The 144,179-nt window shown below is 45.9% G+C and overlaps 2 protein-coding genes across 2 annotated transcripts; one reads left to right on the top strand and one right to left on the bottom strand.

Moving 5' to 3' along the window:
* The first annotated feature begins 9,929 nt into the window (after positions 1–9,929).
* LOC115472446 (histone H1.10-like) lies at positions 9,930–11,195 on the top strand. Its single transcript, XM_030206733.1, has 3 exons — positions 9,930–9,968; positions 10,295–10,359; positions 10,682–11,195. The coding sequence occupies exons 1-3, from the start codon at positions 9,930–9,932 to the stop codon at positions 11,193–11,195; spliced, it is 618 nt and encodes a 205-aa protein (XP_030062593.1).
* A 31,786-nt stretch (positions 11,196–42,981) lies between these two features.
* Positions 42,982–133,547, bottom strand: LOC115471752 (DBIRD complex subunit ZNF326-like). The gene is made up of 11 exons (XM_030205567.1): positions 133,394–133,547; positions 114,966–115,053; positions 112,206–112,611; positions 99,669–99,837; positions 92,060–92,156; positions 71,515–71,662; positions 70,469–70,565; positions 61,765–61,895; positions 46,870–46,965; positions 44,052–44,124; positions 42,982–44,015 (listed from the first exon to the last, which is right to left on the bottom strand). Exons 2-11 carry the CDS (start codon positions 115,049–115,051, stop codon positions 43,873–43,875), a joined length of 1,446 nt encoding a protein of 481 aa, XP_030061427.1. The 5' UTR covers positions 115,052–115,053; positions 133,394–133,547; the 3' UTR covers positions 42,982–43,872.
* Positions 133,548–144,179: the final 10,632 nt, after the last annotated feature.

Genomic DNA, 144,179 nt, shown 5'->3' with positions numbered 1-144,179 from the left:
ACCTATCTTTCCCCAGTCATCAAAGATTTTGTTCTCCATTCCTGGTTGGAAGGCCGGATTTCCTCTAATACTTATTAACTCCGTTATTCTTGAGTCTCCGCCTAATAGTTTGCCTATAAATTTCCATACCTCTCTCATGGGTTTAAGTAAAATATTGTGTCTAATTCTTGGAGGAGTTTCCCCGCTCCGTAGATGCATTAGGGTAGTAAAGTGATATGGGTTAAATAATGCATCTTCTATCTCTATAGGTGTATGGTCGGAAGCATGAAATAATCTATCTCTCACCAGTCGCAATAAACATGCCATGTTATAATATTTAAGATTGGGAATTCCCAAACCCCCCTGTCTCCAACCTCCCAACATGTATTTTTGTTGTATTTTAGCTTTTTTCTTAGCCCAACAAAATCTGAGCAGCATTCGGTATAAGCGCTTTATATCTTTCTGCAACAGGGCTATTGGTAAGATCTGCAACATATATAACCATCTCGGTAATATCACCATTTTAAGAAGGTTGATCCTCCCTATGAGCGAGATTGTTAGCGTGCCCCATGATTCTAACTGCTGTTTTGTCTGTTCCAGTAATTTTTCAACATTTAAATGATATAGCTCTTTTGGTCTGGCCGGCAACTGTATACCCAAGTATACAAAAGATTTGTGTGCCTGCTTCAAAGGGAAATCTCCCCCCCATAGCTCGTGTATGTCCACATTAATTTGAAGCGCTTCTGACTTGTCTATATTCAGTTTGAAACCCGAATAATCTCCATATTCTCTGAAAATTTGTAAAAGATTCTCTAGAGTATCTTTTGGCTTCGTAATAATCATTAACAAGTCATCCGCAAATGCGGCTATCTTAAATTCTTGATTTTTAATATTTACCCCTGTTATCGCTGCACAATCATGTATGTCTCTAATTAATGGGTCTAATTGAAGTGCAAATAACAGAGGCGACAGAGGACAACCTTGTCTAGTTCCCCTATTGATCTGAATTTCCCCCGATATATTTCCATTTACCAGTACTTGTGCTCTTGGTTTATGATATAATGCTCTAATTGCCTGCACAAAGTTGCCATTAAATCCATATTTCTGTAGCACCGAGTATAGAAAGGGCCATTCCACTCTGTCGAACGCTTTTTCTGCGTCGAAGCTGATCATCACAGCTTGCTCTTTGGAATGACCCAGTCCTTCCAATGACGCCAAAATATTCCGCAAGTTTTTTGTACTTGATCGCCCTTGGACAAAACCAACCTGTGCTGGATGAATAAGGTGAGGCAATATCCCTCCTAATCGTTTGGCCAATATTTTTGCAAATAATTTTGCCTCTTGATTAATTAGGGAAATGGGTCTATACGATGTAACCAGCTGTTCATCTCGCTTTGGTTTAGGAAATACTACTATCCTAGCTAAATTCATATTATCAGATAAGGCACCCTTCTCTATCCATTCATTAAACATCTCAGTCAAGGTAGGGAGAATCGAATCCCCCATCATCTTATAAAATTCTGCTTTAAAGCCGTCTGGACCTGATGCTTTGCCTGATTTACTTTGTTTGATTGCCCATCCCACCTCATCTTCACTAATCCTAGCATTTAGCCGCTTTCTGTCTCTACTTTGCAGCCTCGGGATGTGAACACCCTCCAAGTAAGACTCCCCCTGTAACTCGTCTTGATCTGCCCTCTTATAAAGTTCTTGATAAAAATTTTGAAAAGCCTGTCGAATTTCTTTATTAGAGTGTATGAGATTCCCATTTTTTTGTTTAATAGTTGTTATATTTCGGGAAGTAACCTTAGATGCTATAAGTCGAGCTAAATATTTGCCCCCTTTATTCCCGTGCTTGTAAAGTTGAAAGCGATAGTAGGCCTGAGATTTCACTTCTCTCTCATGTAGTTTGGTGTTTAAAGTTGCTTGTATGGTTAGAATCTCTTGTCTGATATCATTACTGGGGTTCAAACCGTATTGGCGGTTTAATTTACCTAAGAGTTGTTCTAGTCTCATTATTTCTCTGTCTCTCACTCGTTTATATTGCGTGACATAACTGATTATTTCCCCCCTCAACACCGCTTTCGCTGCTTCCCAGTAAGTGCTGGTCTCAGCCACTGAGCCTTCATTAAAATGCTTAAATTCTGCCCATTTAGCATGTAAAAACTCCCCAAATCTTGCATCTTTAATTAAGTATGTTGGAAACGTCCAGCTTTTTAGCAAGTCTTCATCCTCCCCTCCCTTCCATGTCATTCCGACCACCGAATGATCCGATATGACACAGGGATCTATGTGTACCTCAGTAATGTCTGTTATTATAGTTCGTGATACCAGCAAGTAATCAATTCTTGATGCTGACCCATGTGCTCTAGATTGGTGTGTGTATGCTTTCTCCATAGGATGCAAAGTGCGCCAGACATCTATTAAATCTAATATTTCACATAAATCCGGTAGACCCCTAGTATCTATTTTTCTTATCTCCTTTGGCGGATGCGATCTGTCCATATTCGGATCCCAAGTCATATTGAAATCTCCTCCCATCACTATAGGCAAGTTTTCCAATTGAGTGATTTGGGATAGCAATTTCTTATAGAATTTTAAATCTAACACATTAGGAGCATATATATTTCCCAATATTATAGTTTTTTTATTAATGGTTACTATGCTTAGTACAAATCTACCCTCTGGGTCTGAAATAGTTTTATGTATCTTAATTGCTAGCCCTTTCCGAAAAAGTATGGCTACTCCCCCTTTCCGGCCCATTGCCGCAGCTGCCACACAATCTGCCACCCACCATTTGGCTAATTTGGCATGTTCCACTGTTGACAAATGTGTTTCTTGGAGCAGTGCAATATCTGCTTTTATATGTTTAAGATGACGCAGTATTTTTGATCTCTTAATGGGGGAATGTATTCCCCCCACATTCCAGGATGCTACCTTAAGTAGTTATCGTTCATATTGCGATTTTCCATCCTCTGATTACCTTTTACTATCAAGAGTAGCCAGCCCAGCCTCCAGCCACTCCTGCTCATACCCCATGTTCTCATCTTCATATTTATTTGCGTCTGTAAGTTACATTGAGTTACTCCCTTCCCCCTCCCCCCCCTTGCATTGTCCTGTAGTTATCTGTTCCCTACCCTCCCCCCTCTCCCCATTCCCCCCCCAATAGCCCTCTCCTTCCCGTAGGAAGCAGGTCACTGTCAACGCTCCTCCTCCCATTATTTGTATCCGTCCCTTCTCTACTCGTTCTTCCGTTAATGATACATGTATGTGTGAGTAAGTATTACCTTTTTAACATTCAGTCCCCCAACACATTTAACTTTTGGATTTGCCATTCTCTACAATTATTAAGCAAAAGCAGTATTATTAGTCTTAAGTAATCTTATGGTTGTCAGATTCTTTCAAACTAAGATTGTAATACTTTCAAATCCAATTTAACTGATTTCAAGCCCTGCGACTTACATTACCGGCAGTATCAACTTGCTATCAACAAAAGTAATATCTTATTATTATACTATATCTATTATAACATACTTTCATGATTGTGTGAGTATGTATTACCTCTTTATCATTCAGTCCCCCAACATATTTGACTTTTAGACTTGCCAGTCTCTACAATTGTTAAGCAAGAGCAGTATTATTAGTCATATGAACTCTTAGTGTTGTCAGATTCTTTCAAACTAAGATTGTAATACTTTCAAATCGAATTTAACTGATTTCAGGCCCTGCATCTTACATTGCCTGCAGTATCAAATAACTAACAACAAAAGTTATATCTTAACATCCTTATATTATATCTATTATAACATACTTTCCTAATATCCAAGATTCTTGGCCGCTTTTCATGCTTAAATCGTCCTTTCCTGTTATCCTGTTTGTATTTCAATTGGCCCTCTAATGTTTTCAATGTCCATTATGTCCACCTTAAATCCAACTTGTGTCGCTTTTCAATTTATCCTTTAATAATCTCTTTCATGGATCATCTGCCCCAACATCCTCTTATTATAATTTTTCACTTTTCACGCCATTGTACATTATCTCAAGCATTTAGCGAAGTCAGTTGGAAAATGTCTTTTTTCAGCGATGTAATCCTTCACTCTCAAGTTTCCGGCCTCTCTTCCATCTGTTGCACAAATAGTTTTGCTTCTTCCATAGTGGTAAACAACTTCGTGCCCGAAGAATGAATGATTCTCAACTTCGCGGGGTATAATAGCGCAAACTTGATCTTTTTATTCACCAATGCTGAGCATATCGATGAAAACTTTTTTCTTTGCGCCGCCACCGCCGGTGAATAATCTTGAAAACAAAGAACTTTGCGATTTCCACTGTATAGTTCTTTGCCGTTGCGTAGAGCTTGCAAAATGGCGTTTTTATGATTGAAATTGAGGATTTTGCAGATGACTACACGTGGTCTTCCCTCCGCCGCGTTCTTCGGCCCTAGTCGATGTGCACGCTCGATTCTTAGCGGCCCCAACATCTCAGGTAACTCCAGTTCTGCTGTGAACCACGTTTCAAGATATTTACTGAGTTCACGATCTCCTTGCCCTTCAGTTAGTCCCACAATTCGGAGATTGTTCCTCCTCGACCTATTTTCTAGGTCTTCGAGTTTATCGTCATAGGAGATGATTGTTTTCTTCAGTTGATTTATCTCTGCTTCTAGTACACTGACTCGGTCTTCCGTTTCACTGGCCCGCTGTTGATATTGCGCCATATCCGTTTGTATTTGGGCTATATTGTTATTAAGGGATTCCAACTTGTTGTCCAAGGAGCTCAATTTTTTATCTAATATTACCTCTAGCGCTTGTGTGACTTCTCCCACAATTTCAGCGGCCCAGGCGGACCCCACCTCTGACGTTCCCGGGCTCACCGGCGCCGCCATTTTGTCTCCAACTAGGCGAGTTTTTTCTTTCTCTTTTCTTGTGTTTTTTGTCGTCATTGCCGTAACCTTCTGCACTCGGTCCGTTCACTGTGAGTTCGGCTAATGTTCGCTCTCAATTAGCAGGATGTTAATCTTTGTTTTGCAGCGATTTTTTGCCCAGATGTTTGAGGAGAAGGCAGGAGCGATCCAACTAGCGTCCACTCCCGCTCATAGCGTCACGTGACCCCATTATAGCCCTTTTAAAACACATTTCCTTTAACTGACCTATCTCTTCTTTTAAAATTTCACAAGCTCAGTATTAATTATAGCATTACATACAAGACAATACTTGAATACTGAAGAAAGAAATAAACTACTAATGCAATAATAAGAGTAACTACCAAACTAGGGGACCATTTTACTAAGGCGTATAGGCACCTATGGGTGTCCAACGCATGTCAATTTGGAACTACTGCCCGGCTACCGCGTGCCCTGGATGGTAATTCCATTTTTATGTGCGGCAGAAAATAATTGTTCTTTTCTACTGCATGGCGTTAACCGGGCGGTAATCGGCAGTGTATGTGCTTTAATGATTACCGCATGGTGTCACGTTCGTGACCGTTTCCTTGTCTATGCTCACCTCACCCCCTGGTGGCCAGAACCTGTGGCTGCTATGGTCTATCACACGTTCCAGACTTCAGACCAGTCTGGTCCGGATCTTCCAGGCTGCCAGACTTGCTTTTCTTGTTTGGGCCTGAACAGCACCCGTAGCTGCCTTGTGATTCCTGCAGCTGAAATTCAGCTGCTGATGGGCTTTATTAGCCACCTGGAAACTTCTGTGTTTGCCTTTGCATCGTCTAAGGTCCCTGGTTTGTTGGTGCTTTGTTGCACTTCTGCCTAGTCTGGTTTCTTGTTTGAGTTTCTTGTCCGGTTCTAGTTAGTCTGTGTGTAGTTTAGCTTAGGTTTATTGCTTATTTCTTAGTCGTGTTTCTGGTTTGTATTCCTGGTCTAGTTTCTGTTTGTCTGTGCCTCTTGCTTAGTGGCTGCTCTGCAGCTTTCAGTCCTATCTCTTGTCTGTCAGTATTTGTACCCTGTTTCAGTAGCTGCTTGGCAGCTTTCAGTTCCCGTCCTCTAGCTTGTCCATTTTCCTGCCTTCTGTAGTATTGTCTGTTTGTGAGTCCTAGCCCAGTTTCCTGCCTTGCTGCCCATGTATATTCCTTTCCCCTCTGACCCTAAGTCCCTGTTCAGCCTAGTTGGTATCCAGTTCCTGCCCTGTCCGGTAAGTCCTGCTGGCCGCCTGCACCCAGGGGCTCAACTCCTGAGGAACGGCGTTCAAGTGCAGGTGAAGTCTAGCTGTTTCTGTCCGAGTTCTGCCTTGTCTCTGGTGTGGGGTGGCTTTGCCTGCCACTGCTGCTCCACGGCAGTGACCCAAGGGCTCACAAACCTAGTTTCTGCCTTGAAAACCTGACACCTGGTTAACGCATGAAACCTCACTGCTAAGTCAATGGGTGGCCATCCATTTTGGCTGTAAGCCCCCCCCCCCCCCCCCCCCCCCAAAAAAAAAAAAAATTTGAGGTCTGGCTACACCACTGGTCTAAATGGCCCCTGGATATCAATTCGACAGCTAGTTTGGAGTCTTCTGTATAAGAGACTAGTAAAAAAGGCCCATTTCCGTAACAAATGAAACTGGCGCTAGCATATGGTTTAGGTTATTATTTTTTTGTTTTTCCTGTTTGATATTAAGGGATATAAGTGTTTGTTCAGATTTTGTTTGGGGGGGTGGGGGTTTGAGGGACGTGGTGTGCTTTTGTGTATCGGGGGGGGGGGGGGGGGGTTGTGGAGGTTTTTTTTTTTTTTTTCAGAAATGTAAATGTGTGTCTTGGGGTTATCCTTTCCTGATTGTTGGATAAGTTGTTTTTTTTTTTTTTTCTTTGTTTTGCTGAAGAGCATTGTTGTTTTATATTTTTTGAAGGAAGAGGAGCATGTTATTTTGTGTCGGGTAAGGCAGGAAGAGAGAAGTGCTTTGCTTCTGGAAGGTTTTTTGGCATCCTGGATTAGTGAAATGATTTTCCCGAGGTGGAAGGGAGAGGAGCACGTTGTTGGGGCTTTTGGGGGGGGGGGGTGGTGTGAACCGGAACGTCCTCTGTAAGGTTTGTGGGCATCCTGCATTTTTTTGACAATTTCCCCGGGGCGGAATGGAGAGCAGCACGTTGTTGGGCGTCGGGGGGGGGGGGGAGTGAACCGGAACATCTTTTGGAAGGTTTGTGGGCATCCTGTTTTTTTTTTTTACGATTTCCCCGTGTGAGAAGGGAGAGGAGCACGTTGTTGGGGCATGAAGGAGGGGGGGAGTGAACGGGAACGTCTTGTGGAAGGTTTGTTGGCATTGTGGATTTGTGAAATGACTTGCCGGAGTCGGAAGGGAGAGGAGCATGTTGTTGGGGCGTCGGGGGGTGAACCGGAACATTTTGTCCTTTGCAATCCGCTGGAGGGAAACACTTGAAGGGGGGTGCGTCGGTGTGGGAATTGGGGGGGGGGGTGCGTCGGTGTGGGGTTGGTTTTGCAGGTTTGCAGCCAGTCTCCAGTGATTCCGAGGCAGGGGAGGAGTAGGGAAACACGCGCCGCGTGTTTCCCTACTCCTCCCCCTGTGTCGGTCGCTGTTTGCTACTGGCTGGCTCATGGCTAATCATTCCAGCTGGGCGACAGGTTTCTGTTAGCGGCAGCTTTTTGTGGGCGGCGACGTCCCTGATGGTGAGGGGCATGCTTTTGTTTTTCAGCTCCACCTAGTCCACATGAATGGAACGCAAGTATTTCGCACATACCCACAGGTAGCCGTGGTCCTCTACTCTCCGTTCTGATCCACTCTTCAATGCCCACAGTAGGAATATTCTGCTATCATTCTAGCATTGCTCCTCTGTTCTCTGTGCTGCACAATAATGTGGCGTTCTGCTGTTGAATGCACCTCCCTTCTTGCCTTGTACTTTCCTGTGATTGGTCCGCCTAACGTCGCATTGCGTTGCCTGGTAACAGTTCACATTGTGTGTGGTATTTTCTGATTGGTCCTTCATGCCTCCTACGTGATTACCGTTGCCTGGCAACGTGAATGTTTTCTTCCGTCGACGTTTGACGCGAGGACGGGGCATAGGCTGGCTGGCTTCACCACCATGAATCCACGAACCCTTCAGGGAGTGATTGAGTGACTTCAGAACGTTGTCTTCAGAACGTTGAGGGTGAGTTTTATTATAGTAGATAGTATATATTCTCTTATATTGGCCGTTTTGTTTTTTAAGGATCAGTTAACTTTCTTTCATGGTTATGGTGTTTATGTCTATCTGGATATGTCTCATAAGACCCAAGAGCTTCATAGAGAACTCTTTTAGTTAAGGTCCAGATCTTTGGTTCTAGGGATGACTTTTGTATTATTATTATTTCCTAGGTGTTTGATAAAAATTTCAGGGCAAGGATTATGTATTTCTTGATCCCATACAGTTGAATGAGCTAGGCCGTATCGACACAAAAGAGGCAGGTGTGATCCACAGACCATAGAAGCAGAAGAAAACAATGGATCAGAAAAGATGGGCTATTTTAATAAAAGTTTGCTCATCATCTTTTCTGATCTATTGTCTTCTTCTATTTCTGCAGTTGAATGAGCTAACAGATTCACAGGAGGATTTACTTAAAAACTAGGGAGGGGGGGCAGAGAGGATAACTAGAACCCCAGCAACTGGCGGTGTGATAGGCATTACATTGTATTTTGTGTTCCAAAGTGCCAAATTTTAAATTGCTGAGTTTCCTTCTAATTTCTGTTTCTAAATAATTTTTTCTTTTCTCTTCTCAGTTTCCTATTTCTTGTTTATAGGAGCAAGGATGGGTATTTACATAAGTACATAAGCATTGCCATACTGATACAGATCAAAGGTCTATCAAGTCTATTATCCTGTTTCCAATGTAGAGTGATGTGATGAATTCGCTGGATTATTGATTTTGCTGGATCTAGGAATTACTATAAAAAAATGTTGCTGTATGGTACAGATCAGATGAACCTAGCTCTGAGAAAGCAGATGACACCCCCATCTTCCATTTATCATTATTTTATCTTTATTACGTTTACAACAATATATCCTAAAAATTTGAGAAAAACAAGAAATCATGAAATATACTTCCTTTTTTTCATTTAATCTGATTTGTTTAACTATACATTTGTCCACTAACATAATGCAAATCAGATCCAAGGAATAAGAAATAAATTAACAAAAATAATTACAGAAATACAACCCAAAAACTGTCTACCCATGAAGCCCCCCACCCCAGGCTCCTCCTGCAGAGTGCATATGAGACTATACAACAACATTTAATTCCTCTTTAACTACAATAAATTCTTCTAGGTGCTTGTGGGCAAAGAATTGAAATTATTTACCCTGAAAAATCACAAAACATAAACAAGAAAATTTAATTACAAAATTGGCACCCAAAGCCTGTATCCTAGGCCGAAAGGCTAGGAAGGCTTTGCATCTAATCTGTGTCTCTCTTGAAAGATCAGGAAAGACTCAAATTTTAAAACCGAAAAACTGTGTCAATACATTTCTAAGGGAAAGCTTCAAAACTGCATTGCTGTCTGGCTCCAGAGCAAAAGATACCACTTTAGTTGTTCTCTGTGCAATTGCTTCCAATGAGGACTCTAAAAAGGATGTAAGATTCATATTATCCCCTTCTGGACCCCTGAGGCCAGCATATACTAGGCTCACGTAATGGGGGTCAATGAATCATTAGACATCCCCAAGACCTCAATTTCTTGACCATATCCACAGGAGCAATCAATGGAGACCTGGGAAAATTGAGGAATCTTAAGTTAGGTCTCCTGATTTGATTTTCTAGATATTCCAAACAGCAATGTGCAAAGTTCTTATCTTTAACTGAGACTGAACCCAGAGATTCCAGGGACTGAATTTTAGACTCTACAGAATCTAACTTAGAGGACTGATAGGCAGAAACCTGTGTCTGGAGAAGAACTGCTTCAGACAAAACTTTAATTAAGTTTTAGTATTTTCCAATAGGAATGCATGTCAAATGCAAGGCCCACAGTGACTCCAATGTTGCGATGGCTGTTTTAACAAAATCCTGTGATGAAATAGCAGGAGTAGGTAAACTTGTGACCTGGGAGAGACTACTCACAGTTTGTAAAGGCAAAATGCAATCAGCAGATACCCAGTTGTTCAACCACAAGGGCACCAGGGACAGGACCATCCAAAGCTCTACTATTTCCTGGTTCTGCCTACCCGACAGGGCTTAAGGAAGCCTCATCTCCGCTACTGACCGATGCCAATGTGCCAGCACTGCCAGAAGGGGAAGAAATCTGCACTGAACCCACGGAAACTCTGAATCTATCCAACTTTGCTTGCTTCAGTGCTAGATCAGTAACAGAAGTCAAGGGAAACTCCTGCACCTTCCCTCTCCTCTTCCCAGTCTCCAAAACGGGCTTGGAGACGCTCTGAGACCGTCGAAGAGGTCCAGAGACTGAACTACTGCAGGTATGACCATGAGACCCATCTTTCACTAAATAATCAAAATCATTTGAACAAAAGAAATGTTAATCATTACCTATGAGAAAGGCAGAGCTGATCCAAAGAAGAGCCATCCTATATAATAAAAAGCACCTCCAACATTCTGAAGCTGACTCCGTGGCACTGGAACCTTGAGCATTCGTGCTCTCTTTATCCATCTCCTGAATTGACGTCAGTACTTCCGGGTTTGTCACAAGCAGCAGTGACCAACCACACGAGTGTTCGTAATCGCTCCGCCCTAGAGGGAACTCTGTAGAGTTGCCAGCCTCCGCGCCTCCCTCCCTCTCAGAACGAAAGGGAGACTGGCAGAAACCGCTCCAGCGGCAACAGCATCAGCCGCTGCACCAACAGCGGATCCAAACGCGGCCAACAAAAAGGTGAAGAAGCCGTCTGGAGCGGAGAAAGCGCACAAGTCATCGGGCACCAGCATCTCCGAGCTCATCGTGAACGCCATTTCAACTTCAAAGGAGCGCAGCGGCATGTCCCTGGCTGCCCTGAAGAAGGCTCTGGCAGCGTCGGGCAACGATGTGGAGAAACACAATACTTGCTTGAAGCAGGCCGTCAAGAGCCTGGTGAGTAAGGGCACCCTCCTGCAGACCAAGGGCAGCGGAGCTTCAGCCTCCTTCAAGAAGCAGCCGGAGAGCAAGAAGAACAGTACTCCAAAAAGCAAGAAACCAGCCATGAAGAAGCAGAAAAAAGCGGCATCAGCGGGAGTGAAAGAGAGTCCGAAGAGACCCAAGAAACCGTCAGCAGCAGCTACCAAAAAAAGTTGCCAAGCGCCCCAAAAAACCGAAAGCGGATAAACACAAGAAAGTAGCTAACAGCCCGGCTAAAGCAGTGAAACCGAAGGTGAAGAAAAGCACAGCAAAGGCTGCCAAACCCAAAGCCAAAAAGGACGCAAAGGGGGTGCCTAAGAAAAGTGAAGCTGTGCGTCTTGCTCGATTCTCTTATAAACCCAAAGGCTATTTTCAGAGACACCGCCACACAGATCAAAGAAACAGTAAGATGAGTTTGGTTCTTATTAAATGACTTGAAAAGCATGCTTCTGCACGGGGGTGGGGGTGGGTGGGGGGGTCCAGAGGTGGGGGGGAGACCAGAGGTAGGGGGGTGATCCACAGACCAGAGGGGGGGGGGTGAGGGAGAGGCGGGTCCAGAGACCAGAGGGGGGTCCTGAGCCCGGAGGGGGCAGGGGGGCCTGAGACCAGAGAGGGGGGGAGGTATCTCTGACTGTGTGAGACAGAGAGTGTGTGTGTGACACTGTCTTTCTCTCACTCACACACACACACACACTGTCTCTCACACACTGTCTCACATTCACTCTCTGTGTCACACAGACACTCTCACACACTCTCTTGGTCTCATACACTCTCTCGGTCTCACAGAGAGTCTGTGTATCGCACACAGAGTCTCTCTCACACACACTGTATCTGTTTGAAGCACAATCTCTCTCACACTCACTGTGTCTCACATACGCACTTGCACACATTCTCATTCTCACGCACATAGGCGCCCGGTATAAGAGGCTTGGGGAGGCAAGCCACAGCAGGATGGATCAGCTGTTTCTATAGAAATGCTAAATAGTATTAGTAGTAGTTCTCCTGCCAGTCCTGCTGCTCTGGGGGGTTTAAGTAGCAGCAGCTGCAGTGAAAGCCGTCTCTAGCCTTGTGTATAACCAGTTGTAATTTGATTATCTTACTGCTGGGAGAGCAGAGCAGGGGGGTTGGCTGGAGGTGTCCTGGGTTGCCAGGGAGATATTTAACTAGGATCATGAATTCCTGCACATGAGCAGTTCACACCAAAGAGACTTCCACTGACCCCTGAAATTTTAAAAGTGCTAAAAATAAGTTTTAAAAGTATTTGCATTAAATCTAATTGCAGAATTTAGGTGCTAGGAAGTGGGACTGGTATGCTATGTACTCAAATTTGCTCAAGCCATATGCAAATTAGTCCGTTTTTGGGAGGTTTCATTTGCATATTTATGCGTAACAAATTTTGGAAATGTTTACAGCCTTAATGTTAGGGCATGGCTCTGATAAAAAATGTGAAATTTGATCCAAAAACAAAGGGTTTAGTTAGTGTTTTTGACTAAAAATTCCCATTAGAGTGTCTGTATGTTAATCTGCATTCAAATAGAGCTCTCCTGTTAGAAAATCTGCCTGGGAACAGAGAGGAGAGGAGAGAATCAATGGTTGGGTGGGGGTGGATGGCTGGAGGGGGGGCAGGGGAGAGGAGAGAATCAGTGGGTCGGTATGGATGGCTGGAGGGGGGGGCAGGGGAGCGAGGACAAGAAATGAAGAAGAAAGGCAGAAAGTAAAGAAATACATGGAAAGGAAGCCCTGGAAACGGAGTTAAGAGGACAGATAGCAGCAGAATCGGATACTGGGCCAGCATGATCAGAAAAACAAAGTCACCAGACAACAAAGGTAGAAAAGATCATTTTATTTTCATTATAGTGTTTGGAATATGTCCACTTTGAGAATCAGGTGCTCAACATAAATGTTTGTATTTATTTACTTATGTATGGCATTTTATCCCACATTAAACATGACTAAGGATGTTTTGTGGCTCTACATGAGAATTGTGATATGATCCTTGTTTCATATTGTTGACGGTCTGCATTTTCCGTATGGGTGGTATATTGGTGTATTAGGTTCTGCCCAGTGTAATATTTTTGGTACAGTAAGGTTCTGAGTGTGTTTTTGCACAAAGTTGTGCATAGTGTTTTGTAGTTGAGCGATTGTGGTTAGTATATGCTTTGAGCAACCACTTTATTCTTTGACTTATGATACATATCTAATATCTACATTTAATAAAAGGTATTAATTGTGACTTATTTTTATTTATTTTTTCTGTGTGTTATCAGACAATTATGGATTTAAGCCCCACCCCTAACCCCGCCCCCTTTAGCCTTCCTTTAGTAGGCAGGGGAGGAGGAGAACACCCCTGTGAAAAAAACAGTGTGGCAGGACAACAGGTTATACTGGGCAGCAGTAGGAACAATACAGCAGAGAAGTAGCACAGATCTAAGAGAGTGGGCCAGGCAGCAGCAGAGCCTGGAGCAATCAAAGCAACAGCACCAGCAGCAAAAGAAGAAAGGAGTTTCAGTTTTGTGGGTCTTTATATGGGAGAAGGTATGTGTGAGAATGAGAGGATAATAAATGAATAAGTACGAGTGCAAGTGCATTGAAACTTGTTAGTTTAAATGTTAAAGGCTTAAATTCCCCGATAAAGAGGGCTTACTGTTTCCTGAAGCGAAGCCACTACAACAGAAACTCACCTGCAAAAGTTTAGTGAGTTTCATTAGACATAAAAACCTCCTCTTAACAGTTTGCGAATCTAATCTACCAGTACATAACATCATGGAAACAAAGATTGGTAAAGGTAGGAGATATATTATGGTAAAGCAGGGATTCTCAACCCAATCCTAGGACACGCCAAACCAGTCCAGCTTTCAAGATAAATACAACGAATATGCATGAGCTAAATTTGTAACAAGAGAATGGATCACGATACAGTGATGCAAAAAACAGAAGAAACCAGTCTTTGCAAAAAACGCAAACAGAAACAAAACAGCGACGATGACTCAAAAAAATGAGGAAGACGACACTTCAAGTGAAAATCCAATTAAAAACAAATGTATTGTTGATGGACAAAATAAAATAACTAATATTAATAGTAATCAAAGATTACTACTACTACTTATCATTTCTATAGTGCTACTAGACATACACTTGAACATGAAGAGACAGTCCCTGCTCGACAGAGCTTACAATCTAATTAGGACAGACAAACAGGACAAACAAGAGATAAGGGAATATTAAAGTGAGGATGATAAAATAAGGGTTAGGAGTTAAAAGCAGCAGCAAAAAGGCAAACGACATAGACAGCAGTGGTGCAATAACAAAGCAATCTTAAAGCAGCTGTATAATATAGTGTTTTTCCGCGAACTTAAAGCTAGACAGCAGTGACTACATTACATAGCCATTCCATGCAAACACATTCTTTGTCTTTCCAAATCAATATTTAAATAATATATATTTCTCTACATACACTTTTTCAGTCTATAATTTTAAGAAGTCGATCAGAGACGCTGTAGTTCAACTACAAGACCATTCTTCAAGAGACGAGTGAGTTGTTTAATTCATTTCTTGTTATTTCTAACAGTGCTAAAAAGATAGACATTAGATTAACTGCTTAGAACAGGCTTCAAAATTCCTTGCCTGGACATCAAACACCCTATTATTCTAGAATACCAACTAGGATAGAACAGGTTTGTTAGGCGTGTGTAAGTTTCAGAATGATTTAATCTTCACAACACATACAAACATAGATAAAGTTTTCTTTTTAAATGCGTATATACTTATCTTTTAGAATCAAGATTTGTCACATTAAATGGTGTAAGACATAAGAAGTGAGGTTTCTTATGGTGAAAAGGTAACTATTTATTTTTATAATTTTTTTTATAAATTTTCCTTTAAATCTACAATATAATACACTTATGTTTGGATTTATTTTTTGCAGTGGACATATTCATTCATTCATTAATTTATTTATATATGATGTTTGGATTAATTTTTGCAGTGGACATATTTATTAATTTATTTGTTTATATATTATGGTTATTTCATTTATTTCCACAGTATTGATAAGTATTAATGTATTGTTTATATACATTTTTCCATGACTATAGTTACTTATGTATGTCTCATCTTATGGTTACTAATCATAGGCGGTCGGTGGCCAAACTGTTTGGGGAGTCTAAAGGGGGTGGGGTTAGGGGTGTGGTCAGGTGAGGAGCTTACATCAATAATTGTCTGACAACACGCAGAGAAAAAAATAAGTAAAAAAAATAGTCACAATACCTTTTATTAAATTTAGATATTAGATATGTATCATATGTCAAAGAATAAAGTGGTTGTTCAAAGCATATACTAACCACAATCACTCAACTGCAAAACACTATGCACAACTTTGTGCAAAACACACTCAGAACCTTACTGTACCATAAATATTACACTGAGCAGACCTTAATACACCAATATACCACCCATACGGAAAATGCAGACCGTCAACAATATGAAACAAGGGATCATAATATCACAATTCTCATGTAGAGCCACAAAACACCCTTTTAGGGTGGATAGTGTTCACAATGAGCTCCTTTTATTAATGACCAGATAGAGATTAGAGTTTTCAAATTTCAATTTTGGCACAGTATTTGGCACAGTATAAGTCATCACAAATAAAATATAGGAAAACCAAAAGCATTAGGGGCTTATAGCCCATTTAGTTATGTTTAAACAAAAGAGATCTGCATGAAACAAAATATTAATTTTTTTATTTTGACTTAAACCCTTCAGAGTCAGCACCTACCTCTCCTGAAATCCAACGTGCGCTGCGTGCCACAATTTCCTCGAATTATTATGGTCTGGGTCTGGGAAGGAAGTGGGAACACCTCAGACAGCCACTCTTAACCAGCCTTGAGCCTTCCCTACTCAGTGACGGCCCCTCCCGCGCATTCCTGCCTATGCGGAACAGGAAGTTGGCATCATGACGGGACGGGAGCTCTCGTAGGGACGGCTGACTCTGACTGGCTTAGCCTGAGGTGAAGAAGAACATCATGATGACGATCGGTGACGTTGGGTAGCCCGAAGCCGGTTTAAGGTGGATCGGCGGTGTGGAGGCAAAAAGAGGAGGAGGAGGGACGCAGCGCGCCAGTGAGAGACTAAGTAGCCCTGGGTGGGCGGAACTGGGCATGGGCATGGCGCTCAGGTGATGGTGAGCCGGCAGCACTGCAAAGAAGAGAGAGGACTGGAGTCAGTTGACTGGTCTACTCTCAGACAGTGGCATAGCCAGACCTGACATTTTTGGTGGGCCTGGAGCTAATATGGGTGGGCACTATGTATATAGGTATGTGTAGCACTTAATGATGGATTTCTAAGTAGTCTGCCCAACAGCTGCCCTGCATCAATATAAACCACATATATACTTAATAGAAAAACAGATATTTGTAGTACAGTTACAGTGGGGGAAATAAGTATTTGATCCCTTGCTGATTTTGTAAGTTTGCCCACTGACAAAGACATGAGCAGCCCATAATTGAAGGGTAGGTTATTGGTAACAGTGAGAGATAGCACATCACAAATTAAATCCGGAAAATCACATTGTGGAAAGTATATGAATTTATTTGCATTCTGCAGAGGGAAATAAGTATTTGATCCCCCACCAACCAGTAAGAGATCTGGCCCCTACAGACCAGGTAGATGCTCCAAATCAACTCGTTACCTGCATGACAGACAGCTGTCGGCAATGGTCACCTGTATGAAAGACACCTGTCCACAGACTCAGTGAATCAGTCAGACTCTAACCTCTACAAAATGGCCAAGAGCAAGGAGCTGTCTAAGGATGTCAGGGACAAGATCATACACCTGCACAAGGCTGGAATGGGCTACAAAACCATCAGTAAGACGCTGGGCGAGAAGGAGACAACTGTTGGTGCCATAGTAAGAAAATGGAAGAAGTACAAAATGACTGTCAATCGACAAAGATCTGGGGCTCCACGCAAAATCTCACCTCGTGGGGTATCCTTGATCATGAGGAAGGTTAGAAATCAGCCTACAACTACAAGGGGGGAACTTGTCAATGATCTCAAGGCAGCTGGGACCACTGTCACCACGAAAACCATTGGTAACACATTACGACATAACGGATTGCAATCCTGCAGTGCCCGCAAGGTCCCCCTGCTCCGGAAGGCACATGTGACGGCCCGTCTGAAGTTTGCCAGTGAACACCTGGATGATGCCGAGAGTGATTGGGAGAAGGTGCTGTGGTCAGATGAGACAAAAATTGAGCTCTTTGGCATGAACTCAACTCGCCGTGTTTGGAGGAAGAGAAATGCTGCCTATGACCCAAAGAACACCGTCCCCACTGTCAAGCATGGAGGTGGAAATGTTATGTTTTGGGGGTGTTTCTCTGCTAAGGGCACAGGACTACTTCACCGCATCAATGGGAGAATGGATGGGGCCATGTACCGTACAATTCTGAGTGACAACCTCCTTCCCTCCGCCAGGGCCATAAAAATGGGTCGTGGCTGGGTCTTCCAGCACGACAATGACCCAAAACATACAGCCAAGGCAACAAAGGAGTGGCTCAGGAAGAAGCACATTAGGGTCATGGAGTGGCCTAGCCAGTCACCAGACCTTAATCCCATTGAAAACTTATGGAGGGAGCTGAAGATGCGAGTTGCCAAGCGACAGCCCAGAACTCTTAATGATTTAGAGATGATCTGCAAAGAGGAGTGGACCAAAATTCCTCCTGACATGTGTGCAAACCTCATCATCAACTACAGAAGACGTCTGACCGCTGTGCTTGCCAACAAGGGTTTTGCCACCAAGTATTAGGTCTTGTTTGCCAGAGGGATTAAATACTTATTTCCCTCTGCAGAATGCAAATAAATTCATATACTTTCCACAATGTGATTTTCCGGATTTAATTTGTGATGTGCTATCTCTCACTGTTACCAATAACCTACCCTTCAATTATGGGCTGCTCATGTCTTTGTCAGTGGGCAAACTTACAAAATCAGCAAGGGATCAAATACTTATTTCCCCCACTGTACATTATCCCATATCTTAAACTTGACCAGACATAAGTCTGCAATAATGTCAAACATCTCAATACACATGACAGGATCCTGCAATATAATTACAGCAAACTTTGCTTTATAACAAATGCCTAAGTAAACTTTGAAGTATTTTTCACTTCCTCTAGCTCTACTCTATCTCAGGGGCGTAGCCACGGGTGGGCCTGGATGGGCCTAGGCCCACCCAGTTTGGGTTCAGGCCCACCCAGCAGCGGAGCGGAGGGAGCAGGCAGCGCTGATCCTGTATCTGCTTCCTTCTCTCTGACGGCAGCGCTTCCCAGACGCTGCCTACCGCCGCACGATCTACCTCCTCCCTCTGTCTCACTCTCAACAGCAGCTGTAGCGTCGCAATTCAAACACGCTACCTCCTGCTTCTAACCCGGAAGCGTCTTCTCTGCAGAGGAGACGCTTCCGGGTTAGAAGCAGGAGGTAGCGTGTTTGAATCGCTACCGCTGCTGTTGAGAGTGAGACAGAGGGAGGAGGTAGATTGTGGCAGCGGTAGGCAGTGTCTTGGAAGCGCTGCCATCAGAGAGAGGGCGGGCAGGTGGAATGGGAGGGAAGGATGCATGGGGGTGGAGAATCGCTGGACACATGGATGGGAGCGGGAGGGGAGAGAGGAGAGTCATGGGATGGATGGATGGAGGTGGGGGTCAGGGGAGAGAGGAGAATTGCTGGGGATGGATGGATGGAGGTGGGGGGGGGGCAGGGGAGAGAGGAGAATTGCTGGGGATGATGGATGGATGGAGGTGGGGGGCAAGGGAGAGAGGAGAATTTCTGGGGATGGATGGATGGAGGTGGGGGGCAGAGGAGAGAGGAGAATTGCTGGGGATGGATGGATGGATGGAGGTGGGGGTCAGGGGAGAGAGGAGAATTGCTGGGGATGGATGGATGGAGGTGGGGGCAGGGGAGAGAGGAGAATTGTTGGGGATGGATGGAGGTGGGGGGCAGGGGAGAGAGGAGAATTTCTGGGGATGGATGGAGGTGGGGGCAGGGGAGAGAGGAGAATTGCTGGGAATGGATGGTTGGAGGGGACAGGGGCAAGAACAGATTGCTGGGGATGGATAGGGGCAGGGGAGAGAAGAGAATTGCTGGGTATGGATGGATGGAGGGGAGAGGAGAGTTGCTGGACATGGATGGATGGAGGGAAGGGCAGGAGAGAGGAGGCTGCTGGATATGGATGGAGGAGAGGGAAGGGAGAGAGAAGAAATGCTGGACATGGATGGAGGGGAGTGAAGAGTGAGGAAGGAGATGAGATGAGGGAAAAGGAAGAGAGGAGAAAATTGCACATGGATGAAGAAAATAGGCAGAAGCTGGATCCACTGGACAGTCAAGTCTACGGAGGACCCAGAGCAAGAAATGAAGAAGAAAGGCGGAAAGTAAAGAAATAAATGGAAAGGAAGCCCTGGAAATGGAGTAAAGAGGACAGATAGCAGCAGAATCAGATACTGGGCCAGTATGATCAGAAAAACAAAGTCACCAGACAGCAAAGGTAGAAAAAAATCATTTTATTTTCATTATAATGATTGGAACATGTCCACTTTGAGAATCAGGTGCTCAACATTAAAAGTTTATATTTATTTACTTATTTATGGCATTTTATCCCACATTAAACATGAATTAGATTGGAACCTGGGATCATTTAATGTTTTTTTTCCTGGAGAGAGTAATGCATTGCCTCCCCCACCCCCAGGGCTCTCTCTCCAGCTATAGCCAGCTCTGCAATTTTGAGGGGAGGTGCACAGGTGGATGGGGGGGGGGGGGCGCAGAGGTGGACCGGGGAGAGAGCCTGTTGTTAAACATTTACCATCACACCACTGTCTAGTGCCCATCCATCCAACCTGTTGGCCCACCCAAAAATTGACTTCTGGCTACGCCACTGCTCTATCTCCCTTCTGATGCTGACAAAATAAAATGGCCATTTGGTACATATCCTTCAACTTTACATTATAATAAATATATATGCCTTATTAAGCTGTATTAATCAAACATTTAAAATTTGGTAAATATACCTTTGAAGACTTCTTCCTTTTCTACCTACTATGGAATTTGTCTCATTTAGAGGACATAGCTAGAACGTTTCCTCTTATAGCTTTCCATAGGAAAAATGTATTTAAATTCGGGTAGAACCTCAATAATAACAACACAAAATCCCTTCACCTCCAGGGACTTTGTGAAGTAACAGACAATCCTGCAAAGAAGCTTCTTTAGTCTATGTTGCAAACCTTAACCAATTCTGAATACAAATGCCAATAACAGTACTTTTAAAAAGGCAGCAGTGAATACACACAACAGCAATACTCATCTCATTGGAAAGGCCAGACAAGTCAGACTCCTAGATCCCCCACACAAACTACATGCCAGCAAAATCTCGCACCTGCTGGTTCACATGCAAAACACAGACCAACCCTCATCAATTATAGAATTAAGGACCAAAAATCATAAATTGTCTTGTAGCCTGGCATCAGTCCTTCCCTTCCTTATACCTCTTTGAACCTACTGTTGGAACCATCAGCCAATGAAATGGCTTTTAGCTGTAGCTATCCCAGGTTACCTGATAATTATGCACACATCACTGCAGTCATGGCCTCCTCTCGGTGTACATGCTCAGAAAAAAAACCCCCAAAAACTTTGAACCATTTAAAGATTTTAACAATTACACTATTTATTTTTTATTTCTCCCCAGTCTCACTTGCACACCTCCCTCCAAACCTGTTCTGTTTAATTTGAATGTTGTTCACTTCAAGCTCACCCCGAATGAGAAGTTCTTCCCACACCAAAGACATATATAGCACTGGTTGTATTCTTTTAAGCAACTTCAGCAGAGCATGCCTGCCTCAGTGAGCATTGCTGAGCTGCCTTCACTTCCAGTTCGCCAGGATGACTTGGGCAGGGGAGAGAGGAAAATCACAACTTCAGGTAAAAGATTTTGCAAGTGAGCGGACCTATATCCATCCATGAGAATTATGCTTCATTGTTCTCTACTCTGATTTTTATGACAATATGATTTTTATTAAAACAGGATTTATCACTGTAATTTTGGTTTTATTCCACTCTCTATATGTTATTGCTTTTGGATCAATTTTCGAATTATTTTTGATTATGCTTTGATTGTGGATGTCTTTGTTTACAATAATTATGATGACCATCATGCTATTATTCAACTTCATGTTTATTTGCTGATTATTGATTGTTTTTATTTAATCAAATCCACATCTCTAAGCTAATTGTATATGGATATATATGTCTGATTCTTTATACATGTAATTTTATGTCAACTTACATTTCTACATGATATTCCAGACCAAATGGTCTCTTAGATATGAGGATATTATGCCAACTTACTGTTTTTTAAATAGTTTTTTACATACTACTTTTATTTGATGTTTTACAATTTTCTTTATATAAAACTTTTATATGATGTTTAAATGTTGTTTTTCAATAGACTCCTGATGCAGGCCAGATAGGCCGAAACACAGCTGTGTCGAGTCTCACTCACCGACCTTCTATCTTTGATTACTATTAATATTAGTTATTATTTTATTTTGTCCACCAACAATAAATTTGTTTTTAATTGGATTTTCACTTGAAGCGTCATCTTCCTCATTTTTTTGAGTCATCTTCACGATACGGTGAAGCACTTTTATTAGAATTAGCCCACCGTGGCCATGCTTCGCCTATTGCAGGCTGCTTCAGGGACAGCAAATGTCAATTAGACATAATCCATAAATTAAGCATACGTAATAATCACAATTATATAACATAAATAGGTGCACATAATTAAAAACATAGACATGTAGAATCATAAAAACATGCACTATACTAAACGGTCACTTAAGTGACACAATTATAGCAAATATAATAAAATCATAATCAATAATGTAACATACAACAATAAAATAGTGTATACAAATACTCAGTGAAAGCAGGCAGAGTGCATCAGTAAAATACAGCTCATTGCAGTGAGGCATGCATAAATGTTTCCCAGGCAGTAAAAACACATACCTAAAAGGGTTTTATTTTTGACAACACACTTCCCCTTAGTAGAGGAAAAGAATACAGGCAACTTAGAGATTTAACCACACTTGGAATCAGTCATTACATCTAAAGTTTCCACATTACTATCACACAGCAGCAAAAATTAAAATCAGGACTTACAGCCATATCACTCTTCCCCATAGGATTACTATACTTGCTAGCTAAACTTGCTGTCTGTTAAGTTTATATGCACACCAAAGGGGTCAGAGGGCTGTGATCCCTCAACTCTTTTTCCACAATTAAAAAAAAAAAAAAAAAAAAAAAAATGTGGATCGTTAAAAACATTCCAAGTACAATTCCTACCGCAGGTTCCCGAATCCCACAGTAAATGCTGATCTTATACAGTGCCTTGATGAATTCCCCCCTTAATATTTAGGGATCAATGTATCAGATTGTTTGAACAGATTATATGAACTTAATTACACCTCACTTATAAAAACTATCAATAGCAACCCTTAATGGGTGGTACAAATTTCATATCTCTTGGACAGGTAGAATTGCAACCAATAGTCTTGGAGGAATTAAAGTTTATGTATCTGCAGATAGTTTGATTTCTCTTAGAATGATAATGGGCCAGATATCTTCTGCTGCTTTGAGTGATACGTTTGCTAGAGTGATGGAGATATGCTTTTGAGTTCTTTTTTTAGGAATAGGAATCAGTGTTTCTTCAGTCTTCAAGTATGAGTGTTTCCTGTTTCCAGAGCCATGGAGAAGTAAAGGAAACAATTTTTGTTATTACATCCTAGGATCCTTCAGATTGGGGCCTGTTTACTATTTATATTTGTTTGCCATGAACATGTGACACTTTTTTTTTTAACCCTCACAGCTTATGGGTTTTTTTCAGTGCTAAGACCACTGTTGCTATCTCTGATAAGGTTGCCTAAGTGATCCTGGATGCCTAGTCTTTCTTTGTAGCCTGCACTTGAATTAGACTGAGTCTGTGTTACAGTGGCATAGCCAGACCTGAGATTTTGGGTGGGCCCAGAGCTAATATGGGTGGGCACGCACTGTCTATATAAGTATGAGGAGTGTCTCTTGGGATCCTACAAAATAATGCCTTAGAATTCACTTGATGATGGATTTCTAAGTAGTCTGCCCAAAAGCTGCCCTGCATCAGTATAACCACATACATACTTAATGGAAAAATTGATATTTTTAAATATAATTACATTATCCCACAATCGCTCCACTGCAAAATGCTATACACAAACTTGTGCAAAAACACACTCATATCCTTACTAAACCATAACAGCACTAATTCCAAGGACAGGACGAGCTACAACCTTATGCTTGAAAAGGCAGAACTGTAATTACACTAGGCTCTAAAACACCAATACACTACCTTGTGAAAAAAAAAAAAAAAAAAGCAAACAAAAAGGGCTGCAAATACTACACGCTATCAGAATACTGCACCTTAATCACACATGAACAACACATGACACAACGGACATGACACAAGGAACTAGAAATAAAAAAATATGAAGGCAAAATACTGAACTGGAAAGTTAATTCAAGAAGTCAGACTCAGCATGCAGCAATACCAGAAAAATTGAAACTTACATGCAAAATATCACAGATGTACATTTCCAAAAGCTGACATATTCCAATTAATAAATTCTGAATAAAATACTTTTTTCTACCTTTGTTGTCTGATCTATTCGCTTTGGTCCCAGTGTCTTCTGTTTCATGCAGTGTCTTCTTTCCATCTGATATTTTTTTCTCTCACCATGTCCACCATCCTCTTGTGTCCTTATGTGTCCTGTCTACCATCTGTAGCCCTGTCCCTATCCTTCCTCAACTCAGCAGTTTCCCCTCCATCCATGTCCAGCATTTCTCCTCACTCCCCTCCATCCATGTGCATCTACTTCCTCTGTCTTGCCTCCCCTCCATCCATGAGCATCTCCTTCCTTTGTCTTTCCTTCCCTCCATCCTTGTCCAACATTTTTCCTCTCTTCCCTGCCCTCCACTCCATCCACGTCCAGCATTTCTCCTCTCTTCCCTCCCCGCCATCCATGCGCATCTCCTCCCTGACTTCTCTCCCCTCCCTCCATCCAGCAACTCTCCATTCTCCCCTGCCCTCTCCTCCATCCACCCATATCCAGCAAATGTCCTCTGTCCCCTGCCCCCTCCATTCATCCATCCATGTTCAGCAAGTCTCCTCTTTCCTTTCCCCTGCCCTCCCCTCCATCCATCCATGTACAGCAACTCTCCATTCTCTCCTGCCCTCTCCTCCATCCAGCCATATCCAGCAAATTTCCTCTCTCCTGCCCTCTCCTCCATCCACCCATATCCAGCAAATTTCCTCTCTCCCCTTTCCCCGCCATCCATGCATGCCCAGCAATTCTCCTCCTGCCCTCCGCTCCATGTCCAGCAACTCTCCATTCCCCTGCCTTCTCCTCCATCCAACTCCAGCAAATTTCCTCTCTCCCCTTTCCCCTCCATCCATGCATGCCCAGCAATTCTCCTCCTTCCCCTGCCCTCCGCTCCATGTCCAGCAACTCTCCATTCCCCTGCCTTCTCCTCCATCCAACTCCAGCAAATTTACTCTCTCCCCTTTCCCCTCCATCCATGCATGCCCAGCAATTCTCCTCCTTCCCCTGCCCTCCACCATGTCCAGCAACTCTCCATTCCCCTGCCTTCTCCTCCATCCATCTTCAGCAAATTTCCTCTCTCCCTTGTCCCGTCTAGCAATCCCTGTTGTCCAGCAATTCTCCTCTCTCCCCTGCCCATCCTGTTTCTATCCATCCCCTTCCCCATTCTATCCAGCATCTCCCTCCCCCTCTCTCCCCTTTCACAGCATCTCCCATCTGTCTGTCTCAATAAAGAACGACAACGTGGATGAAGCTTGCAGCAGCTCACAGGTTTGCCTGCTTTGTTTAACTTGCCTGAACGGCGACGGCTGCGCGGGGGAGTGGAATAGATAGGCTGCTGGCTCACTTCCACTCCACTCCCCAAGTCGCAGCGGCGAACGGGTGGCCCTAAAAGCATCAAGCAACCAGGCTCGTCGACTCCGTCCTTCCTTTGCTTCCTGCCCCCTCTGCGTGCGTCCTGCCTTCCTCTGATGTCATTTCCTTTTGAGCGGGTGGGACGCTGAGAGGGCAGGAAGCGAAGGAAGGATAGAGTCGACGAGCCTGGCTGCTTGCTGCTTTTAGGGCCACCCGTTCGCCGCTGCGGGTAAGAAAAAAATAACATCACAGCTGCGATCGGCTCGCAGACTGGGTGGGCCTGAGCCAAGAATGGGTGGGCCTGGGCCCACCCAGGCCCACCTGTAGCTACGCCCCTGCTGTGTTCAGTAGAAATGGCCTTAGCATGCAGGAAAGACCCGCAAAAGGGCATGCTAAGGCCACTTTCTACCACAGCTTTGTAAAAGGATGCTATAGAATATTACAGAATGCTCAACGAAAGTAGCAACTGCTTCTTCTGTAACAGTACACAACTGACTCACCGCTCCTCTGAGGAAAGACTCTATTCTACATCCTAGATGACCTTCAAAGATATAGTCTGAGGTGGTCACTGCAATAGGATTGGCTTTAGAATCTGATAATGGGAATATGACTACTTTAGGTCTAGCTCTAGAACCTATTGGCACAGGCAGTTCACTAGATCCTTTCACTTCTACTGTACTTCGGGTTGCCTTGCTGTTGGAGAAACAGACTTAAGTCTCAAAAAAGTGGAGACATGCAGTCTACAAAAGGTAGAGAAGCTCTGATAAGGAGAGAGCTGCAGCTTCAAATTAAGAACTACAGATATACCGCAATTTAAGCATTTATCCATAAGCCCAACCACATTGTATTTATTTCCTGTCCTCCTCCCCTATCTTCCACTGCCTCTGCTTTCTTTTGGCACTCTGGTGGCCCACATTTTCCAAGGAGGCTGCAGTTGTTGGTATTCTTGTATTAAAGCAATCTGTTTAGCTTGGCTGATACTATGATCAACTACAGTGCATTATAAAGCATCCTCTAAGTTCCTATCTACTCATCCTTCTGCTGCTGGCATTAGATCTCAGGAGAGTCGAGTAGTGTTTTTCCTCTGCTTTAACCCTTTTCATGACTTCCTCTTCCAAGCACTATGATTCGATCAGAGATGACTGGTTGGCATGGCCTATCTTCACTTTCCTCTTGCATTTCCCCCACAACCAACAAGACAAAAAAAAAAAAAAAAGTAAATGGGGAAAGTCAAAAGAAGCTCACCAGAACTTTGACAAAAAAAAACCAAACAAACATGAAATGCAAAATCTTGAGCTCCACAGTTCTCCAAAGAGGCACCTAAGGTACACAACCTGTCCCTTAGGTTACCTTCCTGCAGTTAATAGCTGCAGCACAGCTCTAATCTTGAACTCTTCCAGAGCCGCTCAAGATGACATCAGTGAAGTGCAGCCTGCTTGCACTAATACCAGGCAGGAACTTGAATTGCCTTTCTCATCTTCCACCACAAGGTAGCTGGCTCACAGGTTTAGATGTCTTGCTCTCACATAAAGGGACTCCAAATTTGAACTGCGTGGAGGAGTGGCCTAGTGGTTAGGGTGGTGGACTTTGGTCCTGGGGAACTGAGGAACTGAGTTTGATTCCCACTTCAGGCACAGGCAGCTCCTTGTGACTCTGGGCAAGTCACTTAACCCTCCATTGCCCCATGTAAGCTGCATTGAGCCTGCCATGAGTGGGAAAGCATGGGGTACAAATGTAACAAACAAACAAAAAAAACCTCTTCAGCTGTCACTCTAGATGGCATCAGCAAAGCACAGTCTGCTTCAGCTAACACCAGGAAGGAACTCAGGCCATCCCTTTCATCCTGTGCCATCAGGTACAACACTGCTGTGTCTGGCCCCAAAGCTTGCACATACCAAAAATGAAAGGGTATTCAGATCTTTTTGGCCACACAGTCATTTGGTTCATTTAAAGGGGCACAAATTGAAAATGCCTTCAATCATCACATTTTACCATTGGTTTAAAAATGAATGCAGAATCCCTGAGCCTTTTTTTTCCTTAATTGCAATTGACCTCCATGAAAATCCATGGGAACTTAAAACTTTACTTCACCTCTGAAGAAGTTAAAGTATCAATGCTAAAATCTTTAGCACAGTTTGCTGCATTGGAAGCAATTCTGTACGCAGCACATTAGCTTGTATTTACCTGCTAATTAAGCCAAGATTAGCACAGCGATTTACTTTGTCTGATGCTAATTTTTGGTGTGCTACAAAACAATGAATTGGAACACAAAGAAAATCATCACTAAATCATAAGTAATCACTGCACTGAGAGTGCTACAGTTTATTAGATTGGGGCCCTTGTCTAGACTGAAAATCAACAGCAACGATTTCATTTAAAATAAAGCAGTCTGCACAGTGCCCACAAAATAAGTGCAACATTTTCTTCTTCCAAAAATGTTTAAACCCCCTTGTAGTAGTAATAAAGACAGAGACACTTAGGAAAGAACACAAACATGGAAATAATCTTCTTGGGTATTAAAGATACTTCAGCATTTTGTCTTCAAGGACCTAATTTTATTCTAAGAAAATTGGAATCTCACCCTGTGGAGTAAATTGTCTCCTAGAGCCAGGGTCCCCAACCTTTCTTGGGTGCAGGGATGCCTTTTCAACATCCAAATGGACCCCCATCCTGTTCCCATCAGTTTTGCTCCCTTCTCCTCTCTGTCACCAACAGTCCCTCCTTCCCTCACCAGCATCTCTCTCCTGGACTACCCATGTCTTGCTAGTCACTGCCACAGTACACCCAGCACCTCTCCCACCACACTCTTGCTCAGTGCTACCACAACCCATCCATATCCAATATCCTATCCCCTCCCCCCACATATCCCATCCTTCATTCTCTTGCTCACCCCAACCCTTTTCCACTACAATTCTCCCCAGCCTATCACTCTCTTCCCAGTAGTATCTCACCTGCTCATATAGTCAAATTACCTGTCTTTTACAGCCCAGCCCTTCCTCTCCAGCATCATCCCTCCAGCACTTCTCCCCCACCCCCAAGCTGCCAAACTCTTTATATCTCCACAGCCCTTTCACACAGTCTCTCTCCCCCTTTGAGCCAGCAGTTTCCTTTGTGCCCATAGTCCTGCAAGTGAACTTTTAAGGTAAAATTATGTATCACACCTGATAATTTTCTTTCCATTAATCATAGCTGATCAATCCATAGACTGGTGCGTTGTGTCCATCTACCAGCAGGTGTAGATAGAGAGCAATCCTTTTGCCTCCTTATATGTGGTCATGTGCTGCCGGAAACTCCTCAGTATGTCGATATCAAAGCTCCATCCGCAGGACTCAGCACTTAGAGAATTAGACCCACAAAGGGACACTCTGCCCAGCTCACCAACGCCAAAACGGGGAAGGGGAATTAACCCAGCTCATCCCCACACAAGTGGGGGAGGGGAATCTGTCCAGCTCATCCCTGCGGAGCGGGGGAGGGACACCACACCCACCGATGCAGGAGGATCTGGCTTATCCTGCAACCGCGGGAGGAGCTGACTGACCCTAACAACGCCGAAGCGGGAGGGGTACAAAGCTGCCCTACAGCCGCACGAAGCGGGAGGGAGCGCCGGCAGAATTTAGGTCTCAATCCAGCCCCGTAAAACGGAGGCGAGAGGAATGCAGCAGCTCACTGTAACACAAAATCGTCTCAACTCTTGAAGAATCCAATTGAAAAAAAAAAACTGAACACGAAGTCCTCCTGAACAGGAACTGAAGACTAAACTTGAACCTGAAATGCAACCAGAATATAAACAGTACAGATATCTGGGTGGGGCTATGGATTGATCAGCTATGATTAATGGAAAGAAAATTATCAGGTATGATACATAATTTTACCTTCCATATCATCATGCTGATCAATCCACAGACTGGTGGGATGTACCGAAGCAGTACTCACCAGGGCGGGACATAGAAATCCCTGACTACAACACTGAAGCTCCAAACCGGGCCTCCGCCTGAGCAGCCACAGTCAAGCGGTAATGTCTGGAGAAGGTATGAGCCGATGCCCAAGTTGCTGCCTTGCAAATCTCTTCCAATGAGACGGACCCGGCCTCTGCCATCGAGGCCGCCTGCGCTCTAGTGGAGTGAGCCTTCAGCTGGATAGGCGGCATCGTCCCCATGGCCACATAAGCCGCTGCAATGGTTTCCTTGACCCATCGTGCTACTGTAGACTTGGCAGCCTGCAGACCCTTACGAGGACCTGCGAACAGCACAAACAGATGATCCGACTTCCGGAAATCATTGGTCACTTCCAAGTATCTGATGATGACTCGTCTCATATCTAGATATTTGAGAGCAGAGTACTCCTCTGGGTAGTCCTCCCTACGAAAGGAGGGTAGGCAGAGCTGCTGATTCACATTTTTTTTTTCGTTACATTTGTACCCCATGCTTTCCCACTCATGGCAGGCTCAATGCGGCTTACACGGGGCAATGGAGGATTAAGTGACTTGCCCAGAGTCACAAGGAGCTGCCTGTGCCTGAAGTGGGAATCGAACTCAGTTCCTCAGTTCCCCAGGATCAAAGTCCACCACCCTAACCACTAGGCCACTCCTAGAAACAATCTTGGGCAGGAAGGAAGGCACCGTGCAAATAGATACTCCTGCCTCAGTGAACTGCAGGAAGGGTTCCCGACATGATAGCGCCTGGAGCTCGGAAACTCGTCTGGCTGAAGTGATAGCCACCAAAAAGACTGCTTTCAACGTCAGGTCTTTCAGAGATGCCCTCGACAAGGGTTAAAAAGGCGGCTTCTGCAAGGCTCTTAGCACCAAATTGAGATTCCACGCAGCCACCATCGAGCGCAGAGGAGGGCGTATGTGATTAACTCCCTTGAGAAAGCGCACCACATCTGGCTGCGAGGTCAGGGAAGCACCCTTCAGGTGACCCCTGAAGCAAGCCAGAGCCGCTACCTGGACTTTAAGGGAACTGAGCGACAGGCCTTTCTCCAGACCTTCTTGCAGGAACGCCAGCACTGAAGAAATTGGAGCAGTGAAGGGAGAAAGTGAGCCTGCCTCACACCACGATGCAAAGGTATGCCAAACCCTGGCATAAGCAGTAGAAGTAGAGCTCTTCCTCGCTCTCAGCATAGTGGCGATGACCTTGTCTGAGAAGCCCTTCTTCCTCAGACGCTGCCGCTCAATAGCCAGGCCGTAAGACCAAAGGGGGAAGGATCCTCCATCACCACGGGACCCTGATGCAACAGGCCCGGCCCCGCTGGCAGCCGCAGAGGGCCGTCCACTGAAAGCCTGATCAAGTCCGCATACCAGGGACGTCTGGGCCAGTCCGGACCCACCAGGATTATCCGGCCCGGATGCTTTGCCACCAGGTCTAGCACCCTGCTCAACATGGGCCAGGGCGGGAACACATAGAGAAGCTCCTGTGTCGGCCACTGTTGGAGAAGAGCATCTACTCCCAGAGATCGAGGGTCCCGTCCTCTGCTGAAAAAGCACGGCACTTGGCAATTGGCCGATGATGCCATCAGATCTAGGCTCGGCTGGCCCCAGCGCTTCGTGATGTCCAAGAACGCCTGTGCCGATAGCTGCCACTCTCCGGGATCCAAGGTATGACGACTGAGAAAGTCCGCCTTGACATTCATGACTCCGGCAATGTGGGACGCCGACAGCTGTTCCAGGTTCGCTTCCGCCCACTAGCATAGATTCATGGCCTCCTTGGCTAGAGGGGCGCTCTTGGTACCTCCCTGGCGATTGACATAGGCCACAGCCGTGGCATTGTCTGACAGGACCCGTACTGGCTTCAACGCCAGTACCGGGAGAAACTCCAAAAGCGCCAACCGAATGGCTCTGAGTTCCAGGAGGTTGATAGACCACTTTGCCTCTGCAGGAGACCAGAGCCCCTGCGCTGTCCTTCCCAAGCAGTGGGCTCCCCAGCCCGTCAAAGAGGCGTCCGTCGTAACGACAATCCACTCCGGGGTCACCAGAGGCATTCCTGCAGACAACTTGTCTGTCTGCATCCACCAGCTCAGCGCCTTGCGCACCGCTGGGTCCAAGGGAAGGCGCACAGCATAATCCTCCGACATCGGAGTCCAGCGCTGCAGCAGAGAGAGTTGTAGTGGTCTCATATGAGCCCTGGCCCAGGGCACTACTTCCATCGTGGCCGTCATAGAGCCCAACAGCTGCACATAGTCCCAAGCCTGAAGAGGAGAGGCTACTAGGAACTGGTCCACCTGAGCCTGAAGCTTGACAATCCGATTGTCCGGCAGGAACACTCTGCCCACTTGGGTGTCGAAACGAACTCCCAGATATTCCAGGGACTGAGTCGGGCGCAGCTGGCTTTTCTCCCAGTTGATGATCCACCCGAGGGAGCTCAAAAGAGCAGTCACCCGGTCTACAGCTCTGCCGCACTCTGCATAAAAGGGGGCTCGGATCAACCAGTCATCCAGATAAGGATGGACTTGTACTCCTTCCTTTCGTAGGAAGGCCGCGATGACCACCATTACTTTGGAGAAGGTCCGCGGAGCAGTAGCCAACCCGAACGGGAGGGCTCTGAACTGGAAGTGTCGGCCCAGGACTGCAAAACGCAGAAAGCGTTGATGAGGAGGCCAGATGGGAATATGCAAGTAAGCTTCCTTGATGTCCAAGGATGCCAGGAACTCCCCTTCCTTCACTGCCGCCAATACAGAGTGGAGAGTCTCCATTCGGAAGTGCCGAACTTTCAAGACCTGATTGACCCCTTTGAGGTCGAGGATAGGCCGTACAGAACCTCCTTTCTTTGGTACCACAAAGTAAATGGAGTAACGTCCCTTGCCAAGCTGATCTTCTGGCACCGGAATGACCGCACCCAGGCGGATCAGATTGTCCAAAGTCTGCTGCACTGCCACAGCATTGACCGGAGACTTGCAGGGAGAGTGCACAAACCCGTCTTTTAAGGGTCAGCAGAACTCTAGCTTGTAGCTGTCTCTGATGACTTCCAGCACCCAAGCGTCTGAAGTTACCCTGGTCCACTTGCCCAGAAACGAGGACAGGCATCCTCCAATCTGCACTGGGCCATGGACCAGGGCCCCGTCATTGGGTACGAGACCCTGGGGGAGGACCGGAGGACGCACCTCCGGGACGGCAGTCTCTGCGAAAGGAATGCTGCTTGGGGGAGAAGTTCCTCTTGAAGGAAGAGGGGGCAGGGGAGCCCGACTTGCCTGGGTGATACCGACGGGCTTCCTGAAACCGTCCTTTGGAGGAACCGGGGCGAGCACCACTGGCCCGAGCCCTGGTAACCTCTTGCCCTTAGACGTGCCGAGCTCGGTCACAATTTTGTCCAGCTCAACCCCAAAGAGCAGCTTGCCTTTAAAAGGCAACTTAGCCAGGCGAGACTTAGAGGCGTGGTCAGCAGACCAATGCTTCAGCCAAAGCCTTGCAGATTGTCTGAGCCATACCTTTAGCCGAGGCTCTCAAGACATCATACAGCAAGTCTGCCAAATAAGCCAAGCCCGATTCCAGGGCCGGCCAATCAGCCTTCAAGGAAGGATCCGAGGGGGAAGCCCACTGCACAATCGTCAGGCACGCCCTGGCCACATAGGAGCCGCAAACTGAGGCCTGCAAACTTAAAGCAGCCGCCTCGAAGGACGACCTTAAGGCCACCTCCAATCTTCTGTCTTGGGCATCCTTTAGGGCCGTGTCACCTTCCACCGGCAACGCCGTTTTCTTAGTCACCGCAGTGATTAAAGAATCCACGGTAGGCCAAAGAAAGGCCTCCCGTTCACCTTCAGGCAGAGGATAGAGGCGGGACATAGCCCTAGCCACTTTGAGGCTCGCTTCTGGGACATCTCATTGAGCCGAAATCAAGGTGCGCATGGCCTCATGCACGTGGAAGGTTCTAGGCGGGCGCTTCGTCCCCAGCATAATGGCGGAGCCAACAGAGGCTAAGGGAGAGACGTCCTCCGGAGAGGAAATCTTCAAAATGCTCATGGCCTGCACTAACAGGTTGGGCAAATCCTCTGAGCGAAAGATCCGCGCTGCAGAGGGGTCATCCGCTCCATCCGAGCGGGAATCCGTCTCCTCCAAGGAATCCCCAAAGGACCGTTGGGAGAACTCAGATACGCTGCCCTCATCTACATCAGAGGAGACAGAGTCCTCTAGGGCCTGGAAATCCACCCGAGGGCGTTTGCTTCCGGAGGCCTCAACCCCTTTATCGGACAAGGGAGCAGGGGCAGCGTTTTGCATAAGGAAAGCCTGATGCAGCAGCAAAATAAACTCAGGGGAGAAACCCCCCAGACTGTGCACTTCTGCAGCCTGGGACATGGCCCTAGACGCACCCTCAACCGTCGCTCGCGAGAGCGGGGGAGAAACATGCTGCGCATCCAAAATGGTGTCCGGCGCGAAACTCCAAGGAGCCGCGCGGGAAGAACGGCGCTTAACTTTGACCGCTTTTTTGCCGTCGCCCGAATCAAGGGCGACCATAGTATTAACGTCTCCCACCTCGAGGGCGGCCCAAGAAGAAGCTGTCTGAGCAGAGTGGCCGGCCAAAATGGGGGGGGGGGGGGGGAGCAGCGGGGGATGGGCGTTTATGGCGGGAAAAACCGCCGCAACGGAGGAAGAACCGGGACACTGACCGGCCTCCCAACTGACGCCCAAAAAAGGTGATTCAGGTTTTGAAACCCCCGCATCCCCGCTAGATGCGCACACGCGGTCCGGGGAGCGATTCTTCGCGCCCTCGCCCTCCGACGCCATAGGCCACGTGGAGACCGATCGGGGAACACCCTGCCCGCTACAAAAGGTAAAAATTACCTGCTTCTGCTCCGAGCTGTAACGAACTGGTGTCCCAGTGAGCAGCTGCAATAAACGCTGATATAAACGTTGAAATAAACGCCCTTAAAGGACGTCCAAATTTTTTTTTTTTTAAATGGAGCCAGTGGGAGGGGGGAGAAAAGGAGGGACCTGGCACCACCAGGTTTGCACTTGCTCAAGAAGAGCCCTCAACCCCAGGTACTCAACAAAACCTAAAAATTAGGCTTGGAGACCTAGCCAGAGCTGCTGCTGTGTGTGACCACCACCTGCTGAGATAGAGAACATACTGAGGAGTTTCCGGCAGCACATGACCACATATAGGGAGGCAAAAGGATTGCTCTCTATCTCCACCTGCTGGTAGATGGACACAACCCACCAGTCTATGGATTGATCAGCATGATGATATGGAAAGGTAAATTCCCTGCAGTGTTTCCTTTTAATGGTGGACCACAAAAAAGGGTAATTAAATTAAAAATTGAATATATACTAAAACCACCAATCTCCATAAACCTAAAAATTGTTATTGCTAAAATAAAAAACTATTTATTCTCATAAGTTTGAAATGACTGGCACTATACAGTGTCACAAGCATTCTCTAATCAGTGCATGTCCATTTTTGTGTTCAAAATTGTGATTCAGTAAAATTAATATAAATCAATAAAAGATTGCAAACAATTCCTCAAAATATAGTACTTATCTAGTATTGATGAGCCCCAGTAAACTGCAATATTACAACAGATGACTTCCAACTACAGTTTAACTTCAGTATAGTATCCCTAACATAGGCCATGTTTCGCTCCAGCTGCCTCAGGGAGACCATCCATCTGGCTAAATCATACCTTTGAGAGTGACTGTCCACAATGAAATGATGGTGATTATCACACCACTCCACACTGTGCTATAAACACAATCTGAACTTTAAGTGGACTACCTCTTCCAGAAAAGAAGGTTGATGTCAGCAGTCTTTCTATTTGCACAATGAGAGTTCATGTTTCATCAAAAAGAGTAACTAATGTAGGGAACAGTTCATCAAACTTTGCACTGCATGGTGCTTGCAGCCCTGAACTGATTACAAACTGACATGATATAGTGTCACCTTACTACTACTACTTAACATTTATAGAGTGCTACTAGGGTTACGCAGCGCTGTACAATTTAACAGAGAGTGTCCCTGCTCAAAGAGCTTACAATCTAATAGACAAGTAGCAGTAGTAACTGTTACCAGTGGGCCAAGTTAAATTGAGCACATTATGGTGCTTTCCATTAGTAACTAGAATGGACTGGTGTGCGCTTTTAAATAGTGGCAGTTACAGCATTTCATTTCTTTGTGGCATAGGGGGGATAAGTAGTTTGTGATATTATTTTGGAGATGGGGGAGTCAACTTTAGCATAAAAATCAAATGACATTTGTGGACTTGCTCCTGCTCCCCCACCCCATTTCTTCATAATACTCATTCAACTGCCTTCAAAGCTTTCCACACCAATACACACACTCGAGGCTACTGCCCTTCAAAGCCCATTGAGTGATTTATGTTCTATATTTTCTTCCTTCTGTCTCTCATCCTCCAGCCATCACTCAGTGCAGCTTTTCTCCTATTCAGCAGCACAGAATGAAACCAGAAATAATCCTCTTGTTATATGCTCTGGGGGCAGAGAGCAGAGCCTCTTGGAACAGGTAGTCTAGGAGCCTGGAGGATGGGTAGAGCAATTAGTGCTGTGGAACCAGAGAGGGGGCACTGGTAGGAGAGAATCTTCACTAGTACACGTTTGATGTTCTGTTTTATCACCTTTTTTATTGAACTTATTAGCTTTTGAAGGTAACCCTTCTTCAGATCAGAAATAAGCAAATGTTGACTAACGTCTTGAACTGCCATAATTTATTTTTTTACCATGTATGTACTACTCAGGAACCTTCTTGCACTACCATAATTTATTCTTTACCATGTATGTACATGAGAGATATATATATATTATGATCTGTACCACATACACTATGTCCTATATACATTACCATGTATGTATACACCATGAATGTTACCATGTATGAATGCTCCTTAATGCAACACCAATTGTAATTTTGTCACCCGGAAATGGCACTCGCCATTACGGCAAATGTAAGCCACATTGAGCCTGCAAATAGGTGGGAAAATGTGGGATACAAATGCTACAAATAAATAAATAATACATTTATTCTCACAAGAAGGGTATCCCTAGCATCCAGGCTCACAGAAAACAACGTTGGTCAACTGGGCCTCGTAACAATGAGGATATAACTCAGTTCAACTGGAAACTATATACAAACTGAGTGAGAGAGTGCAGCCTGGAATAGAATAAAATGGGGTGGAGGTGTGGAGCTGGATTTTAGACCCCAAACAGATTCTGCAACACTGTCTGCCCAAATAGATTGTCACATCTGGAACCCTGCTCAAGGTAGTAATGAGATGTGAATGTGTGGACTAAAGACCACGTCGCAGCCTTGCAAATTTCTTCAATGGAGGCTGACCGCAAGGGGGCTACCGATGCAGCTATGGCTCTGACATTGTGAGCCTGGACATGATCCTAAAGGGTCAGCCCAGTCTTGGCATAAGTGAAAGAAATGAAATCTGCCAGCCAATTAGAGATTGTGCATTTCCCGATGGCAACCCCCCATCCTGTTGGGATCAAATGAAACAAAACGTTGGGCAGACTGTCTGTGGGGCTGTGTCCACTCCACGTAGTAGGCCAATGCTCGCTTGCAGTCCAAGGTGTGCAAAGTGCTCTCGTCAGGATGGGCATGAGGTCGTGGAAAGACCTGATGGTGGGAGGCGGGGATAGTGCTGGGCAGACTTATACGGTCTGTGCCCTGAAGAGGACAGGTACAAATCAAAGTAGGGTATACATAAAAAGTAGTACATATGAGTTTATCTTGTTGGGCAGACTGGATGGACCGTGCAGGTCTTTTTCTGCCGTCATCTACTATGTTACTATATGTTACTAGTTCAGATGGAACGCCGATACAACCATTGGTAGAAACTTAGGGTGCATACGGAGGACTACTCTCTTATGATGAAACTTAGTATAAGGTGCATCCACTCCTAAAGCCTGAAGCTCACTGACCCTACAAGCTGAAGTACCAACCACCAAGAAAATGACATTCCAGGTCAAGTACTTCAGATGGCAGGAACTCAGAGGCTCAAAAGGAACTTTCATCAGCTGAATAACATTGAGGTCCCATAACACAGGTGGAGGTTTGAGAGGGGGCTTTAATAAAAGCAAACCTCACATGAAGCGAACTAGAGGATATCCAGAGATGGGCTTACCCTCTACACGCTGATAAGCTCTAACTGCGCTTATGGAGTTGGTCTTGAGACCAGAATCAGAGAAGTGTAGAAGGTATTCAAGCAAGGTCTGTGTAGAGCAGGAAAAAGGATCTAGGGCCCTGCCCTCACACCAGACAGCAAACCTCCTTTTGAAAGACTAACACCTCTTAGTGGAATCTTTCCTGGAAGCCGAGACCTAGGAGACACCCTTTGGCAGACCCAAAGAAGCAAATTCTAAGCTCTCAACATCCAGGCCGTGAAGGCCAGAGACTGAAGGTTGGAATGCAGAAAAGATCCTTTGTTCTGCGTTATGAAAGTCTGAAAACATTCCAATCTCCACGGTTCTTCATAAGATAACTCCAGAAGAAGAGGGAACCAGATATGCCGAGACCAGAAAGGTGCAATCAAGATCATGTTCCTGTGGACTTGCTCAAGTTTCAGCTAAGAGGAATGGAAGGATATGCATACAGAAGACCTGTCACCCAACTGAGAAGGAAGGCATCTGACATTAGTCTGTCATGAGCCTGAAGTCTGGAACAGAAACTGAGGGAATTTGTAATTCAGTTGAGTGGCGAAGAGATCCACTGAGGGGGTGCCCCACACTCGAAAGGTATCACAGGCAACTCCCATGTTGAGTGACCACTTGTGTGGTTGCATAACCCTGCTCAGCCTGTTGGCCAGACTATTTTTGCGCACCAGATAAGTGGCCCAAAGAACATGCTGTGCAGGCGAGCCCACCGCCACATCTGCACGGCCTCCTGATACAGACAGCATGATCCAGTGCCCCCCCTGCTTGTTGGTGTACTACATTGCAAACTGGCTGTCTGTTTGAATGAGCACAATCTGGTTGGACAACTGATCTCTGAAAGCGTCTAGAGCGTTCCAGATCGCCTGGAGCTCCAGAAGATTAATCTGAAAACCTGTTTCCTGAAGGGACCAGGCTCCCTAAGTGTGAAGTCCATCTACATGAGCCCCACAACCTAGAAGTGATGCATCCGTAATCAGTACCTTCCGAGGGTCAGGTATTTGGAATGGTAGTCTGAGTCAAATTGGATCAAATGGTCCACCAGGGCAGAGAGTGGAAAAGCTCTCGAGACATGCATGACATCTGCCAGATTTCAGGTGGCTTGACACCACTGGGAGGCTAAGGTCCATTGTGCAGATCTCAAGTGAAGGTGTGTCGTAGGTGTCACAAACTGTGGAAGCCATGTGGCACAACAACCTCAACATCTGCCGAACCGTGACCTGCTGTGAGGTTCGAACCTGAGAAGCCAGAGTGACTAGAGTGTCTGCTCTCAGTCCTGGGACAAAAGCTCAAACCTGCTGTGTACCGACCAAGGCTCCAATGAATTCAAATTGTTCAGCAGGATGAAGACAGGCCTTGGCGTAGTTCATAATGAAACCTGTAGCTCCAGCACCCGAATAGTCATCCTCAGACTCCTGAGCACCGTACTTCAATATGCTCTTCAACCAATCATCAAGGTGAAGGGAACACATGGACTCCCAGTCTGCGTAGCAACGCTGCAACTACCGCTTGACATTTGGTGAAGACCCTGGAAGCTCATGCGAAGCCAAAGGGCAACTTGTGGTACTGGTAGTGATGCGTTCCCAGTCAAAATTAGAGATACTTACAGTGGGCTGAAAGTATCGGGATGCGAGTGTATGCATCCTTCAAGTCCAGAGAGCATAGCCAATTGTTTTCCTGAATCATGGGTACAAGAGTGCCTATGGAAACCATCCTGAACTTTTCTTTGACCAGAAATTTGTTCAGGGCCCTCAGGGCTAGGATGAGACGCACCCCCGTCTTCTTTTGCATGAGGGAAGTACCTAGAATAAAATCCCTGCCCTTCCTCCCCTGCTGGAACGGACTCGACCGCTTCAGAAGGGCCGAGAGTTCCTCTGCAAGTACCTGCTCATGCTGAGAGCTGAAGTAATGAGCTCTCGGTGGGCAATTTGGAGGTTTTTGAAGCCAAATGAAGGCATATCCAAGTCGGACTATTTGAAGAACCCACTAGTCAGAGGTTACATAAGTATTGCCATACTGGGACAGACCAAAGGTCATTCAAGTCCAGCATCCAGTTCCCAACAGTGGCCAATCCAGGTCACAAATACCTGGCAAGATCCCAAAAAAGTACAAAATATTTTATGTTGCTTATCCCAAAAATAAGCACTGGATTTTCCCCAAGTCATTTTAATAATGGTCTATGGACTTTTCCTTTAGGAAGCCGTCCAAACATTTTTAAAAACCCTGCTAAGCTAACCGCCTTTACCACATTCTCTGGCAACAAATTCCAGAGTTTAATTACACGTTGAGTGAAGAAAAAGTTTCTCTGATTTGTTTTAAATTTACTACTTTGTAGTTTCATTGCATGCCTCCTAGACCTAGTATTTTTGGAAAGAGTAAACAGACACTTCACGTCTACATATTCTACTCCACTCATTATTTTATAGACCTCTATCATATCTCCCCTCAGCCGTCTTTTCTCCAAGCTGAAGAGCCCTAGATGCTTTAGCCTTTCCTCATAGGGAAGTCGTCCCATCTCCTTTTATCATTTTGTCGCCCTTTTCTGCACCTTTTCTAATTCCACTATATCTTTTTTGAGATGTGGTGATAAGAACTGAACACAATATTCGAGGTTTGGTCACACCATGGAGCGATACAAAGGCATTATAACATCCTCATTTTTGTTTTCCATTCCTTTCCTAATATCACCTAATATTCTATTTGCTTTATTAGCCGCTGCAGCACACTGAGAAGGTTTCAGCGTATTATCAATGACGACACCTAGATCCCTTTCTTGGTCTGTGACTCCCCCAGGATGTACACTTTTACAGCAGCTATACTCTGCTAGAGGCAGTCAAAAGCTCGTCTCTTCCTTCAACTGGGAAAGCAGCAGGGGCCTTAGGCACATACTGTTGACGAGAACCAGTACACTGGGGCTGAACCTGAGCAGGTTGTGAGAAGTGGTGGCGTACGTATGTCTCTGTGGGTAGTAAGCACCACTCCTAGACTTGCCAAAAGACCTCCTAGATGAGGAGGCGGATGTAGAAGGCGCCCGGTGGGGAAGAGAAGAAATGGTATTGCTGTGTTTTTTGATTTGGTCAGCGACATCCTCAACCTTCTCTCCAAAAATGGTTATCCACCCAGCATGGGGCATCCGCCATACTTTGAGCAGAAATCTTGGATGTCATATCAAGAGTGTCATAGGCGCTCCTGGCCAAGAACTTACGACACATTCTGATGCATGGCCAACTGTCGAACCGACTCGGCCTGCTCCAGTGGGAGAGAGTCCACCAACTTGAGCAATGAGTCCCACCAAGTACATGCTTGTAAAGAGCTGGTAAGATTGTATACTGGATACAAGCATTGAGGCCTGGAACATTTTCCTACCAAATATCCAAGGTCCTAGCTTCTCTGCCTGGGGGCGCCGAGGCATAGTCTCTAGAACTCCTGGCTCTCTTGAGAGCAGACTCAAGCACCACGGAATTGTGAGGCAACTGGGGCCTACCAAAACCAGGTGTGCTGTGGATCTGATACATTGTGTCGATCTTCTAGGGCAGGACAAGACTGACAGAGGGGACTCCCAGTTCCTATCAAGGACTTCCTTGAGCACCTCACGGAGATGCTCAGTCACAGCCTCCCTAGGAGACTCGCAGTCCAGGACCTCAAGCATCTTAACCTTGGGCTTGTCTTCCACTTCCAAATGAAAATGAATAGATGTTATGATTCTGTTAGAATTCTGCTAGTCAGACAGGGGAATGCTTGGAATCACTCCTGATTGGTCCGTCAGGGGCTGAGCTGATGTCAGTCTGATCTACTTAAGCTTACTTTTCCCTACAACCCCTGCGTTTGGCATTTTCCCTATCTTGCTGAAGCCTTACCTGCGCTCTGAGTTGTTAGCTCTGTGCTATTATGGAGTTTGTTACTCCTTTTTTTGCTTGTAGTTTTCTGTTGCTCTGTCTGTCTGCTTCTCTTAGTGTGTGTCTAATTACCTCTCTCTACTCTGCACCTGGGATTCCTTGTTTGACCGTAGTGTTGTGTGGTGAGTTCCAACCTCGTCCCGTTCCTGTTTGTTTGTTTAGCTTCCCCTTCCTTCGGAGTTCCCTTTGTGCTGTGGTTGTATTCTGCTCTACTCTTTTAGCAGCCTCGGGACCCTTTGTTTCTCTCCCTGGGGTTGTTGTTTGTTCTTCCTTGTGTTTACGTTAACTCTTGTCTGCGGTGTTCCTGCCCCTGGCAGCTGTGTGTTCAGAGCCTAGTTAACCCTTTGACTACAGTATATTGTCTGCCTCTGGCAGCTGACTGTTTTTATTCTTTTTGTTGTACTACCTCCTGTATTACAGAGCACTGTCCCTTTCTGTGCTGGGTGTGTGTGTTAGGCTCCAAACTCCATTTTACAGACTTTCCCCTTCCCTGTTTGCTGCCGACAGTTATATTACAGCCCCTCATCTTCTTTGTGTGTGGTGGGCTACGGCTTGACGTGTTTCTGTGTATGCTTCCCTTTCTCCTTGGATCCTCCTCTGACTCCCATGAGCGTTCCTTATTGGTATCAGACAAACTCCTCATGGGAACACCGAAACCGAGCCTGCCTTGACTTTGAGGAACCATGTACCGAGAGGGGCGTTGAGGAACTGGCTCCCTCCTCGGCTCCAGCAAAGCTTCCTCTACCGACATAGAGGGGATACTGGCATGGGTGGCAGTCAACACTGCGGCCGCATTGCAGGCTGAGGGCCAAGCGGGGCCGCAACAGGTGGTAGGACAGGCGCAAGTACCCCCAATACCAATGTACACTGTTGCAAAATGCCATCCAGCAGCTCAGGGAGCAAGGCCCATAGACCCTCATTGAGAGCTGACACGGGGAAAGACTGGGATGCCAGCTCCAAGACAGGCTGCATAACTGATGGAACTGAGATGGGATTCAGGTCCTGGCTGCTTGGAGACAGACGCATCAGTACCTCCTGAATAAAGGGGGAGAGATCCTCCTGGTGCAGACACTTCTTGGGTGCCGAATCCCTCGATGCCCTGAACTCCCGGCACTGTGTGTCAAGGATGACAGATGCTAATGCTTCTCAGCCTTTCGCCGGAGCTCAGTGTTGAGACTCTTCAGTGCAGACGAGGACGTCATCGAATCCTGTCGCCTCAGGGTCAGGTCCGACACTGGCCGGTCCCAGGGGCCCTGTCCAACAGCCAACATTGGGACTGGTGGAGAACCACCAGACACACTACTGCTTCCAGTGTCCATACGGACCGCTCCTGATGCAGTCTTCGATTCCGCCAACCTCAATGCTGATGTCGAGGACTCTGACCTACCTCCAAAAATCTTCTTGCATTTAGACTCTCTGGACTTCCGAGTCCTCTTCTTCAATCGAAGACAAAAGGACACAGTTGACAGGGCTATGGTTGGGTCCTAAGCACTGAAGGCACCAAGAATGGTTGTCTTTGCCAGAGATTGTCCAACTGAACCGGGAACAAAAAGAACTAAATATATACAGGTAGAAGGGGACAAAGCCTGAACAAGGAACAGTGAAAAATCGCCAAAAAAGGCAATAAAAAAGCAGCTCTTCCAAATCAGGAGTGAAGAGAAACTACAGATGTAGCTTCTCCTCACTATGGTAGAGAAATTGCGGTAACTGAACCCTCACGGTGGGCGGGAAGGCACTTGCACATGCGTGGTGCAGTGTGGCTTGTGTTCCACAAAGCTCTGACCGGGCAATGTGGCACCACATTACTCACTTATGAGAATAAATAGGCCTGCTTGTCCTTGGAGAAAAATATTTTCTCTATGGCTTATTGGAGGAGCAAGCCTGCAATATGTGCAAGTCCAAGAACCCCTATGGTACTTCTTATAAACTGACTGGATAACTACAACTAACCAAAAAGAACAAACACCACACAACAGATTGGTATTTTGAAATTTATTACTCCAACATCCTGGAAATATTGAGCATGGTAGAGTGAACAAGAAGAGTTTTCTAAAAAGTTTTATCGATACAAACCAATACATCTGTCACAAATCACTAGCCTTTTATAAAATTTGTACTGCGATATACTGTGTCATTTTCAGAGTGTAAAGTTTGAAGTTTTAACTTATGGACCTTACACCACTTTTCAAAGTGAACGTACGCACATACCTGCACTTTGAAAATTATCCCAGCAATACTTGCTGCACACATTAACACCTGCTAAAATGTGGGTAGTATTTGGTATTTGAAAATCAAAAGTATGCAAGTAAATGAAAACCCTGTCCCCAAGAATGTTTCTAAAGACTGTGGGTTAAAGTATGCACACAAGACTTATGCGTGTACTTTTACTCACACACTGAGCAGGCAATTGAGTGCCCATTTCCATAGTTTTGCCTCCAAAAACTGCTTAAAATTGTTTCCTTATGTGAAATGCATTCAAAAAATAGTCATTCACAACACAGATAAAATCTTACGGACTCAAAGAAAAAAAAAAATGATTGAACGATATAGTAATATATCCATCCATTGTGAACACCAATATACTAGAAAGCATACCTAAAATACAATGAACACATTTTTATTCTCTCATTCAATCTTGCCCAATATAAAAACTTAACTAAAATTTACCAATTTCCAAAATAAATGTAAGACATTTACAAAATTATATAAACAAGTTCTGGCCACAGAACACATGCTGGGTGAAGAGATACAAGGAGAGAATGAATGCACAATGCATTGAGTTGTTAAAAGGTTTTTAGACTCTGTGCACAAAGCCACAAGACAAGGTAATTACCAACTTTTCCAATGTTGTCTGAAAATATCTTGCATTCATTCTTCAGTAGGTTCCACAGAATAGTCATTTGGATCTGCTGCTTCTTCACCTTCTCCATCATCTCCATCTTCAACACCTTGTCCTTCATATTCAACACCTTCCCCTTCATCATCTCCGTTTTCAACATCTTCCCCTTCCCCTTCCCCTTCCCCACCCTCTTCCCCACCCTCTTCACCACCCTCGTCTTCACCACCTCCAGTGTGTTCTTCCTGCTGCTCCTGAGGTGCATCTGCAAAAGGATTTTCGCCCTGAAAAAAAGAAATGCGATTATAAACATTCTGCAATACTAAAACATTTTATCCTAAAAATTGTTCCAAAATTTAGTCCTGTCACTTATTCTTCTGCCCGTCCCAAAATACCACAAAATATTCAAAATGAAACATCTCATGCCACTGAAAATATGCTTTGAGTAGTACCTCCAAAAAGGCACTGTCAACTTGTCCCATTAGGATCAGAAATGAGGTCACAGAAGAAAAGCCACTCCTCCTCCCGCCACTCTGACCAGGTTCTGCAGTGGCAGTCTGCATGGTATCTAAGTCGGTGAACATTTCCAGGCCCTCCCCTTTCCCCCACATGAAATTCCCATTAAACTAGAAACCCATGCCTCTGGAGGTCTGTGAATACACAGTGAAACAGGTCCCCATGTTGACTGTTGCTACTGTGGCCACCTGTTTTGGATACGCGAGAGAAGACTAGGTGGATGAGGGGAAGGGGGGGGAGATTAAAGGTCTGCTATTTTATTTTCACCATTATCTGGTGACAAATTAATTTTAAAGCATTAAAATAGGGTGATACTGGATTACAGTTTGGAATGCACTGCCTTAAAGAAAATTCTTTAAATGAACCATTCTAGAGAAAATGGACATTACAGAAGATATCTTCAACATGATCCACCAGGTTGATTGTCTGGAGTTCAATAATGTCCCCCTTCCACTAACTCAAGTGTCAAATATATGACCCATGGCTATTTACAGCCCCTTCATGCAGTAGTCTGGGGCTGTTTTCTTTTACTTCCCTACTTTCACTGGTGGTCAGTGATGGCTAAAAGCCTTCTAAAGATGTAGCAACTGTTTTTTTTTGTGTGTGTGTGGCCCTGGTCATGGCAGTAGAAAGGACAACAGAAAGAGAACATCTGATGGCTTTAACCACGATATGCTTGAGATGCTGCTTTGGAAGAAAGGGAACAGGACTGTGGTAGTGCATCGGAAACTGGGGGCAATTCATTAGCCGAGGCAGAAGCAGCACCTGTCTTTCTTTTCTTCCTCCACCCATCACAGCTTGATAGGATAGTACCAGTGCAATGCTTTGGGCCAGAGATGCATTCTCATCCTCTCCTGCTTAGGCCCATTGTGTCACACATTGAATTGCTTGAGTGCTGCATAGTTCAAACAGCAATACCAGTGCTGGGCAACAGAGGCCAAGACACTGCATCACCTTTGTCTTTTTGGTAAAGAGCAGATAGGAGCAACAGAGTTATCCTAAAAGTGGATGTATGGAACGTACAAGGAAATAAGAGGTGGTGCAACAGGATGGTGGAAGGAAAAAAAAAGCAAGAGTGAATGAGAGCAAGACAGGAGGCAATATTGAGGAAGAGGATCAGAGAAACTGTAGGATGAATGAGGGAAGATGAAGGAGAACAAGAAGATCAGAAGTATCAGGATGGAGGGAGTGACTGCAAGTGAATTGTTCCACCTGATCCCAGACCCTTTTTCTCCTCCCCTCATTTTCTTTACCTCTGCTCACCAATTCCCCATTCTCCCCTTCCTTTGTGTATCTGCTCCCCCTTCACTGCATATCCCTCTGCTCCCCTACCTCAGATCCCTTCTTCCTCAATTCCCCAAAATTTGTATTTTTTTAAACAATCTAACTCGACACTGAAATTAATTTGACACCCCTGCTCTGATGCTCCAAGGTGAGCACTGGAATTTAGTGGAGGGTTTTCCTGGCTACTTACATAACCTATTTTTCTACAGCTTAAAATAAATGATATTCAATGTATCCATGCACTACGTACAGTTGATCAGTCATATCTGTATCTATTTTAATTACTGTAAGAGATATTTACCATATATACTCAAGTATATACTCGTGTATAAATAGAGGACAATTTTGGGACTAAAAATGGCCAAAATCGGTGTGACCCTTGTATAAGACAAGGCCATACACACCGCCAAAAGGTCTTTCTCCTCCAACACACACCTTCTCCCTGCCTCATCCACAACTACCACACAGACCCAGCATACCCTCTCCGTTGCTCCCTCCACGCACACAGACCCAGTATGCCTTCTCTGCTGCCCCCCAATACATACACAGACCCAACATGCCCTCTCCATTGCCCCCCACCACCACATAGATCCAAGTATGCCTTCTCTGCCCCCCCCCCCCCCCACACTGTATATATTTATCATTTATATTTATATATAAATATATTTATATATTTATGGCATCACCATAATCTCCTTGCTGCTGGTTATGCCTCTCTCTATGCAGAACCAGCCTCCTATAAAAGGAGTGAAGTCAGCTCTGTGCTTTTTTCCTGCTGGCAAGGGGACATAACTTACTCATGTGGCCTGGCATGAACAATAGGAAAGTACAGTGTTTGCTCAGTACATCTTAAGTTTAATTGCTTTTATTGATTTTTGATACAGATACCATCAAGAGCTCACAACATAACAACAAGTAACATTTTACATCTTAATTTAGAGAGAAATTTTTAAATATATGTACATATACAATTAATGTATATATATTTATATACAAGGTTCTTACACTCACATGTTGTACTTTTTGTTCCTAATTCAATGACAATATTTTAAAAACTCCTCCCAGAGAAGAAATAAGATCAATTCAGCTATATTTGTGTTCTGCCTTATTTATGCTGGCCTCAAACAATGAGAGCTTGTCACCATTTTCTCTCCAAAGACCAAAGGTAATTTGGGTAAACTGACTCAGGTTATCAGATGCTACTATAATTTACTTGCAGTTCATCTTACCTTACGATACCGCTCATAACGTGCCTTTATAATTGGATTATTCAAAATGCTTGTAGCAGTCGGTATGCTCTCCTTTTTTATTTGTTCCTTGTATGCCTAATTTAAAAGCAAACGGCAAACATTATACATGGCATAAACTGAAAAACAGAATTGTTTACTCTTTAAATTGGATGCTCATTGGTCAGATTAAGTTGGATTCTATATATTTTTATGCTGGGGGGGGGGGGGGAAACAAACAAATTAAAACAGCTACACAAAAATGTTGCAGCTTATTTATCACAAGCTATGCCAGACAAACTTCATTTGAGTCAGCAGACAAAGCCAGGGAGCCAAACAAAAAAACAAAACACATCAAATCTTTATTTTTTCCTGAACCATTATTTCACAATGTCTACTGAACCATAAAAAAATAAATAAAAATGTGCAGGTTACCAGTTCAGCAGCAAGAAAACGATGTACTACACCCACTGGCTCCAGACCCAGGATAAATCAAGAACACATATGCCATATTTGAGGTTATTTAGAATTTAGGCTTAACTAGACTAGGCTTCTATAAACTGCCATTTTCAAGAGCCGGAACACAGTGGCAATGAATCAAAAGCAAGCCCTCCAGGCTTTGCTTGTCATCATTAGCCTAGAGAGGACAGAAGGATGATGGTGAGGACGTTTTGCATAATTCAATAACTTTAGTGGGTATCAGACAACCAACATTCTATTGCTTTGGGCAAGGGAAGAAGGCACTTTAGATATCTGTGCTAACAGATGGTTATTTTATAGAACTTGGTTACATTGTTTAATCTTGAGTAGAGAGGTGTGGCAGCCGTTTTAGTCCACTTTTAAAGGTAATCAATAGAAATAAAACAAAATAAATAAGATGATACCTTTTTATTGGACATAACTTAATACATTTCTTGATGAGCTTTCGAAGTTTGCTCTTCTTCATCAGATCAGAAATAAGCAAATGTGGTAGATGACAGTATATATAAGTGAAACAACAAAGCATTTCAGTGACAGTCTAACAGGGTGGGGGTGGATAGGAGATATGCATGGGAACATCAAAACATTTCAGTGATAGGCTAACAGGATGCGGGTGTTAGACTATCACTGAAATGCTTTGATGTTCCCATGCATATAGGGATATAAATGTAACAAATAGTTTAGCAGAGATTTTGGCCAAATTAGCTCTACATTCTTAAAATTTGGTGGTGGGTAATCTTGATGTCCATTTATATTCCATGAACCAGTTTGCCTCAGCTGCTTTTGTGGATACCATACCCATACTCAGTTTTAACCACATAATTAAGCCTCTTAGCCATGATTAAGGACATTTATTTGGACTTAAGTTTATTGTCTGGGTGTTGCTTCATTAAATGTTGTACTGAGTAATGTGTCCTAGTATTTGGTGGTCCTTGCTGGGTGGGTTCACCCTTGCAGCATAAGGTTTCTCACTTCCACTTTACTTACTGGCCAGATCACCTGCTAATTCCAGACAAATTTTCAAAATTGGTCAACCTTTCCCCAGTATTAAAAGGCAAACACCTACAATCTATGACAGGGGTTCTCAATCCAGTCCTCGGGACACACCAAGACACTGGTTTTCATTTATTTATTTATGTTACATTTGTACCCCGCGCTTTCCCACTCATGGCAGGCTCAATGTGTCTTACATATTGTGTACAGGTACTTTTTTGTACCTGGGGCAATGGAGGGTTAAGTGACTTGCCCAGAGTCACAAGGAGCTGCCTGTGCCTGAAGTGGGAATCGAACTCAGTTCCTCAGGACCAAAGTCCCTAACCACTAGGCCATTCCTCCACTCATGATATCCACGATGAATATGCAAGCGGTAGATTGCATACAGTGGAGGCAGTGCATATTCACTGTGGGTATCCTGAAACTCTGACAGACTTGAAGTGTTCCGAGAAGTGGGCTGAGAATCCCTTGTCTATGTGGAACAGGAACTCTTGTGTTATTAGCAAGTTAGCTCTACTGAGATATCCTATGCTGAAACTGCTAAAACATTTGTCCACGGTCTACTCCAGAGCTTAGACAACTTAAATGATAAAACACACCACTCGGAGAAGTAGTGATTAAAGTCTCAGAAGGAAGATTGCAACACTTACTACTGAGCATTCTTATGATACTACAATTAAGTTAAAAAAATTGTATCAGCAAAATTATTCTCTAGCGCAGGGGTCCTCAAATCCAGTTCTCAAGGTCCACAACCGAGCCTGGTTTTCAGGATTTCCATAATGAATATGTATGAGATCTATTTGTATTCACTATTTCCACCGCATGCAAATAAAATATACATAATCATTTGGAAATTCTGAAAACCAGGCTGTGTTGTGGACCACAAGAACTGGATTTGAGGATCCCTGCTCTACAGAGCTATTTCAAGTTGTGAAGGCCTTAAACATAAGGAGATAAGCGTGACATAACTTGCATTTTTCAAAAGAAGACTGGGCTTTTGCTCTAAATTTTGCTGCTAAGGTGTTAGAACTATACACTTATGTATGAGCTCCCTTCTGTTCAAGTATCTGCCCAATTTAGTAAGTTAGAGCAGGCAGTCCCAACTCAGTCCTCGGGACACACCAAGCCAGTCTGGTTTTCAAGATATCCACAATGAATTTGCATGAGATACATATGCACAGATTGGCATACAATGGAGGCAGATGAGTACAGGAGAGTAGCTTTGCTTTCCCAGAGGACAAGCAAGACAGTGTGTTCCCACATATGGGAATCCTTAGCTACAAGCTCACCAAAAACAACAAATAAAGGAGAATAGGGACTTGCAACAGCAAGGCCAACCAGAAACCAATCAACCTAAACTTATATACCAGTCTTGTTGTGTTGGTGCAGCCTGGAACAGAAGGAAAATGGGCCTAGGAGGGTGGAGTTGATTCTGCAGAACTGTCTGATCAAACCAGCTGTCGTGTCTGTTGTGCTGCTCAAGAAAGTAGTGAGATGTGAATATGTGCACTCAAGACCACATTGCAGCTCTGCAAATCTCTTCAACAGAGGCTGACCTCAACTGGGCTACCGACATGGCCATAGCTCTCAAGAATCAGTCCAGCCTGGGCATAAGCGAAAGAGATGCAGTCCACCAGCCAAAATAATAAAGGGCATTTGCTGATGGCTGCTCCCATCCTGTTTGAGTCCAAAGAAACAAAAAAGTTGGGTGGATATCTATGAGCTTTAGTCTGCGCCAGACAGAAGGCTAAGGCTCATTTGCAGTCCAAGGTGTGCAGTGTGCTTTTTTGCCAGGATAGACATGAAGCTTTGGGGAAACTGTTGGCAGGACAACTGACTACGATGGAACTCCGACATCACCTTAGGAAGGAAGTTAGTATGCATGAGAACTAGTGTGCGTGAGGAGAACTACTCTATTATGATGAAGCCTTGTATAAGGTGGATCCACTACTAGGGCCTGAAGTGACTGCCCCAAAAACAAGACCTTCTAGGTCCGGTACTTCAGCTAACAGAAGTCAAGTGGCTCAAAGGGAGCTTTCATCAGCTGATTGAAGATGATACTGAAGGTCCCATGATACAGTTGGAGGCTTTCTCAACAGCAAACCTCTCATCAAGCGAACAACTAAAGGCTGTTTTTTAGACCAGTCTTGGAGGTGTATTAAGTATTCAAGCCAGTTTTGTGTAAGGCCTTCCTCTCACACCAAACGTCAAACCTCCTTCCTTTAAAAGTAACATACCTCTTAGTGAAATCTTTCCTGGAAGTCAGCACAACCCTGGAAACACCCTCAAGAACTTGAAAGGAAGCAAATTCTACGCTCTCAACATCCAAGTCATGAAGGCCAGGGACTGGAGGTTGGGATGCAGAACAGATCCCTTATTCTGGGTGATTAGGGTCACAACACAATCCAATCTCCATGGTTCTTTGGAGTACAACTTCAGAAGCAGAGGGTACCATATTTGCATTGGCTAGTAAGGCACGATTAAGATCATGGTTCCCCGATCCTGCTTGAGTTTCAGCAAAGTTCCCTATGAGAAGGGTTGGAGGTTACATGTACAGGAGACCCTCTCCTCAATCCAGGAAGACATCTGATGCTGGCCTGTTATGTGACCCAAGTCCGGAGCAGTAATGAGGGACCTTGTCGTTTAGGACACTCCTCTTTGCATTTGTTTGACCCTGTGTTGGTCTTGGTTAGTGTGCCAAAGAGGTAGAAAACCAACTAAACAGCTTAGGAATTCTTTAGGATTTTTATTTTACTATGAATTTATCACATTTCATCTAAAATCCATTTACCTTGTTTATGTCTTTGTATACTGAGTGCCTTTTCAAATAAATACGAGGGTAATTTTATAAGGGGACACCTAGTTTAAAAGGACTCTTATAAAGACATATATAATTATATTTTCAAAGCACTTAGCCTTCCAAAGTTCCATAGAAACCTATGGAACTTTGGAAGGCTAAGTGCTTTGAAAATGAGCCTGATAGGCACCTATGTGTCTTTATAAAATACTAATCTAAGCTGCAGGAATCAGGCCTACATTGCACATATGGATACTTACACCTGCTCTCAAACAGCTGTACGTGTCCATGCCTAGATTATTTCAATATGCATATAAATTAACATTTTATAATCTATGCACAATAGTTTCTAACTCCCCAAACCTTGTCCACAAATAGTTTTACCTATTTCGCTTGCTTGGTTGCGATTTGAGACTTTTACAGAGGGAGATTCTAAAATTCTGCTGGGGAGGGAAAAGGCCTAAATTACAAACATATAGAACCAAATTCTATAAATGATGCTGAAAAAGAAATATGCGCTTAGCACTATTCTATAAACAGCGCTCAAGTTAGGCACTGATTATAGAATAGAACTTAGTACTGGGATCTGCAACTACTTTTAGGCACAAGCATATACATCATCTGAACCCAGGTATAAACCCTTACCACTAAATTATTTATGATATTTGTATCCCACATTATCCCAAGACAGCTTGAGCTCAATGTACCTAACAATAAAGGCTGGAAAAAGTTAGGCGCGGAACCTCCCTATTCTATATCATCACACATTAAATTGCAGGAACACCCCTGATCCACGTCCACTCCCCCCCTTTTTGGAACTGCATGCACATTTAAATTAATACCAATTAGCACTGTCAATTTATTGTTAGGGCCCAATTATTGGTGCTAATTGGCTCGTTATTCAATTCAATTGCACAAGCGCAATAGAATTTGGAGGAATTATCTGCATGGCAACTGGAAAAAATAGAAGGGGGGGGGGCGGCATGTGATGGTAGATATGAAGAAATACAATCAGGCTTCTCTGCTACATCATCTTCAGAATTGGATACCGGGTACTACTGATTTTACTCTCCTGGTTTTTGAAAAGATCTACTTTTTCCCCTGGCATTTCAATTACTTGTTTCATGTACGTGCAGGAACATGCACTCATATTTAAAATGTAGTATCTTGGTGAAGCCCTTACGTGAGCTTTGGAGATTTCTGGTGCCAAAGTGGCACCAGAATCCCAACTGTGATGATTTAATTTCAATCTGGGGGCAATACTGATTTCCCCATCTAGCTTGGACAGTGCTGTATTTATTAGATGGGCTAAATCAGGCATTGTATTGGTGAAACATTCTGTAAAGACATTCACCTAGGAAACATTCGTTCCCTAGATAAATGTCTTTACAGAATTACAACAGAAGGTTCAAGTTTGGCAAGGGGATCAGTTTGCTTATTTTCAATTAATACACTACTTCTATATCGTGAACTGAACAGGTATTTCCACTAGGTTTGGGACTGAACTGGACAATTTTTTCTTTTAAACCACAAATAGTCCCTATGGACCATCTATATCTCAGCTTCGTCTGGCTCTAAACATGGTTGTTGCTGCTCTTTACTATGCTGAGATATTGGATAGATGAAGGTCTAGACTTTGCAAACATTGGTAACTTCGTTAAATGTCAAACGTTTGATAGGGAGGATACCCATGATAATACATAGTGCAGAACTGAAGGCGTGTCTATTCTGGGTCATTATTAGGTCATATTTTTCTCAAACACAGACTTGTAGGGTTCACCAAGATAGCTTCCCTTTATGCCTTAAATGTCATACTGTTCGCAATATTCTGGGTCACATTTTTTGGACCTGTAACAAAATTAAACACTTGTGGAGATCTATACTTCAATATTTGGAGTGCTTAAATTGGGAGCTGAATTGGTTTCAGTCCTCTGGGAATCTTATTTCACCACTCAATTGCTTTTCGTATCTTTGGTAGATTTTATAGGGCACTATTAAGCAAAAGCTTGTGTAATGGGACTTAAACTCATTTTGAAATGCTGTGCCCAAGTTACGCCCTCTACTTACTGACACTACTATTTTTACTTAGCACCTACCTAGTTCTCCCCTCCCCCCTAAAAACCCCCAATACAATTCCAATCTCATTATGGACAAGCTTGATCAAACTGTTGCTGACTCAAAATTTGAAATCCTTTCCTTTTGGCCTAATTATCAATAAAAACTCTGGTGGCTGAGCCTCAAAGAATCCAAGATTCCATTTTGGTAGCATACTAGCCCAGTGTCTCTCAGAACGAGAAAGGTGAATTAATAGATGGCACCGTCTGCCCTACTAGTTTGCAGACTTTCCAAAGCACAGCCACCTTGGCCCATGCAAAGGGGAGAATGGTGGTTAGGGGGAAGGCTCACTTGAACTGGATTGGCTGGACTTTTAGCAATTTAAGAATATTTTGAACACCTTTAACGGCAGGCATATAATCTATATCAGAAAGGAAGGAATTCTACTACCTAAAACAGAAAGCTCTAATCCTAAATCACTTAATCATTTGTATTTATTTCTGAAGACACTAACTACTTGAGCTTTTGAATATTTTTCCCCGCTAAGCTATTAATCCAACAATACTCAGAACGCTTATTTCTACCATAAAACTGTACATGATATATGCATAAATACTGGAAAAACTGAAGAATGAGCTCAGCAAAAGAGATTACAAAGATCATGGCCACAACAAAAAGAAAAGCATAGTGCATTCCCCTCTCCCAGCCAAAGATATTAAAATACAAAGAATAAGGAAAAAAAATACAATGAATTAAAAAAAAAAAAAAACTAGCTAGATTCCTCTATCAATTTAACAAACAGTATATGACATATTTTAGTTTGTTAAAGTCCATTGAATTTTATAACCAAGCTTTGAAAGATTTACCCATACAGAATTTGTTTTCTAAATTTTGGATTTAGCTCATTCCTTCTAATTGATAGCTCAAGGCAAATTACACCCAAGTGCAGTATTTCTTTTGTCTCCAGAGGTCTTTCAATCTAAGGGCCCCTTTTACAAAGATGCACTAGGGTTTTTAGCACACGCTAAATTCTAGGGCATCTAAAAACGCTTCTGACCCTTTGTAAAAGACACCCTCAACTTGTATCTGAGACAACAGAGAATGATGTGCTTTTACCAAAGGTGACAAGGGACAACTATAGAATTTGAACCCTAGATACCCCCAGTTACAAATACAAATTATATTCTACAAAATTACCCAAGGGTCCAATGAGGATTACAAAAGAATGTAACTAGATATCTAGAATATAAAATCATAGAAATATATCACAGTAAGCAATTACAAAATTAAGATTCAAGTATTAATTTACCAAACAGATGAGCTTTCAATTCTTTATTTTTTTAAAGAGATAATCTGATTGTGACCTGATGATATATGGAAGATCATTCCAGACAGAAGCTGCTTGAAAAGTGAAAGACTATTCTAACATTTTCTTTGATTTTATTTCTTTAACCTCAGGGAAATGTAGTATTAAATGACAACTCAAGTCATGTTTGTATGGAATAATTCAGAATTATTAAATGAAATAAGGAGGAAGCATGGACCATGCAAAATTAAACAACAACAACAACAACAAAAAAAAGACACAGCTGAGCTTAAATCTAATCCTAGAATGATTAGATTGCAGTCAATCTCAAATGGTGTGTAAGATCTACTTGCTTCTTTGTCTATTTATTTATTTATTGACGGTTCATTTCTACCCCACATTTTCCCACAAATGCAGATACAATGTGGCTTTCATGAATTACAAAAGTTAAGAGATACAACACATGTCCAAGGAACATGAAGGAAGTACCCTCCAGCAGCCTGCTGGGGTCAGAACAGAGCCTCTTGGAACAGATAGTCTGATGAGACTAGCTCCTGGACTATCTGTCCCAAGAGACTCTGTTTGGACCCCAGCAGGCTGCTGGAGGTACTTCCTGCTACTACCCCACCCCCATGCATTCTGCTTTGCCTGATTACAGGGAGTTCAGTTGACACTACTACTACTACTTATCATTTCTATAGCAACGCTGTACACTTGAACATGAAGAGACAGTCCCTGCTCAACAGAGCTTACAATCTAATTAGGACAGACAAACAGGACAAACAAGAGATAAGGGAATATTAAAGTGAGGATGATAACATAAGGGTTCTGAACAAGTGTTAGGAGTTAAAAGCAGCATCAAAAAGGTGGGCTTTTAGCTTAGATTTGAAGACGGTCAGAGATGGAGCTTGACGTACCGGCTCAGGAAGTCTAATTCCAGGCATATGGTGCAGCAAGATAAAAGGAACGGAGTCTGGAGTTAGCAGTGGAGGAGAAGGGTGCAGATAAGAGAGATTTACCCAGTGAACGGAGTTCCCGGGGATGAATGCAGGGAGCGATGAGAGTGGAGAAGTACTGAGGAGCTGCAGAGTGAATGCACTTATAGGTCAATAAGAGGAGTTTGAACTGTATGCGGAAAAGGATAGGAAGCCAGTGAAGTGACTTGAGGGGAGGGCTAATATGAGCATAACGACCCTGGCGGAATATTAGTCATGCAGCAGAATTTTGAACAGATTGAAGAGGAGAGAGATGGCTAAGTGGGAGACCTGTGAGAAGCAAGTTGCAATATTCTAAGCAAGAGGTGATAAGAGCATGGATGAGGGTTCTGGTAGTGTGCTCAGAAAGGAAAGGGCGAATTTTGCTGATATTATAGAAAAAGAAACGACAGGTTTTAGCAGTCTGTTGAATATGTGCAGAGAAGGAGAGGGAGGGAGTCGAAGATGACCCCAAGGTTAGTTAGAGCTGATGAGACAGGAAGGATTTGAGTGTTATCCACAGAAATAGAGAATGGGGGAGGAGGAGAGGTTGGTTTAGGGGGAAAGATAAGAAGCTCAGTCTTGGTCATGTTTAGTTTCAGATGGCGCTGAGACATCCAGGCAGCAATGTCAGACAGGCAGGCTGATACTTTGGCCTGGATTTCGGCTGAGATTTCTGGTAGATCTGGGAGTCATCAGCGTAAAGATGATACTGAAAACCATGGCATGAGATCAGAGTACCAAGGGAAGAAGTATAGATGGAGAAGAGAAGAGGTCCCAGGACAGATCCCTGAGGTACACCAACTGACAGTGGGATAGAAGAAGAAGAGGATCCACTAGAGTATACACTAAAGGTACGCTGGGAGAGATAAGAAGAAAACCAGGAAAGAACACAGACATAGACAAAGCAGATCTCACACACCATATGAGATTGGCTGCAATCTAATCATTCTAGGAAAATATGTCTTACAAATTCCTAGACCCCTGACGCAGGCCGGTAAGTCTGAAACACAACTCGTGTCGGGTCGCTCATTTTATCGATTTGAATAAAGACCTTGTTGTGAACACCATCTGAGTGAGTTTTTTTTTGCTCCACCCTTCTTTGCTTGGCATTTGATCCTCAGTGGAGAGGTTACCGTCTGTTGGAAGTGGCTGTGAGTACCATGCTGTACTCGGATGCCCAGGTCCACATCCCAACTACTTTCTAATACAGAAGGTACAACCTTGTGCCTCCCTGCTTTATGTAGTACACTGCGACCTGATTGTTTAGATGAGAATAATTTTGTGCATCAGCCAGTGTTCCCTCTAAGGTGTACAGGAGTCCTTCATCTACATTTCTGCCAGTGGGAGTGCTAATATCACATTTTCCGTAGCAAGGGAAGGCAAGTTCTGCAGGATTCCAGAGGACCTACCTATCCTTAGCAACTGAAAACCCAATATTGAAGCACCACCCCCCACTGGCAGCAATGCGATTAGAGAACTCCCATACAGCTTAGAAGGAACATTGGCAACAGCTGATCTGACCACATTTAGTGTTTCATACTGCCCTGTAGCTCCAGGAGGTTTATGTGCAACTGAGTCTTCTAGGAGGACCGCTGATCCCAATCCTCCCCAGCCCAAGTTGGATGCATCCGTTGTCACCATCTTGTGGAGAGGAAGAATTTGCAATGAGGACCCACTGTCAAATTGGGCTGAACTGTCTATCACAACAGGGATGCTTGCAGCACAGGAGTGATGACAACATCTGCCAGGTTCCCAATGAATTGTGACCATTCAGAAGCTAGAGTCCACTGGGCCAATCTCAAATGGAAACATGCAATAGGCATCATGTGGATGGTGGAGGCCATGTGGCCTAACAATTTCAACATCTACTGAGCCATGACCTACTCTCTCTGGAGTGCAACGTGGACTAGGGCATCCACACGCTGGTCTGGAAGGAGGGCTCAGGTCTGCATCATACCTAGCAGGGCTCCTATGAACTCCAATCTTTGAACAGGGAGCACATGGGACTTTGGGTAATTGATAAACCCTAGTAGCTCCAGTACCCGAATAGTCCTTTCTTTGATGTGCTCTTTACCAGCCAATTGAAGCACACATACCCCCAATCTGTAAAGCGACACTGACTACTGCAAGACACTTTGTGAAGACCCTGGAGCAAAGACTAGCCCAAAGGACAGGAAGCAATACTGGTCGTGGTCTTTCCCTATTTAAAATATGAGATCTCTCCCGTGACTCGGGTGTATCTGGATGTGGGTATAAGCAACCTTCTTTAAGTCCAGAGAGCATTGCAAATCATCTGCTTTGAGCATTGCAAATCATCTGCTTGAATCACGGGGATTAAAGTGCCTAGGAAAACCATCCTGAACTTTTCTTCTGCCAGATATATTTGTTCAGGGCCCTTAGGTCTAGGATGGGACAAAATCCTGCTTTCTTGGTCCAACACACAGCATCAGTGTCCCTCAGTTTGACGAGGACGACATCAAACCCTTGTGTGTCCTTGGGTTGGGATTCAAGACAGCTCGGTCCCAATGGGCACCACTGATGCTCAATCTCAAGGCAGGCAAAGACCAACTGGATGCCAATATGTAACCAGTGTCCGCCACAGCTCTGGGGGAGCCATGGAGACAGATGCATCCAAAGCCAAATTCAATGGACTGGACTTCTTGGCGCCAAGAATATTTTTGCGCTGCTCCTTTTGACTCCTAATGTTTTTTTGACAACTAGAAACAGAGATTACAAAAAGACATATAGTGGTCAAGGCCCCAGAAACAACAGGCACCGATTGTGAGTGTGAAGTGACAGTCCTGGCACACCAGGAGCACTTCTTAAAACCACTGGGAATTTTAAGGGACATGTCGGGGAAAACAGCTGAAGTGAAATCAGAACAACTCAATGGTGACAAAACCAAAAAGCTGAATGAGACATGAGCAGTGAAGAGAACAGGAACAGCATGTCCTCACTGCTCTGCGGATAAAGCGAGAATGTCTGGTCCAGGGCAGAAGCAGGAAGGTGCACACACATTTGTACTGCAGTATTCCAAAGGCTTCTGGAAGTGCAATCTTCCAAAGGCTGGGAAGTTCTCTGTGCCAGGTACCGCTGGATGAAATTGCCTAAATGTAAGATTGTGTCCTGCTTGTCTTCACAGAAATCACTATATAACCAGGGGGACAGATCTAATAAAGTGGATCCTCTACAACGTGAAACCATATTTCAGTTAAAAACACTAATCCTGAAGGACTACCATTAACCAAAACACAATCTGTTGGTGTTTTATTACCAATTGATCTAGCACTTGTGCTACAACAGGGGACAGAGAGAAAGTGGAGTGACTAGTGGATCTTCACTTCATTTGACAGGAGTCAATACAGGATTATTAACACAAGATGCAGCATGAAGATGCCTTCTACATTTAATTGGTCTAGTCTATTACAGTTTGTACTGCAATAAACATGACAATAGTACAAAATGTTACAACTTCTAATTGAAATTAGATTTTGCTTCAAATGTCTAGAAGTTGTGATTATAACTGGGGATTTGCCATGTCAGATTTCATGCTATCAAAGAATTCCCTCCCACCCATCCTAAAATAGAGTAGACTAAAAATGAGTAAACGCAAAATCAACCACATAGATACAAACCACACTGTTCCGTACCTTGACATATGAATAAGGTTAGACAGGCAAGCTCTACAGATGAAAAAAAGACAACCACAAATGATTTTATAAAGGTCTCACAAAAAATGCATGACCTGCTCCACTGCATGCTGCCTCGGGATCAGCTGCCTTTGGTATCAACACACAACAGAACAGGTCACCCTAATGCACTGGTCTTCCTCAGAAAAATAATGGAGAGTGATTTTCCCCACCCGAAGGTGACAGCAATATCTCTATGCAGCCATCAAATGGCAGAAAGGACAGATTATTCATCCATTCAAACTACAGTAACATAGTAAATGACGGCAGACAAAGACTTGTACGGTCCATCCAGTCTGCCCAACAAGATAAACTCATTTTACATTGTATGCGATACTTTATATGTATACCTGAGTTTGATTTGTCCTTGCCATTCCCAGGGCACAGACCTTAGAAGCCTGCCCAGCACTGTTTCTGTACTAGAAGTTCTGAAGCTAACGTCGAAGACCTTAAAATTTACACTCCAGCCCATCCATATCTATTCAGTCACAATCGGTACAGTCCGTAGAAGTCTGTCCAGCACTGGTTTTGCTTCCCAATTACCGGTGTTGCCACCCCAATCTCTACTAAGATTCCGTGAATCCATTTCTTCTAAACAGGATTCCTTTGTGTTTATCCCACGCATGTTTAAATTCCATTACCGTTTTCATCTCCACAACCTCCCATGGAAGGGCATTCCATGTATCCACCACTATATAACATACATATATTTAAATGCGAACAGTGCACCAGGTAATTTCAACAAAGATGTCTGCTCAAAGCCCACCTCTTCAATGTTGCTTTCGGCACCTAACCTTTATACCTTTCAAGAAATCCAGACTGCCCCAATTTGACCGACTGTACATTTGTCCATTAGATTGTAAGCTCTTTGAGCAGGGACTGTCCTTCTGTGTTAAATTGTACAGTGCTGCGTAACCCTAGTAGCGCTTTAGAAATGTTAAATAGTAGTAGTAAACTATAGCGTCTATGGCATTATTAAAGAAAAAGCTTTACATAGTAACATAGTAGATAACGGTCCATCCAGTCTGCCCAATAAAATAAACTCATAGCGTAAGGTATGATGCGATACTTCATAAAATCATGATTTGTACGGTCTTCTCCAACTTCTGAAGTTATCATCAAAGCTCCACTCCAACCCATCCAAATCTGTCCAACCACAAGCAGGGCACAGACAGTAGAAGTCTGCCCAGTACTGGCCTTGCTCTCCTGAAGCTGAATCTGTCCAACCACGATCACAGCATAGAATATAGAAGTCTGCCCAGCACTGGCTTTGCTTCCCAATTACTGGTGTTGCCATCTAATCACCACTAAGCTTCTTTGGATTCATTCCTTCTAACCTGGATTCCCTTGTGTTTATCTCATGCATTTTTGAATTCAGCTGCAGATTTCATCTCCATCACCTCCTGCAAGAAAGCACATCTACCACCCTCTCCATGAAAAGTATTTCCTGCAATTATTCCTGAGTCAGCTTCCCTGCAACCTCAATCCATGTCCTCTAGTTCTACCACCTTCCAGTCTCTGGAAAAGGTTTGTTTATAGATTAATACCGTTCAAATATTTGAATGACTGTATCATATGTTTCTCCTTTCCTCCAGGGTATACATATTCAGGTCATCAAGTCTCTCCTCATATGTTTTGCTAGGCAAATCCCATACCATTTTTATCGCTTTTCTCTGAACCACTTCATATCTTTTTACATCCTTAGCAAGATACGGCCTCCAAAATTGAACACAATACTCCAAAGTAGGGCATCACCAATGACTTTGTACAGGGGCGTCGACAATTCCCTTTCTTCTGCTGGTTATACCCCTCTCTATGCAGCCTAGCATCCTTATGGCCGTGGCCACCGCCTTGTCACACTGTTTCATTACCTTGAGATCCTCAGACACCATCACCCGTAGGTCTTTCTCCTGAGCTAAGCTCATCACTCTCTCTCCTCCTATCTGGTGAAGAACTATCAATCATATCTGTGTGCTAAAATTTATATAGGTTTATTAAAAAACAAATTTGTGCAGATCAAGTCATTTCACAAGTGTGTGGTGTGTGTTAATGGAACCATTAATGCAAATGTTTAACTACACCTCAAGAAGAGTAGTCCAAAGGTTTTGCATGAAAAGTACTTTAACAAAACAAACTGCTCACTAAACAATGCAAAGTCTTTTCTCACTAGTGTATCAAGTGGACTTCAAACACACCTTAGCTAACAGGCCCCCAAGTACCCACCACAGCAATATCGCCTCAAAATATGTTCTTAAACTAATTTTCTCACTCTGAAGGGAAAATGCTTGCATGGAACTGGCACAAGAATTTTGAATATATTGGTTTAATAATTGCTGGGTGATGGTCTGCTATGCTTGCTGGGCTGCATGACAATATAAGACCACCACTTTAGGTAATAGACCTTTGCCATTTGTCAGCAAGTTCATTTACCCAAGTTTCAGATGACCAGTATAACTGAATTACTGTTGACTTATATTAACTGCATCTTCACCTTTATTAGAAAGTTGTATTAGTACATACTTCAATATAAACATGCATACTCAACAGGCAGCTGTGCACACACCAAATCATGCACTAGTATATGTTTGTGTAGATACTTACCAGTTTGCTCTTTGCATGAGCTGATGATTTTAAATGTTGTTGCACAGAACTATACGATGCAGGGACATGCAAATTGCAAGCACTGCAGTGTACCGTTTCCACCTTCATCATTTGATCATCTCTAGTAACTCCTGGTAAAGAAATAAGATTAAAAATTCAAGCATTACAAGGGATGAACAGATCACAATGCAGCAACCTACTGAAAATTTCTGTCATCTAGTTTTGTTTATCTGCATCAACATAATATATTCAAACTATAATTTAGAAGAGAACAAGTCTTTTGGGAAGCCCCAGCTAAATAAAGCCTTCTTTGAGAAATTTTAAGCACAGACAGATGTGGATTTAGAAAAAAAATTTATATTATAAATAACTTCTTATAATACAACAAATTATATTTAAAACTACACTGCTAAGTATATTATAAAAAAAAAAAAAAAATCAAAAGTCTAGCATAAGTTAGCATTTCATTTAGTGAATGACAGCACAAGCATTACACTAGTAAACAAGCAAGTTCATTTTATAACTCCATAATCTATGTCTCTTTAAAAGTGTTCCTATGTATTTGATGTGTGAGCAGGATGTAGGGATGGGGACTGGGAGCGAGAGAGAGGCAGATGGGACTGTGTGGTGGTTGGAGAATGGGGACAGTGTACCCTGCTTTCCTTCATAGTTCTCTATTGTTCCTCCACTTACTTTCCCTCCCTCGCTCCCTCCAACTTCCTCTAGTGCAGTGTTTTTCATTGGAGACATGATGGCAGCTGACTGGGAGGAGAGGCTGGTGAGAGTTGAAATACATAAGAAAAGGGTTGATGGGTGTGGTGGTGGATGAAGAGAGTGTATTTGGAGAAAAGAACGTTTGGGGAACTCCAGGTTGGGGGAGACATGATGGGCTCAGGTAGACAGTCTGGAAAAACAAACTTTATTTTAAATTTACACATATTGCTCAGAGTGCACAAAAAGCCTTATTTCCCAAGAGGAGTATTTTGTAACTTGGTCAGATCGGTAGTCTTGAGCAGACTTGATTACTGCAACGGCATATACGCAGGGTGCACAGGCTTGCTTCTAAAAAAAACTACAAACAGTCCAAAACACAGCAGCTCGACTTATCTATGGAGCGTCAAAGTTCACTTGTTCCAGCCCACTTCGTGAGAAGCTCCACTGGCTTCCCATACAGGAGCGCATAACTTTTAAAATCTGTACCCTAGTCCATAAGATTCTCTATGGAGCAGCCCCAGCATATATGGATGCCCTTGTCAACTTACCACCAAGAAATTCACTCAGAACTGCCTGCTCTTACTTAAACCTTCATTACCCTGCATGTTCTACACTCAAATATAAAACCACATATGCTTCCACCTTTTCCTATGTCAGTACTCTCTTGTGGAATGCACTACCCAAATCAGTGAAAACAGTTCAGGATCATCTGGCTTTCAGGAAGTCACTCAAGACCTGCTTATGTGGGCAAGCTTACCCTAAAGATACTGTCCTATCTCACTGACCTCAGGACACTGAACCCCTTTAGTGCTCTTACAAACTAACCCATTTCTTATCTTTACCTCCCCACCCCGCTAATCCCTCTCAATTTAATGTACTCGCCTATTTGTTATTTAACTGTTGTAAGCCACATTGAGCCTGCCAGCGGTGGGAAATTGTGGGGTATAAATGCTGTAAAATAAATAAATAAATAAATAAATAAGATGGCCTAGCTATATCATTGGAGGAGGGATCTCCTCCCGATTATCACCCAGGGCTATGGGCACCATATCCAACACTAGTCCCGGCTCTCTCACTCAAGTATTTTAGGCAACATGGCCCCTGTTTCAAAAATAACATCACTGCTCTAGATCCTGTGTTACAGACAATACAGCAAGCAAAGCAGTCAACAGGCAGAAGAAATGTTGGGACAGTCAACTGCCGCAGCAAAACAAATTGCATGTTTCTGCTTCACCTCCTGCAGTCTTCAGCTAACATTGCCTGGGCTCCCTGCCAACCTTACTGCTCAGTTTCTCCTCTTTGAGAGGGGGGAAGAAAGCTTTGGGTGTCCTGTCTGCTGAACACTTTGAGGTCAATGTTCAAATGGCACTTAGACATCTCGCTCAGCACTGAATGTCTGACAGTTTCATTTTCAACAGAAGTGCACATATAAAACTAGGCATGAACGCTGGTGCACACCTAGTTTTAGATACACAGAAAAATGGGCATGGGAGTTTTAGGCAGGGCCCACTACATCTAGCATACATGTTTGGGCTGGATGTGCCAAAACCAGGTGTAACCTGGAGCATATGGCTCCAATACCTACCCCTAGACGTACAGATGCCTAATATCTACATCTATACATCCAGGAGGCCATCAGTATCTTCACTTCCATTTCCTCTTCTGCCTTAAAAATTGTTGTCATTAAGGGCTATTTTTTTTTGTGGGGGGGGAAGGGTTGTGAGAACAAATGCAACCAGTGTTGCCAAGGGAAACAACTGAATTAAGAAGGGAGTAATGTCAGAATCATGGGACTCCTCGTGCATGCTCAGGAACCTTCAAAGATTTACTGGATATAACAGGGTGACTGTCCAACCATGGCTCCTTCTAGAGGATGTCACCAAGAAGGATGCAATCATTTCCCTGTTTTTGATGGAGAAAAGCAAAACACAAGAGCTTTTTTGTTAATTTCATAATACACAATAATAAACATGTAGGATAACGAAGAAAGTGAATGATACATACCTGTAGCAGGTGTTCTCCGAGGACAGCAGGCTGATTGTTCTCACGACTGGGTGACGTCCGCGGCAGCCCCCACCAACCGGAAGAAGCTTCGCGGGCGGTCCGCACGCAGGGCACGCCCACCGCGCATGCGCGGCCGTCTTCCCGCCCGTGCGCGACCGTTCCCACCAGTTGAATGACAAGCAAAAAAGATGAAAACGCAACTCCAAAGGGGAGGAGGGAGGGTAGGTGAGAACAATCAGCCTGCTGTCCTCAGAGAACACCTGCTACAGGTATGTATCATTCACTTTCTCCGAGGACAAGCAGGCTGCTTGTTCTCACGACTGGGGTATCCCTAGCTCTCAGGCTCACTCAAAACAAGAACCCAGGTCAATTGAACCTCGCAACGGCGAGGATACAACAGAAAATTGACCTACGAAGAACAACTAACTGAGAGTGCAGCCTGACCAGAATAAATGCGGGTCCTGGAGGGTGGAGTTGGATTTACACCCCAAACAGATTCTGCAGCACCGACTGCCCAAACCGACTGTCGCGTCGGGTATCCTGCTGGAGGCAGTAATGTGATGTGAATGTGTGGACAGATGACCACGTCGCAGCTTTGCAGATCTCTTCAATAGTGGCTGACTTCAAGTGGGCCACTGACGCTGCCATGGCTCTAACACTATGAGCCGTGACATGACCCTCAAGAGCCAGCCCAGCCTGGGCATAAGTGAAGGAAATGCAATCTGCTAGCCAATTGGAGATGGTGCGTTTCCCGACAGCGACCCCTAGCCTGTTAGGGTCGAAAGAAACAAACAATTGGGCGGACTGTCTGTGGGGCTGTGTCCGCTCCAAGTAGAAGGCCAATGCTCTCTTGCAGTCCAATGTGTGCAACTGACGTTCAGCAGGGCGGGTATGCGGCCTGGGGAAGAATGTTGGCAAGACAATTGACTGGTTAAGATGGAACTCCGACACCACCTTCGGCAGGAACTTTGGGTGGGTGCGGAGCACTACTCTGTTGTGATGAAATTTGGTATATGGAGCATGAGCTACCAGGGCTTGAAGCTCACTGACCCTACGAGCTGAAGTAACTGCCACCAAGAAAATGACCTTCCAGGTCAAGTACTTCAGATGGCAGGTATTCAGTGGCTCAAAAGGAGGTTTCATCAGCTGGGTGAGGACGACGTTGAGATCCCATGACACTGTAGGAGGCTTGATAGGGGGCTTTGACAAAAGCAAGCCTCTCATGAATCGAACGACTAAAGGCTCTCCAGAGATGGCTTTACCTTCCACACGATAATGGTAAGCACTAATCGCACTAAGGTGATTCCTTACTGAGTTGGTCTTGAGGCCAGACTCTGATAAGTGCAGAAGGTATTCAAGCAGGTTCTGTGCAGGGCAAGAACGAGGTTCTAGGGCCTTGCTCTCACACCAAACGACAAACCTCCTCCACTTGAAAAAGTAACTCTTTTTAGTGGAATCCTTCCTAGAGGCAAGCAAGACACGGGAGACACTCTCAGACAGATCCAATGAAGCGAAGTCTACGCCCTCAACATCCAGGCTGTGAGAGCCAGAGACTGAAGGTTGGGGTGCAGCAACGCTCCGTCGTTCTGCGAAATGAGAGTCGGAAAACACTCCAATCTCCACGGTTCTTCGGAGGACAACTCCAGAAGAAGAGGGAACCAGATCTGACGGGGCCAAAAGAGCACTATCAGAATCATGGTGCCGTGGTCTTGCTTGAGCTTCATTAAGGTCTTCCCCACCAAAGGTATGGGAGGATAAGCATACAGGAGGCCGGTCCCCCAATGAAGGAGAAAGGCATCCGACGCTAGCCTGCCATGTGCCTGAAGTCTGGAACAGAACAGAGGCAGCTTGTGGTTGGTCTGAGAGGCGAAAAGGTCCACCAAGGGGGTGCCCCACTCTCGGAAGATCTTGCGTACCACTCTGGAATGGAGCGACCACTCGTGCGGTTGCATGACTCTGCTCAGTCTGTCGGCCAGACTGTTTACACCTGCCAGGTATGTGGCCTGGAGCAGCATGCCGAACTGGCAAGCCCAACGCCACATCCCGACGGCTTCCTGACACAAGGGGCGAGATCCGGGGCAAGATCCGGTGCCCCCCTGCTTGTTGGTGTAATACAGTGCAACCTGATTGTCTGTCCGAATTTGGATAATTTGGCAGGACAGCCGATCTCTGAAAGCCTTCAGTGTGTTCCAGATCGCTCGGAGCTCCAGGAGGTTGATCTGCAAATCCTTTTCCTGGAGGGACCACAGACCCTGGGTGTGAAGCCCATCGACATGAGCTCCCCCACCCCAGGCGAGATGCATCCGTCGTCAGCACTTTCGTGGGCTGAGGAATTTGGAATGGACGTCCCAGGGTCAAATTGGTCCGAATGGTCCACCTGAGCAGTGAAGTGCGGCAACTGGTGGAGAGGCGGATGACATCTTCTAGATTCCCGGTGGCTTGGAACCACTGGGAAGCTAGGGTCCATTGAGCAGATCTCATGTGAAGACGAGCCATGGGAGTCACATGGACTGTGGAGGCCATATGACCCATCTGCCGAGCTGTGACCTGCTGGGACGCTCTGGTCTGCGAAGCCAGGGACAGGAGGTTGTTGGCCCTTGCTTCGGGAAGGAAGGCCCGAGCCGTCTGGGTATTCAGCAGAGCTCCTATAAATTCCAGAGACTGTGTTGGCTGGAGATGGGACTTTGGGTAATTTATCACAAACCCCAGCAGCTCCCGAAGTTGAATAGTGCACTGCATAGACCGGAGGGCTCCCGCCTCCGAGGTGTTCTTGACCAGCCAATCGTTGAGATATGGGAACATGTGCACTCCCAGCTTGCGTAGATACGCCGCTACCACCACGAGGCACTTTGTAAACACTCGTGGGGCAGAGGCGAGCCCAAAGGGCAGCACACAATACTGAAAGTGCCGTGCGCCCAGGCGGAATCTGAGATACTGTCTGTGAGCTGGCAGTATCGGGATGTGAGTGTATGCGTCCTTTAAATCCAGGGAACATAGCCAATCGTTTTTCTGAATCATTGGCAGAAGGGTGCCCAAGGAAAGCATCCTGAACTTTTCTTTGACCAGGAATTTGTTCAGGCCTCTCAGGTCTAGGATGGGACGCATCCCCCCTGTTTTCTTTTCCACAAGGAAGTACCTGGAATAGAATCCCTGCCCTTCCTGCCCGGGTGGTACGGGCTCGACCGCATTGGCGCTGAGAAGGGCGGAGAGTTCCTCTGCAAGAACCTGCTTGTGATGGGAGCTGAAGGATTGAGCTCCCGGAGGACAATTTGGTGGCAGGGAGGCCAAATTCAGGGCGTATCCGCACCGCACTATTTGGAGAACCCACTGGTCGGAGGTTATGAGAGGCCACCTTTGGTGAAAAAATTTTAACCTCCCCCCGACCGGCAGATCGTCCGGTACGGACACTTTGAGGGCGGCTATGTTCCCGTGGATCCAGTCAAAAGCCCGTTCCCGGCTTTTGCTGTGGAGGCGCAGGGGGCTGCTTAGGCGCACGCTGTTGACGAGAACGAGCGCGCTGGGGCTGTCCCTGTGCCTGACGAGGCCTTCGGGCCGGTTGGGTGTACCTACGCTTGGCAAAAGAATAGGGCACAGCCTGCCGGGCCCGGGAAAAATGTCCACCTGCTGAGGTGGATGCTGAAGGCGCCCGGTGGGAGAGCTTGTCGAGGGCGGTTTCCCGCTGATGCAGTTGGTCCACCAGCTGCTCGACCTTCTCACCAAAAATATTATCCCCCCGGCAAGGGACGTCGGCCAGTCTCTGCTGGGTGCGGTTGTCCAGGTCAGAGGCACGCAGCTATGAGAGCCTGCGCATCACTATACCTTGGGCCGCAGCACGAGATGCCACGTCACAGGTGTCATAGATACCCCTGGACAGGAACTTTCTGCACGCCTTCAGCTGCCTGACCACCTCCTGATAAGGCCTGGACTGCTCCGGCGGGAGCTTGTCAACCAGGTCCGCCAGTTGCTTCACATTGTTCCGCATGTGGATGCTCGTGTAGAGCTGGTAAGATTGGATGCGGGTCACGAGCATGGAAGATTGGTAGGCCTTCCTCCCAAACGAGTCCAGATTGCGAGACTCCCGCCCCGGGGGCGCCGAGGCGGTATCCCTCGAACTCCGTGCCCTCTTGAGAGCAGAATCCACGACCGCCAAGTCATGAGGCAATTGGGGCCGCATTAACTCTGAGTCCGAGTGAATTCTGTACTGGGACTCTGCTTTCTTGGGGATGGTGGGATTAGATAATGGTCGCATCCAGTTCCGAAGCAGTGTCTCCTTAAGGACATTGTGCAACGGCACCGTGGAGGACTCTCTAGGTGGAGATGGATAGTCGAGGACCTCGAGCATCTCAGCCCTCGGCTCATCCACAGAGACCACGGGAAAGGGAATGTATATAGACATGTCCCTGACAAAGGAGGCAAAGGAGAGACTCTCGGGAGGCGAGAGCTTCCTCTCTGGTGAAGGCGTGGGGTCAGAGGCCCACAGAAATATCTGGGGTCCTCCTCTTCCCCCCACGAGGCCTCTTCCTCGGTATCGGACATAAGCTCATGCAGCTGAGTCCTCAACTGGGCCCGGCTCGACGTCGAGGCACCGAGGCCTCGGTGTCGTCCAGCGGTGGACTCCCGCGCCGGCGAGGACGAAGCTCCCTCCATCGACGTCGACTCCACCTGTGTGGCGGTCAAGACCGGCGCCGCAAGCCTGGCGCATCAGCCCTTCCAAGATCCCCGGAAGGATGGCTCGGAGGCACTCGTCCAGGCCCGCTGTCAGGAAAGACGGGGGGGGGGGGGGGGGGGGGCCGGTAGAGGCGTCGGTGCCGGAAGCTGTTCGGGTCCAGGAGACTGCACCGAAGTGCTGGGACCCTGACGCGTCGGTACCTCCACTACCGAGGGGGACCTTTCCTCTCGACGCGGACGCTTCGGCGTCGACTCCTCTCCAGCACCGAGGGCCGGGCGCACCGATGGGGACCGATGACGGTGCTTCTTCTGTTTTTTGCGGTGCCCATCATCGGCGCCAGGTGGGACGGAGGAGGTCGATCCCCCTCGGTCTCGAGGGGCCGGGTCGGACAGGGTTCGGTCCCGAGGGCCGTGAGCAGAGGGAGTGACCGGGGCCGATTGCCCACGCGGCCTCTCACCCCTACCGTCACCGGAGGACCGGCAGGCCGAAGGGACCTGTACTCCTGGGGTCGATGCCATCGGTGCCGATTTCGCAGACACCGATACCGGTACCGAAGAACCGGCCGTCGATACCGATGCCGTCGAGGTCGATGTCGAGGGGCCAGCGCAAGTTCCAAAAGACGGTCCCGAAGAACTTGCCTCGCAACCTGAGTCCGTTTCTGGAGACCAAGACACAAAGAACACGACTTGATATTGTGCTCCGGCCCGAGGCACTGGAGGCACCAAGCGTGGGTGTCGGTCTGCGAGATAGGCTGGCCGCACCGACCACACTTCTTAAATCCACTCGGGATCTTCGAGGACATCGACGGAAAAATCGCGTCGGTGAAGTTAAAGTCGTCGATGGTGGCGGTAAATCACACCTCGAAAAATAAAGCGACCGCGTGGCCACAAGGCCGCAACGCGACGACCTCACTAGAAAACGAGGGAAAAATCAGCGCATTCTCTTCCTTTTTTTTTTTTGAAGAAAGGAAAAAAAGGGTTTGAAGCGCGCGGCAACAAAAAACAAAAAATAAGCGAATTCGCGGACAACGCGACGGTTTTCCGGGGCTGACTAAGAGAGAGCGGCGACGCACGACTCTCTCCAGCGCGGAAAAGAAAAGACTGGCGGGAACGGTCGCGCACGGGCGGGAAGACGGCCGCGCATGCGTGGTGGGCGTGCCCTGCGTGCGGACCGCCCGCGAAGCTTCTTCCGGTTGGTGGTGGCTGCCGCGGACGTCACCCAGTCGTGAGAACAAGCAGCCTGCTTGTCCTCGGAGAATTATTGTTACACATTTACATAAAAGATATCTACAAAATGTCTAAGACATATTTTACTTGCCTTCCATTATATCTTTTGCCATAATTTTGGCAGCCTCATTCTGGGCTGCCTGCAACTTGCGTAAGGATGTCTTTTTGTACTTATATACCATGCATTCCTAAAAAAAAAAAAAGAAAATAAAGATTTATATCTAAACTAGTAAAACAGGCCCATTTGTGACACAAATGAAACGGGCGCTAGCAAGGTTTTCCTCGGAGTGTGTATGTTTGAGAGAGTATGTGTTAGATTGACTGTGAGAGAGAGAGAATGTGCGAGTGTGTGTGTGTGTGACAGGAGAGTGAGACTGCTGGGTGCGAGTGTGTCTCCTCTGTCCCCCCTCCAGCCACCCGGTGATTCTCCTCTCTCCCCTGCTCCCCCCTCCAGTCACCCAACGATTCTACTTTTTCGCTTGCCCCCCTCCAGCCACCCAGCGATTCTCCTGTATGCCCTGCCCTGCCTCCAGCCACCCAGCGATTCTCCTTTTCCCCTTGCCCCCTCCAGCCACCCAGCGAATCTCCTCTCTCCCCTGCCCCCCTCCAGCCACCCAGCGATTGTCCTATCTCCCCTTCCCCCCCTCCAGCCACTCCTCCACTTTAATCAGCATATATTAAATTCCCCCCCCCTGTGCTACAGAAAAGCACCGAGCACATCCTATATAATATAGCGCACCTCCAACGTTCTGAAGCTGAGAAAGTTAAGCCTTCAAGCCTTGAAGCATTCGTGTGCTCTGTAAGGCTCCATCTCCTCAACTGATGACACGTAGTTCCGGAACGTTGCAGGAATGCTTCAAGGCTTGAAGGCTTCACTTTCTTGGCTTCAGAACGCTGGAGGTGCATTTTATTATATAGGATGTTTTAATTAAGCCATTTCAACAGTATATTAGTTTACATGCTTTACGACCATATTATAAAAAATATTACTTGTCATGGGAATGATTATACACATGACAGGCAATAAACCAACTAATAAACCAAACTGCCCACAAAGGTTCTTGTTGGACCAACAGGTATTGCAACAAATAAACAAAAAAGAGATTGTATTTTAAATAATGAAATATGGTAACTTACATGTAAAAAGTCTATGGCTACTTTGTCAAATTTTGTTTTCTTCTGAATATGATCTAAAGTCTCCCGATGAGTATTACCATCCAAATGAGCTTCAATGTCTTTTTCCTCAAATGTCCGGAATTTACAATATGAACAAGTGAATGCCATCCTAGAAGGAAGAAAGTTGTTCACTTTATTTGGAAAAGGGAGGCAAATACCTAGCAAAACTGAATATACCTAAATGAATAGTTTTGATCAATGTTGCCAATTTGTTCTGACACAACAGTATCTATTATTCGGATGTTTAATATATTTTCTGTAACTTTTGGTATCTTCCACTGCCTCAGGTATACACTCAAGACTAATGAGGTCATTTTCGAAGCAGACAGGTGTCTCAAAATGGCCAAAAACATGTACATCTGGTCTAAATCGTGATTTTCAAAAAGACAGAATTTGGACTTTGCCACTGAGTTCATCCAAATAAGGGGGTATGTTTTGGGCGGGACTAGGGAAATCCCAAAATTAGGACATCTTTCAGCGACCATGGAACAGGAAGTCCAAGTTTAAAAAGCAATACTTTTTATCTAGACCTGTTTCAATCATATCCAACTTTTAAAAAAATGCCCTGAATGATGGATTAAGGCTTGACCCGTCCTTAATCTTCAGTGGATGCCATTTCCCTCCCACACCAAACTGAAAGGGGATACCCAGGTGCTATGACAGCATAAGGTATTATGTGCATACCCAACATAGCAGCAGCCAGAACTAGCCTAGTGGTTAGTACAATAGATTGTGAATAAAGGGATCTTGGTCCAAATCTCACTCCTCCTAGTAAATTTGTGGTGGAAACTGTGAGCCTCCAAAACCACCAAATTACCTACTGTACCTAAATATGGGAGACACCTGCAGGGTGGAAGGCAATTATAATGTTGTACAGTAGATTTTATTTGGTTCTTAGAGGGCTCACAATTCAAAGTACGAGTTATGGTAGGAATTGTACCTGGGTGCCATTGTTTAAAGTCCACTGCACTGACCACTAAGCTGCCCCTCTGATCTCCAGGGATGTCTGTGTGGCTATTTCTCTCAAAATGATGCCAGACAGACGTTCTAGTGCCCTTTTGTTTGGCGTTTATAAATTGGACATGTCAATTTGGAAAATGGCTCTTCTTTTTAGACAATTTCTAACATAGTAACATAGTAAGTGACGGCAGATAAAGACCTGAACAGTCCATCCATATGCCCAACAGTCACACCTATTGTCAATTCATGATTAAATAATGAATGTGATATTATATATTTGATCATGGTCCTTCTTCGGTGTTTCTGTGACATAGACAGTAGAAGTCCGCCCAGCTTTGTCCTTAAGTTCCAACTACTGGAGTTGCTGTTAAAGCACACTCCAGGCTATCTGAATCTGTCTTGTCATTTGCAGGACCCAGACCGTAAAAGTCTGCCCAACACTGTCCTCGGTTCCAGCCACTGAAGTTGCTGTTGAAGCCCTTTCCAGCCCATCCTAAACTGAACTGCCATAAACAGAACACAGACCTACAAAGTCTGCTTGGCACCGGACTTATTTTTTCACAGCTGGAACCACTATCCAAGCAGCACTCACACATCCACACACATGCAGCCATTTAAGGATTTTTATACCATCCATTTTCTACACAGAGATCCTCTGTGCTCATCCCAAGCCTTTTTGAATATTGTCACTGTTTTAGTCTCTAACACCTACCTCCCTTCCTAACATTACTCCTAAGTCTACCACCCCTTAACTTCAGTTCATGTCCTCTAATTTTTACCATTTCCCCTTCTCTGGAAAAGATTTGTTTCTACATTAATACCTTTCAAGTATTTAAATGTCTGTATCATATCTCCCGTCCCTTCTTTTCAATAGGCTATACATATTCAGGTCTTCCAGTCTCTTCTCATATGTCTTACGGCACAAGCCCCATATCATTTTTGTAACCTTCCTCTAGACCACTTCTAGTCTTTTTACATCCTTAGCAAGATATAGCCTCCAAAACTGAACACAATACTCCAAGTGGGGCCTCACCAGCAACTTGTACAAGGGCATCAACAACTCCTTTCTTCTGCTGGTTACACATCTTGATGCAGCCTAGCATCCTGGCTACAGCCACTGCCTTGTCACGCTGTTTTGTTGCTTTAAAATCCATAGATATCACCTCAAGGTCTCTCCCCTTGTCTGTGCATATGAGCCTCTCGCCTCCTAGGATGTACGGCTCCCTTGGATTTCTACTCCCAAAATAAATCACTCTGCACTTCTTTGCATTAAATTTTAAATTGCCACACATTAGACCATTCTTCTAGCTTTTACAGATCCATTTTTGTGTTTTCCACTCCCTCCAGGGCGTCCAACCTATTACAAATCTTCGTATCATCCGCAAAAAGGCAAACCTTACCTTTTAACCCTTTGGCAACGTCGCTCACAAATATATTGAACTGAATCAGCCCTTCCTTGAGGCATTCCGCTACTCACTTTTCCTCCTCAGAGTGAATTCCATTGACCACCACCCTCTGGAGTCTGTCAACCAGTTCATAATCCAGGTCACCACTTTGGGTCCTAACTTCAGCCTGTCAAGTTTATTTAAGAGCCTCCTATGAGGAACCATTTAAAAGATTTGCTGAAATACAAGCAGAATACATCTAGCGCACATCTTCAATCCAATTCTCTGGTCGCCCAGTCAGAGAATTCAATCAAATTAATTGGTAAAACCACACTGCCTTGGATCTTGTAACCCACTGAATTCCAGGAAATTCACTATCCTTTCCTCCAGAAACACTTTCGTTACTTTCGAAGTGAAGCTTACCGGCCTGCAGTTTCCCACTTCTCTGAAGAGGGACCACATATGCTGTTCTCCAATCCTGTGGAACCGGGATGTGCAAATACATCCATCTTAGAGCAATACGACCCAATTCTGACATGGACGTTTTTTTTCGAAAATGCCCTCTACACTACCTAACAGCAGAACTCTTTGGAACTATATTTTAATTTCTGCAAGTTGTCGTCGAAGCCCACTCCGGTTAGACAGATCCGGATGGACTTGAGTAGGCTTCGATGGCAACTGATGCACTTGGGAAAGACAAAAGGTGGGCAGACTTCTCCAATTTGTGCTCCAAAAATGGCAAGGACAGGACAAGATCAAGTATGCATATGTTATATCACATCATACCCATAAGCTAAGAGTATATCTTGTTGGGCAGACTGGATGGACTATGCAGGTCTTTATCTGTCATCATCTACTACATTACTATGTTACAAGCCCAAAAATTTACAAGCTATGTATAATGAAGATACTTACCTGTAGCAGGTATTCTCCGAGGACAGAAGGCTGGACATCATCACGCATGGGTCGTCGTCCGCGACGGCCCAGGAGCTCCGGAATTTAAAGAAAAACTTTAAAAAGAGTTTAGAAGCAGCGCGACGGGTGCAGGGACAACGCACCTCGCATGCGCGAGTGACTTCCCACCCGCGACGCCCGTGCGCTTCCCTCAGTTATATAACAAGCAAAGAAGAAAAGAACAACTCCAAAGGGGAGGAGGGAGGGTTGTGATGATGTCCAACCTGCTGTCCTCGGAGAATAACTGCTACAGGTAAGTATCTTCATTTTCTCCAAGGACAAACAGGCTGGACATCATCACGCATGGGGTACCCTAGCACCCAGGTTCACTCAAAACAATGAACCATGGTCAATTGGGCCTCGCAACGGCGAGGACATAACTGAGATTGACCTGAAAAACAACACAACTAAGTGAGAGTGCAGCCTGGAACAGAACAGAAATGGGCCTAGGAGGGTGGAGTTGGATTCTAAACCCCAAACAGATTCTGTTACACCGACTGCCCAAACTGACTGTCGCGTCGGGTATCCTGCTGTAGGCAGTAGTGAGATGTGAATGTGTGGACTGATGACCACGTTGCAGCCTTGCAAATCTCTTCATCAGAAGCTGACTTTAGATGAGCCACTGACGCAGCCATGGCTCTGACATTATGAGCCGTGACATGGCCCTCCATAGTCAACCCAGCTTGGACGTAAGTGAAGGAAATGCAATCTCCTAGCCAATTGGAGATTGTGCGTTTTCCGATGGCAACCCCCATCCTGTTGGGATCAAAAGAAAGAAACAGCTGGGCGGACTGACGATAGGGCTTTGTCCGCTCCACGCAAAAGGCCAATGCTCTCTTACAGTCCAAAGTATGCAACTTGTCTTCACCAGGGCGGGTGTGTGGACGGGGAAAGAATGTTGGCAAGACAACTGACTGGTTCAGATGGAACTCCCGACACCACCTTCGGCAGGAACTTAGGATGAGTGCGGAGGACTACCCTGTTATGATGAAATTTAATGTAGGGAGCATGAACTACCAGGGCTTGGAGCTCACTGACTCTACGAGCTGAAGTAACAGCCACCAAGAAAATGACCTTCCAGGTCAAGTACTTCAGGTGGCAGGAATTCAGTGGCTCAAAAGGAGGTTTCATCAGCTGGGTGAGAACGACGTTGAGATCCCATGACACTGGTGGAAGTTTGACAGGGGGCTTTGACAAAAGCAAACTGTCAGGATGGCTGGACATACTTATATTAATATGAAACCAGCTTGACATTCTTAGATTAATATTAGACCAGCTTCTGACCTCTGAGAACTCACCCCTCCCTCAGGAACCACTGAGGATGGCAAAAGGGACCAAATGGTATTGAGCTGCCTGCTAGCCCCGTTTTCTTAATTACTCTTGATTAGCATACCTTTTGTCCTATCTGGGAGCAGGGCTTGAGAACAAAAGAGGCCAGACAGAGGCTCCATCACTAGGGACTTCAAACAGGAGAACATGTGAAAATAGTCACCTTCCTGACTTCAGAAAGCAAACTGGAGTTTGGCTGGGAAGGAAGATAAGTTTTTTGATCTCTTTCTGTTCTGGAGGTATAAAGGAGAGCACAGGGTGCTCGGGGGCACTTCTCTCTGTCTGGGGGCACTTCTCTCTCTCTCTCTCTTTCTTTCTCCCTGCAGCAGAGTGCACAGGACTCTGCTGGGCTGCCTTTGCTTCTTCTTTTTCTTTCTCTGCATACCTCCATCTTTAGCCACCAGAGCACATGGCTCTGCTGGCTTAACTGTTCTTTCTCTTAATCTAAACACACACCCAGAGACAGCCTTGTACCCTTTTACCTGTAGTAAGTGCTATGAACCTATACCTATATGCAAACATATATATATCCAAACCCGTGTGGATTGTGCATTCTTTGAGAACCCACTGCCTCTGTGAACTGGACCTGGGACCAACCCTAGACAACGATTGCTGACACAAACATCTCATGAAGCGAACTAAAGGCTGTCCAGAGATAGGCTGACCTTCTACACGGTGATGGTAAGCACTGATTGCACTAAGGTGAACTCTTATTGAGTTAGTCTTAAGACCAGACTCCGATAAGTGTAGAAGGTACACAAGCAGGGTCCGTGTAGGACAAGAAAAAGGGTCTAGGGCCTTGCTGTCACACCAGATGGCAAACGTCCTCCATTTAAAACCATAACTCCTTTTTGTGGAATCTTTCCTGGAAGCAAGCAAGACTCGGGAGACACCCTCTGAAAGGCCTAAAGAGGCAACTTCTAAGCTCTCAACATCCAGGCCGTGAGAGCCAGAGACTGGAGGTTGGGGTGTAGAAGCGACCAGTCGTTCTGAGTGATGAGGGTCGAAAAACAGTCCAATCTCCAAGGTTCTTCTGAAGACAAGTCCAGAAGAAGAGGGAACCATACCTGACGAGGCCAGTAAGGTGCTATCAGAATCATGGTTCCGCGGTCTCGCTTGAGTTTCAGCAGAGTTTTCCTGATTAAAGGAATGGGAGGATACGCGTACAGGAGACCCCTCCCCTAATGAAGGAGAAGGGCATCTGACGCTAGTCTGTCGTGGGCCTGAAGCCTGGAACAGAATTGAGGAACCTTGTGATTGTACTGAGTGGCAAAAAGATCCACCGAGGGGGTGCCCCACACTCGGAAGATCTTGCGGACAATGCCCATGTTCAGGGACCACTCGAAGTTGCATTATCCTGCTCAACCTGTCGGCCAGACTGTTGTTTACGCCTGCCAGATATGTAGTCTGGAGAAGCATGCCATGCTGGCTCGCCCAAAACCAAGAGGTTGATCTGAATACGCATTTCCTGGAAGAACCAAACTCAAGTGTGAAGCCCATCTACATGAGCTCCCCACCCCAGAAGAGATGCATCTGTCGTCAGCACTTTCTGTGGCTGAGGTATTTGGAATGGGCGTCCCAAGACCAGATTGGATCGAAAGGTCCACCAATGAAGGGAACTGCAAAAGTCGGTGGAGCGATGGATGACAACCTCTAGATCCCCCATAGCCTGACACCACTGGGAAACTAGAGTCCACTGAGCCGATCTCATAGGTAGACGTGCCATGGGAGTCACATGAACTGTGGAGGCCATATGGCCCAGAAGTCTCAACATCTGCCGATCTGTGATCTGTTGAGACGCTCGAGCTGAGGACACTAAGGCCAGAAGGTTGTTTGCCCTTGTCTGGGGTAAATAGGCCCGAGACGTCTGTGTGTTCAACAGAGCCTCTATGAATTCCAATTTCTGCACGGGGACCAGATGGGACTTGGGATAAATGATTACAAACCCCAAAAGTTCGAGCAGTTGAATAGTGATCCGCATGGATTATAGAGCCCCTGTCTCCGAGGTGTTCTTCACTAGCCAATCGTCGAGATAAGGGAAGACATGCACTCCCAGTCTGCGTAGCGATGCTGCAACAACTGCCAAGCACTTTGTGAATACTCTGGGCGCAGAAGCGAGACCAAAGGGCAGTATGCAGTACTGAAAATGCTGAGTTACCAGGCGAAATCGGAGGTACTGCCTGTGACTTGGAAGCACCGAGATGTGAATGTAGGCATCCTTTAAGTCCAGAAAGCATAGCCAATCGTTTTCCTGAATCATGGGAAGAAGGGTGCCCAGGGAAACCATCCTGAACTTTTCTCGGTCCAGGAATTTGTTCAGGCCTCTGAGGTCTAGGATGGGACGCATCCCCCCCGTCTTCTTTTGCACAAGAAAGTACCTGGAACAGAATCCCAGCCCTTCTTGCCCTGGTGGAACGGCTTCGACCGCATTGGCGCTGAGAAGGGCGGAGAGCTTCTCTGCAAGTACCTGTTTTTGCTGGGAACTGAAGGATTGAGCTCCCGGTGGGCAATTTGGAGGTAGTGATTCCAGATTGAGAGCGTATCCGGACCGGACTATTTGGAGAACCCACATGTCGGAGGTTATCAGAGGCCACCTTTGGTGAAAAAATATAAGCCTCCCTCCTACAGGAAGATAGTCTGGTACAGACACTTTGATGTCGGCTATGCTGCTCTGGAGCCAGTCAAAAGCCCGTCCCTTGCTTTTGCTGGGGAGCCAGAGGGGCCTGAGGCGCACGCCGCTGACGAGAGCGAGCTTGCTGGGGGCGAGCCTGAACAGGCTGTTGGGAAGCAGGAGTGTACCTACGCCTATTAGAGGAATAGGGAGCACTCCTCCTCCCTCCAAAAAAACTCCTAGGAGGTAGTACGCCTTGTAGCGCTATAGAAATGCTAAATAGTAGTAGTAGTAGTAGCAGAAGGCATCCTGCGGCCGAGAGAGTCCATAGCATCATGGTGCTTTTTGAGGGAATCAACCATATCCTCAACCTTCTCTCCAAAAAGATTGTGCCCCCAGCAAGGAACATCCGCCATACGGTGCTGGGTCTTCTGATCCAGGTCCGAGACACGCAGCCAGGAAAGTCTGCGCATCACGATACCTTGAGCAGCCGCCCAGGATGCCGCATCAAAAGAATCAAAAGCTCCCCTGGCCAGGAATTTGCGACACGCCTTCTGCTGCCTGACCACCTGGTGAAAAGATTCGGCAAGCTCAAGAGGAAGACCTTCAACTAAACTGGACAGTTGCTTTATCGAGTTCCGTAAGTGGATGCTGGTTGCGAAGAGGAGGACGAGGGGGTGGATAAAATGAAAGTGGAGGAAGAAGAAGTGAAGAGGGTCCCGAGGAAAGGGAGACAGAACACAGCCCTGCCTTTGCTACTTCTGCAGAGGGAGAAAAAGAAAAGGGTTTCTTCCCACTGAAAAATGGAGGCTGGAAAAGAACTACAATACCCATCAGCCCCGGGGAAAACCCTGGTAGAGAAACTATCCTCCCCAGCAGCCTCCAGGGGAGAACCATGACAAGGCAAGGGAGGTGTCCCCTGGGGTTAATCAGGAGGAGGAGGAACAGCTGAGAAAAGGGTGGGACGAGGAACCCATGGAGTGGCAAGAGGCTGGAGAGAGAGAGAAGGGGGAGAGCCTGGAGGAGCCCATGGACATAGCAGCATGGGCTCAATCATTGGGGAAAAGCTGAGGAAGCAGGTGACTTCTTGGTATTGTTTTGGGAGGGATTATTGTTTTTTCCTGTGTGAACTACTCAAAGAGAAAGGAAGATATTTTTTTTTTAACTGTTTGCCATTGCACCTGGGGAAGACATGTAGCAGTGGTTTTGCCTTTTTTGAGCTATAGCCTGCAGACGCTCCCCAGTGGGATGAAGCGCTAGGCTGTAGGACTGTTTAAGGGGAACAAACTGAGTTCTGGAAGCAGTGGGGTTTATGTTTCTTTTTACCCTGCTGTGCTGATTCCATTGAAGACGAAAAACAGTGGGGGCTGTGTTTTTGTTCCTGTTTTATTTTGAACTGCTGGACTGTGAGCACCAAGGAAATAAAAACTTGCTGGTTTTCTTTTGGAATTATTTGTTACCCGAGTCGTGCCCTGTGGATTACAGTGGGTTATGGGGCCGGGCATAGCCAGAGTCTCCAAAGGAAGAGACGGGATCCTGAGAACCCCTGGAAGAGGGACGGATCTTTCACAAGGTGTACAGCTGGTATGTTTGAATCTTGGCCGCGAGCATTCCGGCCTGATACGTACACCTCCCAAAAGAATCCAAGGTCCTAGACTCTCTGCCTGGGGGCGCTGAGGCATAGTTCCTAGTACTCTTGGATCTTCTGAGAGCAGAGTCCACCACCATGGAATCGTGAAGAAGTTGGGCCTTCACCATCACAGGCTCACCGTGGACTCTGTACTGGGACTCGGACTTCTTGTTGACCACTGAGTTAGACAGAGGGCAAGACCAATTTCGCAACATCACTTCCCTGAGTTTATTGTGCAAGGGGGCCGTTGCAACCTCTTTTGGTGGAGAAGGATAATTCAGGACCTCGAACATCTCAGCCCTGGGCTCATCCACAGCCTCCATGGAAAAAGGAATTTCCTGAGACATTTCCCGCACAAAAGATGAAAAGGAGAGACAATCAGGTGGAGATTGTCTAACCTCAATAGGTGGAGTGGAATCAGAGGGAAGCCCCTGAGAATCTTCCTCTGAAAAATATCTGGGGTCTTCTTCCTCTCCCCATGAGTGCTCCTGTTCAGTGTCGGACAATAGCTCTCGAAGAGCAGCCAGAACCCGAGCCTGCCTTGACCTCGAGGATCGATGTCCTCGTGAAGAGCGTCGAGAAGCGGATATTGGCCTGGACTCCGGCGAAGCTTCCTCCACCGACGTCGAGGGAGAGTCCACCCGGGTGGCAACCGACTCAGGCACCACAAGCGGTACCGAGGGCGGGGACCTCCGCACAGGAGATGGGCCAGACACCGTCTCAGCAGTAGGTACCGTAGGTGCATCATCCCCTCCAAACGTCCTGGAAGCGTGGCCCGGAGACACTCACCGAGGGCTGCCATCGGAACAAGCTGTGGGGCCAGTACAGGAGTCGGTGCCAGAATCAGATGAGGTTCGAGAACCGGTACCTGGCTGCTAGACGACCGACGCAACGGCACCTCCTGAATGGAGGGTGAGCAGTCCTCCCGGCGCCGACGCTTCTCGGGTGCCGACTCCCTCGGCTCCCCGGAGCTCTTGGTACCGTGACGGGAAGGAGATCGATGGCGATGCTTCTTAGCCTTCGCCCAACATCAACACTCCTCGGTACCGATGAGGAGGAAGTGGAATCCTCACGCCTCCTCGGGGCCAGGTCCGACTCAGGTCGGTCCCGGGAGGCCTGCATAGCAGTAGGCTACGAGACGGGTGGAGACCCACTCGATGCCTCGCTGCTCCCAGCTGTAACAGGTCTCTCGGGAGCCATTACCTGGACTCTCGATGCCACTTCCCTCGACCTCGGTACTGATGTCGATGCCGACGTCAAAGGACCGGACCGATCTGGAAAAAGCTTCTCGCGCTGAGCCTCTCGAGCCACCTGGGTCCTTTTTTTCATCAATTTACAAAGCTTACAAGAAGCTGGTAGATGGTTGGGCCAGAGGCACTGGAGACACCAAGCGTGAGGGTCGGTCGACGAGATGGTCCGGTTGCAGCAGGAACAGCGCTTGAAGCTGCTGGGAGTCCTCGATGACATGGGAGGAAAAATAGTGGTCGAAAAATCAAACGACTCGATGGTGCCACCGAAAAGGCACAAAAGGAAAAAGGGAATATCGCGGCCGCGATCGAAAGAGAAAGGAAACTTAGGAAAGAAGGAGAAAAACCTACGAAAGTAAGGAATTTTTTTTTTAATAAAACAAAACAATAAAGAAGTAAAAAAAAGGGGACAAAACGGAGAACGTAAACGCAACAAACAAGTCTCCTGGGCCAGAAACGCGAGGAGCGCTCGAAAAAAGAACTCTCTCTCTCGTGAAGCGGAGAAAAAGAAACTGAGGGAAGCGCGCAGGTGTTGCGTCACTCGCGCATGTGCGGTGCGTTGTCCCCGCGCTCGTCGCGTTGCTTCTAGAATTTTTTTTGAAGTTTTTCTTTGAATTCCGGAGCTCCTGGGCCGTCGCGGACGACGACCCATGCGTGATGATGTCCAGCCTGTTTGTCCTCGGAGAAATTCAGATTCAGTACTACTACTACTTAGCAGAAATTGTTCTATCCCTGAAGGGCTTAATCTGAGTAAACCTCCCTTGCTTCTGCCCCTAGAGCGAAGATACTTACTTGTAGCAGGTAATCTCCAAGGACAACAGGACGATAATCCTCACAAGTGGGTTGGCGATCCGCGCCGGCCCAGGAACCGGTATTTGAAATAGCAAAAAAGTTTGCTAGAGCCTTCTTATTATTTATTACATTTGTACCCCACTCTTTCCCACATACAGCAGGTCCAGTGCGGCTTACATAGTAAAAGAAAGCATCTTACATCAGACTGCGCGCTTTCCCACCCGCTGAACAGCCACGCTCCTCAGTTCAATCACAAGTAAAATAGAAATATAGAGAACAGAACTCCAAGGGGAGGTGGGCGGGTTTGTGAAGATTATCAGCCTGATGTCCTCAGAGAATATCTGCTACAGTTAAGTATCTTTGCTTTACCAGAGGACAAGCAGGCTGTAATAATCCTCACAAGTGGGGAATCCCTAGCATCCAGGCTCACTCAAAACAACAAACGTTGGTAAATTGGACCTCGCAACGGCGAGGAACCAACATAGATTAACCTGAAACTATATACAATTAGCTGAGAGTGCAGCTTGGAACAAAACAAAACAGGCCTAGGGGGGTGGAGTAGGATTCTAAACCACAAACATATTCTGTAGCACTGACTGCCCAAACCGACTTTCCTGTCGGGTATTCTGCTCAAGGCAGTAGTGAGATATGAATGTGTGGACTGAAGACCACATTGCAGCTTTGCAAATCTCTTCAATGGAAGCTGACTTTAAGTGAGCCACCGACGCACCCATGGCTCTGACATTACCTTCCACAGTCAGCCCAGTTTGGGCATAAGCGAAGGAAATGCAATCTGCTAGCCAATTGGAAATGGTGTGTTTACCGATGGGGACTCCCCTCCTGTTGGGATCAAAAGCAACAAACATCTGGGTGGACTGCCTGAAGGGCTTCGACCGTACAATGTAAAACGCCAATGCTCTCTTGCACTCCAAGGTGCGCAAGCCGCTTCAGCCTTTCCTCATAGGGAGGTCGTCCCATCCCCTTTATCATTTTCGTCGCCCTTCTATGTACCTTTTCTATTTCCACTATATCGTTTTTGAGATGCGGCGACCAGAACTGAACACAATATTCAAGGTGCGGTCGCACCATAGAGCAATACAAGGGCATTATAACATCTTCATTTTTTGTTTTCCATTCCTTTCCTAATACCTAACATTCTATTTGCTTTCTTAGCTGCCGCTGCACACTGAGCAGAGGGTTTCAACGTATCATCATCAACTACGACACCTAGATCCCTTTCTTGGTCAGTGACTCCTAACGTGGAATCTTGCATGACGTAGCTATAATTCGGATTCCTCTTTCCCACATGCATCACTTTGCATTTGCTCACATTAAACATCATCTGCCATTTAGATGCCCATTCTCCTGGACTCATAAGGTCCTCTTGTAATTTTTCACAATCCTCTTGCAATTTAACAACTTTGAATAACTTTGTGTCATCAGCAAATTTAATCACCTCACTAGCTACTCCGATCTCTAGATTATTTATAAATATGTTAAAAAACAGCGGTCCCAGCACAGACCCCTGCCGAACCCCACTATCTACCCTTCTCCATTGAGAATACCGACCATTCAACCCTACTCTCTGTTTTCTATCTTTTAACCAGTTTTTAATCCACAATAGGACACTACCTCCTATCCCCATGACTCTCCAATTTCCTCTGGAGTCTTTCATGAGGTTTCCCCAGTGCTATTCATCTTTTGAGGCTATGGATGGAGATGGTGATGATATTGGCTCTTTTCTTCTTAGTGACTTTGAGGATGATTACATTTAGGAAATGTCAGCTTCGAGATCTCCATGTCATATTTCTCCTCTCCAGTTCTATGAATACTGGATGTGACTGAGGTTCCTTCTCTAGATGCCTGCCTCTCCTTAGTGTGACAAGACAAAAGCAAAAATGATGAACTTTTAGGTATTTCTCTTTGGATTATGAATATAACTTGTCTTTGATCTGCACTTTCAAGGGCTGCAGGGGCTCAGAGCATTCGCTTTTAAGATGCTGCTACAATGTTTTGACAGAGGGGATGAACTGTGCCTTCTTGATCACTTTTGGAAAGGGGAGACGAACCCTGGAGCAGCATCATGAACTGTTCAAGGAAGAAGAGCTATAGATTGCACCAGGGAATTGTTAAAATTCTCTTTGTGTGGATAGACTTCGGCACTGAGGGTAAATACAGAGGGAAATCCTCACAGTGCTCTGGTGAGTCTTAAGACATTCTGTGCCACTTGAGTGTTGAGTGTACCTCACTGAAGATGGAATACCTTGAGAGGAGGTCCTAATATGGTGCACCAATGTCAGTGAATCTCCATACTATGTGACATTGTGAAGGAGGTGGAGTTTCCAGTGCTGAAGGCGAAACATGTCAAAGGGAAGCCCTATTACTATGCAGCTTTGCTGAAGAACGCCATGTGGCTGTGTCAGGAAGTAAAGCTGTTAGGTGAAGCTAGAGGCAGGCTTGCTGGTATTGGGAAGACAACCAGAAGCTTGTTGATTGTTTTAACTCAGGATTTTTTGTGGGCATCTCTCAATGAGAATGTTTTCATGGTTAGTGAGCCCTGTTTTGATCCCTTTATTAGAGTGTCTAAATGGTCTGAATTATGTTTCTCTACCCTGGCATGTCAACCACCACTCAGTGATGTTTTTTCTTTTTTTTAAGATCCTTTACCTTTTAGAAAATCATGGGAGCTTATGCCCTCTCAATTTACTGGCCCTTGGTGATTTGGGGCCCAACAAATACAAGTTTTATTATGTAATGGTCCCAGACAGCACACACACAAATTGTGCATGTCTAACAGACATTTTGTTTTTTACACTGGACATCTTGTAAAGCGAATGCTACATACCTGTAGAAGGTATTCTCCGAGGACAGCAGGCTGATTGTTCTCACTGATGGGTGACGTCCACGGCAGCCCCTCCAATCGGAAACTTCACTAGCAAAGTCCTTTGCTAGCCCTCGCGCGCCCGCGCGCACCGCGCATGCGCGGCCGTCTTCCCGCCCGAAACCGGCTCGAGCCGGCCAGTCCAGTATGTAGCAAGACAATACACTTCAAGGGAAGACACAACTCCAAAGGGGAGGCGGGCGGGTTTGTGAGAACAATCAGCCTGCTGTCCTCGGAGAATACCTTCTACAGGTATGTAGCATTCGCTTTCTCCGAGGACAAGCAGGCTGCTTGTTCTCACTGATGGGGTATCCCTAGCCCCCAGGCTCACTCAAAACAACAACATTGGTCAATTGGGCCTCGCAACGGCGAGGACATAACTGAGATTGACCTAAAAAATTTACCAACTAACTGAGAGTGTAGCCTGGAACAGAACAAACAGGGCCCTCGGGGGGTGGAGTTGGATCCTAAAGCCCAAACAGGTTCTGAAGAACTGACTGCCCGAACCGACTGTCACGTCGGGTATCCTGCTGCAGGCAGTAATGAGATGTGAATGTGTGGACAGATGACCACGTCGCAGCTTTGCAAATTTCCTCCATGGTGGCTGACTTCAAGTGGGCTACCGACGCTGCCATGGCTCTAACATTATGAGCCGTGACATGACCCTCAAGAGCCAGCCCAGCCTGGGCGTAAGTGAAGGAAATGCAATCTGCTAGCCAATTGGATATGGTGCGTTTCCCTACAGCCACTCCCCTCTTGTTGGGATCAAAAGAAACAAACAATTGGGCGGACTGTCTGTGGGGCTGTGTCCGCTCCAGATAGAAGGCCAATGCTCTCTTGCAGTCCAATGTGTGCAGCTGACGTTCAGCAGGGCAGGAATGAGGACGGGGAAAGAATGTTGGCAAGACAATTGACTGGTTCAGATGGAACTCCGACACAACCTTTGGCAGAAACTTAGGGTGAGTGCGGAGGACTACTCTGTTGTGATGAAATTTGGTGTAAGGGGCCTGGGCTACCAGGGCCTGAAGCTCACTGACTCTACGAGCCGAGGTAACTGCCACCAAGAAAATGACCTTCCAGGTCAAGTACTTCGGATGGCAGGAATTCAGTGGCTCGAAAGGAGGTTTCATCAGCTGGGTGAGAACGACATTGAGATCCCATGACACTGTAGGAGGCTTGACAGGGGGCTTTGACAAAAGCAAACCTCTCATGAAGCGAACAACTGAAGGCTGTCCTGAGATCGGCTTACCTTCCACTTGGTAATGGTATGCACTGATTGCACTAAGGTGAACCCTTACGGAGTTGGTCTTCAGACCAGACTCAGACAAGTGGAGAAGGTATTCAAGCAGGGTCTGTGTAGGACAAGAGCGAGGATCTAGGGCCTTGCTGTCACACCAGACGGCAAACCTCCTCCAATGAAAGAAGTAACTTCTCTTAGTGGAGTCTTTCCTGGAAGCAAGCAAGATGCGGGAGACACCCTCTGGCAGACCCAAAGAGGCAAAGTCTACGCCCTCAACATCCAGGCCGTGAGAGCCAGGGACTGGAGGTTGGGATGCAGAAGAGCCCCTTCGTCCTGCGTGATGAGGGTCGGAAAACACTCCAATCTCCACGGTTCTTCGGAGGATAACTCCAGAAGAAGAGGGAACCAGATCTGACGCGGCCAAAAGGGAGCAATCAGAATCATGGTGCCTCGGTCTTGCTTGAGTTTCAACAAAGTCTTCCCCACCAGAGGAATGGGAGGATAAGCATACAGCAGACCTTCCCCCCAATCCAGGAGGAAGGCATCCGACGCCAGTCTGCCGTGGGCCTGAAGCCTGGAACAGAACTGAGGGACCTTGTGGTTCACTTGAGATGCGAAGAGATCCACCAGGGGGGTGCCCCACGCCTGGAAGATCTGTCGCACCACACGGGAATTGAGCGACCACTCGTGAGGTTGCATAATCCTGCTCAACCTGTCGGCCAGACTGTTGTTTACGCCTGCCAGATATGTGGCTTGGAGCACCATGCCTCGACGGCGAGCCCAGAGCCACATGCTGACGGCTTCCTGACACAGGGGGCGAGATCCGGTGCCCCCCTGCTTGTTGACATAGTACATGGCAACCTGATTGTCTGTCTGAATTTGGATAATTTGGTGGGACAGCCGATCTCTGAAAGCCTTCAGAGCGTTCCAGATCGCTCGCAACTCCAGAAGATTGATCTGTAGATCGCTTTCTTGGAGGGACCACCTTCCTTGGGTGTGAAGCCCATCGACATGAGCTCCCCATCCCAGGAGAGACGCATCCGTGGTCAGCACTTTTTGAGGCTGAGGAATTTTGAAGGGACGTCCCAGAGTCAAATTGGAGCAAATCGTCCACCAATACAGGGATTCGAGAAAACTCGTGGACAGGTGGATCACGTCCTCTAGACCCCCGGCGGCCTGATACCACTGGGAGGCTAGGGTCCATTGAGCAGATCTCATGTGAAGGCGGGCCATGGGAGTCACATGAACTGTGGAAGCCATGTGGCCCAGCAATCTCAACATCTGCCGAGCTGTGATCTGCTGGGACGCTCGCACCCGCGAGACGAGGGACAACAAGTTGTTGGCCCTCGCCTCTGGGAGATAGGCGCGAGCCGTCCGAGAATCCAGCAGGGCTCCGATGAATTCGAGTTTCTGCACTGGGAGAAGATGGGACTTTGGGTAATTTATCACAAACCCCAGTAGCTCCAGGAGGCGAATAGTCATCTGCATGGACTGCAGGGCTCCTGCCTCGGATGTGTTCTTCACCAGCCAATCGTCGAGATATGGGAACACGTGCACCCCCAGCCTGCGAAGCGCCGCTGCTACCACAGCTAGGCACTTTGTGAACACCCTGGGCGCAGAGGCGAGCCCAAAGGGTAGCACACAGTACTGGAAGTGGCGTGCGCCCAGCTGAAATCGCAGATACTGTCTGTGAGCTGGCAGTATCGGGATGTGTGTGTAGGCATCCTTCAAGTCCAGAGAGCATAGCCAATCGTTTTGCTGAATCATGGGGAGAAGGGTGCCCAGGGAAAGCATCCTGAACTTTTCTTTTACGAGATATTTGTTCAGGGCCCTTAGGTCTAGGATGGGACGCATCCCCCCTGTTTTCTTTTCCACAAGGAAGTACCTGGAATAGAACCCCAGCCCTTCTTGCCCGGATGGCACGGGCTCGACCGCATTGGCGCTGAGAAGGGCGGAGAGTTCCTCTGCAAGTACCTGCTTGTGCTGGAAGCTGTAGGACTGAGCTCCCGGTGGACAATTTGGAGGTTGTGAGGCCAAATTGAGGGTGTATCCTTGCCGGACTATTTGGAGAACCCACTGATTGGAGGTTATGAGAGGCCACCTTTGGTGAAAAGCTTTCAACCTCCCTCCGACAGGCAGGTCGCCCGGCACTGACACTTGGATGTCGGCTATGCTCTGCTGGAGCCAGTCAAAAGCTCGCCCCTTGCTTTTGCTGGGGAGCCGCGGGGCCTTGCTGATTCGCACGCTGCTGACGAGAGCGAGCGCGCTGGGGCTTAGCCTGGGCCGCAGGCTGTCGGGAAGGAGGATTGTACCTACGCTTGCCAGAAGTATAGGGAACAGTCTTCCTTCCCCCGAAAAATCGTCTACCTGTAGAGGTAGAAGCTGAAGGCTGCCGGCGGGCGAACTTGTCGAATGCGGTGTCCCGCTGGTGGAGAGACTCTACCACCTGCTCGACTTTTTCGCCAAAAATGTTATCCGCACGGCAAGGCGAGTCCGCAATCCGCTGCTGGATTCTATTCTCCAGGTCGGCGGCACGCAGCCATGAGAGCCTGCGCATCACCACACCTTGAGCAGCGGCCCTGGACGCAACATCAAAAGTGTCATAAACTCCTCTGGCCAGGAATTTTCTGCACGCCTTCAGCTGCCTGACCACCTCCTGAAAAGGCTTGGCTTGCTCAGGGGGAAGAGCATCAACCAAGCCCGCCAACTGCCGCACATTATTCCGCATGTGTATGCTCGTGTAGAGCTGGTAAGACTGGATCTTGGACACGAGCATAGAGGAATGGTAGGCCTTCCTCCCAAAGGAGTCTAAGGTTCTAGCGTCCTTGCCCGGGGGCGCCGAAGCATGTTCCCTAGAACTCTTAGCCTTCTTTAGGGCCAAATCCACAACTCCAGAGTCATGAGGCAACTGAGTGCGCATCAGCTCTGGGTCCCCATGGATCCGGTACTGGGACTCGATCTTCTTGGGAATGTGGGGATTAGTTAATGGCTTGGTCCAGTTCGCAAGCAATGTCTTCTTCAGGACATGGTGCAAGGGAACAGTGGACGCTTCCTTAGGTGGAGAAGGATAGTCCAGGAGCTCAAACATTTCAGCCCTGGGCTCGTCCTCCACAACCACCGGGAAGGGGATGGCCGTAGACATCTCCCGGACAAAGGAGGCAAAAGACAGACTCTCGGGAGGAGAAAGCTGTCTCTCAGGAGAGGGAGTGGGATCAGACGGAAGACCCTCAGACTCCTCGTCAGAGAAATATCTGGGATCTTCCTCTTCCTCCCACGAGGCCTCACCCTCGGTGTCAGACACAAGTTCACGGACCTGTGTCTGCAACCTCGCCCTGCTCGACTCCGTGGAACCCCGTCCACGATGGGGGCGTCGAGAGGTAGACTCCCTCGCCCGCATCGGCGAAGCTCCCTCCGCCGACGTAGTCGGGGAGCCTTCCTGGGAGGTGGCCGCGGTCGGTACCGCACGCGGTACCGACGTCGGGGACCTCAACCTGGGCGATGGGCCAGCCGGCGCCACGCTCGACGGTACCGGTGGCGCAAGCACCGCCGGTACCGGAGGGGTAGGGCGCAACAGCTCTCCCAGAATCTCTGGGAGAACGGCCCGGAGGCTCTCGTTTAGAGCGGCTGCAGAGAAAGGCTGAGAGGTCGATGCAGGCGTCGACGTCAGTACCTGTTCCGGGCGTGGAGGCTGTTCCGGGCTGTCCAGAGCGGAGCGCATCGACACCTCCTGAACAGAGGGTGAGCGGTCCTCTCGGTGCCGATGCCTGCTGGGTGCCGAATCCCTCGGCGACCCAGAGCTCTCGGTGCCGACACGGGGAGGAGACCGGTGTCGATGCTTCTTCGATTTCTTCCGAAGCATGTCACCGGAGCTCCCCGGCACCGACGAGGAGGACGTCGAATCCATCCGTCGCTTCCTCGGGGCCGAGACTGAAGAAGGTCGATCTCGGGGGGGCTGTACCGCAGGAGCCCTCAGGGTAGGCGGAGACCCACCCGAGGGCTCACCGCCACCAGCAGGGGAATGGACAGCCCTCACCTGCACTCCACCCGATGCACCACCGTCCGACGACATCAGCAGACGAGGTCCTGGTACCACCGACGTCGATGCAGCTATCCGATGTCTCGGCGCCGATGCAGAGGCCCGATGCCTCGATGCACTCGATGCAGGGGCGGCCGAGGAAGAAGGTCTGGACGCTGACGACGTCGATGCACTCGAAGATCCCGGTGCCGATGCCGACGAAGAGCCCGAGAACAACACGTTCCACTGGGCTAGTCTCGCTACCTGAGTCCGCCTTTGAAGCAGGGAACACAGACTGCAGTTCTGAGGGCGGTGCTCGGCCCCCAGACACTGAAGACACGACGAGTGTCGATCAGTGAGCGAGATAACCCGGGCGCACTGGGTGCACTTCTTGAAGCCGCTGGAAGGCTTCGATGTCATGGGCGGAAAAATCACGCCGGCGAAATCAAAAGCCGAAATGGCGAAATTTGAAGCACCAAATTTAGAGGGAGAAAAAATCTCGACCGAGGCCGAAAAGAGGCCTACCCCGACGACGAAAGAAAACTTACCGGGGCAAAAAAGCTGGAAGTACGGGGAGGATTTACACGAAACCCGGCGGGGGGTTTCCGGAGCACTTCCCGACTAGGACAAAGCTTTCCCGAAGGAAAAAAACACGTTCAAAACAAATTGGACGCGCGAGGTCGACTTTCCGGGGCTCGACACGGCGAAAACACGACCGTACCGAGTGCGGACAAAAGAAGACTGGCCGGCTCGAGCCGGTTTCGGGCGGGAAGACGGCCGCGCATGCGCGGTGCGCGCGGGCGCGCGAGGGCTAGCAAAGGACTTTGCTAGTGAAGTTTCCGATTGGAGGGGCTGCCGTGGACGTCACCCATCAGTGAGAACAAGCAGCCTGCTTGTCCTCGGAGAAACCCCAGCAGCTTCTTCATGCAAAATAGAATTGCTGCTAGATCAAACTTTATTTATTTATTTTTAATTAAAGCAAGTTTGAAATAGGACTTGACTCAGCAGACTAATATGGTGATCTGGAGGCACTCTAGGACAGCTGCTAAGCGGGAATTCTTGCACATGCTCAGAGAGGTTTCTGAGCTCTGGAACAGGGAACTGTCACCTCCTGACAGAGCCGGGCCATCACCCACATGTGTAGTTGTTGTGATCCTGCTTCTCCAAGGAGACTTAATTATGTAAGTATCTGCAGCACTTACGAGTTAACATACCAGCTCTATGGCTGGTTTAAGTGCTCACCCCAAAATGTTCAGTACATATACAGCTGGTCAAGCTAGTATTCTATAAAAAAAAGTATGCTCCCACCAGGTATCCCATTATAGAACTGCCCTCTAAAATGTTTTTAAAAAGATGCCTGAAATGAAACCCAGGTTTTTTAAACAGGGGCATGCAAGTCCTTTTTACAGATTTGGTACACTCTAATATTAACATTACAACAAACCTGTATCCATCATCGTACCTTCCACTATTGTTCTCTCTTCTGCGTCTTTGCTTCTCTCTTCTTGCCTCAATTCGGCGTTTTTCTTCATTTTCATCTACCTTTTCATTCTGTTTAGCTAAACACAAACATATCTGCCATCATTTTAAGGATTGCAAGGCCAAGGCTCCCATCAAGTCAACCCAATTTCCTTCCTGATATGTACCCTAGGACCCAGATGATCTCTGGCTTTCCTGTAATAAGCGTTCTTAAAAAGTGAATTGTTCACTATGGTTTAGTGAAGGGATCTCCAAATGTTTCATGAAAATAGCCACATAAGACATTTTAAAACCATCAAGATTTTTTTTTGAGAGAGAGAGAGAGGGGGGGGGGGGGGTCTTCCCTCTTGCTGAGCATATTCTGAGGAAGGAGACCCAGCCCAGCTCTCTTATAATTTGGCAAACCTACCATACCAACTAGCAGGACCGACCCCCTTCCTTCTTCAGCATCTGTCCTATGCCTCCGACTCTTCTCCTGTTCCCCTGCTTCCTCTTGGCATTTCCCCCTCTCTCTCTCTATTTCCTCAAGCATCTTTCTCTGCCTCTTAACTGCTGATATCCAACTTCCCCCAATTCTAATCCCTATTTTCCCCACCTCATCCACTTTCCAAGCACTCATTACATAATAATGCTCAACTCTGTTTGACTCATTATGGTGTTACCAAGGATGCTCCAAGTCCAGAACTCTTGTTGCACAATGCTCCCTCCAACATTTTTATTTGAGTCCATGCAGTAACTTGTGCCCATATGTTTTCATGAGGCCAAAAGGATAGCCAGTGTCTCTGAACAGTGCAGCTTCTTCTCCTGCAATCTTCTTGTTGGTCTCTTGCCTGTAGGCAAGAAACCAGTGCACTGATGACCCTTCACGCTGAGGCACTTGATGTGTAGGTGGAAGTCTTCAGTACAAAGTATTCCAATACACTGGCACTCCCTAAGGTCTCTACAGCTTGCTTTGTGATGGCTACCAAATTCCAAGTAAAGAAAAGCACAAGGTATAGAAAAGAACTGCTCTGTGAGCTGCATCCTGACACTAAGGCCAGTTTGTGGACCCCTGGCTCGGTGTTTCTTGAGAACTTATATTTCAATAAAAAGAAAAAAAAGTTTACAAGGGAAATATTTGTCAAACTTACAAAATGTCATTACATTTTAACATACTGTACACACAAAAACTCATGTCAGTGTTGTTACAATAAAGCAAAAGATACTTACCTGTAGCAGGTATTCTCCTAGGACAGCAAGCTGATAATCCTCACAAGTGGGTTGGCGATCTGCGCCGGCCCGGGAACCAGCGTTTAAAATAGCAAAAACTTTTGCAGGAGCCTTCTGAGTGCACCGCATGTACAACTGCGCATGTGCCGAGTGCCTTCCTGCCCGCCACGCAGCAAAACTCCTCAGTTAGGTGAAGAGTAAAAAAAGAGAGATAGAGAAGACAACTCCAAGGGGAGGTGGGCGGGTTTGTGAGGATTATCAACCTCCTCTCCTCGGAGAATACCTGCTACAGGTAAGTATCTTCACTTTCTCCAAGGACAAGCAGGCTGAATAATCCTCAAAAGTAGGGTATCCCTAGCATCCAGGCTCACTCAAAACAACAATGGATGGTCAATTGGTCCTCGCAACGGCGAGGACATAATGCAGATTAACCTGCAACTATATGTAACTAGATCAGAGTGCAGCCTGGAACAGAATAAAAACGGGCCTGGGGGGAAGAGTTGGATTCTAAACCAAACAGATTCTGTAGCTCTGACTGCCCAAACCAACTGTCGCATCGGGTATCCTGCTCAAGGCAGTAGTGAGATGTGAATGTGTGGACTAAAGACCACGTTGCAGCCTTGCAAATCTCTTCAATGGAGGCTAAGTGAGCCACCAACGCAGCCATAGCTGTAACATTGTGAGCTGTGACATGGCCCTCCAGAGTCAGCCCAACCTGGGCATAAGCAAAGTAAATGCAATCTGCTAGCCAACTGGAAATTGTGCATTTACTGATGGCGACTCCCCTCCTGTTGGGATCAAAAGCAACAAACAACTCGGCGGACTGACTGAAGGGCTTCATCCACTCCATGTAAAAAACCAATGCTTTCTTGCAGTCAAAGGTGTGCAAGTTGCTTTCACCAGGGTGGGCATGAGGACAGGGAAAAAATGTTGGCAAGACAATCGACCGGTTCAGATGAAACTCCGACACCACCTCTGGCAGGAATTTAGGGTGCATGCGGAGGACTACTCTGTTGTGATGAAAGCTAACTGACCCTATGAGCTGAAGTAACAACCTCCAAGTACTTCAGATGGCAGGAATTCAGTGGCTCAAAAGGAGCTTTCATCAGCTGGGTGAGAATGACGTTGAGATCCCATGACACTGGGGGAGGTTTGAAAGGGGGCTTTGACAAGAGCAAACCTCTCATGAAGCAAACAACTAAAGGCTGTCCAGAGATAGGCTTACCTTCTACATGCTAATGATAAGCACTAATTGCACTAAGGTGAACCCTTACGGAGTTGGTCTTGAGACCAGACTCTGATAAGTGTAGAAGGTATTCAAGCAGGGTCTATGTAGGACATGAAAGGTGATCTATCGCCTTGCTGTCACACCAGACGGCAAATCTCTTCCATTTAAAAGAGTAACACCTCTTAGTGGAATCTTTCCTGGAAGCAAGCAAGACTCGGGAGGCACCCTCTGAAATACCTAATGAAGCGAATTCTATGTTCTCAACATCTAGGCCGTGAGAGCCAGAGACTTGGAGATTGGGATGTAGAAGCAAACCCCTCATTCTGAGTGATGAGGGTCGGAAAACACTCCAATCTCCACGGTTCTTCGGAGAACAATTCCAGAAGAAGAAGGAACCAAATCTGACACGGCCAAGACCGCAATCAGGATCACAGTTCCGCGGGCTTGCTTGGGTTTCAGCAAAGTTTTCCCCACCAGAGTTACGGGAGGTTATGCATACAGTAGGCCTGCTCCCCAGTGTAGGAGAAAGGCATCTGACACTAGTCTGTCGTGGGCCTGAAGCCTGGAACAGAACTGAGGGACCTTGAGGCATATTTTCAGAGCACTTAGTCTTCCAAAGTTCCACAGGTTTCTATGGAACTTTGGAAAGCTAAGTGCTTTGAAAATATGCCTCCTTGTAATTTAGTTGAGTGGCAAAGAGATCCACCGAGGGGGTGCCCCACACTCGGAAGATCACGCAGGCCACGTCCATATTTAGCGACCACTTGTGAGGTTGCATAACCCTGCTCAGCCTGTTGGTCAGACTGTTATTTAAGTGGCTTAGAGAAACATGTCGTGACGGCGCGCCCAAAGCCACACCTGGACGGCCTCCTGATGCAGAGGGCGAGATCCGGTGCCCCCCTGCTTGTTGGTGTAGTACATCGCAACCTGACTGTTTGAATCAAGATAATTGGGTTGGACAGACGATCTCTGAAAGCCTTGAGAGAGAGTGTTTCAGATCGCTTGGAGCTCCAGAAGGTTGATCTGAAGATATTTCCTAGGGGGACCAGGCCCCCTGGGTGTGAAGCCCTTCTACATAAGCTCCCCATCCCAGGAGAGATGCATCCATCGTCAGAACGTTTTGCGGCTGAGGAGTTGGAATGGACGTCCCTTGGTCAAATTGGATTGAATCGTCCACCAGTGAAGAGAATGTAGAAAATCGATGGATAGAAGGATGACATCTTCTAGATTCCTTGTGGCTTGGTACCACAGAAAAGCTAGGGTCCATTGAGCAGATACCATGTACAGACGTGCCATGACCGTAACGTGAACTGTGGAGGCCATGTGTCCAAAGAGTGTCAACATCTGCCAAGCAGTGACTTGCTGTGACGCTCAAACCTTGGACACTAGGGACAGAAGGTTATCTGCCCATACCTCAGGAAGATAGGCTTGAACCGTTCTCATGTTGAGCAATGCTCCAATGAACTCCAATTTCTGAACTGGAGCGAGATGGGACCTGGGATAATTTATTACGAACCCTAGTAGTTCCAGCACCTGAACAGTCTTCCGCATGGACTCCCGAGCACTGTCCTCCAGGGTGCTCTTCACCAGCCAATCGTCGAGATAAGGGAACACATGCACTCCCAGTCTGTGCAGCGACACTGCAACTACAGCTAGGCATTTTGTGAATACTCTGGGAGCTGAAACAAGGCCAAAGGGCAGCCCCCAGTACTGGAAATGATGCATTCCCAGTCGAAAATAAAGATACCTCCTGTGAGCTGAAAGTATCGGGATATGAGTGTAAGTGTCCTTTAAGTCCAGAGAGCATAGCCAATCATTTTTCTGAATCATGGAAAAAAGGGTGCCCAGGGAAACCATCCTGAACTTTTCTCAGACTAGGAATTTGTTCAGGGCCCTCAGGTCTAGGATGGGACGCATCCCCCCCTGTTTTCTTTTCCACAAGAAAATACCTGGAATAGAACCCCAGCCCTTCTTGCCCTGGTGGAACGGGCTCGACCGCACTGGCACTGAGAAGGGCGAAGAGTTCCTCTGCAAGTACCTGCCTGTGCTGGAAGATGAAGGACTGAGCTCCCGGTGGGCAATTTGGAGGTCTGGAGATCAAATTGAGGGAGTATCCTAACCGGACTATTTGAAGAACCCACCAGTCAGAGGATATGAGAGGCCACCTTTGGTGAAAAAATTTTAACCTCCCTCCGACTGGCAAGTTGTCCGGCACGGACACTTTTACCGCGCCTATGCTCAACTGAATCCAGTCAAAAGCCCGTCCTTTGCTTTTCCTGGGGAGCTGCAGGGGCCTGCCTTGGCGCAAGCTGTTGACGAGAACGAGCACGCTGGGGCTGAGCCTGAGAAGGCTGTCGAGGAGGAGGATTGTACCTACTCTTGTTATAAGCATAGAGAGCATTCTTCCTTCTCTGGAAAAATCGTCTACCTGATGAAGTAGTAGCAGAAGGCATCCGGCGGGAGAGATTGTCCATAGCAGTTTCCCGCTGCGTGATCTGATCAACCACTTGCTCGACTTTCTCACCAAAAACATTATCCCCCCGGCAAGGGATATCCGCAATCCGCTGCTGGACTCGACTGTCCAGATCAGAGGTACGCAGCCATGAGAGTCTGCACATCACTATACCTTGGGCAGCGGTTCTTGATGCAACATCAAAAGAATCGTAAGCACCCCTAGACAGGAATTTACGACACGCCTTCTGCTGCCTGACCACCTCCTGAAAAGGCTTGGCCTGCTCCGGAGGGAGCTTATCAACCAAGTCCGCCAGTTGCTTCACCGTGTTCCTCAAGTGAATGCTCGTGTAGAGCTGGTAGGATTGAATTTTGGCCATGGTGCCGATGTCGACGTCAATGCCGAAGAACCAGGCGAAGCTCCAAAAAGACAATCCTGAAGAGCTTTTCTTGATGCCTGTGTCCGCCTTTAAAGGCTAAGACACAACTTACATGGTAGGGCCCAAGGAACTGAAGACAGCACGCGTGGGGATCGGTACCTGAGATCGACCGGTTGCACCGAGTACACTTCTTGAAGCCGCTGGGAGTAGGGTTACCATATGGCTCCAGAAAAAGGAGGACGGATTGAGCCAACCGGGTTTTACTTCCATTGCTTTCCATTGAAAGCAGTGGAAGTAAAACCCGGCTGGCTCAATTACTTCCATTGAAAGCAATGGAAGTAAAACCCGGCTGGCTCAATCCGTCCTCCTTTTTCTGGAGCCATATGGTAACCCTAGCTGGGAGTCCTCGATGACATGGACGGAAAAATAGTGGTGGCGAAGTCAAAATTCGCGATTGTGCCAAAGAAAAGGGCACAAAAATGAGAAAACGCGTGAAACGAAAGGAAACTTAAAAGGGGCCAAACTAAGAAATAAAGGATTTTTTTTTTTAAGGCAGAAGCAGCAAAGGAAAAAGAAAAGAGAGAGAATAACTCTAAATAAAAAAAAAAAAAAAACCCGAAGGCTCTTTTCCTCTGGGCTTGAAGAGAGAGACCGACAAGCAGCCACTCTCCACCGCGGAAAAAGAAAAACTGAGTGGGGGACTCATGCGACGGGCAGAAAGATGGCCATGAGTGTGCCCTGCGCCCTGGAAGGCTCTGGCAAAGCTTTGTTTGTTTTACTCTGGAAAATTGCCGTTCCTGGGCCGTCGACCCATCAGTGAGAACAAGCAGCCTGCTTGTCCTCGGAGAACATAGTTTGAAATATTGGTACTTATGCTAACCCACTATAAAACCAACAACTATAACAAATTCAATTCTCATCATGCTGTCTGCTACTAATGTTTTATCAAATATAAGAAGAGGTGTTAGAAAGTTTGTGCTCTGGACATATTTTTTGCTCTTATCTGCTTTTTTTATTTTATTTGCATGAAGTCTTTATTAACCATTAAAACAGAACAAAAAGCTCCTTTCACAAGATACAGCTGCACTGTTTCATAATTTATACAATCAAACAAAACACACTCTATGCACTCCCTTCAAACAAAACACACTCTATGCACTCCCTTTCCAGTTTTAACATCCATATATTAACCACAGTAAACTTCAAAAATATTTAAGATTTTATATGACAATTTATCCACCTCCCATTACCCCCCACCCCCCCTACCTTCCTACCCTCCCTACCCACCAAGCACTGCATTACACTACCATCCGGCCACTCTCTCATTACTCACGCTATACACTATATGCTCAGTTTATGAAAAGTTTTTTCTATATTGAATGCCATTTACTCTTCAGTTGTTTTCTCTCTGCTAATAAACTCTCCATCTCGCACACATACCTCAACTTGTTGTGCCATTTCGCAATTGGAGGGACCCCCCACCTGTTTCCAATGTGAGGCAATAACCACCCTTGCTACACCCACTGCATGCCTCACCAGTGCCTGCTGACAGGGCATTAAGCCTGTTGCCTTTACAGAAAAAAGGAAGACTTCAGGAGCTCAGAGAAATGAGCACACCACCCATCTCTGCTGTGTACTGATTTCCAAAATGCTCTAACCTTTACACAACTCCACCACACATGCCCCATAGTCCCTCTTTGAGCACACCTTCTCCAGCATAAACCTGTGGATGCTGGATATATTCGCTGAAGACAGTCTGGAGTAAGATACCATCTAAACAGCACCTTTACTGCGTTCTCCTTAAATGGGGCATGAGTAGACACACCCGCCACCGCACGCTCTATTCTCTGCTCTTATCTGTTTCTTTTTGTAGGGTTTTTTTTTTTTTTTGGCTGTGTCTGGTTTTGTCTATCATATGTTTTCTACCTTATAGTTAATTTTGCCTATTTTTAGCTTAGTGAGGAGAAGGTGGCCTTTTTATTTGCTTGTTATTTATGCTTTCCCATTCAAGTCCCTTTTGGGGATTTATCAAGGTGATGCTAGCAATGTTTACAGAAAACACACAGCTTAGCCTTCCTATGATTTAGTTCAATTTATAATGGCTGGATTGGAAACCTAGAAAATTTTCCAAATCAAAAACTGAAAAATGTAATTTAAAAAAGAAAAACTAAAAAATATAAAAGCTGTTGGTCAATTAAAAAAAAGAAAAATGAGTACTGCTGCTTTGTTATTTGTAAACCTTTTACAATCAATACACAATAAATATGTTAAGACTGCCAATTAAATATTTCGAATAAACTTTCTAAACAGACTCAGCTACTTACCATTTTTTTTATTAGCACTGTTAGGCTGTAGTTTGGGTTTCTTGCCAAATGTTCCACCAGGTTTACTAAATGGCTGATTCATCTTTCTTTTCAATCCTCTTGCAACACTGGATTGATTATGATAATCCACAACAATTCCAGGTCTACGCATAGCTCCAAAATCCATTTGCTGAAAACATTTTAAATCAACTATTAGAACATAAAACAAAATAAATTCACACACAAAATGGTCTTGTATAATGGTTAAAAAAATGTGTGATTTCTCAGTCAAAAGTTATGAATCATTTATAGAAAATGATGAAAACAAAATCTGTAAAGTGACAGAGCATCTACATATCAGATTTATATAAATAAAAGCAAAATATTTCAACAAATTGTATATCACAACATTTAAATACAGCTCAAGATGCTAATCTAAGGATTTCTGTTTGCTTGATTTTATACTAACGGATCAGAAGGAAATGTGAGAAGCTTCCAACTGTGCAATACTCTGGTCTTGCAAAATTAAGATACAGTAAAAACTATTTAATACATAATTGTTCACACTCACATTGGCTTCAATTCTGCAAAATTCCCTAGTTACTTACATGGGTTATGGTCACAGCTCCTTTAGCATTATCTTTACTATCGGTGTTTTCCTATTCTGTCTTGATGAGGGGGAAACCCCCCAAAACCTCAATAAGTTACCAAAAGCATGCAGACACCCCCTAAAGGTTGCAACTAGGTTGACTGCCTCCTTCCTCACCTATCACAATCGCCCATGTCTCCACCAGTCTCCCACCTATTCCTTAATCCTGTCCTCACTGTGCTCTCTCTCTCTATACCAGTCTCTCCAAGCAGCATCCCACTCTCAATCTCCCCATCCTGTCCTCTACTTATCCCCAGCAGCTTCCCTCTCACCCTCCTCATTTGCACCAGTTTCTCTATATTAACACCCCTTACCCCCATTCTCTTTCTCTCAAAACTCCAGTCACCTCTCTCTTCCCCATGAACTGCTCCAAGCTAATCAGCCAACTCCACTCACCCCCTTCATCTTACTGGCTACAGTCCCCAGAGCAGCTATTACTCCTTGGTCCAACAACATGCAATTATCAGTGAAGTAGGGCGGCATAGGGCCTGAACTTGTGCTGGTCTTGCAAGATTCGAGACTACAAAGTTTTAGTAGTTTGTGGGAGGAAGTGATGTTGGCTTCCTGAGTGGGTGCCTCATTTTGGGCACCAGACATCCCTCCCGATTAAAAGCATTTATCACACAGCATCAGTGATTTTATAATGCTAATTGTATATAATAAGAGCAGTTGTTCCTACATGATGGCTCAGAAGTCAAAAGCAGCAGATATTAAGGAAACCCGGCGGCAATTTCGTAAGACCGGATCTGAGGATACCATGCAGCAGTCCTCACAGCTTACCTCACTAAAGCAGACAAGGACAGGAAATTTGCACAGTGGCTCAGAGGATGACAACTATTCAGAACCGGTGAATTTGAGGAGCCTTAAAGTGCAGCACTGCTTTCGGGACCTGCGGTCAAAGTTAAAGGATATAAGAGGCGAACTTGCAACTCAAATTGACACCCTGCATAGAATATGCAAGATGTTTTTTTTTTGGGGGGGGGGGCATGTTTTGAGGATATAGAAGCGCAATTTGAAGAGGTAGTCTCGGATTTGCAAGCTAAGTACACCAATCTGGATTTGAGGACTTGCGGTTTAAATTGGCTGATGTAGAGAACAGAGGCGTCAAAACAATTTGAGATTTCGTGGTGTGCTGGAAAATAATAACTAGGAGAATGTCATGGAGGTGGTCCAAGCTGTGTGTCACCAGCTGCTGGAGCTTAGTTAATCGGCACCCCATACTGAGCTAGAGAAGGTGCACGAGGCTCTGCGCACAGCCTAAGACACCTGACCCCAAGATATTATTGTATGCTTCACGCGGCATACCATCAAGGAGATGATACTGCAAAAGGCATGCACTCTTCCTTCAATTCAGTTTCAGGATGCCTCAGGGTCTGTTTTTCAAAGACCTTTCCATATTCACCTTGGCTAAGAGACGGGAATTTAAACCTGTTCTGGACCGGCTATGAAAGGAACAGATTCGGTACTGCTGGTTTTTAACACTGGCTCTTAGCTTCCTGCTCCAGGGATCGCTTTGCAGAGTGAAACAACCAGAGGATGCTTACAAAGTTTTAAGGGAGGCTGGCCTAGCTCCTGAAACATCCTGTGGACCCAGACCAATTTAATCTTCTTCTGTTCCAAGGGCCAAATGTTGTGCCCGTGCTCCCAGTAAGGGGAAAAAGTTTCAGCGTCACTCTAATAATGATCAAACCTGAAGGCTTCCCTGTGTAACATACTTTTTTTTTCCAGACTCAGTTTTGAATACTAATTGTACTGTGGTCCAATTCATAGCCCTTTCTCTCTCCCCTCCCCCCCCCCCCCCCCCCCCCCCCCCCCCAATTTTATAATGTTTTGTCTTTGTTGTCTCCTACGTCAAGTACTGACTTATGCATCTGCAACAACTGTTTGGTCTTTGGGTGGAGTGTTCTTTTGAACACTGCCATGTTGTTTATGGGGTTTGTGTGTGAAATACCTGCTCTATATTATTCATTTGCTGGAAGGGAGGTTGAGTATTCCTCAAGGAGTGGGATGGGCTCGCTCTCTCTTTTGGTTTTTCCTTTGCTTCCACCTTCTCATGTTCGGTTAGAGCTGGATTGTATAGGAGTGAATGAAGTGTGTGATGAGAGGCAGGAAACTCGTGTGGCTGGGCAGGTTTCTTTTTTTCCTAGTGGGTGGAGTACGGTGTTGTGTTCTATTTTTTCCTCTCTCTCTTTTTTGGTTTGTCTTGGGAAGGGGAGGTGGATATCTTCACATAGCTCTCAGTGGGGATGGTGTTGGTTGGGGTCATGGTAGTGATAGGTTGTGTGTTTGTCATGTCACCTGCTGTCCATCAAGCCCAGCATCCTGTTTCCAACAATGGCCAATCCAGGTCACAAGTACTTGGCAAGATTCCAGAACAGTACAATACATTTTATGCTGCTTATCCTAGAAATAAGCAGTGGATCCCCCCCCTCCCAAGTCATTTTAATAATGAATGGCTTATAGAATTTTCTTTTAGGAAGCTTTCCAAACGTTTTTTAAAACCCCACTAAGCTAACTGCTTTTACTACATTCTCCGGCAACAAATTCCAGAGATTAATTACACGTTGAGTAAAGAAATATTTTCTCTGATTTGTTTGAAATTACTACTTTGTAGCTTCATTGTGTGCCCCTCAAGTCCTAGTATTTTTGAAAAGAGTAAACAAGCGATTTATGTCTACCCATTCCACTCCACTCATTGTTTTATAAACGTCTATCATATCTCCCCTCAGCCGTCTTTTCTACAAGCAGAAGAGTTCTAGCCGCTTTAGCCTTTCCTCATAGGAAAGTCGTCCCATCCCCTTTATCATTTTTGTCGCCCTTCTCTGTACTTTTTCTAATTCAACTATATCTTTTTTGAGATGTGGTGATCACAACTGAACACAATATTCAAGGTACGGTCGCACCATGGAGCGATACAAAGGCATTATAAAGCCCTCATTTTTGTTTTCCATTTATTTCCTAATAATACCTAACATTCTATTTGCTTTTTTAGTCGCCTCCGCACACTAAGCAGAGGGTTTCAACATATCATCGATGGCGCCTAGATCCCTTTCCTGATCAGTGACTCCTAATTGGAAACCATGCATTACGTAGCTCTAGTTCGGGTTCCTCTTTACCACATGCATCACTTTGCCACTTGATCACATTAAACATCATTCGCCATTTGGATGCCCAGTCTTCCAAGGTCTTCTTGTAATTTTTCATAATCCTCTTGCAATTTAACAACTTTGAATAACTTTGTGTCATCAGCAAATTTAATTACCTCACTAGTTACGCCCATCTCTAGATCATTTATAAATATGCTAAAAAGCAGCGGTCTTGGAACAATTAGAAATACCTTATTTTATATATGTGGACAATATTGTTGTTGGTTTTTTTTTTATTTGTACCCCGCGCTTTCCCACTCATGGCAGGCTCAATGCAGCTTACATGGGGCAATGGAGGGTTAAGTGACTTGCCCAGAGTCACAAGGAGCTAGCTGCCTGTGCCTGAAGTGGGAATCGAACTCAGTTCCTCAGGACCAAAGTCCACCACCCTAACCACTAGGCCAATCCTCCACTCCTACTACTCCCGATATCACAGGATTGGCTTGCTACTTTCATGAGAATTACAAATTTCTTCAACTAATTGAAAAATGGATTGAAGGTAACTACCTTAAACTTAATTGTTAAAAAAAAAACTAAATTTTTATGGCTAGGTTCTCATAAAGTTGAATTTCCTATGGCTAGGTTCTCATAATGTTGAATTTCCTATGGCTAGGTTCTCATAATGTTGAATTTCCTCAAGTTTCAATATATCATCTGACCTATTTGATTTTGATTCTTGCTCTAAAATTTTGGGAGTAAAGTGGACAGTTTACAGTTTGGCTTGCCATATTAAAACTCATTTGTAAATCTTTTCATCTATAAAAAAAATTAAGGACCATTCGAAAGTTCTTTGATAGTCCAAAATAGATTGCTGGTCCAGATTTTGGTTTTATTCAGAATAGATTGCTGCAATGTTATTTATGTTGGATGTTCAGGCACTTTGCTGAGAAAAGTTCAATTGATTCAAAATGCAGTAGCTCAGTCAGTTTTTTCAGCTTGTAAGTTTGATTCAATAACCCCACTACTAGTTGAGGTACACTTGCTCCTGATTGAGGCCAGGTCCCAATTTAAGATGTGTGCATTTATAATTAAGATTTTAAGTGGTTTGGCCCCTTCTTATATGTCTAATTGAGCTACTACTCTTCACAAGAGCTCTATAGGTAAAACCAGAAATCAGATGTTCTTACTTTTTCCAACAGTCAAGGGGATTAAATTTTGTGGGATATTCTCTTTGTCAATCTATTATCAAGCTGTAACAATATGGAATTCAACGCCAATTGATAGTCACACTGCTACCGATTATATGATTTTTCATAATTCTCTTAAAACTTGGTTTAAGAAGAATCTCTTATAGTTTGAAGAATACTGTTCTTATTCTGTAATTCTTGAACTTAGTGTCAAGTCTTCTTTAATTTTGTAATCCACACTAAACTTGATAGGTTGTTGCAGAATAGAAGACAAGTTTAACATAACTCTCTCACAGGGTTCTTTTTAGGGACTCTGAGCATGGGGGCTAGAAGTTCCTGACCTATGGAACTATTACAGAGCAGCTCAAGCTAGATAAGCAATTAAATGGTTCCAACATGACGACTATACACTGAGTGCAAATTGAGCAGATACAGATAGGACCAGTCCCTCTGCATTATATGATTTGGCTTCCTTGGAGAAACAGATTTTATTCAGGACGCTGTTTCTCCAACAATCATTCGTACTTTTCATATTTGGGATTCCTTGAGTTCTGTGGTGGATTTTCAGTTTTCTTGATACATTCCTATTTGTCATAACCCAGAGTTTCCCCCAGGATTGGTTCCTTCAGTTTATAGACTTTGGGATTGAGCAGATGGGGTCAACTTGATGATGATGATACTTTCCTCTCCTTTCAAGCCTTGTCTCGGGACTATGATCTCCCGCAATCACATTATTATGCCTATCTGCAGATTGTACATTTATTGAATTCCAAACACTTTAGGCCACAATTGATGGGTTCGTATACTTTTTTAGGGGGTTTCTATATGGATTTTAGATCCACTAAGTTTTTAGTGAGTACGCTCTATGGTTACTTAAAGGATCTTCAGGCTCCTGTTGTGAGTCACAGGAATAAGTGGGAAAAGTATCTAGGGGTAACTTATGCACCAAAAGACTGGGATTCTATGGAGCAATCACTACCAAAAATAGCTATTGCTTCTAACACGCGAGAGAATAATGTTAAGATTTTATGTCGTTGATATATGACACCAGACCGTTTTAGTCGCTGGTTTCCTCAATCCTCAGCATTGTGTTAGCGAAAATGTGGAGCTAGAGGCACCATGGAATATATCTTGATGGACCTGCCCAAAGGCAATAGCATTTTGGACATCAATCTGCTTTCACATAATGTGGATTACTGGACTGAAAGTTGTGATCCTGGTATTCACCTATTGAACAGGGTGATTCCGGGGTTTCATAAGCAGACTCTTTTGGTTAGACATCTGTTAAATGCAGCTAAACTCACCTTGGCAGCAGCATGGAAAAGTACAGATATCCTTTCATAGCTAAATGGAAATCTAGATTAAATTGTTTTTATAAAATGGAGAAACTTACCGCTATTTAGAAACAGGGCAAAAATATGGGGCTCTGTTCATAACTTAAACTTTGTAGGTGAGTAAGACTTATGATTAGTTTCTCCGTTTTATTTCTTCACCTTCACTGCTTGAGAGGTGATTGACCCATCTCTTATTTTAAGGGTTCTGCTCTCCTCTCCCCTTTTTTCTTTTTTCCCCCCTCTTCTTTTTGCTTTATCTTTTCAAATTGATATGTAAAATGTAAAAAAAAATATATGAGGAGTACTTTCATTGTATCATGGAGAGCACATTCTGCTTTGTCCGAGAGTAAGTTTTTATTGTATCTGGGTTCTTGTCGTCTATATTGTAGGTTTGTTCTCCTTTGGAATGTTTAATAGAGTCCTCTTGTTAAATTAAGATTCAAGACTACAAGACTAGCACAAGAGTTTGGACACTGCGGTTAAAACTCACAGGAGAGTCTCATAGTGCCAGACCAGGAAGAAACAGCTGTTCTGGTGGTGGCATCTGGGAATGGATAAGGAAATTTGAAATATTACATCAAATTTGTAGTCACCATGGTAACATAGCAACCAGGATTTGTTAAAAGTAGACTTATTCAGATAATGGAATTGTCTTTTTTGCAGCAAAAGAAATTCCAGATGACATTTTAGTCCTGTGTGTAAAGCGATACTTACCTGAAGCAGGTATTCTCCGAGAACAGCTGACTGATAATCCTCACAAATGGGTCGACGATCTGTGCCAGCCCGGGAATCGACATTTGAAATAGTAAAAAAGTTTGCTAGAGCCTTCTTAGTGCGCCACACGTCTCACTGCACAAGCGCCGAGTGCCTTACAGCCTGCTGCGCAGCTGCGCTCCTCAGTTCAATCACGAGTAAAAGAGAAATAGACAAGACAACTCCAAGGGGAGGTGGGCAGGTTTGTGAGGATTATCAGCCTGCCGTACTCGGAGAATACCTGCTACAGGTAAGTATCTTCGTTTTCTCAGAGGACACGCAGGCTCTATTATTCTCACAGTTGGGGTATCCCTAGCATCCAGGCTCACCCAAAACAGTAAAACATTGATCAATTGTTTGGGAGTGGAGGAGTGGCCTAATGGTTAGGGTGGTGGACTTTGGTCCTGGGGAACTGAGTTCGATTCCCACTTCAGGCACAGGCAACTCCTTGTGACTCTGGGCAAGTCACTTAACCCTCCATTGCCCCAGGTACAAAATAAGTACCTGTATATAATATGTAAGCCGCATTGAGCCTGCCATGAGTGGGAAAGCGCGGGGTACAAATGTAACAAAACAAAAAAAAAATTGGGCCGCGCAACGGCAAGGACTGAACATAGATTAGCCTGAAACTATATACAAGTATCAGAGAGTGCAGCCTGGAACAGAAGAAAACGGGCCTAGGGGGGTGAAGTTGGATTCTATACCCCAAACAGATTCTGCAGCACCGATGGCCCAAACTGACTGTCGAATCGGGTATCCTGCTCAAGGCAGTAGTGTGATGTGAATGTGTGGACTGAAGACCATGTTGCAGCCTTGCAAATCTCTTCAACAGAGGCTGACTTTGTGAGCCACCGACGCAGCCATGGCTGACATTATGAGCCATGACATGGCCCTTCAGAGTCAGCCCAGCTTGGGCATAAGCGAAGGAAATGCAATCTGCTAGCCAACTGCAGATTGTGCGTTTTCTGATGGTGACTCCCCTCCTATTGGGTTCGAAAGAGACAAATAACTCAGCGGACTGACTGAAGGGCTTCGTCCGCTCCATGTAAAAGGCCAATGCTCTCTTACAGTCCAAGGTGTGCAAGCTGCTTTCGCCAGGGTGGGCATGAGGACGGGGAAAAAAATGTTGGCAAGACAATCGACTGGTTCAGATGAAACTTCAACATCACCTTCGGCAAGAACTTAGTGTGCCTGCGGAAGACTACTCTGTTGTGATGAAACTTGGTATAAGGTGCATCCACTACTAAGGCCTGAAGCTAACTGACCCTATGAGCTGAAGTAACAACCACCAAGAAAATGACCTTCCAGGTCAAGTACTTCAGAAGGCAGGAATTCAGTGACTCAAAAGGAGGTTTCATCAGCTGGGTGAGAACGACATTGAGATCCCATGACACTGGAGGAGGTTTGACAGGGGGCTCCTTGTGATCTTGGGCAACCCTCCATTGCCTCAGGTATAAACTTAAAATTGTGAGCTCTCCTGGGACAGAGAAATATCCAGACTACCTGAATGTAACTCACCTTGAGTTAATACTGAAAAACGTGTGAGCAAAATCTAAATAAATAAATAAATAAGTGTAGAAGGTACTCAAGCAGGGTCTGCGTAGGACAAGAAAGGGGATCTATCACCTTGCTGTCACACCAGCTGGCAAACCTTCTTCATTTAAAAAGAGTAACACCTCTTAGTGGAGTCTTTCCCGGAAGCAAGCAAGACTCGGGAGACACCCTCTAAAAGACCCAAGGAAGCGAACTCTATGTTCTCAACATCCAGGCCGTGAGAGCCAGAGACTGGAGGTTGGGATGTAGAAGCTATCACTCGTTCTGTATGATAAGGTCAGGAAACACTTCAACATCCACGGTTCATCGGAGGATAATTCCAGAAGAAGAGGAAACCAATCTGACGGGCCAATATGATGCAATCAGGATCATGGTTCCGCGGTCTTGCTTGGGTTTCAGAAAAATCTTCCCCACCAGAGGTATGGGAGAATACGCATACAGAAGGCCTACTCCCCAATGTAGTCGTATGTGCCCCTGGTCAGAAATTTACGACACACTTTCTGCTAACTGATCAGCTGGCGAAAAGGTTCGGCCTGCTCCGAGGGGAGGGCACTGACCAAACTAGACAGCTGCCGCACCGAGTTCCGCACGTGGATGCTCATGAACAGCTGGTATGTTTGTATACAGGCAGCGAGCATAGCGGCCTGATATATTTCCCCCCCAAAAGAGACCAAGGTCCTAGCTTCTCTGTCTGGGGGCGCTGAAGCATAGTCCCTAGAACTCTTGGCTCTTTTGAGGGCTGAGTCCACCACCATGGAGCTGTAACTGAGACCTCATCAACCCAGGTTCACCGTGGATCTGATACTGGGAATCTGTCTTCTTATGGATCACGGGACCAGACAGAGGGAATGCCCAGTTTCACGTAAGGACTTCCCTGAGTAACTTATGCAAAGGAGCTGTCACTGCCTCTCTAGGTGGAGAGGTGTAGTCCAGGACCTCGAGCATCTCAGCCCTGGGCTCATCCTCTACATCTATGGGGAATGGAATCGCCTGAGCCATTTCCCGCACAAAAAATGAGAAAGAGGCTCTCAGGAGACAGTCTCCTTTCAGGTGGAAGGGAAGGTTCAGAGGGAATCCCAAAGGACTCATGTGAGGAAAAGTACCTGGGATCTTCCTCCAACTCCCATGAGCGTTCACCCTCAGTATCGGAGAACACTTCCTTGAGTGACTTCAGAGACCAGACCTGCCTTGATGCCAAAGACCACTCCCGCACAGACTGCGCCCTAGGCAAATCAAAAGTCTTGATGGTGCTGAAAAAAGTGCACCAAAAACAAAGGTAAAACCCCTGGCCGAGCAGGCCTAAGGACGGCCGCAACTAAAATAAAATAAAGTTTTTCAGCCCATGTATAAGTTAAGACTATAAGGAGATTTTTTTTTTTTAAAAGATAGAAAATAAAGGAAAAGAGAACAGAAATAAGCGAAACAAAATGACAAAGCAGAACCAGGTAAATTAGGTGCGGCTCCTCACGCGGAAAAAACAGAACTGAGCGTGGCGGGGAGGAAGGCACTTGGCGCACGCGCAGTCGGACGTACAGTGCACTGGAAGGCTCCAGCAAACTTTTTTGCTGTACTAAATGCCAGTTCCCGTGCCGGTACGGATCGCCGACCCAACTGTGAGAATAATACAGCCTGCTTGTCCTCGGAGAATTGCATTTATCTATTTATTTGGGGGGGGGGGGGGGTAGCACGTTATGCCTGCTCCAGTTCAATCAAACTCAGTCTCTACTGAAATATGGTGCAATGAGCCTTGATTCTCAACTCTCTGATTACTTCTGTCTTAGTCTTTCCCACATTCCCCCCAACCAACTCACTTAGCCCTGTCATTGAAAAAGTGTCTTTGGCCAAAAGCCATATTTCATGGCTCCTGCTGAACTCTAATCATGGATCTGTCATGCTACAGTTGAACAATAACTAGACTTCCATTCCCTGGGTCGGCTGAGGATGTTACAGAGATAGTGTTCGTAGCACCTCTGAAGAGGGGATATGGAGGTAAAGTATCAAACCCAGGTCTATTCACAGAACTGTCACTTAGCTAGCCTTTTGTACAAAATTTTCCACATTCCTGAATTTTACTGAATTGCAGCCATTGTTCATACAAATATTCACTTTTGTTGTATTAAAGAATGGTTAAAAAAGGCATAACTGATTTTTTTTCTTACAAATACCATAAATACCTAGTCATTAAAGGTGCAATGCATATTAAATGTTTTCACAGAAAACTATATAGCATAGCTCATGAGGAGAAAGCCTAATAACGCAGAACACTCTCTCTAGTAAAACTGTCTTCATAAACAAAAACAATTACAAAGAATTGTATGCCAATACAGCAAGAAATATGTTGGCTGCTAAGTTTTTACTCAACATCAACCCTTAAGAATTCCAACAAAAATCTGCCAGCATCTGCTTCAGCTTATCCAGCATGAGGTGCCAACTCTAATGTGCAGCCTCCTCTCTAACAATCCGTCCCATTAAGTTTAATTTATTTTGCTTTTCTTTGTTCACAGTGGTATAAATTCTGCCAAAGCACCAAGGAGAAGGTCCACTTATAGCCACTCCTATATCTGAAATCCCTGCTCTGGGGCCCATAATTTGAACCTCTGCCATTCCTTTTCAAATTCCCTCCCTCTTCCTTATACCAGTCTATCTTGTATGTTCTTCCTCCAGCACAGCAACAGGACTGCCGTTCTTTCTAGCTATGGCCTGGAATGCAGCAACAGTAGCCTCTCCCCACAGCAACCTGAAGCCAACTTTATTCCAACTCACAATGCTCTAAAGATTGTTCACAGGGATTTTCTAGGGATGCTTAAACCTCATAGTACAAAAGCACTATCACCAAGAGCACTGTTCTACAACCTTGCTCTCTGTGCCTATTACCCTTCCCCCAAGCCACCCAAAGTCCCCTTCACCCAGGAGACTTAAGAAAAGTGGTGGTGGAAGGAACATTACACTGAGTCAGTGCATGCTCAATCTTTGTAGAAGTCCCGCCACCTCCCTTGAAAGGAGGAGATGAGTTGCTGTACAGACAAACACACACCAGTCCATAGTAGTGTGCACAGTGCAGTGTTCACCGCAGTGGAACTTACACTCTTCAGTCTCAAGAATACACTCGCAATTTGAGCTTGAGAGTTGGTGCAGCATAATCCCCAGATTAGAAGTATTTATACGTTATCACAATTCTACCACTGCAATCATCTCCTGAAAAAGAATTATTTCCTAAGCATTCTAAAAGGCATCTCCTTTACATGAGAAATTAATTACGCACATCAAGGGTTCTATACTAAAACCATTCATTCAAAGAGAAGTTATGATAAACATGCATATAAAAAAAAGAATCCCTTGTTCTGTTCTAGTTTATCTTTAAAAATGAACTAACCGTGTCTAAGGAAGTTGACAGAGGAACCATGTCCTGCAGAAAACTGGAGGATAGATTTCAGACTGTTTTCTGCAGGACATGGTTCCTGCAGGTTTTCAAGGCAGAATTTAAAAAAAAGTAAACCACTGACACTAATGCTAAAGTCTTAACATTCAACATGAAGTCACACACAGTTCTGATTTCTAACATTTAGCTGAAGATTGAACTTTGGAAAGCATTTAACACCTACAGTTTGTAATCATACATTGCACCTTTAACCTAATCAGAACTTCAAACGGTTCTATAGAAACTTTTTTTTAGTTTATTACAAAATATTTATCAGCAGCAAAGCTGCTAGCGTTTAAAGAAAATATTACCTTAACCCTTTTTGGATGAAACCTGTAGTTACATTGTCTCCTTTCATATAAAAAGGAGAGAACGCCAAATCTAGCAAATTTAAATTACTATTAATTGATTTTACTTTCAAAGACTGACTGCTTTAAAAGCCACCTTCTAAGGGCTTTGCTCTGATATTCATGCCCATTTGTAAGTCACTACAACAGTGCATTCCATTTTAAAGTTCTGGTCGTGAAAGAATTCAAAATCAACTAGTGAAAAGAATCTGAAAAGATTCTGTACTTACTCCTCTGCCTCGGCCTCTGCCTGTTGATGATCCTCCAAAAGCATCATAGCTTCTGCTTCCAAACGCACCTTCGGGATAAGCAGGCGTTCCTCTCCCCCGAGAGCCTACAGCTGCAGGCTTCATATGGGGTGAAGAAAAACTGCTGTAGGAAGAGTAACTTTCTCTTCCTCTGTCATCCAAAAACCCAGGTCTCATCTTTGAGCGTGAGTAAGCTGATTCCCAGCTAGACCCACCCTGGTTTCTACCTCCGAAAGAGTCAAGGCTATTCCGGTAGGAGCTGTCAAATCGAGCATCATAACTATCTCCGAAGTGCCTTTGTTCGGGTTCATTAAAAGCATAGCCAGATCTGTACAGATCTCGCCCACCCACAGCAGACCTGGAGTCATAAGACTCATAAGGTCCAAACCTGAAAAGTTGCAGTGAGGGAAAAAAAAAAGTAAGCTTACTAGAATTAAACATTTCAAAACACAGTTATCAGTTGACATTTATCAACTACAATAAAAAAAATGTTAAGGTGAAGTTAAACTAACAGATCTACAACTTTATGCACGTTGATTAGGGCTGGGCAATTCAACCTGTGAACAGAATCAACAGGGTGAAATCTATTAAAAAAAAAAAATTACCAAGAAGCTAAATTAAAGCTCAGTAGGTCTGCACTTTATTTCATTTAAGCTTCAAATACTATTTCTACCATTAAAAAACAGAAAACAAACATTTTTCTGTCACTTTTTCAAGCCCAGCCCTAGTCTGAGAAGAACAGCTCACAGGCTATTCAGTAAACTTTCCTAAGTTCATGCCCAAGGCTGACGAACATTTAAATGAAGAACAAGTCAAAAAAACATCCGACTTCTGTAAAATGCAAAAAGATGAATATAAATGCAACTCTAGAAATATACACAGTTTACACCTAGGAAACTGTAAATTACACAGTTCTGGTTTCAATTAGTTTCTATGAGCATATTTTTTTAATAACTAGATGGGCTCCATATTAGCCACAATGAAATACACCGATCTTGAAGTTTAACCAAAAATGAAGCAAATATACTGTGCATCTGAACAGTGCCAGCATACTAAAAGATTCCTTGGAAATCTTTTTGGGACGAGTAACAATTTTTATCATTTGTGTTCTGAGATAGGACCATCCTCTCCCAACAAGCTGCAAATAAGAGAGCGAGGAAAAAAGAAAAAAGGCGAGGGACACACCTTACACATTTCAACAAATTGAACATAGCTTGAATAGGTCTATGGCAATGTTTATTTCCCCATTCTTTAAGGGAAGGCACAAATGGTGCTCTTCTGTATAATGAAATTATGTCTCACAAAGGACTATACCACACAGAGACATCCAAAGTTAAGCAATACATATTTTAACATAAGAACTATAAATATTTATGCTTAGTTATAGGATTTCCAAACCTCTCATCTAGCTAAGTTGTTCACTTACAGCAGTGTTTATAGATTACAGTACTGTGACCCCATGAAACTTGGGCAAAAATGCCAGTCTACAGCTGCATGGGTTCTTATTGCCAGGCTCAACTGCAATCCAATAAACTCATGGCAAGTTTAGAATTGCAATTTAGACCAGCTAAAAAGTCAGTTTCTATATAAACCTGAACAAAATGTTTAATGGAAATAAATGCAGATTATTAATGAAAGATGCATTTCTTAGACTTAAGCACAGCAAATGCCCACTAGAATGCTCCTAATTTAAACTTGAGCACTCTTACTGTGGTTATTTTTCATTTTTTTCTCTCTACTGTCACCTTCAATTTTTATCACAGCACAGAATGCAGGATAAGAACCAACACAAGCTAAAAGAAAACCAAAACAATTCAAGATGTGTCAAAGAGTTCTTTCATTGCTGAAGTGGCTCTCTAAAGGTTCCCCTTAGGGGCAAACAATTGACAATCCTGAGCTCTCATTCAGGCATTTGACCACTCCAGATGAAGGTAGACAATTAAGGAGGGGGAAAAGAGGCAAAAATGCCTCATACCTGAAACAACTCTATAAATCAGGTCATGATTTAGAATCAGGATTTAAAATCTCACCCATGGTCAAATGCCTAAGGAGGGTGTTTAAAATCAGTTTTTCAGCTTATCTTTACTATCAAAGGAACAGCCCCAAATGGTCACCATATTAAACTCAATAATATACTGGTAGAAAAAACACAGTATATTTCAAATAACGTATAACCAAAATTAATACAAAATATTTTTCCTTTTGTCTTTTCTCCCTAAAAAATACACCAAGTCTTCTCATCTGGAATCTGAAAACAAATGGAAAAGAGCATTTGTATCAAGCAAGATACAGTGTAAGCCAAACAGCATTATAGATTTGGGAAGAAAAAAGCACACAACAGTGCAACAGAACAAGTAATTTGTTATTCATAATACCACAGTTCCAGCTTAGAGCTACTTCTCTCTCCCTTCATTTGATTATCTTACTAATTTGCCTTTAGGAATGGAATAAAATGCATGCTTTTTCTCAAAGTTGTACTTGTCATTAAAGCCTGAGCAAGAAGAGCAGTACAATGTTTTTAACAGTGATTTCAACTTTTCAATGTTTTCACACAATCGCAAGTGCTTTTTAAAGCATTCTATCATTTTATTCACTTAAGAACCGAGAGCTATAATATCTAATATGTGTCATAAGAGATTGCAATAGAAGAAATAAGTGACAGATACATTTAATATGCATGCTTGAATTTTGATGGATACCAATTAGTAGTTAAACACAAACTGAACTTTTAATATGTTTTACCTGCTACTTTCTATTCCAAATGATTTGTTCATATAGTCAATGGATCTTTGGGTTCCAAATGCTCCATGGCCATAATCACGAGCCATTGCTGGAAAGAAAATATTTAAACAAAAATTAAAAATTACTAAAATATGATGCATCTCTAAACTGAAAAACCTGTAAAGTTAAATGCAGAATGTCATGAAATAAAGGCAGGGATGTTCATTTTATTTTTAACAGGAATATATTTATTAATAAAGAAAACATTTCTGAATAAGCATTATGATTTATTTTGGTGGCGAGTGAAGCAGTGTTTATGCCATTTGGAAGGGTCAGGCAACAATGGCAAGCAAGAAACAAGGAACAATGATCATACAGCAGTATATGGGCAGAAGACGTTGTGTGTGTGTGTGGGGGGGGGGGGGGGGGGGGGGTTTGGAAGGTTGATCAAACATTACATCAAAACACAAATTTCAGGTGAAAATCAGTAAAATCAATTCCTAAACTCTAGTGGGATTCCCAGGGAAAAACATGTTTAAATTGAAAATAAAGGGACCTAAACATGAGCTATGTGTATGGCTGCATGCAAAGGTTGAGGTACCCTTAGTTAAAATTGTATTTCAATTAACCCCGAAGGGGCTCATTTACTAAAGCTTAGCATGCATTAAATACGTAGAAACCCATTTTATACCTATGAACTTCTTAGCATATACCCGCAGATTCTATAAAGGTCGCCCAAATGTGGACATGGATCCCTAACTCGCATGCAAACCAATTAGTTAACAAACTGTTACTTATTAACATTAATTGGCACTAATTAGGATTTGACATGGATCTGTCAGCTGTAACACTGAACGCCTAAATTGTCTCATGCACAACTCAAAATGGGGTATGGCCATGAGAAGGGCATGGGCCGGTCAGGGGCGTTCTAAAAATTTAGGTGCAATGATACAGAATTCCAGGGTTCTACGACCAACTTGAGCACCAGGATTTACACCATGCTTCACCAGGCGTAAATCTTTGTGTGCAGGAATCAACGCTAAGCGCTATTCTGTAAAGGCCAATTGGTATGGAGCACCATTTATAGAATAGTAGTAAAAAAAGGCCCGTTTCTGTTTGAAAGGAAACGGGCGCTAGCAAGGTTTTCCTCAGAGTGTGTGTGTTTTACAGAGTGTGTGTGAGAGTAAGCGTGTGATAGAGAGAGAGTGAATGTGTGTGTGTGTGACAGAGAGATTGAGACTTGGTGCGAGAGTGTGTGTGTGAGAATGAGTGTGTGCCAGGGCCTCCCCTCCCTCCCTTCCAGTGTCCTCATCCTCCCTCCCTCCCTGGGTCCTCATCCCCCCTCTCTCCCTCCCTCCCAGGGTCCTAACCCCCCCCCCCCCCTCCCAGTTCCATTCCTTCCAAGCATGGTTGCATAGCTGTACAGTGACATGCATCATCTTTCACTTTTGCTTACCCACGTCGCTGTAGCGCACCCGTTTCTGATGGAAATGAAACGGGCGCTAGCAAGGTTTTCCTCAGAGTGTGTACATTTAAGAGAGAGTGAATGTACGAGTGTATGTGTGACAGAGAGTGAGTGAGAGTGGGTGCGATGTGCAACATTTGTCCTCTCCCCATCCCTCCCGTTCTGTTTTCTCCCCCCCTCTCCATGTGTCTTTGTGTCCCCTTCAATTTCCAGGCCCCTCTCTCCCTCCTCCCCTCAAGTTCCTGCCCCCTCCCTCCCTGCGTTTGAGTGTGTATGTGTGTGTGACAGACAGAGAGTGTGTGTGTGTGTCACAGTGACACACAAAGAGTGAAAGACTGTGTGTGTGTGTGAGAGAGAGAGAGAGAGTGAAAGTGCGAGTGTGTGTGTGACAGAGAGAGAGAGAGAGAAAGAGAGAGAGAGGGTGCGATGTGCAACATTTGTCCTCTCCCCTTCACTCCCGTTCTGTTCTCTCCCCCCTCTCCATGTGTCTTTGTCTCCCCTTCCAGGCCCCTCTCTCCCTCCTCCCCCCTCAAGTTCCTGCCCCCTCCCTCCCTGCATGTGAGAGAGAGCGTGTATGTGTGTGTTTGAGAGTGTGTGTCACAGTGACACACAGAGTGAAAGACTGTGTGTGTGTGTGCAGGGTCGTGTCCCCCCCCCCCCCCCCCCCCCGGTTTGGTTTTTCAGTTCCTTTTCCTTTTTTTAATCTAGCGATTGTGCTCTTATTTTCCCATGCCCTCCATCCATCCATGTGCAACATTTGTCCTCTCCCCTTCCCTCCCGTTCTGTTTTCTCCCCCCCCTCTCCATGTGTCTTTGTCTCCCCTTCAAGTTCCAGGCCCCCTCCTCTCTCCCTCCCCCCCCTCAAGTTCCTGCCCTCTCCCTCCCTCCCTTAAGTGTACCTGCTGGTAGGAAAGTTTGTCTTTCAGCTTCGTGCAGCTTGAGTTATGGTCGCCGTCCCCTGCTGAGGCGCCTGGAGGCTGTGTTTCCCCCCCCCTTTTTTTTTGTTAGTGCGGGTCCGGAGGGCAGTTCAGCTTCGTGCAGCTTGCGGTGTGGTAGACGTCCCCTGCTGAGGCGCTCAGAGGCTGTCTCTTCACCTGTTTTTTTTTTTTTTTTGTTAGTGCGGGTACTGAGGACGGTTCGGGGCGGCGGTATGCTGTGCAGCAGGTTCGGGAGGGCGGAAGTGTCGGGGTGGCGGTATTTTGCTCAGGTGTGCGGCAGGTTCGGGAGGGCGGCAGTGTCGGGGAGGCGGTATTCTCCTCAGGTGTGCGGCAGGTTCGGGAGGGCGGCAGTGTTGGGGAGGCGGTATTCTCCTCAGGTGGGCCACAGGTTCGGGAGGGCGGCGGTATTCTCGAGCCTTTTTGGTTTTTTTTTGTTTGCGCGTGCCAGCAGCCAGTTCCTCCGATCAGCTGGGTTTAGTGACGTCATCGGGTTCGATGCTGCCTAGCAGACCACCTCCGAGCCGAGGGAGCCAAGGTCCCAAGCACATTAGAACGTTGGAGGTGAGTTTTATTATATAGGACAAGTTTAGCGTGGACCTTTCTGGCACCTAACTTTGGGCACCATGTACTAATTGTGTTAGGGTGTGCTAAGCTTTAGTAAAAAGGCCCCTAAATGAACTGAAGCAAACATTGCACAAACATGAGATCTTTCTGCAACTTTTAATGTATAATTTGTATAAGCGCTTTTTTTTTTAACAGATTCAAAATTAAGTTAATAGAGGAGATACAGTTGAGATCTAATGTCTTTCATCTGGCCCTTTTCTTTTCTCACCCTGGTGCTATTGGCAGATTAAAATCCTACCTCCTGACAAGTCTATGGCATTTCTCTCCCTCACCTCCATCAATAAGATTCATCTAACAAGTAAGCATTCTCACCCATATCGAAGGAAACACCCTTGACCTTATTTTCACTATCCTTGTCTTATCTCTCCCCCTACCACTATCACAACCTTGTGAACCTAATAACCATACTGAATCAGACCAATGGTCCATCTAGCCCAGTATCCTTTCAAAATCCCCGAAACAGTAGCTTGATTCTATGCTACTGAACCCAGGGATAAGTGGTGGCTTTCCACGTCTATCTTAATGGTAGATTATAGACTTTTCCACCAGGAACATGTCCAAACCTTCTTTAAGCCCAGATACCCTAACTGCTGTTACCGCATCCTATGGCAACAAATTCCAGAGCTAAACTATTAGTTGAATAAAAATAAATATCTTCTCCTATTTGTTTTTTTTTTATTAAGAAGTATATGAAACTTCACAGTGGTTCCCACACTTGGTCCTGGAGGCACCCCGGTCAGTCAGGTTTTCAGGATATTGACAACGAATATTCATGAGATATCTGCATGCAGTGGAGGAAGTGAATGCAAATTTCTTGATGAATATTAATTGTGCATACCCTGAAAGCCAAACTGGCCTGGGGTGCCTCCAGGACTAAGTTTGGGAACCACTACCCTAGTCTTTGTACTTTTTGAAAAGAGTAAACAATTGATTCACATTTACCTGTTCTACTCCACTCAGGATTTTGTAGGTCTCGATTATATCCCCCCCCCCCCCCCCTGTTTTCCAAGCTAAAGAGCCCTAACCTCTTAAGCCTTTCCTCATATGTGCGGAGTTCCATCCCCTTAATCATTTTGGTCACCCTTCTTTGAACTTTACCTTGAGTATTGTATGACCAGAACTGCACACAATACTCAAGGCGAGGTTGTACCATGGAGCAATACACAGGCATCATAATATTATTTGCTTTATTTTCTACTCCTTTCCTAATATTTCTTAGCATCTTTTGTTTATTGGCCGCCATCACACACTAAGCAGAAGATTTCAACATATTGTCCACAATGACATCTAGTTCTTTTTCTCAGGCAGTGACTCCTAAAGTGGAAACTAGCATCAAATAACCAGGATTTGGATTATTTCTCCACAATGTGCATCACTTTGCATTTGAAAGTCCCAAGAAACAAAAAGGCAGATGATCTACAAGATCTTATATGGAGCAAAAAAAGAACAAATCACTGAAGGAAGTCCATAAAATTATTTCACAACTCAGATTTTAAAAAAAACCTAAAAGTTCAACAAGGCCGTGTTTCGCCCATGCAAGGGCTGCATCAGGAGGTCACAAAACTTGTTAAATACATATGTTAGAGGTTATATAGTGCCATGAGCAAGTGAGGACGCATCCTTTGCTGGCTCCAAGCACCCCCACACTAATATATGGAAATTTAAGGTGCTAGCGGATTAAAAGCTCTCCATTTTTAACAAATCTATAGCAGAACACATGGACAAACTCTTGCAGAGGTTCCAGGGTGATATGGCCAGTTGCACAATGAAAACAGCTCAGGACAGCGGGAAAGCTTCAGACGAGGTAATGGCAAGTGCAGGGGTGGCGCTAACCAAGTTTACCAAGTCAACGCTAACTGACCTTATGATGACAACCTCAAAGGTCTTGAACCCACATCTAGAGCCAACTCTCTGCTCAGATTTTGTATTTGAATATTCTGCTGTCCGGAATTGGGAACCCGACTGAGCGCGACTACTGAGTTTCTAATACGGAAGACATGTGTTCCCTGCAGACAGAGTTGGAGGCCTTACACTCTCAGAATGCCAAATACAATTCGACATGTCCAGCGCCTTCGACATGGTTAATCGTGGAATACTATTACATACACTAGAATACTTCGGAGTAGGAGGTACAGTTCTCAAATGGTTCAAAGGATTCCTGACCACAAGATCATACCAAGTAACAACGAATACGGACATATCACCCCCATGGATACCTGAATGTGGATTTCCCCAAGGATCCCCTCTATCACCAACTCTCTTCAACCTAATGATAAAACCTTTAGCCAAACTTCTAGCCAATCAAAACCTTAATCCCTACATATACGCAGACGATGTTACGATTTACATTCCATTCAAACATGATCTAAACGAAATAACCAACGAGATCAATCAAAGCCTCCAAATCATGCACTCCTGGGTGGATGCACCCCAGCTAAAACTCAACGCAGAAAAAAAAAAGTCTTGTACTCACCTCACAACACAACAAAAATAACTACTCCACCATAACCACACCCTCCGTCGCTCCCGGAACTAACCTTAAACGCCTCCTTTCACCTTCGCAGCAAGCAGCAGCAGGGCAGACCTCTCCTTCCTTCCGTGCCCCGCCCTTGCGGATGTTACGTCAGGCGAGGGCGGGACACGGAAGGAAGGAGTGGCCTGCCCTGCTGCTGCTTGCTGCGAAGGTGAAAGGAGGCATTTAAGGTTAGTTCCAGGAGCGACGGAGGGCGGGCGGCCCAACCCCCGATCCAATCCCGATCTTTCCCCGAAAAATAAGACAGCCCCTAAAAATAAGACCTAGCGCATTTTTGGGGGCAAAAATTAATATAAGACAGTGTCTTATTTTCGGGGAAACACGGTAGGTATATGAGGGAGGGGGGTTCCCTGCATGCTTCACTTTTCTTGTGTTGGTATAGCAAAGGTACTTATTCTCCAAGGAAATCAGGTCTTATATTCTCACATTTTGGTAACACAGGTCTGCGTTGCCAGTCTGGAGCTTGTAACAAAGCTCAAACTAGGTCCTTGAGTGCAAGAAGTGCACCACCTCGCATGTGTGAGTCTTCCTGCTAGCTGCAAGCATGCGGGACCAGCGGTACAATATCTATATATATAAAAGGCACCTCCAACGTTCGAATGAAGCCTCAAGCCGGAACTTGAGGCGCCCGAGATATCCGGTTTGGCCTTAAGTGTCCACCCCGCCCTCGCGTCACAATGTGATGACGTCGAGGGCGGAGCAAAGACACTCGACAAATCAAGGAAGCCCAGCTCTGTTTCCACGCCCCACGAGGTTCGTCACCTCCTCTCTCCACCCCCGCCCCAAGTACACAGCTTCCCTGCCCTCTCCACTCACCCACGAGGTCGCCGCTTCCCCTCTCCACCCCCCCCCCCAAGGTCGCCTCTTCCATTCGCCACCCCCCCAGTTCGACGCTTCCCTTCTCCATCCGCCCGCGAGCGAGGTCGCTGCTTCCCCTATGCTAGGCACCCCCAAGGTTGCCTCTTGCAAACTCCACCCTCCCCCGAGTTCGCCGCTTCACCTCTCAACCCCACCCCCTGAAGTCGCTGCTTCCCATATCCACCCGCCCCCCTCAAAGATGGCCGCTTATCTTAAAAACAAATAAAAAAAACTGAAACGCAGGCAGCCTTCAGTCATTGGCTGTCTGCTCGGCAGCCACTCATCTCTCCTCTCACTGGCCCTGGAGCGCAGGAACAGGAAGTTCTAAACAACTTCCTGGTACCTGTGCTCCTACGGGGACAGAAAGAGGAGAGAGGAGCAGCAACACAGCACACAATCAATGCCTGCATGTTGCATTCACTGCCTGGGAGCAAAGAACAGGGAGGGAGGATGGGGAGGGCTGACTGGAAAGTTGACGGTGAGCAGAGGGGGAGGAAGAGGAGCACAGAAGGGGAAGGGGAATGCACCACCTGCTTAAAACACACACATATACACACACACACACACTCTTTCAAACACATACATTCACTCTGAGGGGGGCAGGGTGGCCTGGCACTTGGAGTGTGACTGGGCCGGTGAGAGGAGGGGGAAGAAGAGGGGCACGGTAGGGGGAGGGGAATGCACCACCTGCTTAAAACACTCACACATACACAGAAACACACACACTCTCTCCCTCAATCAATCACTCGCTCACTCACAAAGTCTATATCAAACGCACACTCACATTCTTTCTCACACACACACTCTCACACAGACAGCCTCACTCTATGTCACACACACGCGCACATTCACTCAGTCTCTCTCACACAGTCACTCTCATACACACACTCTCTCAAACATACACGCTACCGATGAAAACCATGCTAGCGCCCGTTTCATTGCTCTCAGAAACAGGCCTTTTTTTTTTTTTACTAGTAAAGCATTAAAAAAAAAAAAAAAAGAGGCAACTCCAAAGGAATGTGTGTGTGTGTGTGGGGGGGGGGATATGAAAATATAAGGCTTGCTGTCCTCAGAGAACACCTGCTACAGGTAAGTATCTTCGCTTTCTCTGAAGATAAGCAGACCTATAATTCTCACGTGTGGGAATCCTTAACTAACAGGCTCCCCAAAAACAACCAGTGGTCAATTAGACCTCGCAACTGCAAGGGCAAAAAAAGCAATTAACCTGAAACTATATACAATCTGAGTGAGAGTGCAGCCTGGAATAGAACAAAATGGGCCTAGGAGGATGGAGTTGGACTCTAGACCCCAAACAAATTCTGCAGAACTGTCTGTCCAAACCGCCTGTTGCGTCAGGTATCCTGCTCAAGGCAGTTAATGAGGTGCAGAAGGTATCCGGTGGGAGAGAGAATGGGAAAATTAGGTTCTTACCTTGGTAATTTTCTTTCCTTTAGTCATAGCAGATGAAGCCATTACGTATGGGTTATGTCCATCAACCAGCAGGGGAGATAGAGAGCACTCAAACTTTCACAGTGCCCTCTTGGCCAGCTAGCTCCACTGCCTCTTCAGTATTTGAAGCTTCCAAAGCAGTATGGCAAACCGCAATGGGAATCACAAGAGCTTTCCTCACAGCGAATGATGGCCCACCACAAGGGCATGAACTCATAAAGGAGGGAATGCACATCCTCCTGGAGGGAATAAACTCATCCTCCTTATTGTATAAGTGGAGGGGAACACACGCGCCTCCTGGAGGGAATCACACATCCTCCCAACACACTGGAGGGAATGAACTCATCCTCCTATTTATAGGACTGGAGGGGAACACACGAGCCTCCTGGAGAGAATCAACACATTCTCCAAAAAAAACATGCTGGAGGGAATGAACACATCCTCCTAAATTTAAACTGAACATGAATCCTGAAGATTGTTTTCCAACTTTCTCCCAAGGAAGGAACTTCAGGAAATTAGAACAGAACCTGAAAAACAGATTCACAGCATACAGACAATCATACAGGGAGGGCTCATGGCTTCATCTGCTATGACTAAAGGAAAGAAAATTACCAAGGTAAGAACCTAATTTTCCCTTCCTTGTCATCAAGCAGATGAAGCCATTACGTATGGGATGTAACAAAGCAATCCCTAGATAGGGTGGGAACAAGCCACACCACGCGCTAGCACTTGTGCACCAAAATGCGCATCCCTCCTGGCAGCCACATCCAGCCTGTAATGTCGGGCAAAGGAGAGCTTAGAAGTCCATGTTGCTGCACTGCATATCTCTTGAAGAGAGAGTGCTCCAGTTTCAGCCCAAGAGGAAGAAATCGCTCTAGTAGGCTACAGGCGGAACCCTGCCGGCCAGCAGATAAGCTGAAAAGATAGTTTCTTTGAGCCAGCGGGCAATAGTGGCTTTAGACGCTGGAGACCCTCTGCGAGAACCGGATAGCAAAACAAACAGATGATCAGAAGTCCTGAAAGAGTTAGTAACTCGCAGATACTGCAGCAGAGTCCTGCGCACATCCAAAAGGTGCAGCTGCCCAAAAGATTCTGGAAACTCTTCCTCTGAAAAAGAGGGCAAGAAAATAGGCTGGTTTAAGTGAAAGGCTGAAACCACCTTAGGCATAAAGGAAGGCACGGTCCGAACCGTGACTCCGGACTCTGAAAATTGCAGAAATGGGTCTCTACAGGACAGCGCCTGGAGCTCTGACACCCATCTCACCGAGGTAATGGCCACCAGAAAAACGGCCTTCAGTGTCAAGTCTTTCTCCGATGCTCGCCGAAGCGGCTCAAAAGGAGATGCCTGCAGGGTTTTCAAAACTAGCCCCAGGTTCCAAGCTGGACAGGGTGCTCGCACTGGAGGTCGGAGCCGAAGCACCCCTCTAAGAAACCGTGCCACATCTGGGTGAGCAGCCAAAGATACGCCTTTCACCTTACCACGAAGGGAGGCCAACGCTGCCACCTGCACCCGCAGGGAATTATAGGCCAAGCCTTTTTGTACACCTTCCTGCAAAAAGTCCACAATCGGCGAGACAGGAGCCCGCATTGTACAATGGCTCTGGAAGCACACCAAGACTCAAACAGGCACCAAATCCTGGCATAAGCCACGGAAGTGGACCGCTTGCAGGAGAGTGGAAATAACTTTATTGGAATAACCTTTATCCCTCAATTGCGCCCTCTCAATAGCCATGCCGTAAGACCAAAGCGGCCGGCGTCCTCCATGGCTACCGGTCCCTGAGTCAACAGGTTTGGTACCAGAGGTAACAGCAGAGGAGCCTCCAGGAGCATCTGTCGGAGGTCTGCATACCAAGGTCTCCTTGGCCAATCCGGGGCGATGAGGACCACTTCTCCTGGGTGCAGCCGAATCCACAAGAGCAGGCACCCTATCAAGGGCCATGGGGAAAACACATAAAGTAGACCCGGACGCCAGGGTTGAGCCAAGGCATCCAACCCCGCCGAGCGAGGATCTCTCCGTCTGCTGAAGAAGCACGGGACTTTGGTATTGGCACTTGTCGCCATTAGATCCATCACGGGCTTGCCCCATTTGGCACAGATCTGCAGGAATACTTCGTCTGCCAGACTCCATTCTGCTGGATCGATCTGATGCCTGCTCAGATAATCGGCCTGCACATTGCTGTGACCTGCAATATGAGCTGCCGACAGACACTGAAGATGCAGCTCGGCCCAGTGGCAAATCAGTTCGGCCTGCGCGGCTAGTGCTCTGCACCTTGTTCCGCCTTGTCGATTTATATAGGCCACCGTTGTCGTGTTGTCCGACATCACTCTGACAGCCAATCCTTCCAGGGTCACTTGAAAGGCCAGAAGCGCCTGAAACACCGCTTTCAACTCTAGGCGGTTGATGGACCACTCCGACTCCTCGGGTGTCCATAGACCCTGGGCATGCTTCCCCTTGCAGTGTGCGCCCCAGCCCTTCAGGCTGGCATCTGTTACCACTAGGCACCAAACGGGGAGCGTCAGCGGCATTCCTCGCCGCAGCATGCTGTCCGAGAGCCACCACTCCATGCTGAGACGGGCCGCAGGGAGCCAAGTAAGTCTGCATTGGTAATCCTGAGAAATAGGCAACTTCACCTACCTTTGCTTAGAGGCCATGTCCGCTGCCCAGTGTCGTAGCCACAGACGACGGTGAGCCGCCACTGCTACTGCCATTAGTTTAGCCGAAGCTCTGACAAGGTCATAAAGGGCATCAGCCAGAAAGGACAAGGCCACCTCCATCCGCGGAGCCACATCCAAGAAGGGCTCCGCTCCATTTCCGGGCTGAGCCACTGCCTGTTGCAGCCAAGCTAGGCAGGCTCTCACAGCATAACAGCTGCATGCAGACGCCTGAACAGTGAGACCTGCAATTTCAAAGGACCGTTACAACGCTGTTTCCAGCCTACGGTCTTGAACGTCCTTCAGGGCAACACCTCCTTCAACAGGGAGGGTAGTTCTCTTTGTCACCGCAGTGACTAGGGCATCCACTGTAGGCATTTGAAAACGAGTCATATGTCCCTCACGCAGAGGGTATAACTGCCCCATAGCCCTGGAAACTCTCAAAGGTTCCTCGTGGTCAGCCCACTGAGCCGAAACAAGCTCTAGGATGGAGTCATGCAAAGGGAAGGCCCGAGCAGCTTTCTTGGTACTAGCCATCCTGGGATTACCCGAGGAGGCCATGCCACTGTCAGGATCTTCAATCGAGAAAGCCTGCAGGGTATCTGAAATAAGCGCTGGCAGCTCATCACGGTGGAAAATCCTCACCGCGGAGGGATCATCCAGATCCTGTGGTAAATCCGCACCTGACTCTGGTTCCTCAGACCAAGAACGTCTGTCAGAGTTCTCCGAATCCTCACACCCCGACCACGGGGGGGAAAAAGGTGCACCACAATCTGAAGGGGAATTAACCCTTCTGCGCTTATCTTTAGGCCAAGCATCCGGGAAAAAAGCCTCACTGGGCAGTCCCAGGCCAGAATCCATCGGGGGGGGGGGGGGGGGCAATCAGAGGAGCCTCAGGCGACCCTTGAGGAAGGGCTCTTTTCATCATGTATTCTTTATGCAGCAAAAGCACAAAATCCGGGGAGAAAATCTCACCCTGGGCACCCAAATCCTGTCCGGTGCTAGCCACTCCTGAAATAACCTCATCTCGAGGTGCCCCACCCGGCTCAGGTCTCTCAGTGTCCACGGAGGCCGCGCCATGTGGTGTAAGCAAAATGGCGCCCGCTGCCAGCTCAGAGCGGGAAGAAACATCGCTCGCCATGCTCGGGCCGGCTCCTACGCCAGTACAGCACGATTTACAGAGCCCTGCTGCTGATTTGCGCTTGCCACAAGTGGAACAGCGCTTTACATTGTCCGCAGCCATCGCCGAAAAACGGCGGTAAAATCCAAGATGGCGGTTTCGCGCCAAAATCGCCCCGATCGCGGGCCCACCCCGGAGGAGTTGGAAAACACTCTTACCTCAAAGGATCTAGTGTACAACTATGATCCTGCTGAAAATCAGGTCAAAAACCTCTGTTCCAGCGTCTCTGCGTTTAAAAACGCGACGCGACTTTTTTTTTTTTTTTAAAGCTGTGAGGAAAGCAGAGGTATTGAAGACTCCGGAGGCTCAGATGAGTGGGAAAGGCAGGGAAAGGGCGAACCTATATGCCTGCATCCACTGTTGGTGGGTAAGGACAGGGAAAGCAAGGCAATATGTCCACATCCACAGAGGTATGGGTAAGGCAGGGAAAGGGCGACTAAAATGATAGCGGGGATGGGACGACTTCCCTATGAAGAAAGACTAAGGAGGCTAGGGCTATACAGCTTGGAGAAGAGACGGCTGAGGGGAGACATGATAGAGGTATATAAAATAATGAGTGGAGTGGAACAGGTGGATGTGAAGCGTCTGTTCACGCTGTCCAAAAATACTAGGACTAGGGGGCATGCAATGAAACTACAGTGTAGTAAATTTAAAACAAATCGGAGAAAATTTTTCTTCACCCAACGTGTAATTAAACTCTGGAATTCGTTGCCAGAGAAAGTGGTGAAGGCGGTTAGCTTAGCAGAGTTTAAAAAGGGGTTGGACGGTTTCCTAAAGGACAAGTCCATAAACCGCTACTAAGCGGACTTGGAAAAATCCAAAATTCCAGGAATAACATGTATAGAATGTTTGTACGTTTGGGAAGCTTGCCAGGTGCCCTTGGCCTGGATTGGCCGCTGTCGTGGACAGGATGCTGGGCTCGATGGACCCTTGGTCTTTTCCCAGTATGGCATTACTTATGTACTTATATGTGCCTTTAAAGTGAGGCTGCTATAGCCTCCAACACCCCTGTTAACAACTGGCAAGCCAGGAACCACCTCCCGGCAGATTTTTCTGGAGCTCGAACAAGCTGCAGCCACCCTGCTAGGGGAGATAGAGAATACTGAAGAGGCAGTGGAGCTAGCTGGCCAAGAGGGCACTGTGAAAGTTTGAGTGCTCTCTATCGCCCCTGCTGGTTGATGGACATAACCCATACGTAATGGCTTCATCTGCTTGATGACAAGGAACAGTCATTGTGTGAGAGCTAAAAAAAAAAAAAGAGAGATGGAACCACTGGTGTCTCACTGCCTTGATAAGAAACATTCTTTTAATAGGTTTTGCTATACGGTACTAGAACAGTTAAATGTTTAAGAAAGAATATAATGATGGAGGCTTGGTTCCCCTGACGCAGCTTTCGATGAAACAGAGAACCCCTGTTGGAATTTGGACTGCACAATTGCACTTTTCCTCACCTCATCCAGCCCCCTTTATGTTCAACTGAAGAACTCTGCCTTCTAGAGTTCTCTCTCCCCATTCCTCAGCGTTCACTGCTCTCTCCCTATCTCCCAGAAACGCCCTTGTTCTGTCCACCCCCAAGATATCCTCACTCTGCCCAAGCAACCCCCCACCTTACTTTTCTCTGCCCCAATTCCCACAGCACAAACACTATTCATCTTTTGCCAGCCCTCCCCATGGTACACACATCACCCCCATCCACCTTTTTCTAGCACTCCACCCTACGACACACACACACATATCCACCTTTCTTCAGCCCCCTCCCATTACACACACACATATCCACCTTTCTTCAGCCCCCCCCCACCCATTAAACACAAACCCCACCCACCCTGCACCAGCCCTCGCCCTCCCATGGCATATACCACCCCACAGCATGCACCTCATCCACCTTCCTTCAGTCTCTCCCCAACCCCAATGGCATCCTATATATGCTGCTGAAGCTTTCCACTCCCTTCCCATAGCACCCCCCCCCCCCCCACTTCCACCCATCTTTTTTTACAGCCCCGTCTCTCCCTGTATGCACCACTCTAATGCAGCAAGAGGAGGAGCTGCACATCAGGCTGCTTCCTTCTCCTCTGCTGTCCTGGACCTGATCATTCCTTTGAGCCACATGGGACTTGGTACAGTCCCGAGGCTTAAAGAAATCACCAGGGACCAATGCAGAAGCAGGCCAGTGTGAAACTGTGCAGATGCTGGAGTGGTGTAGGTGCAGGGAAGGAGGGCAACAGCAATAAATGGAGAATCTATGCTGCACTGTCAACAGCACACAGCTTGCACAGAATTCTGCACAGCACGCGGAAGAGGGGAAGTCTGCACAAATTCTACATTGTGCAGTAGCAGAATTCCTTCAGGAATAGGGTTAGGAAATTTGATCATGTCACATCACACCTCAAAGATCCCCACTGGCTCCCTATTAAGTATTGTATTAGCTTTAAAATTCTGATATAAGTCTTCAAAATCTTATCTGTTAAGGAACCGCATCTCTCACAACTTTTAATCCCATATTGTCCAAACCGAACATTACGTTCCTCTCAACGTAGAGGAGTGTGGTAGCCGTGTTAGTCCACTCTTAAGGTTATCAATAGAAATCAAACAAAATAAAACATGGAAAAGAAAATAAGATGATACCTTTTTTATTGGACATAACTTAATACATTTCTTGATTAGCTTTCGAAGGTTGCCCTTCTTCGTCAGATCGGAAATAATCAAGAAATGTATTAAGTTATGTCCAATAAAAAAGGTATCATCTTATTTTCTTTTCCATGTTTTATTTTGTTTGATTTCTATTGATAACGTTCCTCTCAACAAAACCAATTAGTCATTTCCAGTTATCGCATTCTAACTCATGAACACATTTGAGATTTTATCTTTTCTGTGAAAGGACCCTATCTTTGGAATGCCCTCCCTCTTTCACTCAGGCTCTCATCCACTTTACCTAACATTAAAGCAGAACTCAAGACCCACCTATTCGCAGAGGCTTATTGGTAATCCTTTTCTGCATGTCTGAAGAAGCTGGCAGTTCTACAGTAGAGAGCCCTATTGCTTAATCCCACCCCCATTTACTATCTTGATTGTAGTTCTTCCGCAGATCCTACTGTATAATGTCATTGTTTTCTTTTATCAATTTCTTGCTTTCTTTTAGACTGTAAACTCCTGACAGCTCCCATAGGGCAGGGTAGTAAAAGGTGCTGAATAAACTTGATAACTTGGCATTTGCTTGTGTTTACACACAAGAGGCCAACCAAAACCGAATCCACAGCCGAAATCCGCGTTTCAGCCGGAATGAAAACTGGCCCCACAAGCCAGCTCCCCCCACCCCTTCTTCATAGGAAAGTTGTCTCATCCTCTTATTTTTGTCAACCTTCTCTAATTCTGCTATATCTTTATTGAGATGTGGTGACCAGAATTGCACATAGTATTTATTCAAGATGAATGAAGTCACACCAAGAAGCAATACAACGGCATTATAATATTCTCATACAAAAACATAACATTAGAGGAGCAGTGCTTGCTTATATAATTCCTATAAAATGTTTGTATCAAGTATGTTTTAAACATTTATTCTGACTAGACATATATCCAAAACTTTGGAATAGGGGAGCAGGGCCATAAAAATGATTTGCAATTTTCAAATAAAGTACATTTAATTCCTGTATGACCTGAAGAATGGCATCCAGGACCAGGACTACCAAAGTAACCAATTTAGGGATGATATTTAAGCCTGGTTTCTGACAGCTCCATCCTGATGTATTCTTACTACCTGGCACTTTTAATTTCACTGGCTAGAATCAGAAGTTACAAATCCTATATAATAAAACGCACCCTCAACGTTCTGAAGCTGACTCCGTGGCTTCAGTGAAGGGTTCGTAATGGTGGTCATCCAACTCACGTCTCTCTGCCCCGCCCTCGCGTCACAACGTCATGACGTCGAGGGTGGAACATTGAAAGACACACGACACACCCTCCCAGCTCGCCAACAACGCTAACCCCCCCCCCCAAGCTCAACAGCCGCCCTCCCATGCCTCCCGAATTAGCCTCCCTCCCGACCCAAACAGGTAAGTGAAGGAGTGAAGATGACTTAAAAACTGCGTAGGGAGGGGGCCTATCTGTAGACACAATTACACTTCTTCAAACACAGCCCTTCAGGAACAGCAGCGGAGATTTCACAAATATGTGGGGATGGCGGCAGAGGGCGACCCTGCGGAAATACACGCAACAAGCATCTCCGTAGAACCGGGCTGGCCCAGCCTCCGCAAAATAACACGCGCCGCCTGACCATCAGGAACCGCCCGTACCCAGCGGAGCCTGCCCTCATGCTAGCCTACTATTACCCGCCGATAACCCCATGCTTGGCCAACCCACTAAAAGACAAAGATCTGCCTAAACCTCCTCCCTCCCGCCGCCAACGCACCACCGCCTCCAGCCCACTCAACCCTATACTGGTTTTTGGCATCATAAGGAGGGGATGACCCTGAAACTGTCCCTCTAACTACCGCCCCATTTCCCTCCTACCCTTCCTCTCCAAGATACTTGAACGCGCCGTTCACAGCCGCTGTATTGATTTTCTCTCCTCTCATGCCATCCTCGATCCGCTCCAATCCGGCTTTCGCCCCCTACACTCAACAGAAATGGCACTATCTAAAGTCTGCAATGACCTATTCCTCGCCAAATCCAAAGGTCATTACTCCATCCTCATCCTCCTCGACCTCTCCGCCGCTTTTGACACTGTCAATCACAACCTACTTCTTGACACACTGTCCTCCCTTGGATTCCAGGGCTCTGTCCTCTCCTGGTTCGCCTCTTATCTCTCCCATCGTACCTTCAGAGTACACTCTCATGGTTCGTCCTCCTCCCCTATCCCGCTCTCTGTTGGAGTTCCTCAGGGATCTGTCCTTGGGCCCCTTCATTTTTCAATCTACACCTCTTCCTTAGGCTCCCTGATTTCTTCTCATGGTGTCCACTATCATCTTTATGCCGACGACACCCAGCTTTATCTCTCCACACCAGAAATCACTGCGGATACCCAGGCCAAAGTCTCGGCCTGCTTATCCGACATTGCTGCCTGGATGTCCAACCGCCACCTGAAACTGAATATGTCTAAGACTGAACTTATTGTCTTCCCACCCAAACCCACTTCCCCTCTCCCTTCACTCTATCTCAGTTGAGAACACCCTCATCTTCCCCGTCTCATCTGCCCGCAACCTCGTTGTCATCTTCGACTCCTCCCTCTCCTTTTCTGCGCACATCCAGCAGATAGCCAAGACCTGTCGCTTCTTCCTCTATAACATCAGCAAAATTCGTCCCTTCCTCTCCGAGCACACCACCCGAACTATCATCCACTCTCTCATTACCTCTCGCCTTGACTACTGCAACCTACTCCTGACCGGCCTCCCACGTAGCCATCTACTCCCCCTTCAGTCCATCCAGAACTCTGCCGCACGTCTTATCTTCCGCCTTAACCGATATACTCATATCACCCCTCTCCTGAAGTCACTTCACTGGCTCCCAATCAGATACCGCATACAGTTCAAGCTTCTCTTACTCACCTACAAATGCACTCGATCTGCAGCCCCTCCGTACCTCTCTACCCTCATCTCCCCCTACGTCCCTACCCGTAACCTCCGCTCTCAAGACAAATCCCTCCTTTCAGTACCCTTCTCCACCACCTCCAACTCCAGGCTCCGTCCCTTCTATCTCGCCTCACCCCATGCCTGGAACACACTCCCTGAGCCCATACGCCGTGCCCCCCTCCCTACCCATCTTCAAATCAATGCTCAAAGCCCACCTCTTCAATGTCGCCTTCGGCTCCTAATCACTACACCTCTTCTCAGAAAACTTATCTACCCCAACTTGACATTTCGTCCTTTAGATTGTAAGCTCTTCTGAGCAGGGACCGTCCTTAATTGTTAATTTGTACAGCGCTGCGTAACCCTAGTAGCGCTCTAGAAATGTTAAGTAGTAGTAGTAGGGGAGAGGGAGGGAAGAGGGGAGAGGGCCCCTGGTGGCAAACACTCTCATTCTCACACAGACACACTCGAACCCAGTCTCGCTCTCTGTCACACACACACTCGCACATTCACTCTCTCTCAAACTTACACACTCTGAGGAAAACCTTTCTAGCGTGCGTTTCATTTGCGTCAGAAACGGGCCTTTTTTTACTAGTTACAAATATTGTACCTTAAAAATTAACACTGGATTTTGAATTCTGTGTTACAGTTGATGTTATTGATTGTCTTTTTCTAAAACCAATACAATTCTTGGACTTTTAACACTGGACAAAATATCTCCCTTTTAGTTATGGGTAACTTAGCATGTATGAGTTTTTCAAGAATATTCAAACATCACAAAATTTATTTTATCCAGAATTAAGATACGAGTTAAAAATATATAAAGTACTTTTTTTAACGTTATTCTTTCCTATAAGTTGCTTTAATGTGTCTGGGCCGTGCACAATCCCCATCAAGTTCTATGCCAACCTAACGAAACAGAAATACGATTCACACAGGCCTCATGGATAAAGCTGTGCTCATACCACGGTTAGGCCAATGGTCGCTAACCGCGCCACAAAGGGCCGGTGGTCATTCCTATCTCCCCCTAGCCAGCGGATCCGGATAGACGCCATGCGTCTTTATACCACGAGCTGCAAAAAGGCCGAACCGCCATTTTCCTTACCACCACCTTCGCGCCACCCTATGGGTTCGATAATAACCTACAAAAGCGGTGGCGTTGCGTAATAAAGGGGACGAGTCCTCACCTCAGCTGGTGTCGGAGAACAACACGGAGAATCACCGGCGAATCGCTCCCTCGGCTACACATAAAAGGCTGAACGAACCAACACTTCCGACTACTCCGACAGGAAGAACCGTCCGAGTGGCTGCAGTGCTGGCTGCTGCTAGCCGCCTGTCCCCTATCACGTGACTGCTGGGACTGGGAGACACCGCGCGCAGCTCTCTGTAGGTAAACTAAAGGCAGAGGGAGGTAGTGAGCAAGCTAGTAAAACACCAGCAGTTTCGCTGATTAATTCTAGGTTGGTCTTTCCTAAGGGAGTTGTTTACTAAAGCTTAACTACAGTTACCTGCAGCAGGGTCCATTTTATTCTTATGGGCCCTGCTGCAGTTAACTCCAGCTAAGCTTTAGTAAAAGACGGACCCCCTACATTTCTATCTAATGTGACCCCCAAATTACAGAGATCTTTATGCCCGTCTCTTTCTTCATCCACTTCTGTTTCGCCACACTTAAAACAAAACATGAAAGCAACATGGGAATGGATAGAGCATAACTTACGCCCCATGCTGATTTGTCACTACTGGGCAATGCATTAGTCACAGTGGAGGTCAGAGAACAGAAACAGCCCTTTTTGGACGTGTTGGTACAGCTCTACAATTGAGAAGAAGACAACTTGAGATAAGTGGGTTACAAATTTAACAATGTTTAAACAATTACTATGAGTTTTCTGTGGATGTGGACATGCGTTTTGTTACTCTGAGTTTTGAAAGGCTATTCTTTGCACTCTGATAGAGTGCAGTTTTTTTTCCAGACCCGTGATAGTAAGCGGTGCCTATGCCTTAAAGCTCTGGTTGGCTTTACTGAGAGGTCTTTTTTTTTCTCCACTTTTTTGTGAGCTCTTGGATGTTCTCCTCATTTAGTGTATCTGCGCATGTAGTATGGAATTTTTTGTGAGGATTTTCAGATTTGACATTTGGGGCTTATATTAAATTTTAACTGCCCTTTGACCACACTCCTCTTCTAATCTTTGGCGATCTCTTCTCATAGGATCTACTCCTTCTGGGATATCCACGCTATTTGATATCTTAGTATCATCCACAAAAAGGCAAACTTTTCCTTCTAGAACAGCAATGTCTCTCACAAATATATTAAACAGAATCGGCCCCTGCACCTACCCCTGAAGCACTCCACTGCTCACCTTTTCCTCCAAGCGGATTCCTTTTACCACCACCCTCTGCCACCTGTCAGGCCAGTTCACCACTTTGGGTCCCAAGTTCAGCCCTCCCAGCTTATTCATGAGTCTTCTTTGAGGGACCGTATCAAAGGCTTTGCTAAAATCCAAGTAAATTATATCTAGCCCATGTCCTTTATCCAGTTCTTTAGTCACCCAGTCAAATAAGTCAATAAGATTTGTTTGGCAGGATTTTCTTTTGGTAAAGCCATGTTGCCTCGAATCCTGTAACTTCTTGTCTTCTAGAAAATTAACTATATTTTTCTTCAGCAGCTACTCCACTATTCTTCCTACCACCTACGAGAGGCTTACTGGCCTGTAGTTTCCCTCCTCTTCCCTGTATTCAGGATTGTGACGAGGGACCACATTATTTCATCTCCATTCCCATGGAACTTCCCCCGTCTCTAAAGATCTACTAAATAAATAAATCCTTAAGAGGTCCCACCAGGACTTCTCTGAGCTCCCTCAGGATCCTGGGATGTATCCCATCCGGCCCCATACCTTTGTCCTCTTTCAGATTTTCAAGCTATTTATAAATGCTTTCTTCTGTGAACGGCACAATATCCACTCCATTCCCAGATATACCCTCAGCAGCCAACCACGTTCTTTCTCCAGGATTTTCTTCCTTCAACACCAAAGATAAGTATTTGTCTATCACATTTGCTTTATCCTCAACACTCTCTACATAGCCATTCTCAGCATCTTTCAGTCTTACAACTCCATTCCTATCTTTTCTCCTGTCCCCAATATATCTGAAAAAGGTCATCACCTCTCTTTACATCTTTAGCCATTTTTTTTCTTCCGCCTGCGCATTCGCTAACCGTATTTCCCTCTTTGCTTCTTTGAGTTTAAACCATAAGTACATAAGTAATGCCACACTAAGAAAAGACCAAGGGTCCATCGAGCCCAGCATCCTGTCCATGACAGCAGCCAATCCAGGCCAAGGGCACCTGGCAAGCTTCCCAAACGTACAAACATTCTATACATGTTATTCCTGGAATTGTGGATTTTTCCCAAATCCATTTAGTAACGGTTTATGGACTTGTCCTTTAGGAAACTGTCTAACCCCCTTTTAAACTCTGCCAAGCTAACTGCCTTCACCACGTTCTCCGGCAACGAATTCCAGAGTTTAATTACGCATTGGGTGAAGAAACATTTTCTCCGATTTGTTTTAAATTTACTACACTGTACTTTTATCGCATGCCCCCTAGTCCTAGTATTTTTGGAAAGCTTGAACAGACGCTTCACATCCACCTGTTCCACTCCACTCATTATTTTATATACCTCTATCATGTCTCCCCTCAGCCGTCTCTTCTCCAAGCTGAAAAGCTCTAGCCGATTTAGTCTTTCTTCATAGGGAAGTCATCCCATCCCCGCTATTATTTTCGTCGCCCTTCGCTGCACCTTTTTCAATTCCACTATATCTTTCTTGAGATGCGGCGACCAGAATTGAACACAATACTCAAGGTGCGGTCGCACCATGGAGCGATATAACGGCATTATAACACCCTCACACCTGTTTTCCATACCTTTCCTAATAATACCCAACATTCTATTCGCTTTCCGAACCGCAGCAGCACACTGAGCAGAAGGTTTCAGTGTATTATCGATCCCTTTCTTGGTCCGTAACTCCTAACGTGGAACCTTGCATGATGTAGCTATAATTCGGGTTCTTTTTCCCCACATGCATCACCTTGCACTTGCTCACATTAAACGTCATCTGCCATTTAGCCGCCCAGTCTCGTAAGGTCCTTCTCTAATTTTTCACAATCCTGTCACGAATTAACGACTTTGAATAACTTTGTGTCATCAGCAAATTTAATTACCTCGCTAGTTACTCCCATCTCTAAATCATTTATAAATATATTAAAAAGCAGCGACCCTAGCACAGACCCCTGAGGAACCCCACTAACTACCCTTCTCCATTGTGAATACTGCCCATTTAACCCCACTCTCTGTTTCCTATCCTTTAACCAGTCTTTAATCCACAATATCAACCGGCTCCCCTTTGTCCACATGTTTGTTTACTCCTTCTAAGAATTGAAGTAAATTGGTCAGGCAAGATTTCCCCACACAAAAGCCGTGCTGACTCGGTCTCAGTAATCCATGTCCTCGGATGTGCTCTGTAATTTTGTTTTTAATAATAGCCTGTACCATTTTCCCCGGCACCGACGTCAGACTCACCAGTCTATAATTTCCCAGATCTCCCCTGGAACCTTTTTTAAAAATGGGCGTTACATTGGCCACCCTCCAATCTTTCGGTACCACGCTCGATTTTAAGGATAAATTGCATATCACTAGCAGTAGCTCCACAAGCTCATTTTTCAGTTCTATCAGTACTCTAGGATGAATACCATCCCGTCCAGGAGATTTGCTACTCTTCAGTTTGCTGAACTGCCTCATTACGTCCTCCAGGTTTACCGTGAAGTCAGTAAGTTTCTCCGACTCGTCCGCTTGAACTATCATTTCCGACACCAGTATCCAGGGGTGTGCTGGTAAATTTTTAACAACGGGCTCTCTCTCTCCGGGCATAGCCGGCCCTGAAATTTTTTTTTTTTTTTTTTTTTTTTTTTTTTTGGGGGGGGGGGGGGGGGAATACATGCCTCTCTCTCCCCTCCCTTGTGCAGGCACGCTAGGCATACCTTTGCCGAGCCTCACCAGCCAATAAATGGACTGCCACCATTCTCTGCTGCTTGTTTCTGGCTCTGAGCAGCATGATGGAACCTTCTTGTGCTTGCATGAAAAGTCCCAGCCTGATGCTCAGAGTCAGAAACAAGGAGCAGAGAGCAACAGCAGTCTATTTACTTGGCTAGTGGGGCCAGCATCACTGCCAGCAAAGTAAAAGAGAATTCAGGAGGGGGCCCAAGCCCACATTTTGGGAGTCAGTTGTTAAAGTAGCCATGGGGAGGCCTACTTTAACAACCGACTCCCAAAATTCTTAAAAACTTAACAAACGGCTCTCGCGAGCCTGTGAGAGCCCACTCCAGCACACCACTGCCGGTATCCCACCCAAATCTTCCTCGGTGAAGACTGAAGCAAAGAATTCATTCAATCTCTCCGCTACGTCTTTGTCTTCCTTGATCGCCCCTTTTACCCCTCGGTCATCCAGCGGCCCAACCGATTCTTTTGCCGGCTTCCTGCTTTTAATATACCGGAAAAATTTTTTACTATGCTTTTTTGCCTCTGCTATCTTTTTTTCGTAATCCCTCTTGGCCTTCTTTATCTGTGCCTTGCATTTGCTTTGACGCTTCTTGTTATTTTCAGACTGTTCTTTCTTCCATTTTCTGAAGGCATTTCTTTTAGCCCTAATAGCTTCCTTCACCTCACTTTTCAACCAGGCCGGCTGTCTTTTGGAGTTCCGTCTTTCTTTTCTAATTAGTGGAATATGTTTGGCCTGGGCCTCCAGGATGGTATTTTTGAACAGCATCCATGCCTGTTGTACAGATTTTACCCTCTCAGTTGTCCCCCTAAGTTTTTTTTCCACCGTTCTTCTCATTTTATCATAGTCTCTTTTTTTAAAGTTAAACCGGTAATCTTTTCCATGTTCTTATTGTTGCATTCTTCTGTATTTCTGGAACAAAACTTCTTTCGCCCTTATTTTTCAGTCACTTGTTTGGAGAACCATATAGGTTTCCTATTTCTCTTGTTTTTGTTTACTTTCCTTGTGTAAAGATCAGGTGCAGCTAGGATGCTGTTGAATTGTAAAGCCTATAAATAAATCCAAATCTACAAATGGTCAGTGAAACCAGTCATTTATTTTAGATTTGCATAACATTACTTGTTAACATAACCTGTTAGATTTGCATAACATAACAGGGAGGAATAACCAGCAGGAACATTGCTGTCCATGTGGGTTCTCCTAACTAAAATCCAAAATGGATACATTTTTATAGCCTAACCCACTGATGAGGTAATGAATCCATTCTATTCAGGATAACAAAATACAAAGATCAAAGGGTAGACATGATTTTAGGCTGCTTGTATCCCCTCCCAAATGAGCATAAACCAGCCATTCTCAACAGGGAGGAGTAAAAAAAAACCCAAACTACAAGATAATGAGAAAGGCAATTCTTTTTTTATTTACCAAGAGTAATTTACAATTACAATGCTAGTTTCTCATGGGTGGGGGGGGGGGGGGTGCAGGGGACCCAAACATGTGGTCTACCTCTGCTTCTCCCCCCAACGTAATGCTCTGATGCAGCTGTTTTTATACCTTTTGTGTTAAGCAAGGCTTTAGCACTTATCTTCCTGAGAAATCATTTTGTCTTCTATTCACACCATCTATCCCATGTCACTAAATCTCACATACTTCTGTTCATCCATAATTGCACCTTTCCCAGGCTCGTTTGCATATAGGAATGTCTTATCAGATCATAAGTTCCTGGGCCTCACGATTTATGGCCTTTGCCCTTTTGACTCCGCTTTAGGGTGGACAACTAAGTTTATAGTGTTTACTTAGGTGCTAGCAGACCATGAGCTCTGATTCAGTAAAGAGGTCAACTAAGAGACAGGCCTGTCAGCCTATATGCTCTATTGAGCCTTAGCTTTTACATGTCTTAATCATGGTTCATAGTTCATAACTAGCACTATAGAAATGATTAGTAGTAATAGTAGTACCCATAATATACAGACAGAATACAGATGGGTAACAAATGATGCTTTCTTGACCATAAATAAGTCACTTTGGTGTCTGAGAAAGGGTAACAAAACATTCCTCAACTGTCAGTTTATCTTTAGCTATGCCTGTAGTGCCTGGATAATCAATCTACATTGATTGGTCCGTCCTTAGGTAAAGGATGAAGGCTGAGAAAACAAGTTAGGCTTATATAAATTAACAACATTTTCTACTATTTTTTCAATTTAAAATAAATTAACCCATGTTGAGTAGTTCCACAATTCCCTACTCTTGTTCATGTGATCTCTATAAAGAGCACTATGAAGAACCCAAGGTTACTAACCTAACACCATATTACTTAACTGGACTGGTACAGTGGGGGAAATAAGTATTTGATCCCTTGCTGATTTTGTAAGTTTGCCCACTGACAAAGACATGAGCAGCCCATAATTGAAGGGTAGGTTATTGGTAACAGTGAGAGATAGCACATCACAAATTAAATCCGGAAAATCACATTGTGGAAAGTATATGAATTTATTTGCATTCTGCAGAGGGAAATAAGTATTTAATCCCTCTGGCAAACAAGACCTAATACTTGGTGGCAAAACCCTTGTTGGCAAGCACAGCGGTCAGACGTCTTCTGTAGTTGATGATGAGGTTTGCACACATGTCAGGAGGAATTTTGGTCCACTCCTCTTTGCAGATCATCTCTAAATCATTAAGAGTTCTGGGCTGTCGCTTGGCAACTCGCAGCTTCAGCTCCCTCCATAAGTTTTCAATGGGATTAAGGTCTGGTGACTGGCTAGGCCACTCCATGACCCTAATGTGCTTCTTCCTGAGCCACTCCTTTGTTGCCTTGGCTGTATGTTTTGGGTCATTGTCGTGCTGGAAGACCCAGCCACGACCCATTTTTAAGGCCCTGGCGGAGGGAAGGAGGTTGTCACTCAGAATTGTACGGTACATGGCCCCATCCATTCTCCCATTGATGCGGTGAAGTAGTCCTGTGCCCTTAGCAGAGAAACACCCCCAAAACATAACATTTCCACCTTCATGCTTGACAGTGGGGACGGTGTTCTTTGGGTCATAGGCAGCATTTCTCTTCCTGCAAACACGGCGAGTTGAGTTCATGCCAAAGAGCTCAATTTTTGTCTCATCTGACCACAGCACCTTCTCCCAATCACTCTCGGCATCATCCAGGTGTTCACTGGCAAACTTCAGACGGGCCGTCACATGTGCCTTCCGGAGCAGGGGGACCTTGCGGGCACTGCAGGATTGCAATCCGTTATGTCGTAATGTGTTACCAATGGTTTTCGTGGTGACAGTGGTCCCAGCTGCCTTGAGATCATTGACAAGTTCCCCCCTTGTAGTTGTAGGCTGATTTCTAACCTTCCTCATGATCAAGGATACCCCACGAGGTGAGATTTTGCGTGGAGCCCCAGATCTTTGTCGATTGACAGTCATTTTGTACTTCTTCCATTTTCTTACTATGGCACCAACAGTTGTCTCCTTCTCGCCCAGCGTCTTACTGATGGTTTTGTAGCCCATTCCAGCCTTGTGCAGGTGTATGATCTTGTCCCTGACATCCTTAGACAGCTCCTTGCTCTTGGCCATTTTGTAGAGGTTAGAGTCTGACTGATTCACTGAGTCTGTGGACAGGTGTCTTTCATACAGGTGACCATTGCCGACAGCTGTCTGTCATGCAGGTAACGAGTTGATTTGGAGCATCTACCTGGTCTGTAGGGGCCAGATCTCTTACTGGTTGGTGGGGGATCAAATACTTATTTCCCTCTGCAGAATGCAAATAAAGCGAATGCTACATACCTGTAGAAGGTATTCTCCGAGGACAGCAGGCTGATTGTTCTCACTGATGGGTGACGTCCACGGCAGCCCCTCCAATCGGAAACTTCACTAGCAAAGTCCTTTGCTAGCCCTCGCGCGCCCGCGCGCACCGCGCATGCGCGGCCGTCTTCCCGCCCGAAACCGGCTCGAGCCGGCCAGTCCAGTATGTAGCAAGACAATACACTTCAAGGGAAGACACAACTCCAAAGGGGAGGCGGGCGGGTTTGTGAGAACAATCAGCCTGCTGTCCTCGGAGAATACCTTCTACAGGTATGTAGCATTCGCTTTCTCCGAGGACAAGCAGGCTGCTTGTTCTCACTGATGGGGTATCCCTAGCCCCCAGGCTCACTCAAAACAACAACATTGGTCAATTGGGCCTCGCAACGGCGAGGACATAACTGAGATTGACCTAAAAAATTTACCAACTAACTGAGAGTGTAGCCTGGAACAGAACAAACAGGGCCCTCGGGGGGTGGAGTTGGATCCTAAAGCCCAAACAGGTTCTGAAGAACTGACTGCCCGAACCGACTGTCACGTCGGGTATCCTGCTGCAGGCAGTAATGAGATGTGAATGTGTGGACAGATGACCACGTCGCAGCTTTGCAAATTTCCTCCATGGTGGCTGACTTCAAGTGGGCTACCGACGCTGCCATGGCTCTAACATTATGAGCCGTGACATGACCCTCAAGAGCCAGCCCAGCCTGGGCGTAAGTGAAGGAAATGCAATCTGCTAGCCAATTGGATATGGTGCGTTTCCCTACAGCCACTCCCCTCTTGTTGGGATCAAAAGAAACAAACAATTGGGCGGACTGTCTGTGGGGCTGTGTCCGCTCCAGATAGAAGGCCAATGCTCTCTTGCAGTCCAATGTGTGCAGCTGACGTTCAGCAGGGCAGGAATGAGGACGGGGAAAGAATGTTGGCAAGACAATTGACTGGTTCAGATGGAACTCCGACACAACCTTTGGCAGAAACTTAGGGTGAGTGCGGAGGACTACTCTGTTGTGATGAAATTTGGTGTAAGGGGCCTGGGCTACCAGGGCCTGAAGCTCACTGACTCTACGAGCCGAGGTAACTGCCACCAAGAAAATGACCTTCCAGGTCAAGTACTTCGGATGGCAGGAATTCAGTGGCTCGAAAGGAGGTTTCATCAGCTGGGTGAGAACGACATTGAGATCCCATGACACTGTAGGAGGCTTGACAGGGGGCTTTGACAAAAGCAAACCTCTCATGAAGCGAACAACTAAAGGCTGTCCTGAGATCGGCTTACCTTCCACTTGGTAATGGTATGCACTGATTGCACTAAGGTGAACCCTTACGGAGTTGGTCTTCAGACCAGACTCAGACAAGTGGAGAAGGTATTCAAGCAGGGTCTGTGTAGGACAAGAGCGAGGATCTAGGGCCTTGCTGTCACACCAGACGGCAAACCTCCTCCAATGAAAGAAGTAACTTTTCTTAGTGGAGTCTTTCCTGGAAGCAAGCAAGATGCGGGAGACACCCTCTGGCAGACCCAAAGAGGCAAAGTCTACGCCCTCAACATCCAGGCCGTGAGAGCCAGGGACTGGAGGTTGGGATGCAGAAGAGCCCCTTCGTCCTGTGTGATGAGGGTCGGAAAACACTCCAATCTCCACGGTTCTTCGGAGGATAACTCCAGAAGAAGAGGGAACCAGATCTGACGCGGCCAAAAAGGAGCAATCAGAATCATGGTGCCTCGGTCTTGCTTGAGTTTCAACAAAGTCTTCCCCACCAGAGGAATGGGAGGATAAGCATACAGCAGACCTTCCCCCCAATCCAGGAGGAAGGCATCCGACGCCAGTCTGCCGTGGGCCTGAAGCCTGGAACAGAACTGAGGGACCTTGTGGTTCACTTGAGATGCGAAGAGATCCACCAGGGGGGTGCCCCACGCCTGGAAGATCTGTCGCACCACACGGGAATTGAGCGACCACTCGTGAGGTTGCATAATCCTGCTCAACCTGTCGGCCAGACTGTTGTTTACGCCTGCCAGATATGTGGCTTGGAGCACCATGCCTTGACGGCGAGCCCAGAGCCACATGCTGACGGCTTCCTGACACAGGGGGCGAGATCCGGTGCCCCCCTGCTTGTTGACATAGTACATGGCAACCTGATTGTCTGTCTGAATTTGGATAATTTGGTGGGACAGCCGATCTCTGAAAGCCTTCAGAGCGTTCCAGATCGCTCGCAACTCCAGAAGATTGATCTGTAGATCGCTTTCTTGGAGGGACCACCTTCCTTGGGTGTGAAGCCCATCGACATGAGCTCCCCATCCCAGGAGAGACGCATCCGTGGTCAGCACTTTTTGAGGCTGAGGAATTTGGAAGGGACGTCCCAGAGTCAAATTGGAGCAAATCGTCCACCAATACAGGGATTCGAGAAAACTCGTGGACAGGTGGATCACGTCCTCTAGACCCCCGGCGGCCTGATACCACTGGGAGGCTAGGGTCCATTGAGCAGATCTCATGTGAAGGCGGGCCATGGGAGTCACATGAACTGTGGAAGCCATGTGGCCCAGCAATCTCAACATCTGCCGAGCTGTGATCTGCTGGGACGCTCGCACCCGCGAGACGAGGGACAACAAGTTGTTGGCCCTCGCCTCTGGGAGATAGGCGCGAGCCGTCCGAGAATCCAGCAGGGCTCCGATGAATTCGAGTTTCTGCACTGGGAGAAGATGGGACTTTGGGTAATTTATCACAAACCCCAGTAGCTCCAGGAGGCGAATAGTCCTCTGCATGGACTGCAGGGCTCCTGCCTCGGATGTGTTCTTCACCAGCCAATCGTCGAGATATGGGAACACGTGCACCCCCAGCCTGCGAAGCGCCGCTGCTACCACAGCTAGGCACTTTGTGAACACCCTGGGCGCAGAGGCGAGCCCAAAGGGTAGCACACAGTACTGGAAGTGGCGTGCGCCCAGCTGAAATCGCAGATACTGTCTGTGAGCTGGCAGTATCGGGATGTGTGTGTAGGCATCCTTCAAGTCCAGAGAGCATAGCCAATCGTTTTGCTGAATCATGGGGAGAAGGGTGCCCAGGGAAAGCATCCTGAACTTTTCTTTTACGAGATATTTGTTCAGGGCCCTTAGGTCTAGGATGGGACGCATCCCCCCTGTTTTCTTTT

This window comes from Microcaecilia unicolor, chromosome 6 (genome assembly GCF_901765095.1).
Source record: "Microcaecilia unicolor chromosome 6, aMicUni1.1, whole genome shotgun sequence".
Taxonomy (NCBI): Eukaryota; Metazoa; Chordata; class Amphibia; order Gymnophiona; family Siphonopidae; genus Microcaecilia; species Microcaecilia unicolor.
The sequence above is the reverse complement of the archived record's forward strand: the minus strand, read 5'-3'. Positions and strand labels throughout refer to the sequence as shown.

Excerpts from the sequence above, each read along its gene's own strand:
- LOC115472446 (XM_030206733.1), top strand. The coding sequence starts at position 9,930 with ATGGCTGTTTTAACAAAATCCTGTGATGAAATAGCAGGA. Across the intron at positions 9,969-10,294 it reads CCTGTGATGAAATAGCAGGA|TCTCCAAAACGGGCTTGGAG; the intron begins GTAGGTAAACTT and ends TCCTCTTCCCAG. Across the intron at positions 10,360-10,681 it reads CAGAGACTGAACTACTGCAG|AACGAAAGGGAGACTGGCAG; the intron begins GTATGACCATGA and ends CCTCCCTCTCAG.
- LOC115471752 (XM_030205567.1), bottom strand. The coding sequence starts at position 115,051 with ATGGCTCGTGATTATGGCCATGGAGCATTTGGAACCCAAAGATCCATT. Across the intron at positions 99,838-112,205 it reads GCAGAGGCCGAGGCAGAGGA|CAAATGGATTTTGGAGCTAT; the intron begins GTAAGTACAGAA and ends AAATGTTTTCAG. Across the intron at positions 92,157-99,668 it reads CAGTGCTAATAAAAAAAATG|CTAAACAGAATGAAAAGGTA; the intron begins GTAAGTAGCTGA and ends GTTTGTGTTTAG.